Source organism: Lampris incognitus, chromosome 9 (assembly GCF_029633865.1).
Source record: "Lampris incognitus isolate fLamInc1 chromosome 9, fLamInc1.hap2, whole genome shotgun sequence".
Taxonomy (NCBI): domain Eukaryota; kingdom Metazoa; phylum Chordata; class Actinopteri; order Lampriformes; family Lampridae; genus Lampris; species Lampris incognitus.
Window position 1 is genome coordinate 7,752,924 of NC_079219.1, and position 119,129 is coordinate 7,872,052.

Here is a 119,129-nt window from a genome sequence, read left to right on the forward strand (position 1 = left end):
GGCGTTTCACCCTTTCAGTCAGTGGACGCGGGCGGACCCTCGCACGAATGCGACCAAGTGTGACGTGAAACGAGCGAGATCCGGCTGTCATAATTTCAAAGCTCCTCATTAAAAGACTTCAGACGTGTTTAACTGTCACGGGTTTCATGACATAAACTGCATCAAGGCCGCTCTGCTGACTGACCATCCATAAAACAACGGGGAGAAGGCCGAGCTTTGGTTGTAGCTACTGAGATGATTTCCAGCTGTGACCGTGATCAACCCATCCATCCGTTATCCAAGCCACTTATCCCAATCGGGGTGGCGGGGATGCTGGGGCCTCTATCCCAGCAGTCATTTGGGCGGCAGGCCCCCGGGGAGACACCCTGGACAGGCCGCCGGGCCATCACACAGGGCCGATCCGGATCTCCGACTCCGGTGCGTGTGTCTCACTCAACTACACAACGCAAAGACAGAAAGCAGTTATTAGTCAGTTACACGTGCAGCAATGCATTGTGGTCCACGTGGGCGCTGTGGGAAAGACTCTCGTGAGCAGGACACGCCCATTTCTACATAGTGCACAGTGAGGACTGTACCGCTTCAATCGATCCCATCACTCATCAGCAGTGAGTGTACATACACAAACCCATTGGCGAAATGTCCCTTTAAGGTCACCGGGTTTCTCTCGTCCCTGGCCGCCCTGCGGATGTTCTGTATGGGCCGTCAGTGCAATACCGTCTTTATGAACAAAACGTCGATTTTTAGCAGTTGTGTATTTCTCCAAAGTGGTTTGACAGACCCTCTAAATTTAAACGGGCCACCCTGGGCTCGTACCGTCGGTTCCCAACTCGCCAAGAACACGTTTTAAGGAACCTGTGGCCAAGGATGGTTGACTGACTTGAACTTAATGACCCCCCTCCCTCCGCGCGCGCGCGCGCGCATGGCCAACGGTGACAACGCGCGGAGGAGTGGAAAAAAAGTAAAGTGAATTTAATGCCAGAAGTAGTATTTCGTCGCCATCCAGTTGCATGGCGAGTCGAGCCAACAACCCTGCATTTTGCAGCATTGTGCGTTTAGTTTTGAGCGACGTTTTAACACCGGAGACCACGGCGCCTCCCTGTGGTGGCGCGGCGAACGAGGAGACTCACGCTCGGCTCCTCCGGTGCTCCTCCGGACCTCCCGCGCGGAGACCAGCCGCGAACCGTCCGCCGGGCTGCGAGGCGCGATCGATTTCTCGTTCGCCTTCATTCAAACACAACGCGTTTTGCAGCCCGAGCCGGCGCGCGCGGCGACGGAAAAAGCGGCGCGGGTCGAGCGAGCTAGAACGTGAACGAGGAGCGCGAGCGGCGGCGATCTCGACAACAAGGTTCTTGATGTAACCGGAACCACGAGGGGGTTCTTCATCGTGCAGACGTTACAACTGTGCACCAAAAAAAAATAAAATAAATAATAATAATAATAATAATAAAAAGTAGGCTGATGGGTCCAGCCGCGGACACAGACACGCGCGCGCGCGAACTATCGACACATCGGGACGTTAACAACAACGGTTAAAATGTGTCCACGTTCATAACGTCGTCAGCCAACCCTGCACCTCAAGGACAAGACTAAACACGTTCACGGAGGAGCACCATCTGCGGACCGACTGGGCTGTCGGCCAGACAGAGCCGCGTCTCTGGTGGCTCTCGCTGCATTAATTGAAGCGATAACCAATGGCACAGACTAAAAGCAGTTTGCTGTGGGAATATTTATAGAGCTAAAAAAAGGCTTTTGACACTATTAGTAACGATGGATTACAGTGGTTCTCAACCTTTTTGGGGTCCTGGACACCCTGCGTATTTTTGATCTACCCTGAGGACCCCTCCACCTGATCTTGGGGGGGGGGGTTGCAATTTGATAGAAACAGTAGAAACTGCATTTTAAATTGCATTATAGCATTTATTCACTCTTTGGGGCAAAAATAAGAGCTTTCAGTTGTAACTTAGATATAGTTAACAAAAACAGAATTCTTATGCAGTAACTTTCAGATATATGTAACAAAACAGAATATGTATTCAGTAACTTTCAGATATATGTAACAAAACAGAATATGTATTCAGTAACTTTCAGATATATGTAACAAAACAGAATATGTATTCAGTAACTTTCAGATCTATGTAACAAAACAGAATATGTATTCAGTAACTTTCAGATATATGTAACAAAACAGAATATGTATTCAGTAACTTTCAGATCTATGTAACAACAGAATTTTTATGCAGTAACTTTTAACAATGCAAACGGGAGCGAGATCTCTTATTAAAATACAATAAATTATACTTGTGAAACGGATGTAATTATAGAAAGAAGTCCTGTTACCCTTTATAGTTTAGGTAGATAAAGGTCTCAGTCACATCTGAGTAAAATAATCCTATTTCTATAAATGTCATAGGATCTTTTTTTTAAAGATATTTTATTTTCACTGACCCCTTGCAATTGCACCACGGACCACTAGGGGGTCCGCGGACCCCCGGTTGAGAAACACTGGATTAATAGACGGATTGGAAAGGTGTGGAACTGGCCAAGAAGCTGTTTAAGTCACAGGCAGCAGTTTGTTTGTATAGGCGAACATAAATCGTCACGCATGAATATGACTTGTGGTGTACCCCAGGGGTCGATTTTAGGCTCAAAACGGTTCATTCTGTACTTAAATGGTGTATACAAGATATAAAAAATATTGACATTTGTTTTATTTGCGGTTGACACGAATATATGTTGTCCTGGTGAGAATTTACAGCAGCTTTTAGAGGTGACCACAATAGAAATGGAAAATTATCCTTAAATCTGGACCAAAAAAATAATAGTTTATGTTGTTTTGAAATTATAAAATAAACACCAGAGTAAAAGTAGCGACTGACAATGTCCAACGAGGAAGACTTTATGAAAATAATTTCTAGGTGTGATGCTAGACCACAAAACCTGCAGGAAACCTCACATAACGTGTGTGCGAGCAAAGCCGGCAAGGAGCGCTGCAGTCATGAGAAAAGCAAGACACATTCTGGACCATAAATCATAGCACACTCTGTATTGCTCATTTATTTTACCATATCTGATCTACTGTGTGGAGGTATGGGGTAACACCCACAAAATCAACCTGCAACCATTATGCACACTACTAAAAGAGCCACAAGGATAGTTAATAATGTAGGATATCATGAACACACCAACAAGCTATTTCTAAAGTCAAGCACCTTGAAGTTCAGGGATTTAGTAGAATTGAACACAGCACAAGTAATGTTCAAAGCAAGAAACAATCTACTCCCGAGTAATCCACAAAACATATTCTCAGATAGAGAAGGGGGAACATAATTTGAGGGGGAAATTAGACTTCCAAGAAATGACGTGTTGGTGCAACTTTGAGGAGCTTGGGCATTTCGGTCTGTGGGGTAAAATTGTGGAGCAGTCTGAGCATGGAACTCAAAGCAAGTACACACATGACACAGTTCAAGAAGAAGTACAAAGAACTGGTTATCAAGAGATACAGGGATAATGACGAGTTGTGGTAACTGTCTAAGCTTTATTTATCTCTAAACATTTCTTATGACGTGGTTTTAATTTTCCTCTCCGTGACACCGGATGGAGATTTGAGTTGTACGTCGCACTGAGGTGCGTTTATTCTTGGTACCCGACATTAGGATGTGCTTTTCTTTTTTTTACTCTCTTTCTCTCATGTGGTTTTTTGTCCTCCCTTTTTTTCTCTTATTGTTCACAGTAGTTTATAGTGCAGCACAACTTGCATTGAATGTGACCTATACAGTACAGCGGGGATTGAGTTGGAAATGCAGAGTGGCTGAATTAAGAGTTAAGAGCCCTCACCTACTTAAGAGTGGGCGAGGAGGGGTAGGAAAAAAATAAGTGCACACTTCCTGCTACTCCTCTCTCGACATGTCACAAATAACCTGAGGCATACGGAGAATTGTTCGCCGAGTTCGATGTACTTGTTGATCACTTCAGATTATTGCCAATGGCTTACATCTGTATGTTATACCCTGCTTATGTACACGTGCAAAAGAAATCATCGTTCATTCAATATCGTATGAAATAAGTGAGCGTGACGACCGGTTCTGTTGTCACCATGATGAGTGAAACATATTGTTTATTTTTCCACGCAAAATGTTTGGACAATACGACAAACGTAGTTAAAAATCCGTAATAAATCGATGGATACTTGCCCATTTTTAATGCAAACACCGCATATCTTTATTGAGGTACACTCGAGCCCTCCGAAAAAACCACAAGCCGGAGAATAACAACCGTGTTACACAGAATCTCATATTAATAATGTTCTGTTTCATTTACTTACTTTCAAGCTAGAGGCGTATGACAGGTTAGCTGCGATTGTTAAAAATCACAAAGTTAAAATGCAAAAACAATTAGATTTGAAAAGGGCAAAAAGCTGTGAAAAAAAGGGCCGGAGATGAGACCACAAACCGCAGTGTGACTCCTCAGTGCAGAGCATGCTGTTGTACAGACAATGTTGAAATAGTGAACTTGCACAAGACACGCACCTTGAAAATAAAAGTCAGCAACTTCTGTGCCCTGCCGTGGAGCCTGCTCTGCAGCACACCTTCAATGGAAACTTAAGAACAACTCGGCAAATCAAATCGCTCACGGCAAATCTAAAATATCATATATTTCACACTTTGCACATCATGTAGCTCATATTCCACGTTACGTCCTTCTGTAATCTTAGACAACTTGCGTCAACAGCGTGCTTATTACGCGAGTCGCAGAACAGCATATGCAAAACCTGATCGACTTTGATCCGACTACGGAGAGCTAGCCGAAGTCTGTCTCGACGCGTGCTCAATAATCCAGCTACGAAACTCAAAGGAAGCTGAATCGGTTCATGTGGACACGAGGTTCACTGGGCGAGACGTCTCATCACTCGTCTTAAGTGACCTGCAGGTGTCCCCGCCCTCATAAACAACACAGCTGCAGTGACCGAAAACAACCATCAGTTTCATATGCAAACATGAGGACCCTAACGTCATCGTCCTTCCCGCAGACAAAGGCAGATGCACGGTTTTATCAAACCACACACACTATCGTGAGGAAGTTATGACGCTAATTAAGCGACATGAATACTTGTGAGACCCTGAAACGAGATCCAGACACTGGTTACAAGAAAAAGGTTTGTCTGGAGAGGTTAGAACAGGACAATGCCATAGGCAGAATGTTGTACCACAGATTATACCCAGGGGAAGTGACACCTAGCCTGTATGGGTTACCTTAGATACACAAACAGGATGTGCCGTTACAGCTTACTGTTAGTATGATTAAGTCAGTGACCTATAACATCTCCGAGTTTCTGGCATCTATTCTTAACCCGTTGGTAGGCAGTAATGATCACTACAGAGGGGGATGAAACAGTGGTCTCTTATGATGTGTAGTCTCTCTACACGTGCGTTTCTGTTGATGAAACGGTGGAGGTGGTCCGTATGAAATGACAAAACAACCCCACCCGTAGCAATAGGACTACCCTTAACACTGATCAAGTGTGTCTGCTCCTGAAGCTGTGTCTTCAGTCCACGTACTGCACATACAGGGGGCAGTACTATAGACAGGGGCACGGGGGTGCCGCGGGTTCCCCAGTCTCACCTGTAGTGGCCAACTTGTTTACGGAGGAAGAGGGCTCTGATGTCCTATCCAGAGACACCTCCTAGCCATTGGTTCAGATTTGTGGACGACACCTGGGTTAAAATCAAATCTCAGGACATACCACATTTCACCGGCCACATTAACTCTGTGGACAACCACATCAAGATCGCCAGGGAGGATGTGAGAAATGACAGGGTTGGCCTTCCTAGACTGTGAAATTGCAATCGGTGACGGGGGACGTTTTGTTTATGTTTACTGTAAGCCAACACATACTGATCAGTACTTAAGGTCTGACTCTCATCATCCACTGGAGCTTAATAGGAGTCATCGGTACACTGGACCACCGAGCTGACAACGTCCCCACCGACACAGCGGACGGGGAAGGGGAGAAGTCCCACACTAAACAGGCCCTGGCTAAGTGTGGTTAGCCTAACTGGGCCTTTGTCAAAGCCAGGAAGACGGCCAAACGGTGCACCAGCCGACCGAAGAGAGGAGAAGGACCACAGCTGCCTAAGCGTAAACCAGTGGCGATTCCTCATGTGGCGAGGGTGTCGGAACAGTTGAGACGGGTATTTTCCAAACGCCGCATCTCAGCTGCTCTCAAACCCCCAAAACACGCTGCGCCAGAAGTTGGTGCACCCCAAGGATCGGGTCCCCCGGCACAAACAGATCAATATAGCGTACGCTGTTAAGTGCCGGGAGGACTGCCGTGACTTGTACATCGGGGGAACCAAACAGACGGTGGCCAAGAGGATGACACAACACAGGAGAGCTAACACGTCAGGCCAGGACTCCACCACCTACACCATCTACAGTCTACACCCATCTACAGGCCGGTGGCCACGCTTTCAAGGATGAGGATGTGCACATCCTCGATAGGGAGGAACGCTGGTTTGAACAGGAAGTCAAAGAGGCCATCTGTGAAGAGGGAACGACCATCCCTGAACCGGGGGGGGGGGGGGACGAAGAGTACATCTGTCACCATCTTACAATGCTGCGATTGCAACTATTCCCCAGGCCTCTGTGACTAGCACACATGGCCACTGCAAGTCTAGTTAATGATCGTGGTAATTTGCATATGAAACCGATCGCTGGTTTCACTCGTTATACAGCTGTATTGTTCATAAGGGTGGGGACACCTGCAGTCAGTTGAGACTGAAGAGGTCACTTAGATGAGCGATGCAACGTTTCTTCCAATAAACGCTGTGTCAAGATGAACCGGTTCAAATTATTGTGACACTGGAAGAATGAGGGGGGGGGGGGAATCAGATACAGAAATCCGTCCTCTTCCAAGAGCACAGTCTTTATCAGGTCCTCCCCATGTTTGAACACCTCCTGCAACACACACACACACACACACATTTTCCTCATAGTTCCCTCTTTCTCAACGCATCTGTATCAGAGTTCACACCATGACAGAGTAGGAGGTGTTCTCGCTCTCCGCAGAGCTGAACGATCCAGCGGTTCTTCTTCTCCTCCTCCTCTCCAGTCCCTCCATCCCCAGCCAGTGTCTCTGCCCAAGCAGCTCCTCAACCATCTTTCCTAGCTCCCTCCTGAACTTTACCCCAACAAAGCCATACAGCAGCGGGTTTAGGGCACAGTGTGAAAGCCCCAAACTCTCCGTCACCAGAGTCCCAATGTCCACGGCGCGGCCAAAACGGCATCCTCCATTTATCACACCCAGCATCTTCAGACTGTCTACCAGCTGGAAGCAGTTGTAAGGTGCCCAGCAGACAACAAACACCACCACCAGGCAGATGATGAGGTGAAGGGACTTGCGTTTCTGGCGCCTCGTGGCGTTGCACAGGGACCTGAAGATCCGGATATAGCAGTACAGCATAACCAGTAGGGGAAGCCCAAAACCCAGCACCACGCTGGTCATCTTCAGTCCCACCTGCCACTGTGAGGAGTTCTGGGGGAACCACGACTGGCACACTAGCTGTTCGTGCTGACTGAAGGAGACCACCGGCCCCACCTCCTTAAAGGCGATGTCCACAGCACTAAGGCCCAGGCAGCTGACCCAGATGAAGGCGCACACAATCTGGCCATGCCAGGAGTGGCGCTTCCAGACAGAGCTGACGGCGTGAACGATGGCCAGGTAGCGGTCGAAGCTAATGCAGGCCAGGAAGAGAATCCCACTGTAGCGATTCAGGGAGAAGAGGGCACCGGAGAGCTTGCAGGCCGCCAAGCCAAACACCCACTGGCGGGCCCACTGCACGGCAAACAGAGGCAGAGTGAAGGCCAGCAGGAGGTCAGCGATGGCCAGGTGGAGCAGGAAGGTGTCGGTGAGAGAGAAGGTGCAGGCCCTGCTGCCCACGGAGGTCCGATACCGTCGTATCACGCACAGCACCAGCGCGTTCCCCACCAAGGCCAGGACGAACACCAGGCTGTACACCACGGGGGAGTAGGTCCGAGCAAAACTGTAGATGTCGTCCTGGATGCAGGGGGCCGCACGGCTCATGTTCGGGATGTCAGGGGGAAACGTGCTGTAGTTTGAATATTCGTCATAGTCAGGCTGCAGTCCAAGGGAGAAAACAAAACAACGGTGTCAAACATTTGAGAGAAATGCACGACTGGAAATCTCGACTAGAATGTGAACTTGCCGACAAGTTTTAAATCCTGCACAGACAACCCAAATACAAACCGCCGGTAACGCGCGGCGAGGTCCACGGCCGGGTAGGCGGCGGACTATATTTATTTGTGCGAGAGAGAGGCAACACGCAGACTCTGCCTCGGCAGCCTGCATTCCCGAATGCTAGCTTTGGGAGCAAGCCGTCCTGAATACGGCATGCCCTTTTTAATATATTAGCCTGGGTGAGGCACTGCCTACCCTGCCTCCACATCACCGCAAACCGGTGTCCATGCAAACACCTCCTGCGGTGAGATATTTGGGCAAAATGTGAGCCATCTCATGCCGGACGGCACAATGCCGAGTTCACATTATGAGTCTTTGCATGCGGTCCCTAAAACACACATCAACACTGCCATGTAACCTCTTTGCACCTGGCAGTTGCGGTCTTGCTCGCACACAATTGTAGCGTTCATCATCATCCAGTGTATTTACCACGTAACCAAAGTCTTACACCTAATCATTGCTTTTTTTTTTATTTGACTTAAATTTGGCAATTGCAGTATCTGACTCGAGAGTCAAAAAGATGTCCAAAATGGTGAAAAATGAATGTTCAAAATCTTAATTGGTCGCATCAATATATTCAAATATTTATCATGTATGTCCCACTTATGGTACGACACGGCTATTTCTGTGGCCTGGCATAAAAAGATCGGAGACCTATGGTTCAGGTTTTCATTTGCTCGTGTTAGTCATCATGTAAATACAAGATGACTAATTAATCTACTTAATGGAAAGAAAGTTTCTCACATCTTGTGCACGATGGGCGGTCGCGGACTAATAGAAGAAGAATGAAATGTCACTCACCCAGTAGTCCTCCGTGGTCGGCATGACCGGCTTCATGTTCTACTGTATTTATCAAGGGGATAGAAGAGAATCCGCAAACTTCTCAGAATTCAAAGTCAACACCTTGCTCACACACACTAAAACCCCACTCGTCCGTACCCAGAGGCTGTGTCTTCACCGCCGCTGATCCGACAAGGAGGACTCAGAAAACAGAAGTTGTCATTTTAGGAACTGGATTTTCTCACATTTTGGTGGTATGCAAAAATAACTATAGAAACGGGGGGCTGTAGGAAACTGTGACATGCCTAAACGGGTGGCGGCGGCAAGCTAACAAAAAGCCCTTCCAGACAGACGGTGCATGACTAACGCTTTATATTTACCCACCGAGGGACGTATCCATGCTACCCGCCACAAAACACTACCACTGAAAACAACACACGAGCCGTGCAGATAAGCCGTGTTATCTTAGAGTCTGACATTGGCAAAAGGTGGGCAGAGTTTATAAAGTAGTCCCTCGTCTCTTAAGGACGAGGAGTGGACGTGTCTGCCTCGTGCGCTTGTGTTGCTGATGTTGAGAACGTCACTGGAGAACTCGTTCATCATGACCGCATAAAAACCAAAAGTATGAGTGGCAACGGTGTAATTTTTGCGCCCCCCTGGTTTGATCTGATCAGGGGACAGGGAGAGTCAGGAGTGGCTCGGTTGGCCGACAAGGTGGATGCGAGTCCGACGTCTCGTGTTTGGTTTAGCTGCAACGGGGAGAGGAGTCCGCGGACAATGAGAAATATGGAGGGACCGCACGGCCCTGCAGTTTAATGGGTTGCAAAGGGCAATTGATTTGCAAGCTGTGGGCTGTGCCTGAACAGGAAACATCGACTGGCTGCTGGCCCCTATTCCTGCACTAAAGTGTTTGCTTATGCACCCATGGCACACCAAAACCCTCCTCTCACCTCTCTCATCCGTCCTTATTACAACAGACCCAAAAAAAACTGTGAAAGAACGTTTAAGAGAAATGTCTGCTTTTCAGATTTCTCGACTCTTCTGCCAACACAGAGATCATCGTTGCGCACATTTGCTACCTATCAGACAACATTAAAAAGGCTGCATGCTATCAAAGTGTAAAAGCAGTTTTCTAGATTAAGACCATTTTACATGAAGAAAAATGCCAGTGGTAATTTTATTGCATTGCGCATCATATCATATATTAAGACTGAGTTGGCAAGACTAACCTGCAGTCTTCTCGAGTACAGGGAGCACCGAGAGAAATCACAGAGCAGAGATCAGGGGCTATTAGACCAAGTAAGTAAGTCAGAGGCAGACAACACGCTTAAACAAAAAAAAAAAAAAAAAAAAGGTACTCGGGAAAGACAAACTTGAGAGGGCGGTGCTTTGTGGTTTACATTACTGAAAGAGAAAGATTTCTCAGAACATTGCTCCGTAGGCAGTTGATGGCTGGGGCCATGACTTGCAGTGACATTACTGCACTACCCACGATGGAGGGCTGTGCGGGGGTGTCACCGGCCCTAACTTCATACGTTCATTTACGGCAAAATCCTCTCGCTTGTCTGGCTGGCGTGGTCCAAACTAGCAAACATTCACAGCACTTACAGTGACCATAAAACACGACGACCACCATTTAAGTCAGCAGCATTAATCATCTGAAATGTTTTGGGGGGGAAATTATTGTTGAAAGTGTCCGTATAGCCGTATTGCAGCGAGGGGCAATAATTTCAAGATGAACGTTTTGAACCGAGTCCGGCTAACGTTTGCTCAGGGTGGTGTTGCAATGTGCAGCGTAGTGAAAGAGGATTTGCCCCCTTCCCGATTTCCTCTCCTTTCACACATCGGTCACGCTGAATGGTTTCAGATCTTCATACAAAGCGCGATAGAAGGAGCACCTAAGTAAACACAAAATACATTTTTTTCCAACGACCATTTCATGTATTGAAGAAAAAGTCACCCAGCGACACCCACGTCGTCTTTGTGGAAAAAAGCCATTGCCTCCCTGAACGGACTGGCTGGCTGGCTGCAGCTGTGCCACCTTCAGCAGCCACAGCTGCAGCCAAACACCTCCTATAACAGGAGTTCAGTCTTGTACGCCGCTGTGGAGGAATTTTGGCCCGCTCTCCTTTACCGAATTGCTATGATTCAGTGACACTGAAGGGTTTTTGAGCGCGAACCGCTCGTTTAAGGTCCTGCCGCAGCATCTCGATGGGGTTTAAGTCAGGGCTTTGACTAGGCCGCTCCAAAAACCCCCATTTTGTTTCGTTTGAGCCATTCTGAGGGGGACTCGCTCTTCCGAGCTGCCCCGATCACTGCTCCACCCCCCCCCCACTGCCGATCCGGGGAGGGCTGCAGACTACCGCATCAGGAATCGGGAACAATTTACTGTCATTTCTTAAATGTACTTGCGTACACAACGAAACTGTAAACGTCACTCTCGTTCCTCGCCTCGCGACCGGCGACGAGAGTGGGGCTGGAGCAAAATATTACGACACCGTGCCAACGGATTGTTGTTTCGGTTGCCAGACAATAATATAGGCGGGACATTGGTCGCCTGAACCCGATGTATCTGCGCGGATGTGGTTTCTGCTTTTGAGTCCTGAACAGAATACAGAGGTTACGCATCATGTAAAAAAAACTAAAAAAACTATATGAATTTATAAAATGCGATGAGGGGGGAATGGCAGGCGGCGTCCAAGTGGCGACCACCGTCACCCGCAGAGACCTGGGAGGAGAAGCGACCGCACGTGCACACAAGGGAGGTTCACGGGACACCGTTGACACACAGAAAAAGAGAAAGGAGAAGACATCATACAGAGAGAGAGAAAAGACATGTGAGAGAAGAGAACAGTTTGCAATAGTCATTAGTCATAATCAATTAAGTCATCAATTAGTCATAATCTATACTCGATAATCTCGTCGGCAGAACAGTGGTGGGTAAATCCATTGAGACAGAAAACCAACCCGCCATGCAGTCCAGGTTGTGAAGCACTCAACTTAAAGGCAACTATTTGTAGTCGAAGGCAAAAAGATGAGTTTTAAGTGTGGATTTAAAGACTCAACAGACTCTGGTTGTCTGATGGCAGCAGGCAGGTTATTCTACCAGAACGGAGCCCGGTAGGAAAAGGCCCTGCTGCCACCAGCTGACTTCTTTTTAACTTTGGGTACACACAGGAGACCTGTACTTTGAGAAGGAAGTGCTCGAGATGGCATGTAAGGTTTAAGGAGATCAGACAGGTAACATGGGGCAAGCCCACTTAGGATTTTATAAGTCAGCAGAAGCACCTTGCATTCTGATCTAACACGGATAGGAAGCCAATGAAGGGAGGCAAGAATTGGTGTAATATGGTCAAATTTCCTAGATTTAGTTAGGATTCTAGCAGCAGCATTGTGAACCACCTGAAGACTTTCAGTACTAGAACGTGGCAGACCTGAGGACAGAACATTACAGTGATCCAGCCTGGATGAAACAAACGCATTAGCCATGGAGAGAAAAGACCAAATTTTAGCGATGTTACGTAAGTGAAGTTTTCCTCATTTGGAGACAATCATTATTGTCTTATTGTGGTTTGCTGGAGTCCCAGGGCCTTAGAAATAGCCTTGTGACACTTTCCAAACCCCTTTTTCTCCTCTCTTCCAGGATTTCTTTTGACGGCGGCATAGCGTGCTGCCTGTTGAGACCTCGTAGCCCATTTCTCACTAACGATAATTTTCCATATAAGTCATGTTTAGATTCCACGTTGCTGACAGTACTAAAGCCTGGGTGTGTTTGCTCTAATAGAATCCAACGATCAATTAAATTTGGTTAATTAGCTACGGGGGGCGGGGGGGCAATTACTTTTTCTCACAGGTTCATTTGGTGTTGAATAACTTTTTTCCTTAAATAAGTAAAATTATTGTAAACTACTAATAAGACACGTTAGCCCCTAGCTAGCGGGTCTGACCCTTTAGCCGAGCGGTTAGTGATGTCGCCTTGTGGTGCAGTACACCCCGTATCGAATCCCGCACCGGGCAAGAAAATAACCGGTTACATCGTCATTTAAAAATGGAATTTTGTGTCGTTTATTCGCGTTCTCCTTGTTCCATATTACATTTTGTATGAAAATCTGAAACAATTAGTGTGACAAATACTAAATGCTGGCGTTCGTTCTCTGGACAGAGGAATTTCTGGACTGTGTTGCGCTGAGTGGACTGTGTTGTTAACTGTGTGTGTTGGGATGTGTGTGAAATTTGGGACGTGTGTTTTTGTCTTTTGTGTCGCACTGCTGTGGGCTGGGGGGGGGCGGAATTTTGTCTCTTTTGTGTATGCAAGTACATGAAAGAAATAACAATAAATTGTTTCTGATTCCTGCTCCTGTAATATGATGAGGTGCACCATGCAAGACATAAGAGACCAGCTCAAACAACATTCGTCTGTGACAAATGTGGACCATATTGTTGCTCTGATGTGGGCCCGATGGGCCACAGGCGTCCTCGCCGAGCTGAAACTGCTCACAGTCATCATCATTTCGAGTGACTGGCCAAGAATATGCGAAAATAGAGGAAATCGGGGAGGGGGCAAATACTTTTTCACAGCCATCTACCAAAAGGCCTAAGTAGACTTCCCATTGCCAATTTGTAATTCATGCTTTCCTACACCGTGTGTTTAAATTCAGAGCCACCCGTTTTACAATGATATCGAAATAAAAGTAATATTCTTATTTCACAAGCTGTACAGTTAAAGGGAAGGTTTACAGGATGGTTGTGAGACCAGCTATGTTGTATGGTTTGGAGACAGTGGCACTGACGAAAAGACAGGAGGAGGAGCTGGAGGAGGCGGAGATGAAGATGATAAGATTTTCACTGGGAGTGACGAAGAAGGACAGGATTAGGAAGGAGTATATTAGAGGGACAGCTCAGGTTGGACGGTTTGGAGACAAAGCAAGAGAGGCAAGATGGAGATGGTTTGGACATGTGTGGAGGAGAGATGCTGGGTATATTGGGAGAAGGATGCTGAATATGGAGCTGCCAGGGAAGAGGAGAAGAGGAAGGCCAAAGAGGAGGTTTAGAGATGTGGTGAGGGAGGACATGCAGGTGGCTGGTGTGACAGAGGAAGACGCAGAGGACAGGAAGAGATGGAAACGGCTGATCCGCTGTGGCGCCCCCTAACGAAAGTAGTAGTAGACAAGCTGTACAGGTAATGACAACTCCTTTTCTTTCCTGATCGTCTTTCTGAACGATAATAACAATCCACCGTCTAGTTCACACTCACATCCATGAGACCAAAGCTTTTTGGTCACTATTGTACAACAGCTTAACCACACTATCGGACTTCATCTGTCAACTCTTTTTGCAGATGCATCACGTCAGGTAACTTTGGCAAGAGTTGATATATATATAGATATATATATATATCTATATATATATATATTCTTGCGAAAATGAATATATATATATATATATATAACTTTTGTGGCATTGTAGAGTGACAAAGCCAGACTTTAAATTCATTGCTAAGAAGTGTTTACGTTCTTGTAAATAGATTTCAGAATTCCTGCCAATTGTGCTTAGTAATTTCACCACTTCCTCTATGGCAGAGAAGTGTCAAAACTCAGCTTGTCGAGCGAGCAGAGGCTGTGCACGTGGACTGTGCACGGATACCATTCTGTGCATTCGTGAGGAGGCTTTTCTGCTCATGCTGATTTTGAAACTATTTAAACGCCATATTCCTCAAACCAAACCACAGAGAGAGAGAGTGTGCGTGCGTGTGTGTGCGTGTGTGTGTGTGCGTTAACAAAATGTTTCCTAGAGTGTGAGGAACATTACTTTCTTTTGGCCACCAAGGTCTTGAGGGAAATTGTTATATTGCTCAACTTTAAAGCTTACTTCTGCTTCTTTCCTATGAAAGCAACAATGTTTTTTTTTCTCTCTCTCTCTCTCTCTCTTTTTCTTTTAAAAGAAAAATAAATGTAATGATTGGTTCCAAGTACAAAAACACCGTTCCGCAGGGGACGCATAAGGGAGTAGATGTGTAACCCACGAGGTCCAAACTTTTATACGTAAATAAGTTATAATTTGTACATAATTGGTCTGATTAAGTGACTTTTATAGTTTGATATTAGGAGAGTCAGTGAAGTATTTTAGTTTTTGGAAATAGTTTTGGACAAAAAAACAAAAAAAAAAGCCTCCCAAACCTCCTAAAGCTGTGCAAGCTTGCAACTCGAGAGTCAGAGGCTAGCAAGAACACTGTGGACGCCGACATGCTACGGGGCGTTCCAAGAGACAGACAATGAAGCTGTTCAAGAGGAGGACAACGGCCTACGGGAGGAGATCAAACAAGCCATCCCTCTGATTAAAACTGCCCTAGATGCCATGTAGTGACAAACCGCGTGATCACGAAAAGGGCCGAATAATTTGGACGCCCGCTTGGAAAGCATAGAGACGCAATTTGCACAGTTGGACAGCGATTATAGAAAATTACAGGCAAAAATAGATGATCTGGAAAATAGGGGAAGACGATGCAATTTACATATCATACGAATACCTGAGGGTCTGGAAAAGGGAAATCCAACACAATTCGTCGCCGAACTTTTATACGACATGCTTGGGCGTCCTGCAGATAGCAGACACATTTGGGCCTAATCTGGGGCACTTTTGGTACTTACGGCTCATTTACGGCACTGGCAACTGTTGTGTGGGCCAGACGTGGCCCAAATGTCGTAAGCCGGGCCTGACTTGGGTGACGGCAAGTGTTGTGTGGACCAGACATGGCCCAAATATAATGAACTGGGCTTGACTTGGGTTACAGCACATACTATGTGGGCCAGATGTGGCCCAAGTGTGGCTGAGTTGAGGCAGTCACACTCACCCTGAGTCAACGCTGTCATTCAAGGAAGGCCAAATGTGGGCCGTAACTGCAGATGTGGGCCATATTTGGACCAAAGACTCAGGGGCCCCCGATCCTGGATAGGGCTCATCATGCTGTGATGCAGGTGCCTCGGGAGGGGGGCCAACCACGGCCATTCATCTTTCGAGTTCACAACCTCCAGGACAAGGAGCGGATCCAGCGTCTGGCCAGGCAGAAGGGATGGGAAAGCAGATCCTCATCTTCCCAGATTATAGTTTTGACTTAAGTAGACACAGAGTGGCATTTAATGAGGTGAAAGAACTCCTTCAGAAAGAAGAGGAGGTCCAGTATGGTCTCCTATATCATCCATCCATCCATTATCCAAACTGCTTATCCTGCTCTCAGGGTCACGAGGATGCTGGAGCCTATCCCAGCAGTCGTGTTCTTTCTCGGATCAATCTATGCATCCCTTCAAGCGTCTGCGATTTCGCGACTTCGCTTGTTATTCAACGAAGCTAAGTTGCAATTCCAACACAACCGCTGAAGCGGCTGAATTGAACAAGACCGTGAAACATCGGCTGCGTTTTCCTCTACAATGTAAAACTAACCTGAAAACAACCGGTCTCGTTTGCATGAAGCTAACGTGGAAATGCCGCCCAAGACAAACGCAGGACTCCCTGAGGAGGTCGAGGAGATTAGGAAGTCTCTCGACTGTCTTTCAGCAGAGACAGCAACAGTAGCCGCACAGCAAAAGAGGATCGTGGCTCTCGTAACAGAAGGGCCATCGCTAAAAAAAAAAAACAGAACATGGAAAAGGACAAAAACACATCTTTTCGACGACCTGGAGCAGTACTCCAGGGTAAATGATCTGATCATCAGCGGTCTAAAAAACCAGGCATCGGTCCTACGCAGGGGAATGAGTCCGCAGCCGATGACACCACCGCCAGGCGCGCTGAGGCCGAGGCCGAAAGGGAATCACTGGAGAAACAAGTTGTACATTTTTTTGGACAGTAAGGGTACTTCTATTGACGGCAATGATGTAGAGGCTTGTCCTACCCTGCCCAGCAAAAATAAAAACGCAAACACCAGCAATAATCATCCGATTCACAAACAGAAAGAACAAGCAAGCGCTCCTCAAACAAGGAAGCGAGCTTCAGGGGACCGACGTCAACATCAACGACCATTCAACCCAAAAAAATGCAGACATTGCCAGAAAAGCCCGCGTACTGAAAAAGCAGAACAGGATTCAAGCAACTTGGACTTCAAACTGCAAAATTTTCCATCAAGCTAAACGGATCAGCACCAGAGGCAGCGAAAGTACACGTCATCGGGGATATCGGTGAATTGGACAAGTACGATGCAGGATCCCATGGATAATATCACAACAAGGGAGAACAACACAAAAAAGTAATAGACAAACTCATTCACTAACTGAATGTACTGAAAACTTTCACGACAAGTTCGGATATCAACAGCCACTCGTCTGCTGATTACGAAAGGCTGGACTTGAAAACCTTCAAATATACGGATCATAAATCACAAGACATAGAAAATGACACTGACCCTGAAAATAACTTGTATAACAATACTCACAGTGATTGTGAATACTATACAGATGATCAGTTTAGAAGAAGTGTAAATATGGATGGAACAGTATCAATAATTCACTTCAATAGTAGGAGCCTTAATTCAAACATTTCAAAAGTCAAACACTGGTTAAGACAACTTGATAAAAAATTCACAGCACTAGCAATGTCTGAAACTTGGCTTAATGAGGGACAAACCGACATGGACGAGATCAAGGGATATGAAAGCTATTTCATTAACAGAACTCAATCAAAGGGTGGGCGGTTGCATGATACATAGATAAAAATTACAGAAGCTATTCTGTTGGTAAAATGTTATTTGTTTTGGATAATATCATGGAGTGTATCACAGTAGAAATAGACATGGCGAAATCAAAAAATATACTAATTAGCTGCATTTATAGAAAACCTGGTTCCTGCATTGATACCTTTAGAGAAAAGTTATCAGAACTTTATACCAACATAAATAACAACAAAATGGTTTTCATCTGTGGGGATTTCAACACTGACTTGTTAAACCCACATGATCACAATTCAACTTCAGAGTTCATTAATTCCATGTACAGTACCAGCCTAGATCCTGCAATCACAAGACCGACCAGAATAACAACGCACAGTGCAACCCTAATTGACAACATATTGACCAACGTCATTGACCGCAAAGTAGTAAGTGGAATAATAATAGATGACACTAGTGACCATCGGCCAGTCTGCAAAAATTCAGAGCTGTACCATGACCAAGAAAGATATCAAAACCTTTAAAATGACAAGGCACATAACACAAGATGCTATCAATTATTCTAAAGAAGACCTAATGAAACAAGAATGGAATAAAGTTTATGTAGAAGATGCAAATGAGGCCTATGAATCATTTCTGTCCACTATAGTAACGCTGTATGAAAAAAATTGTCCTCTAGTAAGGAAAGTAGGTAAACAAATACATGCTGAAAAACCATGGTTAATTGAAGGAATACTAAGTGCATGTAAGAAAAGACATTTATTATATAAAGAATTTTTAAAGAAAAGAACAATAGAAGCTGATCAAAAATATAAGATATATAAAAACAAATTAACAAGAATTATGAGAATCAGCAAAAAGGATTATTACAGTAAATTACTAGAGAACAACAAATACAATATTAAACAAACATGGAATGTATTAAATTACATTATTAAAAAAGGAAGTGGGAAGGCAGGATACCCTACCCATTTCCTGACTAGAAATAATTCAACTATTAATGACATGGCCATGGTTGCAAATGAGTTCAATAAGTTTTTTGTCAGTGTTGACCTGAGGAAACTGCAAATACCGGCAGCGGAGATAATGTGGAAAGCAAGAAAACATCTGTTAAAGAATCCATATTTATAAGGGGAACAAATGAAAAAGAAATTACTGACACGGGTAAAAATTTCAAGAACAAGAAGTCCACTGACTGGAATGGAATAGACATGTTTATGGTTAAAAATATCATCGAATGCATTGCAAAACCTTTGTCTCACATCTGTAACCAATCCCTACAAACTGTGTTTTTCCAAACAAAATGAAAACAGCCAAAGTTATACCAATCTATAAGTCTGGTGATAGACACGTCCTTTCAAATTACAGACCTGTTTCCTTGCTTCCGCAGTTCTCAGAAAGACTAGAAAAAATGTACTTCTCAAGAATACATGACTTCATCACAAAACATATTGTACTGTATGATCAGCAATTTGGTTTTAGAGCAAACAGAAGAACTTCTTTTGCACTTAGTATATAGAATGTATAGATGAAATGACAATGGCAATAGAAAACAAAAAATATGTAATAGGGGTATTTCTGGATCTAAAAAATGCATTTGACACCATAGACCATGAATTATTACTGAGAAAACTACAATCATGGAATTAGAGGAACCGCACTCTCCTGGTTAACCAGCTATCTAAAAGACAGATATCAATATGTTGAATTACAAAACTTCAAATCTCACCTACTGAAAGTCACACGTGGAGTCCCCCAGGGCTCAGTGTTGGGACCATTACTGTTTATTCTGTATATAAACAATATTTGTCAAGTGTCTGAATCTCTGAAAGCCATTTTATTTGCTGATGACACAAATTTATTTTGCTGTGGGGATAATCTGGATCAACTCCTGGATAGAGTGGAAAAGGCACTGATGAAGTTAAAGATGTGGTTTGATGCTAACAAACTAACATTGAATTTAAGTAAAACAAAATTTATAGACTTTGGTAACCGTAAAATTAACTCAATCAAGAAACTCATGATTAACAACGTAGAAATAGAAAGAGTGAAATTAAATTTCTTGGGGCAATAATAGACAATAAACTATGTAGGCATGTTGTTTGAGTTGTTCTTGAGTTGTTTTAATGTTTGCTCTGCACTTGCTTTGTTCTTGTTCTGCTGAATGAATTATCTTTGTTTGATTTACTACACATCATGGTCACTGGTGGTAGATGATTGAGTTTTCATTTAAGTCACACAGTTCACTGTTGAATATTATAATAGAAATAGGGGGTAGGACTAGACAAGTTTTTTTTACCTTCTGCCTACTCCTTTTCGAACTGCCGAGATTTGAAACAAATGTTTGGTGATGATATCGCTTGCTTGTTTTGGGTTTTTTTCCCCCCTCTTTTGTTTTCTTTTATTATACATTTTCATTTTATTTTTTTAATGTTCAAAATAAACGGTATCGATCTATCTATATCTATCATTGGGCTGCTGGCGGGGAGACATCCTGGACAGGCCGCCAGGCCATCACAGGGCCGACCTATAAAGGGCCGATATGTACTGTTAAACGTGTGCGGATTTACCTTACGCCCTTGAACCTTGAACCTCGCCAACAAAGACATTTCATCAGTGATCCGTAATGTGCCGGCTACACATTTTGGAGTTTCAATGTTGATAACTGAGGTGTGCCTTTGATTTCATTCATGTTCTAAAAGGCAGTTCTTTTACATTATTGATTACATGCTTATTGAACTAGTTAAGCTCTGTAGCCTTTCGGCTACCATTATAGCCTCTACACGGTGGTGTATTTCCTTCGATAAGAAACCAAGACCATGGGGTTAAAGGGCAGGTCCCAGTGGGGTGCACTCATCTTCTATCTCCGGGTGGCCGGGTGGGCTGTTTAAGTTACTATTGTACAACTATTTTGAACTATGATTAACTCCATCCACGCGGGCTGTTGCTGTGAGTGACGTTATGACGACAATTATTAAGTAAATTTGCTGTTTTTTCTCTTTACCAGTGAATTGAAGCATTGATCAAATACAGGTAGTCCCCGGGTTACAAACACCTGATTTACGAACGCCCGCACTTACGAACCAACCTCTGTAAATCCTATTATCTCAAAAAAATCAAGTTACACGCAACGGTTTGTACTAACAAACAGACAGACTACTTGGCGTGACGTTCAAAACACTGGGCATTTTAGGCGGCTCATCGGCGCGAGGGAGAACAAGCCACGCCGTCGTCACCGTTTCAAGTCAGATCGCGTAGACATTGTGTGCGTTGTTTTGACTTCACATGTGTTTACCCTCGTAAACATGGCTTCAAAGTGTAAATCTGATGTAAGTGATGGTGGAGGCGGCACGGTGGCGCAGTGGTTAGCGCGGTCGCCTCACAGCAAGAAGGTCCTGGGTTCGAGCCCCGGGTTGTCCTAGCTTGGGAGTCGTCCCGGGTCGTCCTCTGTGTGGAGTTTGCATGTTCTCCCCGTGTCTGCGTGGGTTTCCTCCAGGGGCCCTGGTTTCCTCCCAGTCCAAAGACATGTAGGTCAGGTGAATTGGCCATACTAGATTGCCTGTGTGTGTGTGTGTGTGGGCCCTGTGTGATGGCCTGGCAGCCTGTCCAGGGTACCCCCCCCCCCCCGCTGCCCAGTGACCGCTGGGACAGGCTCCAGCATCCCCGCGACCCTGTGTGGGATAAGCAGTTTGGATAATGGATAACGGCGATGTCTCGAAGAAAAGGAAAACGATCAAGATTGAAACACAACTGGAAATAATGAAGACTTCAGAGAGAGGTGAAACGCTCTTATCATTTTTTTTCCCCACTTACCCGGAGAGGTGGGGAGGCGAACCCCGAGCGGGCTCTCGTTTCTGGCGGGACAGGGACAGTGGCAGGTGGGGAGTTTAAAAAGTAAGATTTTTTTTTAAAGCTTTTTATACCTATACACACAGTCTCTCAAATATAAATACTGCACTGTAGTTATATTTACTATTATTACTGCATTATTATATGTATGATGTTTTAGGTAAAATACACACTACATACTAAGACAAACATTTGACTAATTGACGCTAGACGTGAACTGTACGTAACTGTTCCGACTTACATGCAAACTCGACATAAGAACGGGCCCAAAAACGGAACTCGTTCGTAACCCGGGAACTTCCTGTATACGGATTAGAACAGTGTTTCTCAACCGGGGGTCCGCGGACCCCTAGTGGTCTGTGGTGTAATTGCAAGGGGTCCGTGAAAATAAAATATCTTTTAAAAAAAAAAGATCCTATGACATTTATAGAAATAGGATAATTTTACTCAAATGTGACTGAGACCTTTATCTACCTAAACTATAAAGGGTAACAGGACTTTTTTCTCTAATTACATCTGTTTCACAAGTGTACTTTATTGTATTTTAATAAGAGATCTCGCTCCCGTTTGCATTGTTAAAAGTTACTGCATAACAATTCTGTTGTTACATATATCTGAAAGTTACTGAATACATATTCTGTTTTGTTACATATATCTGAAAGTTACTGAATACATATTCTGTTTTGTTACATATATCTGAAAGTTACTGAATACATATTCTGTGTTGTTACATATATCTGAAAGTTACTGAATACATATTCTGTTTTGTTACATATATCTGAAAGTTACTGCATAAGAATTCTGTTTTGTTAACTATATCTAAGTTACAACTGAAAGCTCTTATTTTTGCCCCAAAGAGTGAATAAATGCTATAATGCAATTTAAACTGCAGTTTCTACTGTTTCTATCAAATTGCAACCCCCCTCCCCCAAGATCAGGTGGAGGGGTCCTCAGGGTAGATCAAAAATACGCAGGGGGGGGTCCAGGACCCCAAAAAGGTTGAGAACCACTGGATTAGAAGACCTACTTGTTAAGAGGACGATGGCTGAGATTAGGCTGAATGCGTGACCCTGTATCGCAAGCACATCAAGAAGCTCACCAGCATACGGCTTCGTCATCAGCGAAAGCTGCTCCAAATCAGATGGGCCCACCAAAAGAGGTTTTCTACAGGGAGCCGTGCCTGGGAAAAAGGAAGCAGGGAGGCCAGAAGCTACGCTTCAAAGATGTGCTCAAGCGGCACATGAAGATCTGCGGCATAGGTGACTCCAGCTGGGAGACAGTGGCCCTGGACAGACCGAGATGGCGCTCCACAGTAAGGCAATCAAGAACAGCTGTTGAACAAAAGAGACCAGAAGCCTATGATGAGGCCCACCATGCAAGACATAACAGACCAACTCAAACAACATTCGTCTGTGACAAATGTGGACGATGGTGTCGTTCTAATGCGGGCCTGATGGCCCACCGGTGTGCTTGCCAAGCTTAAACTGCATCACAGTCATCCTCGTTTCAACGGATTGCCGAAGAAGAGTGTGCTATGGTCTCAGAAAAGGCTAGGAAGCTTTGGGAATCTTGTGCTTGTTTTCTTTAGAGGATGACACTGAGGGTAACGGGGAGGCTGGGGTTGATGTTTCTATCGTTATTTATTTTGCCTTGTTTAGATGTATTAAGGTTGACTATACTATACTTACACAGTTAATCCAAATATATCACAAAGTGAATAAATATAATTCTTCATATTTCCCCCATCTATAAATTTAGATGATGGATACCTACACCCTCAACTTCAGAAACTATCCATCCATCCATCAAACCGAACCGTTTATCCTGCCCTCAGGGTCGCGGGGATGCTGGAGCCCATCCCAGCAGTCATTGGGTGGCAGGCGGGAAGACACCCTGGACAGGCCGCCAGGCCATCACAGGGCCCGCCTGCCCACCCACACACACATACTTAGGGACAATTTAGTACGGCCGATTCACCTGACCTAGATGTCTTTGGACTGTAGGAGGAAACCGGAGCCCCCAGAGGAAACCCACACAGATACGAGGAGAACATGCAAACTGCACACAGAGGATGAACTGGGACGATTCCCAAGGTTGGACTACCCCGGGGCTCGAACCCAAGACCTTCTTGCTGTGAGGTGAGTGCGCTAACCACTGCGCCACCGTGCCGCCACTTCAGAAACCAATGGTTGCCATATTAACTTTATCAGCTGGAATGTTAGGGGACTTAAACGCCCTACCAAACGTAATGAAGTATTCTCCCAGTTTTTACACTTCAAAGTAAACACCGCCTTTCTTCAAGAAACACACCCAAAAAAAATATAGACCCCCCTAAAATCAGCATAAATTGGTCGGACAAATGTTCCATTCTAAATTCAATAGTAAAGCTAAGGGTACCGCAATCCTTATCCATAAATCTACTCCATTTATTGTTTCTGATGTAACAGCTGACCCAAATGGTCGTTATGTAGTTGTGATTGGCTCATTATTTAACACCCCTTTAGTCTTAGCAAATGTGTATGCCTCTAAAGGGGATGATAGTAAAGGGGATGATAGTAACGTTTTCAGAAATTCTGGTATCGACACTCACCAATTAATACTTGGGGGAGATATAAATACCATCATGGAGCCAGCATTAGACCGATTCCTCAATAAGACCCTCACCACCCTCAAAGTCCTCTTTGGGTTTACAGTCATATCTGAAGACATGTGGGGCTGTTGACGCTTAGCGATTTCTTTCTCCGTCGACCAGACAATACTCATTTTTCTCTCCGACGCACCAGTCGATACTCATGTATTGATTACTTCTTCGTTGATAAAAAGCTACTATCCATTGTCAAAGCATGCACATATAATAAAAAGTATTGCAATAACCGATCAGAGTCCTCTGGTTTTAGAGCTCAGCTTCCCAAATTAACATTCAGTTTACTCACGGCCTGTCTTACTATCTGATTATAGGAGGCTGCACACGTAAATTTTATAAGATATGGCGATATACGAAAATGCAAAAACTGTGTACTCTTCCGTAACTGATTCTTATTCAATCAAATTACAATGTAGATTAGCTATAGACAACCATGACTAATATATACACCTGTTTTTTGAATGTGTATTTATGTTTACATTTTGATCTATTTTGCCATTTGTTTATGTGCTTTTCCATTTTTTTATTTTTATTTTAATTTTAATTCTGTTCCGTACAATCTATCTTTTTGTTTTTTGGGGGGGTTATAAAAATGGACAACGTGCAAACTTGTATTCTGGTATTTTACATTGAAGGTATTATTAAAGCTCGTATGACGTTGAAGAAAAGAAAAAAACCACCAACTAGAGTGTGGAAAACTAATTCAACTTTATGTGGTTGCTCAGAAAACCTCAGGGCACGAGGAAATGACATTGATACTGGTTTCCCATTACTGATAAGAAACCGAAATGAGTCATCAGTGTGTCAAGCTTAGCGCTGATGACTAAACCCAGCCACTGAGGATGCACAAGCCAGTGCATTCGTAGTGCCGGTATCAAGCCCCAATGTAGGGCTGCACGATGTTAGGAAAACATGCGATTCGCCATAAATAAACAAATATTGAAGTATACATTTTTAATGTCTTTCTGCTTTGGGTTTGCTGCCAACACAGACCCCAGACAATGAACAGCCTATGCACACTGAATAAAATAAATAAATAAATAAATAAATAAATGCATTATTTCCATTCCAGCAACATGGTTTTATTGGAAAAAAAAATGCATCTGGCTACAGCCTCTATACCGACAAAGAACTAATACCACCAACTTAGTTGCATGGCAAAACAGTTTCTTCATCACTTTAACACAACATCTAGGCCTATTTAAATATAGCAGCTACTAGGGGTTTACATTATAAATGATTACGTAACAGTCTCAATTTAAAACTGATGTCTTACCAGTTTTGCAGACTGAGTAACTAATGTTTTTATTTGTTCCATTATATTTTGTTGTTACTGAGGCGGAATCGGCCAAGTGCCACTACCACCTTTACTCCAGAAGGGGGCACCAAAGGCACCACAAACTCGTAGTGTTATGCAGAGTGTGAATGCATGGCACGTGCAATTTATCGCAGTTCAAGCAGTCGTTTGCGATACGTATATCGCGCATGTTGATATCACGATGAAGGTAAATGTTTGATATATCGTGCAGTCCTAGGGGAGGGTTGCATCAGGAAGGGCATCCAGAGTAAAATCCTTGCCAAATCAAATATGCGGATCATAAATCAGATTTCCATACCAGATCGGTCGAGGCCCGGGTTACCAACGACCGCCACCGGTGCTGTTAGTCAGCAGGGTATTGGTGGAAACTATGCTACTGTCAGGCGAAGCAGAAGGAATAGGGGGAAGGCATGTCCAGAGGCAGCGGGAGAGGGGGAAGGGTAGGAGTGTGGAGGTGAGAGTCAGAACTTTGAATGTTGGCACTCTGACTGGTAAAGGGGGAAAGCTGGCTGATATGATGGAAAGAAGAAATGTAGGTATACTGTTTGTCCAAGAGACCAAGTGTAAGGGGAGTAAGGCCAGAAGCATCGGCGGTGGGTTCAAACTCTTCTACCATGGTGTGAATGGGAGGAGAAATGGGGTAGGGGTAATTGTGAAGAGTATGTCAAGAGTGTGTTGGAGGTAAAGAGTGTGTTGGACAGAATGATGAGTATGAAGCTGGAAATTGAAGGTGTATTGATGAATGTTATCAGCACATAGTATGCCCCACTAGTTGGGTGTGAGATCGAAGAGAAAGAAAAATTCTGGAGTGAGCTGGATCAGGTGGTGGAGAGTGTACCCAAGGAGGAGAGAGTGGTGGTTGGAGCGGACTTCAATGGGCATTCTGGTGAAGGGAACAGAGGTGACCAGGAGGTGATGGATAGGTATGGTGTCAAGGAGAGAAATGTGGAAGGACAGATGGTGGTGGATTTTGCAAAAAGGATGGAAATGGCTGTGGTGAATACATATTTCAAGAAGAGGGAGGAACACAGAATGACGTATAACAGTGGAGGAAAGTGCACACGGGTGGACTATATCTTATGAAGATGGCGTGATCTGAAAGGGATCGGAGACTGCATTGTGATGACAGGGAAACATAGCTAGGTAGCATCGGATGGTGGTCTGTAGGATGACTTTGGAGACCAAGAAGAGGAAAAGGGTGAAGGCAGAGCCAAGGATCAAATGGTGGAAGTTGAAGAAAGAAGACTGTTTTGTGGAGTTCAGGGAGGAGTTAAAACAGGCACTGGGTGGTAGTGAAGCGTTACCAGATGGCTGGGCAACCACTGTAGAAATAGTGAGGGAGACAGCTAGGAAGGTACTTGGTGTGTCATCAGGCCAGAGGAAGGAAGACAATGAAGCTTGGTGGTGGAATGAGGAAGTGCAGCAAAGTATTAGGGGAAGAGGTTGGCAAAGAAGAAGTGGGATAGTCAGAGAGATGAAGAAAGTAGACAGGAGTACAAGGAGATGCAGCGTAAAGTGAAGAGAGAGGTGCCAAAGGCAAAGGAAAAGGCATATATTGAGTTGTATGAGAGGTTAGACACTAAGGGAGGAGAAACGGACAGCCAGAGGGACTGAGCTGGGAAGGATGTCCAGCAGGTAAGGGCGCTCAAGGATAGAGATGGAAATGTGCTGACAAGTGAGGAGAGTGTGTTGAGAAGGTGAAAGGAGTACTATGAGGGGCTGATGAATGAAGAAACTGAGAGAGAGAGAGAAGGTTGGATGATGTAGAGGGCTACGCACATACTCATAGAATTGGAGTTCAGGGACATCCAGGGTAACTACTATATCTATGTCGTACATGCTCCGCCCTCTAACGGGCTTTGCTATTGGTTCACACCTAAAGTGAAGGCAGTTAGGGATGAGTGTACTCTCAGCTGGGCCCGGCTGACACTAGTCCAACACCAGCCAAACAGCACCCTACACAGCAGCATTACTGCCCCCTCTGAGGGTCTCGTACCATACTGCAACACAACAGCAGTCCAATGGTCAAGCATTGCCCCTCCTGAGGGCCTCGCGCCATACTGCACCAACCCGCCAGGGGCTTGACACAGCCGACTTGGAAGTCAACTGAAGACAAGGTCACCCTAGACCAGGAGTGAGCAATCTTATCCAGAAAGGGCCGGTGCAGGTTTTTGTTCCAACCAAGCAGTTACACGCCTGATCCCACTAATCAACCAGTAGAGTCTTCACTGAGGAACTTGATTAGGAGACACAGGTGTGTAACTGCTTGGTTGGAACAAAGACCTGCACCAACACTGGTCCTTTCTGGATAAGATTGCCCACCCCTGCCCTAGATCCTGCACCAAGCACCACATGGGGTACCGAGTCAGCAGTCATATCCCTGAGTTATGACTGCACAACGGTTGACGTGGAGGACCAGGAAGCCGCCAAGCAGATGTCTTCCACTGGCAATCCTCTGAAAAGTTCCATAGATGCAGCAATGCCCATCATAGAGTGCACCCTGAGGCCCACAGGGGTGGGGCAGCCCATCGCATCATTTGTGATGCGGATTGCATCACAAATCCAGTAGGCAAGCTGTTGCGCTGACAGAGGAGCTCCCTAAGCCCAACCGTCATGGCAGACGAATAGTCGGTTGGATTTCCTGACTGCCACCGAGCACTGCACATAACAACAAAGTGCACTCACCGGACACAGGGTGTGAAAGCGCGCCTCCTTCTTGTTTGTGTGAGTAGGAGGAAAGAATGGTCTCAGACGGATGACTCTCGACCTGAATGAGGAAGGTGATGAATTTCAGTTGGAAGGACAGGTTGGGGCACAATTCCACCAACCCCTTGCCATCACTGAAATACATGCAGGAGGGATGGATCAACAAGGCAAACAGATTCCCCACCCTCTTAGCCAAAGCAAGAGCCAAGAGAGTGGCCGTCTTGATAGATAACAACTCCAAGTCTGCCTGCCCAAGCAGCTCAAACGGCGGGCCAGCCAACCTGTCCAGAACTGTCTACACATCTCACTGAGGGACAATGTGTTGAGTAGGGGGCCTCAGCCTATGGACCCCCATCAGGAAGTGTTTGAGCAAGGGATGGCTACTGATTGTGAGGCGGCCAAACCCATCATGGCCCGCTGTCATCGCTGCTGCAAACACCCCCATTGCGGAAGCAGTGCGGCCATCATGAAACAGGTCCTGTAAGAACTGCAAAACATCCTGTAAAGGAAAGGAATGTGGATTTATGTCCCTGTCCTGGCACCAGACCACAAAAACCTGCCAGCGCATAGAATAAGCCCTGGAGGTGGAAGGGGTACACGCATTCTGAATAGTTGCATCCACTGCCTCAGGGTGGCCGATGTCGCTCAATCTTACCCTCTCAACTTCCATACCATGAAGCGCCATCCAAGAACTGGCCATGAGAGGATCACACCCTCTGCCTGTTGCAGGGCAATGGGCAGGTCACCAATGGAGCCAGCAGGCCACGGTAGCTGCATAGCCTTATTAGGTGCCAATGAGGCTAGCAGACCGTAGTTAGCCAACTTGCGCCTCAGATAGCTAATGACATTGACAGGCCGCAATTGAATGAACAGCAGAGGCTGGGGAAGAGCGGGCAACATGCACCGCTTGTACCAATTGGCCTCAACTGGGAAGGAAGGGGAGACATCCCCTCCAACCCAGGTGAGGCGCCTCTAATGCTTACTGTATTAACATCTGAGACGAGCAAGGCACAGTTAGCCACATTAGCATTCCAGGTAGCGAATGGTGTCAATCGGTTAAAATCAGCCACATTAGCTTTTCGTGAATGTGGAAAAGAGGCCGGGGAAGAGTGGGCATTGTGCACTGCCTCCCCCTTATTCACCTCACCTGGGGAGGAAGGGGAGACATCCCCTTCGGCCCAGGTGGTGCACCTCTGAAAGCTATAGTGCTAACATCTGAAACAACCTGAGTATCAGAGTGTGTAGCACTTGGGACACTCTTGTTTTGTGGGATGTAAGTGTAGGGTAGGACAATGTCCTTTATAATGGTATGGATGGCGCCATCTTGGACCACACAAGACGCATTCGAGGCCTACCACGAGGCTGAGCATGGAGGTGATGGTGAAGTCATCCAAGGCAGGGTGGTATGGCCGTAAACCGGCAGGTCATCAAGTGGTCGTCCTTCTCATCATACTCATCACAGAGTTGGGATCAGTTTGCCACCCCTCCGTGTGCCAGCGTCTGGCCAGTATGGGAGAGGCGGATGGACTCAACCTCTGCTGGCTCTTGCACTCCTCCCAGGGGAGGACGAGGTAGGTGTGGGGGGGGGGTCTGAAAGGCTACTTGGTGCAGCCAGGTGAGGCAAACAAAGCAGGACTGGTGGCCAGGTGTGACAATCGTAGCTATACAAGACGGAAGAAGTCATCATAATAACTAGTGCTACATGATTTGGTGAAAAAGTCATATTGTGATTATTTTGGACAACATTGCAATTGCGATATAATAAAAAAAATGTATCGCCGTCGTTGGCGTCTCTCGTGTCCGAGGATCCATTTATAGATATACAAATTTGTCGTGTTGCCACGACATGTAGCGACTTTTATTTTGCATGTTTTACACGGTACCGCTTTCTGCTCAACGTCGCTGAGCTTGGATCCAAAATATCGCCACATAACAGAAGTCGTGCTTTTTGTTTTTGTTTTCGCCACCAGTTCAATAACCTGTTCGTTGTCATTGGTATCCATTTTTTCCTCCCTTCGCATAGAGTACGCCGGACAGTCCTGTGACCATAGACTGCACGTGCTTCACTGCCTAAACCGACTGATTGGTCGTCTCTTAATTATGGGCGTAAATATGCAGACTGCACACAAACAGACGTTCACACACGCACAATTTATTATTTAATTAAATCTCAGTCTTTTGCGGTTATATAATTGCACAGGCCGACGTCATGACTGCGATTAGATTAATCGGGCAGCACTAATAATAACGCTGTGACACAGGAGAGTGACAAGAAACTCGAGGACAAGGTCTGGAGCTCAGGTGGCTGAGCGAAAAAGGGAGATGAGCAGCGGAGACGGACGGGCTTTATAGGGGGTGGGCGCTCCTACCACCTGAGTGGGCGGTGAGTACAAAGACTTTTCTTAGGCGCCGAGGCAGCGCCTCGATGGCGAAGCCCGTTAGGTTGTGGAGCATGTATGGCATAGAACTGCATCTATTTTATGCTTTTTGTCCAGTCCCTTTTTCACCACGTGTTTGAGAAGTCTGTGGTCGGGGTGTGTGGTTTCATGTCTGTGTGGACAGGAGAGGAAGCAGTGGCTGTCAGTGCAATCAATGAGTAATCAGTTCAACATCTACACCTATCCGTTGCAGTGAATCTGCTGGCTGTCCTGACCCTGATAAGACCCAAAACCACACAACCCACAGCAAAGTGCCCCATAAATAAGGATTAACTAACTTACTGACTCACTTTTAGGGTCAAACGATAAGAAATGTCTCGGAATGTGAACCAGACCATTTAGAAGCCCTTTACTTCTTGTAGCACCATGTAGTGTTTGTGTTGAAAAAAAGAGTCATCTTCTTTTTACCAGAGCGAAGACAATTCCATATAATCATATATGAGGGCGGCACGGTGGCGCAGTGGTCAACGCAGTTGCCTCACAGCAAAAAGGTGCTGGGTTCGAGCCCCGGGGTAGTCCAACCTTGGGGGTCGTCCTCTGTGTGGAGTTTGCATGTTCTCCCCACGTCTGTGTGGGTTTCCTCCGGGTGCTCCGGTTTCCTCTCACAGTTCAAAAACATGCAGGTCAGGTGAATCGACCGTACTAAATTGTCCCTAGGTGTGAATGTGTGTGTGTGTGTGTGTTGGCTCTGTGATGGCCTGTCCAGAGTGTCTCCCCGCCGGCCGCCCAGTGACTTCTGGGATAGGCTCCAGCATCCCCGCGACCCTGAGACCAGGATAAGCAGTTTGGATAATGGATGGATGGATGGATAATCAATGTTTCTTTACTTTTAATCTTTGACCATGTATGAGCTACTATATATACTATGTTTAACGTTAGTTTACATTGCTTGGACAAATGTTTAAAGCTCATGTGTAGCAAGCCAAAGGTAGTGCTCCGTGCAAACTAATAAAGGCCTACTGTAACTGTTACCTGATAGCAGAGGAATGAATGTCTGGGAAGCTCACTCGAGTGTAACAAGGAACCAACAACCGCCACCAGTACTGTTAGCCAGCAGGGTGTCGGTGGAAACTATGCCACTGTTGGGCAAATGCAAGGTTGGATTAGTACACCCAGGGACCCCTGGGCACCCCCCCCCACACACACACACACACATCACGACCACCCCACGCCCCAGCCATTAAACCCCACCTCAATTATTTTGAGCTTCCAGTCAAGCTGGCATGTCAAATCCACCAGACCATAATCACCCCCCTATAAGTCAAAGGCTGAATAACCAGTCCAGCTGAGCAGGTACGCCTACAGTTCAATAGACCAAGTACTGCCATTTCACTCACAAATCACAAGACAAGTAAACAATGGATTAAATCATCCCAAGGCAGTGTATGACTCTAGACTATGGCAATATTTGTGTTCATGGAAAACCACCCAAGCAGACAGCACGCCAGGTATTATGGTACATAATAATGTGACTGGCTATAGGCTTACAACAATGCCGTCCTAAGGTAATCACACAGCACAGCTGAATGCAGGTTTCAAAATAAGGCTCACTAAGTGAGCTAGGCAACTTCACACAGAACTGCAAAAACCAACATATAATGAACTTGACAAACTGACTCCAATACAATATAGCAGCACCACACCCCTGTGATACAATGCACATGTTATGCAAAACGCGTATCAAATAAACCCATCCACAAAATATACAGCGACACACAATCGCAACAGATAACACTGCTCGATGCACAGACAACATAATCAGCTGGTTCTTACCTTTAGAAGTTCTTCTTTCTTGACTTTTTCTTTGCAAACTCTGTGATCAAGTCCTCAAACTCCAGCTCCCTCACGATCTCGGACTCGATGGCCATCAAAGAGAGCGCTGAAAGCTGTTCTGACTACGGAAGCCCCAAGCGGCCATGCTACGGAAGCCCCGAGCGGCCAGGCTACGGAAGCCCCGAGCGGCCATGCTACGGAAGCGCCGAGCGGCCATGCTACGGAAGCGCCGAGCGGCCATGCTACGGAAGCGCCGAGCGGCCATGCTACGGAAGCCCCGAGCGGCCATGCGTTCATACATTTTATTTCCTTCGTTTTCTCGTGATAACGAGTTAATTTCCTCTGTTTTCTCGAGATCTCGGGAAGACAAGCTTCGTTTTCTCGAGTTTCAAGAAAACAGAGGAAATTAACTCGTTATCACGAGAAAACGGAGGGAATAAAACGTATGAATGCATGGCCGCTTAGGGCTTCCGTAGCATGGCCGCTTAGGGCTTCCGTACTTGGGGCTTCCGTAGTGATGCCCTCTTCTTCACTTTGTTTATCTTTTTTGGGAAAAAAGAAACCCCCAACTAATCATTAGCGGGACATTTTTTCATTGTTGCCGCTTGTTTCACTTCCCTTCCCTTTCTTTACTTTCTTCTGGCAGCCCCACTGGACTTTTGGTTAACGCCGTCCATTTTCTGCTGCTTGGCCATTTTCCCCCGCACACTTCTCACTGATATAACCAAACTGATAGTGGGTCATGTAATGATCTGTGCCCTCTGGCTATGTTAACTTATAACATTAATAAAGCAAGGACGACTTCTCTCGTGCTGGGTGTTTATTCATCGACCGGATTCCGACTGACGTTGTTACGTACATCACGTGACTTTGTTGTGGCGCTACGGAAAGCCGTAAGGGACATTAGCAAATCAAATATTACTAGCAAATATTACATCTCCCTTTTTCTGAAAAGTGCTGCTTTCTCTGCAGAGATACAGACCACGTTGAGCACGTTTATAAGCGAATACAATCTTAATAAGAAAGAATATGAAAGTGGAACTCTTATATAACTGGACTGCAACAAAGTAGTGTAAAACATTTCCTTCCCTGTCTAAATGTGACACCGTAATAACATTTCATCTTTTTTTTTTTTTTTTTTTTTTACATTCATAAGTCAAGGATTTGTCTTGGTTTGACCGTGCGACCTGACCTCGTGGTGTAACCAGGCTGTGTGTCTGGTTGTCGCTGATTGTTCGTGTCTGGAGGTTCAGCATGCTCTTGCTGATGGGCTTGTGTGTTGTTGTTAGCGCTGGTAACAGTCTGCTGTGAAGTGTGTGTGTGTGTAGTGTGAGTGTTCACTCTGCTTTGTCGCAGGTGTTGACGGTTGCGTTGGTAGATCTGACCTTCTTTGGTTTGGATGTGGTAGCTCCTGTCTGTGTTCGCTGGTCTTTCCACAGTTGCAGGTCTCCAGGATCCATCCTCCTGCCGGAAGCGGATTGGTGTGCCTGCGGGCAGGTGGGGCAGAGGTTTGGCTGTTCGGTTGTAGTATGCCTGCTGGCGCTGTTGACATACCTCTCTCCTTTTGTGAACATCCTCCTGACTGGCGATCTGTGGCTGCAGGTGTTTTGCTGTTGATGGGAGAATGGACCGCAGCCTCCGACTCATCAGTAGCTGTGCCGGTGATTTCAGGTTGTCCACCGGTGTGTTGCGATACTCCAGTAAGCTCATGTAGGGGTCTTTGTTCTCAGCTTTGGCTTTGTCCAGGATGCGTTTGGCCGTCTGGACAGTCTTCTCGGAGAGGCCGTTGCTCTGTGGGTAGTGGGGGCTTGTGGTGGTGTGTGAGAAACCCCATGTCTGTGAGAAGTTGCGGAACTCACCAGAGCTGTAGCACGGACCGTTGTCGCTGATGATAGTCTCGGGGATTCCGTGTCGAGCCATTGCTGCTTTCAGCTTCATGATGACGGCAGATGAGGTGCAGCTGTAAAGTCTTTCTAGCTCGAAGAATCTGGAGTAGTAGTCCACAGTGACTATGAAGTCCTGTGAGTTCCATGTGAATAGGTCTGTGCCTATCACTTGCCACGGCCGCTCGGGTATGGCGTGTGACATCATTGGTTCCTTTGCATTTGCGCTGCGCCGTTCTTGGCATATGCTGCAGTCTGCTACCGCATCCTCGATCTGTTTCCCCATGCCAGGCCAGAACAGTAAGTCTCTTGCTCGGCATTTGCTTTTTTCCACGCCAAGGTGGCTGGCATGGATGCGCTGTATCATGTCCTTGCGAAGCTTTTGGGGGACAATGATTCTCTCACCTTTGAACAGGATACCGTCCATTTCTGAGATTTCTGCTCTGTGGTTCCAGTATTCCTGGATGCTGGGCGGGCACTTTTTCTTTGTGTCTGGCCAGCCAGTGAGTGTGGCTCGTCTGAGTGCGGTGAGCTGTGGATCTTGCGCTGTTTCCTGCTTGATTTCTGTGAGTCTTGTGTCGCTCACAGGGATGTTGCTGAGGACTGTGTGCACTTGGGCCTCCATCCCTTCCTGTAGGTCACTGTCGTGGTGTTCTATTGACTTGCGTGACAGTGTGTCGGCCACCGGTATGTCCTTACCGGGGCGGTGGATGATTTGGATGTCGTATTTTTGGAGCGCCAGGATCATCCGTTGCAGCCGGGGTGGTGCTGCTGCCAGTGGCTTTTTTAGTATTGCCTCCAGAGGCTTGTGGTCTGACTCCACAATCACTTTTCGTCCATACATGTACTCGTGGAACCTCTTGCAGCCGAAGACCACAGCGTAGAGCTCCTTCTCTATCTGTGCGTAGTTTTCTTCAGTGCTGTTGAGTGACTTGGACGCATAGGCAATTGGTTTGCCATCTTGGAGCATGACAGCCCCAAGGCCACTTTTGGATGCATCCACTTGGAGTCGCAGCTCTTTCTGCGGGTCGAAATATGAGAGTACTGGACCTGGGTGCTGTGTAATGAGATTCTTCATCTCTTGGAACGCCTTGTCGTGGACTGCATCCCACACAAACTCACTGTCCTGTTTCAGAAGCTGTCTGAGGGGTGAGTTTATCTGTGAGAGGTGTGGAGCGAATCTGGCGAGGTAGTTGATCATGCCGAGGACTGTCTCCAGCTCTGCTTTGTTCTGTGGGGGTTGCATGTCCTTGACCGCCTTCACCTTGTGTGGGTCTGGTTTGATGCCTTCGTGTGAGAGCGTGTGGCCGAAGTAGCTTACCTCGGACACGCATATGTGACACTTGTCGGGGTTGAGCCTCACCCCTCGCTCCCTTGTGCGCTTCAGCATCGCTCTGAGACGCTGGTCATGTTCCTCTTTAGTCTTGCCGAACACTAGTATGTCGTCCACTATGGCCGTCACACCGTCCAATCCTTCATATGTTTCATCCACGCGTCTCTGGAACTCGTCTTGAGCGGACACGATTCCGAATGGCAGTCTGAGGAAACGATACCTGCCAAACACTGTGTTAAATGTCGTCAACATTGAGGATTCAGTGCTCAGTTTGATGGCCCAATAGCCTGACCGCGCGTCTAACACGCTAAAGTACTCAGCTCCAGCGAGCTTTGTGGTGGCGTCCTCCAGCGTGGGGAGGGGGTAGTGAGGTCGTTGTATCACTTTGTTAAGAGCTCTGGGGTCTAAACACACTCTAAGTTTGCCTGTCTTTGGCTTCTCAACAATAACGAGTGCGTTCACCCATTCTGTGGGTTCTGTTACCTTACAGATTATGCCGCCTTTCTCCATGCTGTCAAGCTCGTCCCTCAGTTTGCTGCGTAGGGCGATGGGGATTCTGCGTGGCGGGCAGACGACCGGCGTTGCATCTGGTGTGACGCGGAAGGTGCACTCGCCTGGGAACTCTCCTATTCCCTGGAAAACATCTGCATACTCATCCATTATGCTCTGTGATGTGACATTGTTTTCCTCGCTCACAGCCATCACTATTTTTACCAAGTTTAGGTCACGGCATGTTTTCATTGCCATGACTGGTGGGGCGTTTGTGTCAATGACGTAAAAGTCCAGCATCATTGCATTGTCTCTGTACTTACATTTGAGTTTGCATGTGCCTTTCACGCTCAGCGCGCCTCCTCCATATTCAGTGAGTCTGTGTATTGCTGGTTTCAGTGTCACATTTTTGAACAGCGCCTGGAACAGGTTGGTGGGAATAGTATTGGCCTGTGCCCCAGTGTCTAGTTTAAACTTTACCTTCTGTGGAGGTGTGCCAATTCCAACCTCTACGTAAGCCTGCTCGTTGCTTTTTCCGTTGTTCTCTATTGAGATGCAGTCTATGTACAGCTCTGTCTGTTCTCCCACAGCGGTGCTCTCCACTGTAATGTTGTCGAAGTACAGTTCTTCCTGTTCTCTGTCAGTGGTGCACTCTTCTGGGTTCTCTCCGACGGCATGTACTGTGCCGCGGTAGTACTTTGTCTGTCCCTGGGAGCTAGACTTGCATACTTTAGCAAAATGATTGAGCTTCTTGCATTTAATGCATTGTTTACCCTTAGCTGGGCAAGTGGCTTTAGCGCCGTGTAGCCCTCCACAATAGCTACACGCCCTGGCGGCGGTGCTAACGTCCCTTTGTCTGAAGTTAGCGTTAGCTGCTTTGGGTGCGTTCGGTTTGTAAGTCTTTCTGCCTATTGCGTGCACCGTTTCATGTGTGCTGCCCTGGCCCATAGACTTTAGCTGTTGCTTTGCTAGCTCGTGTGAGCGGGCTACATCTATGGCCTTTTCTAGCGTTAGCTCAGCTCCCTGGCTAAGTAGCTTTTCTCTCACTCTGGGTGAGTTGGTGGCAAACACGATGCGGTCCCTGACCATCTCGTCGGCATTTGGGTAGCCACAGTCTTTGACTAGGAGCTTTAGCTCAGTTACAAATCGTTCGAAGGATTCACTCTCTCCCTGCATCTTTTCATGAAATTTATATCTGGCATAAATCGGGTTTGCTTTGGGGGTGATGTACTCAGTGTACTTATCGTAGTACGTTTCTAGCTTCTTGGCTTGTTCTCCGCTGAGTGTCCAAGTGTTGTGCACATCGCGCCCTTTTTCCCCTATCCAGAGCAGGAGGTAGCTGCATTTCTCCTCTTCATTCTTCCCGCGCAGGGGGCCCGTGAACATTAGCTCCGTTGTTTGTCGAAATCGTCTCCATGCTTCAGGTAAGTTCGCCGATTCCCAGTCCATCCGTGGAGCTGGAACGCCGTACGAATCCATATTGGGTATTTAAACTCCGCTACTCTGACACCATGTAATGTTCTGTGCCCTCTGGCTATGTTAACTTATAACATTAATAAAGCAAGGACGACTTCTCTCGTGCTGGGTGTTTATTCATCGACCGGATTCCGACTGACGTTGTTACGTACATCACGTGACTTTGTTGTGGCGCTACGGAAAGCCGTAAGGGACATTAGCAAATCAAATATTACTAGCAAATATTACAGGTCAGGTAAGAACTGATTCCACTGTTTTTAACATTGGCTTGGTTTAAGAAAAACTGAATTTGAATCTGTGCAATCTAAGCCACCTGCTCTCTATGCCCACCCGCCTTGACCGTTAGCCAATCAGTACAGTGTATTGCCGCTTGCTCACCAGTCACCACTTGCACGGCCATCTCACCAATACAATGATCAATTATGAGACTTAATTTTCTTGAAAACAAAGTTTATTTCATTCTGATTGGAAAATTATCAAGAGAATGGGTCAAGATTTGCATCATATCTCTGTGGAGCCCGACATAAAAAAAAGGCATACTTTTTTTTTTCTCCCATCGCTGAGGACCATTTACGCTTAGGGGCCCCTAGGCACACGCCCAGGTGGCCCATATGATAGATCCGGCGTAAGGAGAGGGGGGAAGAAGGCATGTCTAGAGGCAGCGGGAGAGGAGGAGGGGTAGGGGTGTAGAGGTGAGAGTTGGAACTTTAATCTTTGGCACTATTACTGATAAAGGGAGAGAGCTGGCTGATATGATGTAGTGAAGGAAGGTAGCTATACTGTGTGTGAAAGAGACCAGGTGGATGTACAGTAAGGCCAGGAGCATCGGAGGTGGGTTCAAACTCTTCTACCGTGGTGCAAATGGGAAGAGAAATGGGGTAGGGGTAATTCTGAAGGAAGAGTATGTCCAGAGTGTGTTGGACAGAGTGATGAGTATGAAGCTGGATATCGAAGGTGTGATGATGAATGTTATCAGTGCATATGTCCTACAAGTTGGGTGTGAGATGAAAGAGAAAGGAGAATTCTGGAGTTAGTTGGAGGAAGTGGTAGGGAGTGTACCCAAGGAGGAGAGAGTAGTAATTGGAGTAGACTTCAATTAGCATGTTGGTGAAGGGAACAGAGGTGATGAGGAGGTGATGGGCAAATATGGTGTCAAGGAGAGGAATGTGGAGGGGCAGATGGTGGTGGATTCTGCAAAAAGGATGGAAATGGCTGTGGTGGATACATATTTCAAGAAGAGGGAGGAACACAGGGTGACGTATAAGACTGGAGGAAAGTGCTCACAGGTGGACTATATGTTATGCAGGAGGCACGATCTGAAAGGGATTGGAGACTACAAGGTGGTGACAGGGGAGAAAGTAGCTAAGCAGCATCAGATGGTGGTCTGTAGGATGACTTTGGAGAACAAGCAGAGGAAGAAAATAAAGGCAGAGCCAGGGATCAAATGGTGGAAGTTGAAGAAGGAAGACTGTGTTGTGCAGAGTTCAGGGTGGAGTTAAGACAGGCACTGGGTGGTGGTGAAGAGCTGGGCATCCACTGCAGAAATAGTGAGGGAGACAGCTAGGAAGGTACTTGGTGTGTCATCAGGACGGAGGAAACATGGTGGTGGCATGAGAAAGTACAGCAAAGTATAGAGAGGAGGAGGTTGACAAAGAAGACATGGTATAGTCAGAGAGATGAAGAAAGTAGACAGGAGTACAAGGAGATGTGATGTAAAGCAAAGAGAGCGATGGTGAAGGGAAAGGAAAGGGTGTATGGTGAGTTGTATGAGAGGTTGGACACTAAGGAAGGAGAAAAGGACTTGTACCGATTGGCTAGACAGAGGGACCGAGCTGCGAAGGATGTGCAGCAGGTTAGGGCGATCAAGGATAGAGATGAAAATGTGCTGACTGACAAGCAAGAAGAGAGTGTTGAGAAAGTGGAAGGAGTACTTTGAGGGGCTGATGAATGAAGAAAATGAGAGAGAGAGAGAGAGAGAGAGAGAGAGAGAGAGAGAGAGAGAGAGAGAAGGTTGGATGATGTGGGGATAGGGGATCAGGAAGTGCGGTGGATTAGTAAGGAGGAAGTGAGGGCAGCTATGAAGAGGATGAAGACTGGAAAGGCGGTTGGTCCAGATGACATACCTGTGGAGACATGGAGGTGTTTAGGAGAGATGGCAGTGGGGTTTTTAACTAGATTGTTTAACACAATCTTGGAAAATGAGAGGATGCCTGAGGAGTGGAGAAGAAGCACACTGGTACCAATTCTCAAGAACAAGGGTGATGCGCAGAACTGTAGCAACTACAGAGGTATAAAGTTGATCAGCCACAGCATGAAAACATGGGAAAGAGTAATAGAAGCTAGGTTAAGAGGAGAGGTGAGGATTAGCGAGCAGCAGTATGGTTTCATGCCACGAAAGAGCACCACAGGTGCGATGTTTGCTCTGAGGATGTTGACGGAGAAGTATAGAGAAGGCCAGAAGGAGTTACTATATTGTGTCTGTGTGGAGTTAGAGAAAGCATACGACAGGGTGCCGAGAGAGGTGTGGTATTGTATGAAGAAGTTGGGAGTGGCAGAGAAGTAAGTAAGAGTGGTGCAGGATATGTATGAGGGCAGTGTGGTGAGGTGTGCGGGAGGAATGACGTATGGGTGGAGGTGGGATTACATAAAGGATTGGCTCTGAGCCCTTTCTTGTTTGCAATGGTGATGAACAGGTTGACGGACGAGCTCGGGCAGGACTCTCTGTGGACTATAATGTTTGTGGATTTCATTGTCATCTGTAGCGAGAGTAGGGAGTGGGATGAGGAGAACCTGGAGAGGTGGAGGTACGCACTGGAGAGAAGAGGAATGAAAGTCAGTAGGAGCAAGACGGGATACATATGGGAATACATATGAGAGGGAGGACAGCGAATGAGGAGGATGCAAGGAGTGGAGTTAATGAAGGTGGATGAGTTCAAATACTCGGGGGTCAACTGTTCAAAGTAACAGGGAGTGCGGAAGAGAGGTGAAGAAGAGAGTGCAGGCAGGGTGGAGTGGGTGGAGAAGAGTGTTGGGAGTTATTTTCAACAGAAGGGTACCAGCAAGAGTTAAAGGGAAGGTATACAAGATGGTTGTGAGACCAGCTATGTTATATGGTTTGGAGACAGTGGCACTGGCGAAAAGACAGAAGGCGGAGCTGGAGGTGGCAGAGTTGAAGATGCTAAGATTTTCACTGGGAATGACGAAGAAGGACAGGATAAGGAACTTAATTGTGTCGAGTTACGTGAAATCATTTCACATAACTTGACGCAATTCAGCTCAATTACTTACTTTTCCCAAGTGTAATCGGTTTCCTCGTTTAGTTTTTTTAAGTAAACTTAGCTTTTAGAATTTACAGTATACTCATAAGCGGGAAAAACTTGGGACTTTTCTTAGACCTGCTGCTGTGTCTCACGGAAACCTGGCTTAGTGAGCCTGTAACTCACAGTACACTTCATCTGCCACAGCTCCAGCTCCTCGGAGCAGACCGCGTAACGGAGCTATCGGTGTCACAGCCTCTCGCCCTTGACCCCTGCTGACCCACCCCCCCGTCACAGCCTCGCTCCCTTGACTTCAAAGCGATCATCACCCTTAAAAAGCCTCCACTGTGGTCCAGTCTTCGCTGGAACGTCGCCTTTCATGGACTTCGGCCTGCCTGCCTGCCTGCCTACCTGCCACTGAGCCGACTCCTGCTCTACCCCTGAGATCGGTTACTTCAATAAAGACTCGATTCTTCCCTTACCTGGTTGTCCCGTCTGCTTTTGGGTTCTTTCCCGATACGGGACAATCGGGAAACATATGGGGTGGCCGCGGATGCTTCTCCATGAAAAAAAGGTTGGGTGTACGGATGTGACGGTGTTGAAGAAATCATGCAGCCCTCATATGGAGACGTTTTTCACTGACAGGAAACCATTCTATTCCCCACGGGAATGTTCATCATTCGTTCTGATCGGTGTCTATATCCCACCCCAGGCCTGTGTTAAAGGGGCGTTAAAACACCTGGCTGATAAATGTACAAACATGGCAGGGATGGCCACTTCGAATCCCCGTGTTACCTCTGGCTTGGTTGGACATCCCTACAGACGCAGTTGGCCGTGTCTGTGGGTGGGAAGCCGGATGTGGGTATGGGTCCTGGTCGCTGCACTAGCGCCTCCTCTGGTCAGCCGGGGTGCCTGTTAGGGGGGGGCACTGGGGGGGGGGGGTGACGAGTCTGCATATAAATGGGAGGTTGATCAGCTGGCCTCTGGTGTAACCATAACAACCCGGAGCTAATCATGCTCAAAACAGTGGAGATTACAGTGGACTTCAGGAGGAGCTCCCTAACACTGCCCCCCCCCCACACCATACTCACTCAACAGCACAGTGTCGACCTGCTTATCTGGGTTCCACAATCTCCCAAGACCTAAGGTGGGCTTCCAACACAGCCCAGCAAGGGGATGTACTTTCTCTACCAGCTCACAAAATTCATCCTGCCTCCGGAACTGCTGATTCAGCTCTACACTGCAATAATCCAGTCTGTCCTCTGCACATCCATCACTGTCCGACTTGGATCGCCCACCGAACAGGACAGGGACGGACTACAATGGACAGTTAAGTCTATAGAAGAAAACATTTGTGCCAACCTGCCCTCCATTCAGGACTTGTACACCTCCTGAGTCAGGAAACGGGCAGGCAGCATCACTGCAGACCCATCGCACCCAACTCCTCCCCTCTGGTAGGCGCTACAGAGCCCTGTACCCCAAAACAACCAGATATAAAAACAGCTTCTTTCTGCAGGCTGTCACTCAGATGAACGCTCAACACTGTCAAATAAATCCAACCATGTTGTATATATACTGTACTGTACATTGCACCTTTACTGGTACACTCTGCCATGTCCATCTACCTCAGGCATGTATGCAGGTAACCTGCCAACGTCTATTTCAGCATCTCTGATTTATTCTCTGTACTATTGCACTTTATCACCTCTTATTTTATATAGTCAGTCCTTGTGTATATATATATCGGAGGATTGCTGCGTTGTCGTGTTAGTATTCTATGTTAAGTACACCATGAAACCGGCCTCAAATTCCATGTTTGTGCAAACCTACACGGCCCATAAACACGATCCTGATTCTGATACGTAGACGTATCTGAGCACATTATCACAGACTCACATACTTGCAGATCCTCAGTTACGCATCGCAAAACCAGAGTTCAAATATTTTCCGCCGTTCCTACTTTTTCGTTGAGGAGCGGTGTGTATTTTATATTCTTATTTGTTCTTTCTTAGTGCAGACACACACACACACATTCTTGTACTTCGACCTTTGTGAGGACCCTTCGCTGACTACATTCATTCCCCGGCCCCATCAGAACGACACGCCTAACCTTTAACCCGCACCCTAACCCTGAAATAGACCCCTAAAAACGCGAGGACCGGACAAAAATGTCCTTCTTTTGCAAAAACGTCCCCAGTCTGACGGCTAAAATCTCGAACCGCCGTCAAAACAGATTGAAGTACAAGAACACACATACGCACACGCTCCAAGACCGGCCTCCACCCTTCGCAAGGGTGAAGCCTCCTTTGAGTTGGGAAAGCGCACTATACCAAACTTAATTGTCCGGTTCCAGTGATAAGGGACCACGCCTCTGTTAGGTGTGTTCCACTTTGAAAAGGCCTGAAACCTACACGCCAAAATCAAATATTGACAAATCAAACATTTGCCTTTTGTGTTTACGAGGTTTTCATTCGGCCTCAAATGGGCATCCGATTCTTATTAACGGCGAAACCATGGCGTCATACGCACTATAAGAAGGGCGCCCAACGGTTGCGCGCTCCCATTTGTGGATTTGCCCCCGTGCTAATCTAACACATCCGACGACCTGCAGGAAGCCCACTCCAGCCTCAGAAGGTGAGCCACCGCCGCCGCCGTGAAGGGGGCCACAAACGTTGAACGGATGCGAAGCGGCGCAAATGTCGACCGCGGCTGTTGTCTTTTATCGAGTGCGGTGGGATGTTGTGAAACTGTAACTGTCCTGTTGTTTTTCCTTGTCTCCACCCCCCCCCCTCTTCTCTTGTTCCCTGACTATTTAATCCGTCCTCACCCTCCTCCATCTCCATCTCCGTTCACAGCCATGGCGTTTCAGTCAAACATCATCAGCTCCCAGCCTCAGGTCTCCATCACCAGCTACACCGTCTCCTCCGGCTCGCAGGACTGGAGTTCAAATGTGTGCGACTGCTGTGACGACTGTGGCATCTGTGCGTGTTTCCTAGCGTCTTTGTGCGTGTGTGTGTGGACCGAACGATGCGCCGTTTCAGAGTCCGCGTGGCGATACGCACGTCCCAGATGGCAGAATCGCTCTGGCCCGGTCCCGTCCCACACCCGGCACTTTCATCCGGCCCGCATACCGCGTGGAATGGCGGCACACGGGCGGGCCGCTCCCGTGTGCCAGATCTGGGCCAGAACCGAGCCATAGCAATGCCTCGTGCGCCACATATTTGCCAAAGGTGGTCCATATTTGTTTTGTGATATTTGGGCCATATTTACCATTTACCACACGGGGCACTTCAGGGTCACATCCAGATCACATGTTGCCCAGAGCACCGCAGCTTTGCCCAAAAAAGGCCCACATGTGATTTGGCATATTTGGGCCATATTTGCTATTATACATGTGGGCCACTTCAGGCTCACATCCATTTTGTCAGGGCCAGAAGAAGGCCGTCAGTGCCGCATCACTGCCTGAAGTGGCCCACATCTGGATGCTATCTGGGACGTGCGATAGTCACGCTGCGGAGGGCGCCGTGTGAAGCATATTGGGCCCGTCGGTCGCGTTGGGCTAAAACTCTTATTTCTTTGTAGGAAAAGTCTCGGAGGGTCCGCTTTTTTACGAGTACTTGTGAAGAAAAAATATTCCAGCGCCTCTGACGATACGACGCGGTGTGATTTAGTGACTTTTCGTGGACAACTGCCTTATTTCCCTTCTCTAGACTCGCCCTGGTCTTTGCTCAGGTGATCAGTTCTTTCCAAGCAAATGAAACCTTGAAAGTTAAAAGCTGCACGAGTCTCCTGCAAATATGCAGCTGCTTTTTATTCGTTAACACATGTTGCAAGAGAAAATCCCAAAAAACATCACAATGTTGATTTTTTTCCAAAATATCATTCAGCCTGGTGTGTGTGTGTGTGTGTGTGTGTGTGTGTGTGTGTGTGTGTGTGGTGGGTAGGGCTTTCGTGAAATGTAAACAGAATGAAATGAATTTCACTGAAACGACACACGAGGCGTAACCTCCTTCCTCCCACAGGTCTTTGCGCCGCCTTTGTCCCCTGCATCCTGGCCTGTAAAGTGGCTCAGGACAATGGGGACAGCTGCTGCCTGCCGTTCCTGCCGGGGGCCATGATCGCTTTGCGGACCAGCATGCGCAGCAGATACCGCATCACTGTGAGTGAGCGCCCCCTACTGTCACATAATCCTACTGTGACGATTACACATTGGTAGATTCATATTTTTATGGGCAACAGAGACCCAGTCCCTCCGCACGGGGACGCGTTAGAGGATTTCAGTTCTGGCTTAAGATTTTGTTTCGCAGGCGTCCGGGTGGCGTGGCGGTCTAGTCCGTTGCCTACCAACACGGGGATCGCCGGTTCGAATCCCCGTGTTACCTCCGGCTTGGTCGGGCGTCCCTACAGGCAGAATTGGCCGTATCTGCGGGTGGGAAGCCGGATGTGGGTGTGTGTCCTGGTCGCTGCACTAGCGCCTCCTCTGGTCGGTCGGGGCGCCGGTTCGGGGCGGGGACTGAGGGGAATAGCGTGATCCTCCCACGCGCTACGTCCCCCTGGTGAAACTCCTCACTGTCAGGTGGAAAGAAGCGGCTGGTGACTCCACATGTATGGGAGGAGGCATGTGGTAGTCTGCAGCCCTCCCCGGATTGGCAGAGGGGGTGGAGCAGAGACCGGGACGGCTCAGAGAGCGGGGTGATTGGCCAGGTACAACTGGGGAGAAAAATGGGGAAAAAAAAAAAAGATTTTGTGCATTGTCTTTTTGTCCCCACAGTGTGCATCATCCTTCTATTCTGTTCTATTCTGTTCTATTCTATGCAGTGTGCATCATCCTTCTATTCTTCTATTCTGTTCTATTCTGTTCTATTCTATTCTATGCAGTGTGCATCATCCTTCTATTCTGTTCTATTCTGTTCTATTCTATACAGTGTGGATCAACCTTCTATTCTTCTATTCTGTTCTATTCTGTTCTATTCTATTCTATGCAGTGTGTATCATCCTTCTATTCTATTCTATTCTGTTCTATTCTATGCAGTGTGCATCATCCTTCTATTCTTCTATTCTGTTCTATTCTATTCTATGCATTGTGCATCATCCTTCTATTCTGTTCTATTCTGTTCTATTCTATGCAGTGTGCATCATCCTTCTATTCTTCTATTCTGTTCTATTCTATTCTATGCAGTGTGCATCATCCTTCTATTCTGTTCTATTCTGTTCTATTCTATGCAGTGTGCATCATCCGTCTATTCTTCTAGTCTGTTCTATTCTGTTCTGTTCTATTCTATTCTACGCAGTGTGCATCATCCTTCTATTCTTCTATTCTGTTCTATTCTATGCAGTGTGCATCATCCTTCTATTCTGTTCTATTCTATGCAGTGTGCATCATCCTTCTATTCTTCTATTCTGTTCTATTCTATTCTATGCAGTGTGCATCATCCTTCTATTCTGTTCTATTCTGTTCTATTCTATGCAGTGTGCATCATCCGTCTATTCTTCTAGTCTGTTCTATTCTGTTCTGTTCTATTCTATTCTATGCAGTGTGCATCATCCTTCTATTCTTCTATTCTGTTCTATTCTGTTCTATTCTGTTCTATTCTATGTAGTGTTCATCATCATTCTAGTGAGACCATGATTTGGACCACGGCGGTTCATCCACCACTTGGTAACTGTGCTTGTGCTCTTCCTCAGGGCTCCGTGTGTGACGACTGGGTAGTAATGGCTTGCCTGCCACTCTGTGGACTGTGCCAGATGGCGCGAGAGCAGAAGATGAGAGGATGAGTGGAAGGGGAGGGGGTTGAACATGTCGTTTTCTGAGGGGGGGGGGGGGTAAAGGACGCGGGGGGCCGAATTCCTCAGCCTCCGCACCGTTTCTTTGTTGTCTAACAGGGCCTAAACATGCGAGCTGGTGTTTTATATGATGTGGATCGACAGTTTGACTGTGCTCCGGCTGTATTTGAACAGTCAGCAATCAGTGCAGACATGCAGTAAGAATGAGGAAGTTGTGACTTTGCCTTTTGCTCAAGTTCCCCAGCGCATCACAGCACATCTTATTTATTTCGGGGATTGCAACTATGCTGCTTTCCACTCAAAACCATATTTGTTTCTTCTATAAAGTGTGTGAGTGTGTTTTTCTATGCTCATAAAAATGCGGTCCGCAGCTTTTTGAACTACGCTGTTTCAATAAAATCTTTTTTTTTGGCACTTTGGGATCTTGCAGTTTATTTGTATGGTGACAGGCATGGGCTTCACCTGTGCCCCCGTCCATAGGGTTTAGTGGTTGTGTCAGGAAGGGCGTCCGACGTAACATTTTACCAGCTCATTATGCGGATGGACACGACCGCCATCGCTGCTCTGCCCTCACAGGGTACTGATGCAAACTGTCGAATCTGCCGTGGCGACCCCTGGGAAACAGGGTACAAGCCGAAAGAAGAAGAAGAAGAAGAAGAAGAAGAAGGGCTCTTGCAGTTTATTGCATAAAGGTTTGGATTTCCTTGTAAACGAAATGGTAGCAGTTCCCTGCCCATGTTCCTCTTTCTATATCCTAAAAATCAAGAAAGTGGGCACAAGAAGACATTTTTCTGCGACAGGATGAAATGGAGCAGCCGCTTCAAGCCGGTAAGACCGCTGTGGCAAATGTAATGAGCGAATGGATTATACAGTGTGTTAGTACAAAATGTAAATTGCCTTCATATCTGCAATTAACCCAAAGTATGACTTAAGGGACGCTTTGGACTGGGACGTTATAGACGACATATTCTTTTTCTTAAGGAAGTGATCTGAAGAAGAAAACAAGAACATAAAAGGGCCTTGAAAACAAAAGCACATCTTCATTGTTCTGTTGGTCTTTTGTATTTTCTATTTCCTGTTAAGCTTTCTCTCTTGTACAAACGTACCGAGGCCAGATCCCTTGTATGTTCTCGTACTTGGCAATAATATACGATTCTGATCTTTGATCTCACACGATACTTTTTCATTTTCTTTAGAAAAGCGGTTGTTAGAAATTCCATTTTTTTTCCCCTTCCGCTTTGTTCCAAATGTCACGACGCTTGAAAATAACGAGGGATTGGGGAAATGCTTTTCACGGCGTCAGTGGCTGCCATGCTCTTTTAACCCGGTAATCCATGTCCCCATTTGACTACCATAACATGGCAAAGTAAACAGCTCTACACTTTCATAATAATAATGATAATAATAATAATAATAATGATGATAATAATAATGATAATTATAATAATGATGATAATAATAATAATAATAATAATAATGATGATAATAATGATAATAATAATAATAATGATAATAATGATAATAATGATGATAATAATGATAATAATGATGATAATAATGATAATAATAATAATGATACATTTTACTTGTGGGCGCCTTTCAGAGCACTCAGGGGCACCTTACAGACCACCGTAAGAAACAAGCAGCCCTGTATGAGAAGCATAAAATCACAACAGAGCAGGGTAGACAACAAGAAGTTAACACAACAGCTCAGTATAAAATCACCATCTGCACAAAACTCAGCGAGGCGTAGGTCACACTGAACACGCCAGTTTGGAAAGGGGTGCGTTTTGAGATGGGACGTGAAGGTTGAAAGAGAGTCAAAGTCGTGAATGTCTTGTGGGAGAGAGCTCCATAGGTGCGGGGGGGGGGGGGGCAGAATGACTGAAGGCTCTAGACCCCATGGTAGTCAAGCGGGCCGGTGGCGTAGTGAGTTGGAGAGCAGAAGAAGAGGATCTGGGAGGGCATGCGGGTATGAAGGAGTCCGGAAGGACACGAAGGAGCTAACTTATTAAGCGCCTTAAAGGTGAGGAGCAGGTTAGGGGCTAAGTTAAGTTAAGGTTAGGGGTTAAGTTAGGGGCGCCCAGGTAGCGTAGCGGTCTATTGGGTTGCCTACCGACACGGGGATCGCCGGTTCGACCTCCCGCGTTACCTCCGGCTTGGTCGGGCGTCCCTACAGACACAGTCGGCCGTGTCTGCGGATGGGAAGCCGGATGTGGGTATGTGTCCTGGTCGCTGCACTAGCGCCTCCTCTGGTCGGTCGGGTGTCTATTTGGGGGGGGGGGGGGTAGTGTGATCCTCCCACGTGCTATTGGCCCCTGGCGATGGAGGAACTATAGAATAGTCAGAGAAAAACAATCAGGTTTAGCCCAAGTAGACTGGATACCTATTAGGAGGACCTTGGTTTTGTCACTGTGAAGATTGAGGAAGTGATATGAAACCAGAATCAGAATCATGTTTACTGGCTTAGTAGGTTTGCACATATGTGAAACTTGGCTCCGGTTTTGTGGCTGTCTCGGTGTACTTAACATAGAACAACAAAACAACACCATGTTAAATAACTGTTAAAGACTGGATATTAGGATACCACTTTTATCAAAATGTCCATATGCCTCATGAGAATCCTCGTGTATTTTTCCAAAGTAGTTTTGGATTATCAGTTTCTCTCCGCTAATAGCACCTCTGACCTCTGCCCTTTGGAAAGGAAGTTTCAGAAAGGTCTTCTCAAGTGCTTAGCGGCTTCTGAACCAGTGGCGCCCAAAATATTTTCCATACGACAACCGATTTTGTTCCTCGGTGCCGATCTAGCACATACACGGGCACATCAAATGATTTTGTAGTGAAGTGAAACAAACAGACGAAGATGAGGAACATACAGAAAATAACCAACAACAAAAAAAAGGGATCTGAAAAACATGACAGAAGAGGAACCGGTTCATCCTTGCCACGAGGAGGTTTACATTTCTGGGATCGGAGCAGATGCAGTAAACCTACGTGCAAGTTTTCACACCGGGTTGTTACAGTACTGATTCCTAACGAGGCCTCAACTAAAAGCCGTCTAAAAACTGAGAAGTGGGATTTGGTTCTCCGATTAGTGCAACACAAACGTCAGCAAAAATTACCCCTCACTTCTGCTGCATTGTAGTGTATGCATTCTCACCTTTAAGAATAACATCAAAATGAAGGTCCTGAACTCAAGGAACTAATTTTTCCTTACTGCCACCATCTTTTCTTTTTGCCCCCCCACCCTTTTCTCCCCAATTGTACCTGGCCAATTACCCCACTCTTCCGAGCTCCATCCCCCTCTGCCGATCCGGGGAGGGCTGCAGACTACCACATGTCTCCTCCGACACATGTGGAGTCGCCAGCCGCTTCTTTTCACCTGACAGTGAGGAGTTTCGCCAGGGGGAGGATCACAGTATTCCCCCCAGTTCCCCCTCCCCCCCGGAACAGGCGACCCGACCGACCAGAGGAGGCGCTAGTGCAGCGACCAGGACACACACCCACATCCAGCCTCCCACCCGCAGACACGGACAATTGTGTCTGTAGGGACGCCCGACCAAGTCGGAGGTAACGCGGGGATTCGAACCGGCGATCCCCGTGTTGGTAGGCAACAGAATAGTCCGCTACGCTACCCAGACGCCCCACCGCCACCATCTCTTATCAAATGTATACTAGAATAAAGGTTTTGAGAATGATGGTTTCACTTTCTATCTTTCCCATTATCAACTCAGAACGGTGTGGAAAACAGAGGCCACGAGATAACATGCTTGTTTTTACTTTTATCAGTGTGATACATGTACGTATGTGGAAGTGTCAGACAGCAGATGTGATTTGTGTATTACCCCGCACGCAAAATATGCATGTGCAACTAATGGTAACAGAGCATTCAATACTTGCTCTCCGCCTGACTTAAAATTGCACCACTAACTTCTTATTAATCATGTACTATTTGTTTTTTTCTTTTCCACCTGCCATTAGGTTCCTGTGTGACAACAAATCTTCACTGACGAACAGCCAAGAAGTTTGGCATGCACGCAAATCCAACACACCTTCCAAATCATCATAAGGACAAAGCCTGGCCGTGTTACCCACATAGGATTTTCTTCTCTATAAAGAAATTCTAACTGGAGGAAATGGCGGGTCAACAGCTAATGTCGCTAGCTGTTGCGCTTAGCGTTGTCCAAATTATTAGTGGCTACAGCTTTGAAAACTGCATAGAAGACGCAAACTCAACCCATACAAAATTCAGCTGTGTCATACGAAAGGAGAAGAACATATCTAAAATCATCGGTGACCTGCCACACTCTGCCACCAACCTCAAAATCTCCAAAAATTATATCTGGCACGTACCCAACAGCTCCTTTGTCCACCTTCCACAGCTTGAAATCCTTGAAATGTCCTTAAGCCACTTAAGTACCGTTGACGGACTCGCTTTCCAAAGCCTGCATTGTCTCAAGAGTCTAAACCTGACCTCAAACAACATATCGGAGCTCCACCCGTTGCTGTTTAGGGACCTCCAGAACCTCACTTTTCTTTCACTGACGAATAACCGACTAAAGCAGCTCCCTGTGAGCATTTTCGCCGACGTCACTAATCTCACCACATTAATACTACGGCTAAACCTTCTGGCTAATTTCTCTGGGGTGGCTCAGTCTGTGTCACACTTGAAGAATTTGGCGGTACTGGATCTTTGCTCTAACAATTTAACATCCCTCGCTCATGTTAACAGTTCACTGCCCAAATCCCTCCTCCGTTTGTATCTATGTAAAAATAAGTTGTACACATTGGGTTGTGCGCCTACCTTCCTCATGTACGTCCGGGTGCTGGATCTCTCATACAACTTTCAGCTCCCATCGATGGCCTTTAAAGGGTTAGACTTGAGACAAATAATATATCTACGCATGCGTTCGATCCGCGTGAATATATCAGAGCTTTTGAGTGTAAGCAACATTAGAGCCAGTCACATTGACTTCTCTGGCACAGACCTCAATAACAGCCGTTCGCTAGTGAACCTATGCGGATTGCTAAAGACAAAGGTGAAATGGATGAAAAAGTTGCTGCTGACCGACAATAAGATCGAGGTTTTAGAAAACCACACACTGTCTCGTTGTCCTCAAATCACAGGAGCCTTGGATCTCTCTCTTAACAGAATGAAAGCCGTAAGTTGTCTTTCCTTTCTCATAGGACAGAGACAAATACAAACCCTCAATGTAGAGCACAACCACCTCGTGTATCTTAAGGCCTGTAATGGACAAAAGACACCTCCCTTCCAAAGTCTGAGAGAGCTGAGCTTCCGCTACAATCGCATTCTTTCAGTTAAGCCCCACGCTTTCTATCACACACCAAAAATCACAACGCTAAAACTCAACATAAACACGATTGCATTCCTCGATCGGAAAGCACTGAAAGGGCTAACGCATCTTGAAACGCTACGCTTGGACAACAACCTTTTAAGTGATTTGTTTGAGGACAGCTTCGAAGATCTGTACAACCTGCAAACACTTAACTTACGCAACAACCGGATCGCCGTCATATTCAACGGGACATTCCTCAATCTCACCCGTCTGACTACTTTGGACCTTGGAGGAAATAAGATCACTCATTTTGATCCGTCTGGCCTCGATGGACTTACAAGTCTGGCCAATCTCTATCTGGACGGAAACAACCTCAAAGAGATTAACAGCAAACAGTACTATGCGTTCCAAACTACACTACAGGTGTTGGACCTACAACGGAATCAAATTCGCTTCACCTCGCAGGGTACTAGTTCTCCATTTATGAATCTCAGCAAGCTCAGGAATCTAAAATTGGATGGACAAAGGCCACATGGAATCACTTTTTTGCCGCATGCTTTCTTTAGGGGCCTCCATGCCTTGCAATCGCTTTACCTTACCGACAACCGCATCGCTTATCTTGCGACCGATGCCTTTGACGACCTTAAGGGCTTGCGTTTCCTCACACTGGATAACTCCTGTGTCGGGGTGGTGCAACTAAAGCCTGGGGTCTTTAAAAACCTGAGAAATGTAAGCAAATTGATCGTGGAAAACATGGGCATACAAAATTTCTCGAAGGAGGTTTTCGGGAATCTTACAAATCTGAGCGTGTTGCAGCTCAACCACAACGTGATGCAGACTATTGCTGTAGAGGCCCTGGAGGCTCTCCCTAAACTCCGCTACCTCGACATACGCAACACTCCTCTGAGCTGCACCTGCCAAAACAGTAACCTGCAGAACTGGACCGTAAATAACAAGGACGTTCAGGTAGTGTATCTGCACAGTCTGCCGTGCCAATACAGCTATAAAAAGTTCTTTAACTTTGACACCAACGTTTGTTACCTAGACCTAGGGAAGTATCTGTTTTTCAGCACGGCTGCCGTTATTGTTCTGCTCACAGTCATTCCTATATTTTACACCAAGTTATACTGGAAAATGAAGTACGGCTATTACGTGTTCCGCTCCTGGTTTAGTGAAAAGTGGCACAGACTCAGGGAGGAAGAAGAAAATTGCAAATACGATGCATTTATCTCCTATAACTCCTCCGATGAGCACTGGGTTCTAGACCAGCTGTTGCCCAACCTGGAAGGAAACGTCTCCTCCTTCAAACTTTGCCTGCATCACAGGGATTTCGAGCTGGGTCGAGATATTGTGGACAATATAGTTTCCGCTGTGTACAGCAGCCGCAAGACCATCTGCGTGGTGAGCAGGAATTTCCTGCGAAGCGAATGGTGCTCTCTGGAGATACAACTGGCCAGTTACAGACTCTTTGACGAGCACCGTGACGTACTCCTGCTCGTGTTTCTTGAACCTATTCCTGAGAGGCAAATATCCTCCTACCACCGAATGAGGAAGGTCATGTTAAAGAAGACATATCTGCAATGGCCTGACCCAGAATGTAATGACCCAGCCAAGGCCCAAGACCTGTTCTGGAACCACCTGAGGAAGGCACTGAGGAGAGGGAGCAGACTTGAGGTAGAAGAAGAATTGGATAGAAATGAGGGTTGTATCATTGCAGACAGAGAGGAAAAAGAACCTTTTGTGGATCAAACACCAGACGAAGAATATTACTTAATACCTTAAAAAGGGTAGAATTTTGAACAGTTTTTTAGCTAGAGAAACTCTTTTAGATTTTGTAACAAATCATCCTGACTTCTGTTGGGGCGCTGTGATTTATGATTTCTGTATTCGTTGTTTCTCAATGTAAAAAAAAGGGTCAATAATATGGGGTCAAAGGAACATATCACGGAAATGTTGCTATGACAGGGAAATGCTCTCAAAACGATACCCCAAGATCAAAAAACTACAATTACCCATGAGTGAAAAGGCAATCTCAAACCAATGTCTTTATTCCATGTCAGGGTTAGCATTGCATTCGGTGCATTTCTTTACATTCTACAAGCCCACAAAACAAAACAAAATGAAAAGGAATTGTTTGCTGAAAGGTTGTAAATAAAATTGAGAGGGCTCATACGACAGTATTCCTAGTTAGGACTTGTGCTCTGCAATGAAATTTCTCATTATGGTACCTCTGTGATAAACATGGTAAATGTACAGGTATATGTGTTAAAATGTGCTACAGAAATCCACACAATACTGTACATAATCGTTTTTTGTTTTTTGTTTTGTCCCAACTTGAACTTAAGAAGTGAATACAAGACAACTCAAAATAAACCAATGACTGTCACATTGATTATAGTGTATGGAAGGATACGCAATAAATGTCACTGGGTGTGAACATATCTTGGTGTTACGAATTCTGAATTAGCAGCTCAGCAACAGGATACACGCCTCTGTGTAAAGCCTCCTCATACATTAGTAAAGTCTCATTGGGGGGAAGCACCAGTGCTCGGGGCTAGAGAAGGAAGGAATAGCAGGTGAATGGCCTCGCTCCAGCATGCAAGATGGGGGGTAATGAATCAAGTCAGTGTGGCGGGGCCTGAGGAGGGAGCTTGTGGGAGAGAGACTGATATGGTTGGAAGGGCAGAACTGGGTTCTCCCCTGAAAAAAGTGAGCGGGGGTAGGACCAACAGAGTGCCTGTCTTTTTCAAATGACAACCTTTCTATTTCTCGCTCTTGAAAGACGTGTCTTGCATCTGCTGCGTCTACATGCGGCAGCCGTGCGGAGTTGTGCAGGAAACTCCCCCTGCGGCTGTCAATATGTTGAGGCCAACTGCTTCTTCCTCTCCCAACTTGAGTCTGGTTCAAAAAGCCGGCATTGAAACAATTCAACCTAAATGACTCTCTTGTCTTATTGGCTGTATTGTCAAAGGGCTGCGGTGGGGAGGCTTGCACTCCCCAGTGTGTTTTGGGAGAGGAAGCAAACAAGCGGACGGGTGATGAAGCTCTTAAGGGCTGCAGAACGTTCATACTTAACTGAGAGGAAGAACCAGGTCTCAGCCAGTCATCCAAAACATCGGTCTCCACACCAGTCTCCTGAACAGGGCTCATCATCCATTCCAAAGCCTTCACAAAAAAGATCCAAAATCAAATCAACAGCAGCAAAATATTTTAAACAGCAAGTGAGGAAAAAAAGGGGTGTGAATGGAGAGTGATGGCGGTGTGGGTTAGACTGGAGGTTGCAGTGTTGTAGCAGAACACCTCGCCCCAGCTTCTCACGAGGCTATCCAGAGGGTTTAGTTGGCCAACACTGGCATGTCACCTTTCTACTCAACCTCGTATTTTATTGGTCTAACACGCTGGACCCCACGTCTGTCACTGACACATCACACGGGCCTTGCTGTCTTTGATGCCCCAATATGACGTAGGCAATGCAAAGGGGATTATAATGTGCGTTTCCCACAGGACGTGAGAAAAACAAGAGATTTTCTCCATCAAAGCAGCGTATGTCTCGTTTTTGTTGTTGTTGAAGTTATCAAGACAGCATTCAGTTCCACCACCCTAAGCCTATGCAAACATATTTTCAGTTCAAAAAACGTAAAAACACAAATTATAATTTTGCTGAATCTTCTTGCTGGGCTGAAACGCGGCCCATGTGGACTGTGAACTTCCTATTTCAGAAAAGGGGACGTATATATCATGATTTTTTCTTTTTAAAGGGCTAAACGATTGGACTGTGCTGTGGCCCGGCAGAAAGAGTCAGCAAAGTGATGAAAGGGGTTCTGGCATCATACTTTGCCTTTCCTGAAGCATAATAAAACAAGGACACCTCGGGAGGCGTTGCTGTGTGGTAGTGACTGAAACAAAGTAAACTCAAGCCCTCCTCCACTCCCCAGATTGTTTTGATTTTGAGATACTTTATTGATCCCCGTGGGGAAATTACGCTCTGCATTTAACCCATCCTAGCTGTGTAGCTAGGAGCAGTGGGCAGCCGCCGTGCAGTGCCCGGGGACCAAGTCCAGTTCGTCTTGCCATGCCTGGGTCAGGGGGACAGACAGGAGTATTAACCCTAACATGCATGTCTTTTTGACGGTGGGGGAAACCGGAGCACCCGGAGGAAACCCACCGCAGACATGGGGAGAACATGCAAACTCCACACAGAGGACGACCTGGTATGACCCCCCCCCCCCACCCCAAGGTTAGACAACCCTGGGGTTTGAACCCAGGACCTTCTTGCTGTGAGGCAACAGCGCTAACCACTGGGCCACCGTGCCGCAAAAAAAAGAGCTGTGCCAAATCACAAATAGCCATTTTGAGTGCATTTGGTTAAACTGCTGACAGGAAGTTTAAATCCTGGCTCTCACCTTGTTCAGGTTCGTGTTTAGCTGTGGTGTGGACATCCAGCCGAAGACGCACTGCTCCTTCCTCCTTTTGACAGGTGCTTTCTGGGTGTCAAAATATGTCTGGCCCACAATGCTAATTGCAAGCGCAGTACTGAATGTTTCTAAAAGTAGGATAAAAGCAGTTTTAAATGGCAGAAAGTGTGTACAATATTCTCTCTAGCAGCCATTACACACAAAAACTATGACATGGATGTGATCAGTGGTTGTGGATTAATATAAAATAAAAGATGATTTTTTTTTTTTGTCCATTCACATGGAAATATGCTTTGGGTGTAATAAATCTATTCTGTTGGCCTTGGCACATCAATTTATTGACTACAGTGAAAAGCGGCAAAGATCTCATTGGGAAGTGGACAGAATATCAAATGATGGACTGCACACTCAAGCCTTTACAAAGGCCACTTGAGAAAGCAAAATATCCTTCAATCACCACAACCGCTGCAAATCACTATTTATCATATTATATTGTGAATAAGAGTTTAAAGACCATGAAATGCTACCTGTGGGCCAGACGTCATCTGTATCAAATGTCGGTTGTTCCTTATCCTGCTCTGCTCTTGGGCCAGGGCCAAAGCTGAGGCGTCGCTTCACCTTGAGAAGGTTCTCCTGAAGTAGGGGTCCGTGTCTTTTTTGCATTGCCTGCAGCAGCCTCCCCCTGCTCTCTGCCACTAAATTTCTCCTGCTCAGCAGTGGAAGCTGGAGAGAATTACACAAACGGACCGCCACTGCACCAACTGAGTTAGACAGGCAATCTAGACCACTTCCCTGCTGCTGGGCGTCATGGCCTTCACTAGTTCCAGCGATGGGAGAGCTGGAGAGCTGAGGTAAGTTTGGGCTAGGACTACAAGGCTGTGCTGGGTGTTTTGGAGGCCCTTGGTTCTTGGGGGTGTGCTCTGGAGTATGGGAATCGAACAGACCCTTTACCCTCTTTTTCAACGGCTTCACGTTTTCTGTGTCTCCACTAGAGGTCAGCAGTGACCCTCTTTCCCTCTCCAACGCGAGCGAGTTCCCCTTCTCGCTCTTGGGCGTCATTTCTTTTGGAGGTCCGCGTGTACGTAAGGCGATGACGTCATCGCCGTCAGACGAAACATCACCTCGGCGCGGTGATCTTTGCCCCGGTGTCATGTCTGAGGCCTGGCTATAAGATTGACGGACCGGGTTCTCGCTCTCTTGGCAAACTTCCTTGGTGTTTGTAATACACGTGGACGGGTCTGCGTTCTTATGCGTTAACACATTCTCATCGGCGTGCTCAACAGCAGCGCCGCAGCTTGGCCGAGAAGAAGAGAGGCGAGAGGCCGGCTGGGCACGTCCAGCAGCCACGTCACTCTCCTGCGCCGCACGATGCGCGGGCAGGTCTCGCTCCCTCGGCTCGCTCCGGTGGCGTTTGACATCCAGAGACTTCACTTCGTGATTGAATAAGCCGTGGTGTCCAACGAGGCGCCCGTCTGTGATTATGCTGGGCTCTTTGGCAAAGCGAAACATCGGCGGCAACAGTCCGCCTCCCCTCAGAGGAGGCGCGCTGCTTCGGCAGCGGTTGCGGGAAGGGTTCTTCCCTTTACCGCGCTGGCGTTGGTCACATGGTCTGCAATCGGCGGCTCCACACCCGCCGCCCCTCGCGTGGCTCCTCTCCTTGCGTGTCTTCAAGCTTCTGCGCTTGCGCCGTCTACCCACCTTGTCGCAGTGGACGGCGCAGGCGCAGTTTGTGGCCGATGGTGCGACTGGGTTGCCGTCTGTTTTGGTTGCCTTGCGGAGCATGCGGAGAACGTGCGAGGCGCGCTGCCGGTCTGACGACGCCGCGCCTGGCGGGTGGCTCATGCTGGACGACAAGGCTGCAATGACAACATATAGTTGTGTTATTGTGGAGTCTGCAGGAATTAAACAGTGGCCGGAGGTTCCTGGTAATACACACAATCATGGAGCACATTTCCCTGGCTAATTAACCAACTCGGGCAGTGCCCCACTTATCTTCCTTTTAACCCGCGCACTTGCATTTACTGTAACGTCACCGTATTGCGTCTCGATGTAAAAAAAAAAAGACGTGTTAAAACGAACTGAAAATAAAGAAATGCCGTTTGTTTGGTGGACTTACTTGAGCGCGGCTAGCTCTGGCTAACCAATTAGCTAACGTCACCAGGTGCGCCCTGATTAACAGGCGGGGGGGGGGGAACGGCGATTGAGCCTGCGCGGGGAATAAACGGCTTCGAACGTGTCACAACGAGACTGAAAAGACAAAGCCGGTAGTCGATACTTTGTATCTTCCCGGTATCGGGTCGTCGCCCAGCCCCCCCAAAAAAAGTTACAGTTTCCTGCTTCTAATTAAACGCCGCGTCGCTCGGCAACGCGCGGACGACGACGCGTGTAGTTCCCCGCAGCTTTCACCCGCACGAACGCGGCACGCCGGGCGAGTCCACTCCCGCCGTGTAGGGGGGGGTGAGCGTTTGTGATCGAGTACACATTTTAACGTTGACAAGTCTACGCGGACGCTTTTGACGTTACGTGGATATTTCTTGCTTTTCAGCCGACTGACACGCCAGACAACCGCCACCTGTTCCCCAAAACAACCTTTGAAAGCGCAATACGAACACGTGTCCCCCACCCATGCTGGCCGAGGGTGGATTCGACTGTGGCGACGTTTTACTTCCGGAAACTGAATCGGAGGATCGCACAGTCAAGGTGTTTTAGTGGCGTGTTAACGCTTTGTCCGATAATGCGGACGAGTTCATTTTGAGACATTAACGAGGATTGCGTCGTTTAATGTGCACACGGTGCCGTGAGCTAATGACATCGCTTCGCCATCTGTGCTAATTACGCACATGCTACAGCTTAACAAGTCTGCTCCAATACGTTTGTTAACGTGGCAGCGACACGAAAAAATTATGCAAATCAAGATCCCTGCGCTAAACACAAGTCACAAACTAATAGAAAATACGAGAGAGGAGGACAGTGACAAAATAACATAATGCAATGTAACAACTTGGGAGTACAGGAGAAAGGTGTCTTTTGTCGTCTCGTAAACTGTTTTAGGGCAAACAATATCACACTTTTTGGTCATTTGGGTGCACAACCACAAAATGAGGCCAGATCAGGGCAAATAAAAAGATGTCAAATAAACGTATTGAGAACAGGAAAGCGAACAGTTGGATATATCAGTTTCCCTACTTATACAGTGCTGCTTGAAAGTTTGTGAACCCTCCAGACAGGGTCACTGTTTTTGTAAAAAACATTAAAATAAGCTTATTACACATACATCTAAATCCCAATGTGTAAAGCACACCTTCCAAATAATGGACACACACACAAAAAAGATATATTTTCATTATTTAATTCAACAAAGGTGGTTTATTTCACAAAAACTGAAAATTTAATATGTGCAGAAGTATGTGAACCCTTGTATTAGTAGCTTGTGGCTCCTCCTTTTGAGGCCATTACTTCAACCAAACGTCTTCTGTAACCACTAACCAGTCTCTCGCATCTGCTTATGGGGCTTTTTGCCCACTCCTCCTTGCAGAACTCCGCCAGTTGAGAGAGGTTGGAGGGACATCTGGTATGTGCCAACTTCTTCAGGTCTCGCCACAACATTTCAATTGGATTAAGGTCCGGACTTTGACTGGGCCAATCCAGAGTGCGAATCCTCTTTCTCTGAAGCCATTCCTTTGTAGTTTTGCTGGAATGCTTTGGGTCATTGTCTTGTTGCACAATCCATTTTCGTCCCAGCTTCAACTCCCTGACTGATGGCAGGAGATTCTGGTCAAGAATTTGTTGATATGCCGGAGAATTCATGGTTCCTTGGATAATATGGAGTCGTCCAGGTCCAGAAGCAGAAAAGCAGCCCCAGACCTTCACATTTCCACCACCATGCTTCACTGTTGGGAGGAGGTTCTTTTCTTCATATGCAGTGTTGGCTTTTCTCCAAACATGTTGGTTTTGATTGTGACCAAATAATTCTATTTTGGACTCGTCTGTTCAGAGAATGGACTTCCAGAAGGCTTCTGGTTTGTCCAAGTGCTCTCTGGCAAAGTTGAAACGGGCAGCTTTGTTCTTTTTTGAGAGCAGAGGATTCCTTCTAGCAACCCTCCCATGAATGTCATGGCTATTCAATTTCTGTCTGATTGTAGACGCATGCACATTTGTCCCAGATGCTACCAGAGAGGTCTGCAACTCTCTAGAGGTGATGTGTGGGTTGGCCTTTACCTGATTTATTATTTTTCTGGTGCTTCTGGGTGATAGTTTTGATGGGCGTCCACTTCTAGGCAGAGTTGCTGTCATGTTGAAGGCCCTGCATTTGTAAATTATGTGTCTTACAGTGGATGGATGGAGCTGGAATCTTTTGGAGATGGTCTTATAGCCCTCCCCAGACTGATGGGCTGTCACTACCCTCTTCTTCATGTCCTCGGATATCTCCTTTGCTCTCGGCATTGTTGATTTATATGGGACCACAGTGGTTTGGTTGGTTTCCTCTCTCTTTTAATTAGTGCAGGCCAAACCCTTTCCCAAGGATGTCTCCTTTCATTGGTCTGCTTAAATGATTAATTAAGCACCCAAATGTGTTTCACCCGAGTCTGTTACCTGCTTGACTTAACCAATGCAGCTGAGGGTTCACTTACATTTGCACATACCCTAATTCCATGTTTCATGTAGTTTTTGGGCTACTAAAACAAGTCCCACTAAACAAGTAGATGCAACTGATAAACATATATCTGACATTTCATACATAAAAACTGGTGATGATAAAATAAGAAAATCAGGGTAAAACAACAGAAACATCTAAACTGCTCAAGGGGTTCACATACTTTCAAGCAGCACTGTATATAAGTGAGGGCAGTTGTCATAGTTTCTTGGTAACACTTAACAAGAAGGGATTAATGAACATTAGCTAATGAAGTAAGAAGCATTCCAACAGTTAATCAGTACAATAATAAGCGTTAAGTAACTGTTAACAAATGCCTCTTATTATCATTTATTAAGTGTTTACAGGTACCACCAGTAAATGATTTACTGATAGTACCATAAACTATCAGTAAATTAACACCAATAGTAAATTACTAGACACATTAGTTAACTGTTAATTAACTGTCCTTTAATGCTTATTACTGCATTAACTAATGTTTATTAATGTACCCTTATTGTAAATTGTGACCAGTTTCTTTAACCGGACCTATGTACTCTGGCGTACAGTGCAGCACATTTAACTTGCAGTTGCAGCATAAACACAAAAGATGTTATGGTCCCATTGATAGCTGCAGTGGTCATAAACCCTGGCCATGGAGAGGACTTGCACAAACATTTCATGGGCCTTGATAATGTTCATACATTTGATAATGTATGAACACAGTGTAAGGCTCTCCAGAAACAGGGACAGAGACCACTGCAATAGTGTTAGTCTGTGAGCCGCTCAGTCTGCGGGTGGTTGGCTGTCCCTCAGTTCCCAGCTGGCTTCTCTAGCAGAGACTTAAGATGGGCATGTATGGGTTGGCACACATCCTGGTAGGCCTGAGGAGTCAGGTGGAGGTAATCGTACATGTCTCGGTGGGAGATGCTACCGTCAGAGTGGACGAAGCCAGAATCCACGTTGAGGAAAGAGGCATGGGGAAGAGACGACAATGCCTCCTCAACCAGCTGGTTGACCTGGGCATTCCGCTCCCGCAGGCGGTTGGGCAGCTTCCCCCTGGGCAGCAGTCCCTGGGGAATAGATGCACAGACACAGCGACCATCCTAAACTCTGGACATAAGGAGGGTGCGAAATGTGGGGCTGTGTTGTAAGTATTTGAATGCACTTTATGTCGGCACTTGCCTGCGCCGTGCACTGATGACGACCTAATGAGGTCAAGACGTTGTCTAATAAATTCGTTTGCAAGTGAAGAAGACTGTGTGGGAGCTTTTGTTTTATTGTGATTGACTGATCGCCTTCTCTTACACACCTGTCTTCCTACTCAGGTGTGCAAAAAGCGCTCCTGTTTATTATTCCAAAAACAGCATCGAAGTTACTGAAATTTCATGAGAGGACTACAGGAGGGATAACAAACCAGAACAAGGGTGTTGGCATGGGGCAGCTTGTTCTTGATGACTTGGACAATGGCCAGGATTCCTTCACAGATCTGTTCTGCAGTGTGACCATGATTATTAGTGCCTACCCACAGCACTACAACCTGAACAGAACAGAAAGAAAACTGAAGTAAATAAGACGATCCCATTCGTTTATAGTTTCACTTGAGTGCTGTGGGTTTTAAACCTTGCCGTCTTGAACAAACGGGGGTCAGTCGATTATCAAGATGTAACACACTTCAGCAACTTAAGATGATATAGGCCGGGTGATGTTCTCCGATTTTGGCATAAATCTACCTTCGGGCTGATGTTATCTAGCTCCCCATTACTCAGTCTCCATAGCACATGTTGTGTTGCGTCACCACCAATCCCAAAGTTGAGGGCGTGAGGAGGGGAAAACAGCTCCCGCCACACCTGCAGACAAAGCATGCCAACATCGTGCCATCAGTATGTTGCAGCCATGCGTAGTGTCTTCCAGAAATGTCAAGATGTCCGAGGCAATTCACAACGTCTTTGATTCTCCATGAGGAAATAACTATTCAGCCATTGAGCCCCCAAAACATGCGCAGAAATTCTCTGGTTATGCAAACCAACCGTTGCATCAGCCGTCCGGGTGGCTGGTCTCAGACCATCTTGCAGGTGAAGATGCCCGGTGTGGGGGTGCTGGGCCGGCGTGGTGTAACCAGAGGTGTAAAAACCAGGTCTAGAAAGTAAATGTGCAAACCGTGTATTTGCTCCAACCATGTTACTAAACCAGCCGATTTCATGAACTAGTCTCCCCTACCTAGTTGAGGAGCGTTGACTAGAATCTGCTGGTGTGGTGCACGAGTAGGGCAAATACACGGTTTGGACTTTTACTTTCTGGACCTGCTGGTCTGCGGTTGTGAGGCCGGTTGGGTATACTGGCCAACGGCTTATGGTGGAGAGACGAACGCCCAGTTCACGGGCAACAGCTCTGGAGGACATCCCTGCACGCTCCCCCCAAGCTTGCGACACCCGCGGCTTTGCGCTGCGCGATAAAGCTGCGCATTTTAGAGAGGCCCTTTACTGTGCGCAGCCCAAGGCGCACCTGCGCAACAATCACGCCAACGGGTTATTGCTCAAGGCGCGTAACGTTGACGTCACCAGGTGCGCCTTGATTAACAGGAGGCGGGGGGGGGGCGGCGATTGAGCCTGCGCGGGGAATAAACGGCTTCGAACGTGTCACAACCAGATTGAAAAGACAAAGCCGGTAGTCGATACTTTGTATCTTCCCAGTATCGGGTCGTCGCCCAGCCCCCCCCCCAAAAAAGTTACAGTTGTTTCCTGCTTCTAATTAAACGCCGCGTCGCTCGGCAACGCGCGGACGACGACGCGTTTAGTTCCCCGCAGCTTTCACCCGCACGAACGCAGCACGCCGGGCGAGTCCACTCCCGCCTGGCGGGGGGGTGGTGAGCGTTTGTGATCGAGTACACATTTTAACGTTGACAAGCCTACGCGGACGCTTTTGACGTTACGCGGACGTTTCTCGCTTCCCAAGCCGACTGACGCGCCGGACAGCCGCCACCCGTTCCCCAAAACAGCCTCCGAAAGCGCAATACGAACACGTGTCCCCCACCCACGCTGGCCGAGGGTGGATTCGACTGTGGCGAAATTCTACTTCCGGAAACTGAATCGGAGCATCGCGCAAATCAAGGTATTTTCGCGGCGCGTTAACGCTTCGTCCGACGGTGCGGACGCGTTCGTTTCGCGACGGTAGCGAGGGTCGCGTCGTTTGACGTGCACGCGGTGCCGCGAGCTAATGACATCGCCTCGCCGTCTGCGCTAATTACGCGTGACACGCTAGCTCGCGCTGCTGCCGTGCGGCGGTTCCGCGGGTTGTTATGGTCGCCCGTGCTGATTTTAGCATATAAGCAGTTTACCACTGTGCTGTTTTCGAGACCCCCTCCACCCACCCCCACCCTATTTGTTTATTTGTTTGTTTGTTTGTGTACTGACAGCAGATACGCCAACGAGCCTGTTTCCTCAGCACAGACAAGTGATGAGTGCAGGAGACTCCAACCCCGCCGCCACACCCACCCCGTGCGAGGACGCCCAAGGAGATGGACGCTGGATGTCGTTGGTGCGTGTTTGGTAGCGTTGTTCCGGGAAGCCCCGCCGTGTCGCTTGGGCCGCCTCGGTTAAAATGCACGTCACTCAATTGGCTGTGCTGACGTCCCAAGTCGGGCTGTGTTATCTAGGCTCGCTTGGGAGTCGCTGCGTAATGCTGCACGGTGATGCTTGCAGAACAACATGTCCCCCCCCCCCCCCAAAAATGCACCTTAAATTTGGTAATGGAAATGTGTATATCTATATATATTTTAATTATTTTTCTCTCTTTAGCACAACCGCTTCGTGTCTGATAGTAAAGACAAAGAGCCTGATGTCCTATTTGTTGGGGATTCCCTTGTCCAGCTCATGCATCAGTTTGGTGTAGGTAACTCTTAGTTCAGGTTTTGTGTGTGGGTGTGGTTGTGTGAGTGTGGGTGTGGGTGTGCATGTTTGGGGGCTCAATTACGAATGGCTGAATGGTTATTTCCTCATGGAGAATCAAAGACGTTGTGAATTGCTTCGGGCATCTTGACATTTCTGGAAGACACTACGCATGGCTGCAACATACTGATGGCACGATGTTGGCATGCTTTGTCTGCAGGTGTGGCGGGAGCTGTTTTCCCCTCTTCACGCCCTCAACTTTGGGATTGGTGGTGACGCAACACAACATGTACTATGGAGACTGAGTAATGGGGAGCTAGATAACATCAGCCCGAAGGTAGATTTATGCCAAAATCGGAGAACATCACCCGGCCTATATCATCTTAAGTTACTGAAGTGTGTTACATCTTGATAATCGACTGACCCCCGTTTGTTCAAGACGGCAAGGTTTAAAACCCCACAGCACTCAACTGAAACTATAAATGAATGAGATCGTCTTATTTATTTCAGTTTTCTTTCTGTTCTGTTCAGGTTGTAGTGCTGTGGGTAGGCACTAATAATCATGGTCACACTGCAGAACAGATCTGTGAAGGAATCCTGGCCATTGTCCAAGTCATCAAGAACAAGCTGCCCCATGCCAACACCCTTGTTCTGGTTTGTTATCCCTCCTGTAGTCCTCTCATGAAAGTTCAGTAACTTCGATGCTGTTTTTGGAATAATAAACAGTGGCGCTTTTTGCGCACCTGAGTAGGAAGACAGGTGTGTAAGAGAAGGCGATCAGTCAATCACAATAACACAAAAAGGCTCCCACACAGTCTTCTTCACTTGCAAACGAATTTGTTAGACAATGTTTTGACATCATTAGGTCGTCATCAGGCAAACATCTTGTCTTGACCACAAGACAACAAGATGTTTGTCGAAGACGGCGAACAGGAGCCTTTGTTTTTTGTAACAATGAAGTAGTTATCGATGAAAGTCTGGGCACAATGTGCTACGGTAGCAGACAATTTCAACATCTGACTCTGCTGTTTCAAGATTCCAGATGACTCTATTTGTCCCAAGGGAAATTTACATTCATTATAGTGTAGTAACGGACGTACAGTGCACGGCACAGGCAAGTGCCGACATAAAGTGCATTCAAATACTTACAGCACAGCCCCACATTTCGCACCCTCCTTATGTCCAGAGTTTAGGATGGTCACTGTGTCTGTGCATCTATTCCCCAGGGACTGCTGCCCAGGGGGAAGCTGCCCAACCGCCTGCGGGAGCGGAATGCCCAGGTCAACCAGCTGGTTGAGGAGGCATTGTCGTCTCTTCCCCATGCCTCTTTCCTCAACGTGGATTCGGGCTTTGTCCACTCTGACGGTAGCATCTCCCACCAAGACATGTACGATTACCTCCACCTGACTCCTCAGGCCTACCAGGATGTGTGCCAACCCATACATGCCCATCTTAAGTCTCTGCTAGAGAAGCCAGCTGGGAACTGAGGGACAGCCAACCACCCACAGACTGAGCGGCTCACAGACTAACACTATTGCAGTGGTCTCTGTCCCTGTTTCTGGAGAGCCTTACACTGTTAATACATTATCAAGACCTTAAATGATGGCTAAAATCAGCTGGTAAGAATTTTTTAAGAAATGTTTGTGCAAGTCCTCTCCATGGCCAGGGTTTATGACCACTGCAGCTATTAATGGGACCATAACATCTTTTGTGTTTATGCTGCAACTGCAAGTTAAATGTGCTGCACTGTATGCCAGAGTACATAGGTCTGGTTAAAGAAACTGGTCACAATTTACAATAAGGGTACATTAATAAACATTAGTTAATGCAGTAATAAGCATTAACGACAGTTAATTAACAGTTAACTAATGTGTCTAGTAATTTACTATTGGTGTTCATTTACCGATAGTACCTGTAAACACTTAATAAATCATAATAAGAGACATTTGTTAACAGTTACTTAACACTTATTATTGTATTGATTAACTGTTGGAATGCTTCTTACTTCATTAGCTAATGTTCATTAATCCCTTATTGTAAAGTGTTACCAAGAAACTATGACAACTGCCCTCACTTATATATAAGTAGGGAAATTGATATATCCAACTGTTCGCTTTCCTATTCTCAATACATTTATTTGACATCTTTTATTTGCCCTGATCTGGCCTCATTTTGTGGATGTGCACTCAAATGACCAAAAAGTTTGATATTGTTTGCCCTAAAACAGTTGACGAGACGACAAAATGCACCTTTCTTCTGTACTTCCAAATTGTTACATTGCATTATGTTATTTTGTCACTGTCCTCCTATCTCGTATTTTCTATTACAGTTTGTGACTCATGTTTAGGTTAGGGATCTTGATTTGAATTCTTTTGTTTCACTGCCGCGGTAATAAATGTATTGGAGTAGACTTGTTAAGCTGTTGTATGTGTATGGGTGCATATATATGTATGTATATATATATATATGCTTGTGCTTAAGTCTATAAGACCTAATGGCCTATTAGGCACCTTTAAAAGGCTTCACTTCATTGTAAAACTGCTTGTAAATCTCTTGGGATGAGGATTATGTCGCTGAACTTTTAATTTTGCTTCAGGGACGGCTGATTCTGTCATGTCATAATGCATTAAACATGGAAGCAAGATGATCTGGGGCATACCTTATTGCTTGCTGGTGTTAAATCAGATTACTGGGGTACTACCGAGTGACAAGCATTCATTGCCAAAGATGCAGTATATAGTCGGGATCGCTCTGAATGGTCGGTGAACCAACAGTGCACAGGCAAAACCAGTAGAGTTTTTTTTTTTTTTTGCTTTCACAGCCTCAACAGTACGGCGGTAGTTTCCGGGTATTTGCAAGTGCTGACTTAAGCCTTGACAAATAAACACAGATAAATAGTGGTTTCGGTCTGAAACTTGATAGCGAGTTGAACAGGTCTCCCATCGTGCGTACGGCCCCGGCCTCTCCCAGCTTGGTCTCACCACACGTGTAGAGGAACGATCAGATGAGTTGGTGTACGCAGGGTAGTCACACAAGTATCCTTCAGCTGTGACTGACAACAAGGTTGTCAACCTCACCTAATGTGATTTACCATTACACTCAAGAGCCATAATACAGTACGACAAAGGGCAAACTGCTCGTCAAATTTGGTGTTCTGATGAACCCTGCAGGAAAACAGTGCTTTGGTTGGGGCGAGCAATGGGAACGCTCGACTCTCTTTTGTGTTGATGTTAACCGGCGCTGGGGCTTTGTGATCAATAGTTGCACTATGTGCAAGTCAGTGAACAAGTTGCCATTTGAATGCTCACTGTACACGATGCATTTGTAGGTCGGTATCATGTGGGTCCCGAACTCTCATGCCCAGAAGCCATTGCTCAACAGTGTGAGCCGTTGTTTTGGCAAGGAATCACACTTTCCACTGGAGGTTATACACACACACACACACACAAAAAAAAACCAAACCCAGCGGACAGGTGCGGGCGAGGAGAGTTGTGCTTGATAGAACAATGGCAATCACAAAAAGGCCCATTGTTAAGACACTTGAGTCAACAAGCCAAACCTTTGTAAAAGTGCCCCAGCAAAAATGGCCTCATTCCCTCAGTGGGCCTTAGGACATTTTTGTACATTTTTAAGGACGTTTTCTTGGATAACACTGCAGTGGACTCACTGCAACACGGGTCAATTATTGCAGTAATGGCGCTCGTTGGCCAAGGTGTTGCATGCCTTCTCAGAACAAGATTATACAGTGTGCGACATCTTCAATGTAATTTTCACACTACTGTAAATTTATCCTTTTTCGCCGAGGCGTTTCCAAATCAAGGGAAAAAAAAAGAGCCCGGGAGTATCAACACACACACTAATGGTATGTGAGCACATCACATCTAACAACTTGGAAAAAGAGATTTTGCACAGAACTGTTTCTCTCCTGCACCGACTTCTACAAATGTACCTTTATCGTTTGTTTTTTTCTCTCCTTTCATAAATGTTCCTGTTGCAGCCTCTGCCAGCGGAGAGCCACTGGAAACGGAGCGTCGGATCTGCACCACAAGAGCGCGTGACAAGTCTGCGTTTCTGCGGAGGTGTGTGAAACAGTGCACCCATTAAGTCAAGTCACGTCAGTTTTATTTGTATAGCCTAAGATCACACATTTGCCCCGGTTACTCTCTAGGACATTTGGCAAGCGCAAATAGATTCGGTTTGTGTTGCGTAAGTAGCGTAAGTTAAAAATATGAAGGAAAGTAACTAGATATAGACTACTGAAGAGGGGCCGTTGACTGGAGGGCCAGAATCCCCTTCTCAGTTTTGTGGCTTGGCATAGCCGTGTGACTTAGAGAGGACAAGAGAAAGGGTGAATGCAACCCAGAAAGCATCCGGATGTAGGCCACTTCAGGCAACGATGCGGCACTGATGACCTTCTTCTAGCCCTGACAACATGGATGTGAGCCTGAAGTGGCCCACATGTAAAATAGCAAATATGGCCCAAATATGCCAAATCAAATGTGGGCCTTTTGTGGCAAAGATGCGGTGCTCTGGGCAGCATGTGATCTGGATGTGACCCTGAAGTGGCCCCGTGTGGTAAATGGTGAATATGGTCGAAATATCACAAAACAAATATGGGCCACCTTTGGCAAATATGTGGCACATGCAGCATTGCTATGGCTCGGTTCTGGCCCCGATCTGGCAGACAGGAGCGGACCGCCCAAGTGCCATCATTCCACGCGGTATGCGGGCCGGATGAAAGTGTCGGGTGTGGGACGGGTCCGGGCCACAGCGGTTTTGCTATCTGGGAAGCTGCCCTTGTCCTCGCTTGGACAAACGCTGGCCAAGGTGTGGAGAATGTGAGTCGCACACGTTGAAGGTACGAGACCTTCGTGGCACGTACCTCTGCTGAATATGATAACAGCAAATGATGACGATGGATGGATGGGTTACATGTATAGAGCGCTTTATCTTGACACTCAAAGCGCTTCCCATTGAAGGGGGTGACTCACTTCAACCACCACCAATGTGTAGCACCCACCTGGGTGATGCACGGCAGCCATTTTGCACCAGAACGCTCACCACGCATCAGCTTGAGGTGGAGAGGGAGTTATAATAGAGCAAATTACACGGGGGGGGGGGGGTGAATAGGTGGCCAGGTGGAGAGAGCCAAGTTGGAAATTATGCCGGGACACCGGGTGACCCCCTACTCTTTGTGATAAGTGCCGTGGGATCTTTAATGACTACAGTGAGTCAGGACGTTGGTTTAACACCTCACCGGAGGACGGCGTCTCTTCTACAGCAGTGTTCCCATTACTGCACTGTGGGGCATTGGGATTTGATCTTTGTTGTTTTTATTAGGACCACAGGGAAGACTGCCCCCTACTGGCCCACCAACTAACCAACCAAGCAAAATGAGATCCCTGTTCAGTATATCTCAATATACAATACAGTCTTACGTCGATTCAATTTTTGATGAAAAACTATTGTTAAAAACATATTTTCAAACTAGTTAATTATTTTACAAACCTTTACTGGCCCTTCGACTTGTTTCACCTTGTCGGTTTTGTTTGTGCTCTTTTGTGCTACACTAGTGCAGTGTAGCTAGGGTGTTTTGTGCACCATTGCTTGCTGATATATTTTGTTTCTTATTTCTGTTTCTTATTTTATCTTTTATTTCTATTTGTTTCTGTTTTTCTTGTTTCTATTTTCTTGTTATCTTGTATCTTGTTAGTTTTTAGTTTTTTTCTTACTAGAGCGCGTGCGCTGTCAGTATAGTCAGTGTACCGTCTAAGTCTTCTGTTCACTGATGACGTCACCGGCACCACGTCATAACACAGGAAGTGCGCTAGCCAACAGAAAACTTGGTAAAAGCCTAGCGACGTTTTGTTCACGGTATCGATATTCCTCTACATTTCATGCTGCCGGATGCACTGTCGGTATGTTAGTTTTCCTAACACAAGTCTAAGTCACATTTGTTAGTCACATGAGTTTGGCTTGATGTAATAGTCCGTATTTTGTTGTATGAGTTCATATGTGCTGTTATTAGCGAATGCTAACGCTAGCTAGCCGGATGTGATGTCATCAGTTTAGCCAAAATACTCACCTTAGTTGGTCAGTAATGAAGTGTGTGCTAGAAATTGCATAGCAGTAACACGCTTGAAACTCAAATGTCATTCCATAGTCATTTTTGTTGATGTGTTGAACTTTGTATACTTGTGTTGTATCTCTTGTAGTTTTACCCTACTTCCAGTCAACCATTAAACGGAGCGGAACTAAGCACCCTCTTCAGCGTGGTGATTGGAGGAGGAGCTGTCTATCTGCCAGCTTATGCAGGGCGTATAGGGGTGGCAGAATAGTGAAACGACAGCTTCCTAACGGGCTGAGATACAGCAGAGCAGGTCAGTGTCATCACAATAGAACAGTGAAGGAGGCTTACAACAGAACACCAGCTTAACAATCAGGCTTCCACGACATTATGGAAGGACAGAAGTCATGATCCCCAAACCGCTTTATTACTGGGTCTGGCAGGTCAGCAACATCTAAACACTCTCGCGGCCCCTCTGCTAGCTCAGCGGCTGCCATAGCCTTTGCAGAGGCTGAAGAGGCCAAAGCTAAAGTAAAATATGCAGAAAAGGAAATGCAGATTAAAATGCAAAAAGCACACTTGGATGCAGAGAAAGTATGCTTAGATATACAAGCTGATGTCCTAAATGCTGAAAAAACAGCAGCAGCAGCAGTTGCAAAGGCCGGAGCATTGGTAGCAGCCCTTGTGTGCGACAAAGAATCGGAATGTGAGTTGAAAAGTGATGTAGGATTCAGTCTTCATGATTCTGCTCAGCGAACCAATGGCTATGTTCAAGAGCAGACCCGACTAAGGACTGACACTCAGGCAGACCCAGTAATGATATCAGAAGAGCCAAGGCCACCACCAGTGCCATCCCAAATGCATGGCCTAGACACAGACAGTAGCTTTCCCCATAGCAGGCCATCTACAAAGGCCACCTATGATGTTGAAACACATTTCCCTAGAGGACACGCAGCCAGCGTAGAGAGACAAGTTATCTACTCTGATGCAAATGCTTCCAGGCCATCACAAACATTCAGGCTCTAGAGAACAGAGGCACAACGCTTATTTCAGCCATGTCAGGCCACCTGAGAATCATAGTTACTTACCTGCAGATACTCCCCACAATGGTGTGGCGCAGCCTCCAGCCCTAACCCCAGTGCCACAATCTCAGACTTACCCACAGGTCAAGCCACACCCACCTTCACCAAAAACACATGCCCAGTTTCCTGATAGCACCCCACAGGCTCACTATGGAGACAATCAGAATATGTCTGATCTTGTTAGGTTCATGGCACGTAGAAAAGTTATTGCCACAGGCCTACTGCAGTTTGATGATCGCCCAGAAAATTAATAGGGCCTGGAAAGCATCATTCTTGAACACCACAATAGGCCTTGACCCCTCCGTTAAAGAAGAGATGGATCTCCTAGTTAAGTGGTTAGGTGCAGGAGTCAAGAGAACAAGCAAAACGGATAAGAGCCGTACATGTTTATAACCCAGAAAAGGGACTGCAAATGATTTGGCAGCGACTTGATGAATGCTTTGGGGTACATGAGGTTGTTGAGAGTGCATTACTCAAAAGAGTTGACAGCTTCCCAAAGATTTCAAACAAAGACTGGAAGAAACTGAGAGAACTGGGAGACCTGTTGCTGGAGCTTCAAGCAGCAAAATCAGAGGGAGTGCTTTCTGGTCTTGCCTATTTAGATACAGCCTGGGGCATAACCAGCATAGTTCAAAAACTGCCCTTTAATCTACAAGAGAGATGGCTGATGCTAGGCTACATGTCCAAAAAGCAGCATGGGGTCTCCTTTCCTCCATTTTATGTCCTTGTTGATTTCATATCAGATCAAGCAAAGATGCGCAATGACCCTAGTTTCATTCTCCCTCTCCATGCAGACCACACAAAACTAGAACACCCTAGAAACGCGAACAGAACATCTATCTCAGTCCACAAGACAGACATCTCTCTGAATAAAACATCAGACGAAGACATGCAAAAAGCTAACATTGATCCAGCAAAGCTGTGTCCAATTCATAAGAAGCCACACTCTTTACACAAATGCAGAGGGTTCAGGGAAAAGTCTCTGGAAGACGGGAAAGCCTTTCTAAAGCAGAATGGCATTTGCTTTAAATGCATAGCATTAACCACACATCTAACGAGGAATTGCGAAAGGTCTGTAAAGTGTAATGAGTACGGCAGTGAGAGGCATCACTCTGCTCTACACCTAGGGCCTGCACCCAAGTCTATAAACGCCCTCACCCCTACTGAAGATCATGGCGGGGAGAGGAGTGATATTTCCAAAGAAGATGTGTCAGCCAATTGCACTGGAGTCTGTGGAGGTAATCTGAGTGGTAAAACCTGCTCAACGATCTGTTTCGTCAAAGTGTTTCCGACTCAGCAAGATAAGGCAATCAAAGTGTATCCTGTCGTTGATGACCAGAGTAATCGTTCCTTGGTGAGACCAGAATTCTTTGATGTTTGCACGTTGGACAGCCACAGTTCTTTGGCTTTATGGATAAGATACTGGAGCAAGGCCATGCCGAAGTGGCTCCTCCACTCGTGAAGCATGAGGAATGCTGGTATTTACCGCTGTTCAGGGTCTACCACCCAACAAAGCCAGGCCAGATCAGGGTGGTCTTTGATTCAAGCTGTCCGTATGACGGCGTGTCTCTCAATGATGCGCTCCTGACCAATCCCGACCTCAACAACAGCCCCCTTGGAGTGCTCATGCGCTTCAGGAAAGAAGCAGTGGCTATTACTACAGACATACAGCAGATGTTCCGCTGCTTTGTTGTCTGACCACAGGACAGAAACTTCCTGCGATTCTTCTGGTATCAGGATAATGACGAAAGCAAGAATGTCATAGAGTTTAGGATGACAGTTCATATTTTTGGCAACAGGCCCTCTCCTGCTGTTGCGATTTATGGTCTCAAACAAGCGGCAAGAGAGGGTGAGGCAGAGTATGAAGCAGATGCCTGAGAATTTGTGGAAAGAGATTTCTATGTTGACGATGGCTTAAAGTCATTAGCTGCCGCTGCAGCTGCCATCGACCTCCTCAAAAGAACACAAGAAATGCTGGCTTGTTCTAACTTAAGACTGCCAGCTTATGCAGGGCATATAAGGGTGGCAGAATAGCATGACTGTCTGTAATAGAACCCACTTTCCCCTCGGGGATGAATAAAGTATTCTGATTCTGATTAGGTTGGCCTTAATCTGTTTTGTTTTTTTTAAATCTCCTTTAATCAGTGGCATCTGTCCGAAGTAATACTGAAGTGGCCACAATTTGCCTGGGGAGAAAAGCTAGAAAACATGCCACAGGTTTTCTGGATGGAAGAAGGATGTCAAAAATAGAAACTACCCATGTCTTCCCATCTGAATAGACCCAAAATCTCCATTTCAATAGCCACCTTACAGTATCAAACCCATTATTATCAGTGATATTTCATCGATGTATTCATATTGTAATGATTGTGTCGCATTTTCTGCTTGTAGAGCTTCCCCCTTTTTTGTATACCTCGATACAGTCTCAATAAAAAACAGACAGTCACTAACTCATTTTAAGAAACAGGGGGTTTTGAATTTGTGCTTAATATCAGGATGCCCCTTCATATGCATCAATGAGAGGGAGGACAGTGGAATGGTGAGGATGCAAGTAGAGGTGACGAAGGCATATGAGTTTAAATACATGGGGTCAACTGTCCAAAGTAATGGGGAGTGCAGAAGAGAGGCGAAGAAGAGAGTGCAGGCAGGGTGGAGTGGGCGGAGAAGAGCGTCAGAAGTGATTTGCAACAGAAGGGTACCAGCAAGAGTTAGAGGGAAGGTTTACAAGATGGTAGTGAGACCAGCTATGTTATATGGTTTGGAGACAGTGGCACTGACGAAAAGACAGGAAACGGAGCTGGAGGTGGCAGAGTTGAAAATGCTAAGATTTTCATTGAGAGTGATGAAGAAGGACAGGATTAGGAAGGAGTATATTAGAGGGATAGCTCAGGTTGGACGGTTTGGAGACAAAGCAAGAGAGGCAAGATTGAGATGGTTTCGACACGTGTGGAGGAGAGATGCTGGGTATATTGGGAGAGGGATGCTGAATATGGAGCTGCCAGGGTAGAGGAGAAGAGGAAGGCCAAAGAGGAGGTTTATGGCTGTGGTGAGAGAGGACATGCAGGTGGCGGGTGTGACTGAGGAAGATGCAGAGGACAGGAACAGATGGAAACGGATGATCCGCTGTGGCGACCTCTAATGGGAGCAGCCGAAAGTAGTAGTAGTAGTAGTAGTAGATCAGGATGCCCCTTCACATGCGAAACAGTAATGCATAACTACCGCTGATATAAGGTGCAAGCCTTGAACAGACACCAGAGGCCTTGAGGTACTAAGGTATTCTCAGAATTTATTTACGTCATTTCACCGGTAAAATTAAAGAAACAACACACAATACTTTACAAAATGGACTCAAAGGTATAACAAACACAACAACAATAACAACAATAATAAGATTGAATAAAGGAATGCATAGAAAATTCTCAGTGCAATCATTAGAAGAATTTTTTTGTTTCCTTTGTACTTTCAGGCAGGAAACTAATGCGCTGTGCTGCATCTTAAAGATAAATCTGGTAAAACGCAACGTGGTGATCATGAAATAATTTATACAGAAAAAAAAAGCTCCACTTAAATTTGGCCATCCCAAAGGTTGGCCATCCATTCTAGGTTTCCTTCATAGCAACCAATAAGCGCTGATAATTAGCTATGTCCTAGCAAAAACAGAGTATGTAACTGCACTCAGTATACCTACCCCTTTATTTAGATCACTGAGAAAGTCAGTAGAGGGAGCAAGAGCTGACCACAGGGAAGAACAGGGCAAGTAGAGCAATCAGCATTAAACCACCTCGCGTCTGGACTGGGAGGGCAGATGCATAGCCTGAGAGGGAGAGACAAGTGGGGGGGGGGGGGGGGAGAAATCAGGTATGAAAAGAAAATTGTACTGAGTAGGAGGAAATGAAGCCAGTGCAAAATGAAATGTCCACCAGTTGAAGATTGTGGCACCAATATGATAACATGACTGCTCAGGTAAAATTTAGCAATCCATTCATCCATCCATTATCCAAACCGTTTATCCTGCTCAGGGTCGCGGGGATGCCGGAGCCTATCCCAACAGTCATTGAGCGGCAGGCGTGGAGACACCCTGGACAGGCCACCAGTCCATCACAGGGCTAACACACACATTCACACCTTGGGACAATTTAGTACGGCCGATTCACCTGACCTATGTGTCTTTGGACTGTGGGAGGAAACCGGAGTACCCGGAGGAAACCCACGCAGACACGGGGAGAACATGCAAACTCCACACAGAGGATGACCCGGGACGACCCCCAAGGCTGGACTACCCCGGGGCTCGAACCCAGGACCTTCTTGTTGTGAGGCGCCAATGTGCCGCCTCCAAGTGTTTGCTTTTATAAGCAAATTCTATCCAAAGGACAGAACTGTTAAGTGCTCATGGCTTACGAGCATATTTTGAATACTGCAGGGAAATAAGTAGGCTACTTTAACGAAGCTGGTGATCAGCTAACAGCATTCCATTGCTGTACAGTTTATGAGGGGCTAGTGTCACCAATGCCAATGTACAATACCAATTTAGCGATCTCTACAGGTTATTCCGAGAATTAGTTATCCCATGCCCGCACAAAGCATTATGATTTTAGAGACTTAAAATGGTCAATATGTGTCTCAAATACTGAGGAATGCAATAAAGTGACAAATTTTGTTGTTTGAACGGATTAAAGCACTTTGGGCTGGTGGTCATCAAATGTTTAGACATTAAGCACCTGTAACTTGTGCTTCATACTTCATGTAACAGGTGGTATAACTGTCGTGCCAACTGAGTACATCGGTACTGAATGAACACTGGGGATATCTGAGTGACCACATGAGAGTCAAAACAACTCACTCACCTGTGATAATGAGTGCGCTGGTTTGGGTCATTGTGTGTTTGGTCAAGGGATTGGTGGCCTCGCATGTGTAGTTCCCCATGTTCTGTTTAGAGACCTTTATAGTCACAACCGGCCCGTTTTCTATCACGGATGGCTTGTAGTTGAAGAACCACTGGTAGTTGCTAGTCGGCTGAGAGTCAGCAGAGCAATTCAGCGATACAGTGACCGCAGAGCCCAGCGCCACCGAATGAGGTCCAACGATACTCATAGTCACCGGACCATCTGCAGAGACAAGATCAGTCAAGACAGTGAACAGTGAAATGGTAAATGTCATTGCACTTAATTTATTATAGAGCATTGACTGAGCATGTCTTCAAACACCCACAGTTCACCAGCAGCTTGTACTCGGGGCTTTTATGAGGACCGACGAGGTTGGTAGCAACACACTGATAGTTCCCATTGTCATGAACTGTCACTGGACTGAAGTGTAGCAAGTTGCTTCCAAAGTTGTGCCACATGTTTGAGTCGGGGGTGGAGCAGTTCAAGTCAAGCTTCGTGTTGTTTTTCATCCAGTAGACAGAGTGATAGGGCCCGGTAACCTCACAGGCCAGAGTCAGGTTTTTGGAATCTATTGGAATTGAGTTGGGTTTGACCATCACCGACTCTATGGCCTCTGAAGGAAGGAGCAAAGTACAGTTACAAATATACAAGATATGTGCATCATGATTGAGATCTAGCTAGTTCAATAGGTTGTACTAGGAGTCATTGTTAGGAGTCAAACAGAGCGATGGGTTGCAGAATTTTTTTAATTGATTCAGCATTGAGCAAGCTAGCGACAACCAACGACTGCACTAACCTGTCATGTAACCCTTCGGCGCAATGGCACTTACTTGCCAAATAACATCCACTAAAAGAGCTCTCTTTGGGCAGCAACTGACTCAGGGAATGTTATGAGAAGTGTGTTAAGACAGCTTCCATTGTGAAAAGACAATCATGGTGAAGTCAGCCAGCAAAGTGATGGAACTTTTTTGAAATTTCTTACTAATGCTTCCATTGCTCTCTTCCTGCACCTACTTACTCTTCACGGGATTAAAGAGCGAGATGGTCCGGATTAGAAATGGATTGTATCAACTAGATATTGTGGCTAAAGCCCCAATCGGAAGGGATTTCACAGGGAATCATAGGTAATTCAGTATTTTCATTAATCCTCACTAATTCAAGTCATCAATCCAGTTGACCTCTAAATGGACAGTCAGAGGAAGATAACTGTCGGACATACCGGGATCCGGACATCACACATCAATCGCAATCTAAAAGCCAACGCAGAATCCAAAAAAAGCAAAAACAAGACATTGGACAAGAAAATAAACCCTTTCCCTCAGATCTATTTGGAGTGTGGGACGATTTCAAAGCCAACTGGGAAACATCATAACCCCAAAGTGTGGGAGTGCATTTGGGAGCGGGGATGTGAGTTTGTGCCCCTCTGCCTGCACAATGTTTGACTGCACAAAGTGCATCACTGCATCGATTAATATCTTGAAATTTGCATTCATGTTATTGGTGTCTATCCAGATGGGACTAAAATTACCAGAGCACCTTTGAGTTCACTGAAAAACAGTAGGTATTTGTGGCTGGAATTATTACTTGGGTAGAAGGTAAAAACACTGACATGACCCATCCGGACTGAATTAAAATGACTGAATAGCGCACCATGATACATTTTACTACCTGACCTCCCTTAGAGAAACCAGTCCTGTTTGAATGGGGTTACTGGCTAACTCCTCTCAAGTCTGCTAGCGCCACGAAGGAGCTCTTTGGGTGGACGTAATTTGGTGAGCGCTATTGCCCCGACGGATTACATTGCAGCTTGGTGCACAGCAGTCGGCTGACACGAGTTTGCTCGAAATAGGGCTTAGGTTGAGAAAATGCCAGAGTTTTCCTTTAGCATCACACCACTATCTTTGCTTGGTGGGAAGAAATCTGAAAGCAACAACGAAGGTGGTGAAACAGTCACGCAAACGTGCCTTACCGATGACTGTGAGTGTCGTGGTGTTTGTGCTGTTTTTCTGCGTCACGTTATTATAGGCCATGCAGGTGTATACTCCGCTCATGTTTAGGGCCAGAGCGTCCGTTATGAACATTGAGGTATTGGCCACTATGGTCTCGTTGAAGAACCAGCTGATGTAACTGGGAGGAACAGAGGGGGCAACGCAGCTGAAGTTCGCATGCGTTCCTGTCTCAGCGACAGATGGTCCAAACACGTGCGCGCCCTCTGGTCCAACTGTAATAACACGAAAGACTGTGTCCTTAGCCAATCACCACAATAAGACAAGGTCATAATCTTGCAGCCAAGGATATGCACCACAAAGCACACATTACGTCACGATGGTGGGGATTTTGACTTGAGACTTAAGCACATAAAGAGTTATACGTACAGTTAACAAGAAGATTGTAGGAGTGGCTGGTCATGTTGCTCGCAATATTAACAGCCATGCACTGGTAGTCTCCGCTATCAGTATTTTCCACTGGGTTGAAGGTGACCGTCTTGTTATCCCAAGACAGGGCGATTCTTTTGTTGACGTGGAGCAGCCCGCCATCTTTCATCCAGTAAACATAGTCAGCAGTTCCGGTCACGTTACAGTGAAGCATGTAAGAGTGACCGTCTATGGCGGGTTTCAAAGCCACTTCTACCTGTACATTTACTATTGGTTCTGTAAGACAGAGGGGGAAAAAAGTTACGATAGATAGACAGGCAGGCAGGCAGGCAGGCAGGCAGGCAGATAGATAGATAGATAGATAGATAGATAGATAGATAGATAGATAGATAGATAGATAGATAGATAGATAGATAGATAGATAGATAGATAGATAGATAGATAGATAGATAGATAGATAGATAGATAGATAGATAGATAGATAGATAGATAGATAGATAGATAGATAGATAGATAGATAGATAGATAGATAGATAGATAGATAGATAGATAGATAGATAGATAGATAGATAGATAGATAGATAGATAGATAGATAGATAGATAGATAGATAGATAGATAGATAGATAGATAGATAGATAGATAGATAGATAGATAGATAGATAGATAGATAGATAGATAGATAGATAGATAGATAGATAGATAGATAGATAGATAGATAGATAGATAGATAGATAGATGGATAGATAGATGGATGGATGGATGGATAGAAAGAAGGTGGAACATACCAACTACAGTGAGCATCTTGTAGGCTGAGCTGTTACGGCCAGTGATGTTGTTGTAGGCCATGCAGATATACTTCCCACTCATATTTGAGTAAAGAGGTCTTGTTACATACTCTGGAGTATTGGCCAACAGGAAACCATCAAAGAACCAGCTGTAGACACTGGGAGGATATGAGGATGCTGAACAGTTGAAAGTGGCTCTGTGTCCCGCTATTACTTGGTCTGGTCCTGTAACAGTGGGCTTCTCCGGCCCATCTAAACACACAGAGGTTAGCTTACATGTAAGATCGCCCTCAAAGAAAACACATTCACCCTACTTTCAAGCCACTTTTGTTGATGCTGTGCGTGAATGGTGTTGAGTCAAATCCCAGTTTTGTACATTTCGTATGTGTAGTGTAAAATGATCTGTAAGTTGCTAACAGTAGCATAAGGTCACCCTAATGTTTGGTAGTCAAGTCAAGTCAGTTTTATTTGTAGAGCCCAATAGCACACATTCCAAATTTGCCTCAGTGGGCTTTACAGCAACACTGTCCTTAGACCCTCGCTTTGGATAAGGAATGACTCCCTAAAAAAAAAAAAATCTTACACAGGGAGAAAAAATAGGAGGAAACCTCCGGGAGGGCAACAGATCTCTCTCCTAAAATGGACAGACGTGCAATGGATGTTATGTCTACACAATTTACAGAATACAACATTGAAAGGGGATAACAGAAATACAATAGAATTATAAGATATATGAAGAATTTGATGAGGAGGATGCCAAGCAGTGTCCAGATGCCACCGGAACAGCCCAGGACCTGAGCCGCACGACCACCATCACTATGTAGACCTGACAGGAGGACAGACTACACATGCACACAGGGGAGACTCACATCACACCATTCACACACACAGGAGAAGACATCATTCGGAGAGAGAGAGAAAAGACGTGAGAGAAGAGAACAGTTTGCAGTAGTCAATAATCTATACTCTATAATCTCGTCGGCAGAACAGTACTTGGTAAATTCATTGAGACAGAAACCGTCCCGCCATGCAGTACAAAATGGTGAGCATCTTGTATGCGGTGTTGTTTTGACCCGTGATGGTGTTATATGCCATGCAGATATACCGCCCGCTCGTGCTTAAGGTCAGAAGGCTCATCAGTTACACTGAAGTGTTGGCTACCAGTAAACCGTTAAAGAACCAGCTGAACTGACTGGGAGGCTGTGAGGAAGTTGAAGGTCACATGTGGTCCTGTCAGGGATAGGGACGATCCCATGATTACTGGTCTCGCCGACCCATCTTTGAACATTAAACAATGTACGGTAAATAGTTTTTTTTTAATTTATTGGTTATGTTTATGTATATATTCCATCAATTCCAGGTTCTTGTCCTTGTCCATAAATGAATGTCTTGTTCCAGTAGCCCTTTTCTCATCAGGTTGCCCTGGTTTCCCAACATCTGACGTGGACCTTGTTGACCCGGGTGACGTCCGAGCCGGTAGGACTTGATTCATGTTACTCACTCACATCCAAGCTTTAGTCCATATCATAGCTGGCTTGTTTAGCATTAGGAGTCTAAGTCAACCAGGGTTTGAACCCCCAATCTCCGGCATCGAAAGCTGACGTTCTTACCAACTGAGCTATCCAGCTGCTGGCTAACCAACCAGATATTGTGGTGGTCAACAAGGAACAGAAGACAGCATTAGTGATTGATGTAGCAATCCCGAGCGATGGCAGCATCAGGAAGAAAGAGCATGAGAAGCTAGAGAAATACCAAGGGCTGAGGGAAGAACTAGATCGGATGTGGAAGGTGAAATCTACAGTAGTCCCAGTAGTAATAGGAGCACTAGAGGCTGTGCCTTCCAAACTGGGAGAGTGGCTCCAGCAGATGCAGAGTCCAGGAACAACATCTGAGGTCTCTGTCCAGAAGAACGTGGTCCTGGGGACAGCTAAGATACTGCACAGAACCCTCAAAGTCCCAGACCTCTGGTAGAGGACCCGAGCTTGAGGAAGACACACACCACCCGAAAAAGGTTGAGAGTATATAGGCAAACAAGTATTGATACATAGATACGTATCGGTACACAGAGACATACTATATACACATACCATTTGGATACAAAGACAAATATATAGACCGACAGACAGATACATGGGTGGACAGACAGACAGAGAGAGACTGATTCATATGTTAATACATTTAGATAGACAGACAGACAGACAGACAGACAGACAGACGGACAGGGTCATTATTTCTACTTACAGTTAACCAGAACTTTGTATCGACTACTGGTCTTGTTGCTCACGGCATTAAAAGCCTCACATTGATAATCTCCACTATCTGACTGCTGGATTCCATTGAGGGTCAAGGTTGTGTTGTCGAGGACTGTAACATTGTTGGCAGAGATGATTTGTCCATTCATCCACCAGCGGATGTAGTCCACAGGCCCAGTTGCATTACAGCTCAAAGTAAACGACTTATCCTGTATTGGTAGTCCACCGATAACATTCACCACAACCTCAGATATCGGTTCTGAAGATGGAAAAAGCAGAGAACATCTGGGTTTATCTCACACATGCTGCTTCAGCTATACTATTTATAAGCATAATTAACAGGACATAACCTCTAACAAAGGTGAAAGAAGTTCCAAAGTCAATGAACAGCTTGTATGTCAGGGAGAATAAGTCATCTTCTATAATATAGCCAGCCCTTACCCACAATCCTGATCACTGCGCTGACGCTGCTGAACTTGTTTGTGACGTCATTGTAAAGGAGACATTTGTAACTCCCTGTCTGGTTTTCTTTGACCCTCTCCAGCTGAAGTGGGGAGCCAAACTGGTTGAGGTACTGCCCATCAAAGAGCCAACTGACTTTCGCCGGTGGACTGGACTCAGCGGAACAATTTAGTGTGATGTCAGATCCAGTTTTATAGGCAGCCTTCATAGGGCTGACCATCACTGTCGGATCTACCGGGCCATCTGCCGAGGAACGAGGAAAAACGGCGTGTTAATATCTCTAACAATGATCATTTCATAAATGAATTGGTAGGCTGGAATGAAGTACTGCACCTGCAGATTGTCATTACAAACTGTGTTTAAACACACACACACACACACACACACACACACACACACACACACACACACACACACACACACACACACACACACACACACACAAAATCATTTTAAGGATTGCTGTCACTCTAAAACTGATGTTAGCCATCCACGTCTGTCAGATTCGAGTCGGATGGCAGGTTCAAGAGGTCCAATAGCTCATCGTGAATATCTGAGCCCGGTGGCTTTTCAGAGCAAACTCACAGCTGATGTTGAGATAAACAGGCTGACTGACGTCGGCGCTGATGTCATTGGATACGTTGCACTTGAACGGTCCCTTGTCGTAGCGGGTCACATTGACTATAGTGAGAGTCCTGCCTCCATCGCTAATGAGGATGGCCCCACCAGCTGTGACCTCAGAGCTGCCGTTCAGCCACTGGTAGGAGAGGGAGGAGCCTTGAGCCACAGAGCAGGTGAGAACTGCCGTGTCATTGGACTCCACCAGGCTGGTTGCGTTGGCCCGCAGGCTCACATTTGAAATGGGCTCTGTGAGCGAGGGAGAGAATTAATCACATTGTTTTGCTTAACTGAACTGGTGAAATGTGGGGTTCTTGCTTAATAGCAGGTGCTAGACAAAAGATAACAATAATAACAATAACAACAAAAATAATAATAATAATAATAGTAATGGTAATCGTCAAAGTGCTTTAAAAAGAACAACTTCATCAGATGATCCTTAGTAATGTCCAAAAGGTCAAATGAACAATGGCAAAAAGGGGTAATGGTCATCTTTCAACAAAGAATAGAACTGTTGCATCACACCCTACCTTGTTCTTATCCAGGTATTTTTATAAACGAAAGTCACATTTTGCAAAAGCATCAGTGGATATAGGGATACATGGGTGTTAGCTTTTCCATTGCTTTTAAATGTTAGTGTACATTACACGAGCAAAGAAGAAGAAATGATTGATACAGAGAGACAAAGAAGCAGAGATAGAGGAAAGAGACAGAGGTAAGAGGCAGAGATAGAGGTAAGAGGCAGAGATAGAGGAAAGAGACAGAGGTAAGAGGCAGGGATAGAGGAAAGAGGGAGAGGTAAGAGGAAGAGATAGAGGAAAGAGGGAGAGGTAAGAGGCAGGGATAGAGGAAAGAGGGAGAGGTAAGAGGCAGGGATAGAGGAAAGAGGGAGAGGTAAGAGGAAGAGATAGAGGTAAGAGGAAGAGGTAAGAGGCAGAGATAGAGGAAAGAGGGAGAGGTAAGAGGAAGAGATAGAGGAAAGAGGGAGAGGTAAGAGGCAGGGATAGAGGAAAGAGGGAGAGGTAAGAGGCAGGGATAGAGGAAAGAGATAGAGGTAAGAGGCAGAGATAGAGGTAAGAGGCAGAGGTAAGAGGCAGAGATAGAGGTAAGAGGCAGAGGTAAGAGGCAGAGATAGAGGAAAGAGGGAGAGGTAAGAGGCAGAGATAGAGGAAAGAGACAGAGGTAAGAGGCAGGGATAGAGGAAAGAGGGAGAGGTAAGAGGAAGAGATAGAGGAAAGAGGGAGAGGTAAGAGGCAGGGATAGAGGAAAGAGGGAAAGGTAAGAGGAAGAGATAGAGGAAAGAGGGAGAGGTAAGAGGCAGGGATAGAGGAAAGAGGGAGAGGTAAGAGGCAGGGATAGAGGAAAGAGGGAGAGGTAAGAGGAAGAGATAGAGGTAAGAGGAAGAGGTAAGAGGCAGAGATAGAGGAAAGAGGGAGAGGTAAGAGGAAGAGATAGAGGAAAGAGGGAAAGGTAAGAGGCAGGGATAGAGGAAAGAGGGAGAGGTAAGAGGCAGGGATAGAGGAAAGAGATAGAGGTAAGAGGCAGAGATAGAGGTAAGAGGCAGAGGTAAGAGGCAGAGATAGAGGTAAGAGGCAGAGGTAAGAGGCAGAGATAGAGGAAAGAGGGAGAGGTAAGAGGCAGAGATAGAGGAAAGAGACAGAGGTAAGAGGCAGGGATAGAGGAAAGAGGGAGAGGTAAGAGGAAGAGATAGAGGAAAGAGGGAGAGGTAAGAGGCAGGGATAGAGGAAAGAGGGAGAGGTAAGAGGCAGGGATAGAGGAAAGAGGGAGAGGTAAGAGGAAGAGATAGAGGTAAGAGGAAGAGATAGAGGAAAGAGGAAGAGATAGAGGAAGGAGACAGGTAAGAGGCAGAGATAGAGGAAAGAGACAGAGGTGAGAGGTAAGAGGCAGAGATAGAGGAAAGAGGGAGAGATAGAGGTAAGAGGCGGAGGTAAGAGGCAGATAGAGGAAAGAGGGAGAGGTAAGAGGGAGAGATAGAGGAAAGGGAGAGGAAAGAGGGAGAGATAGAGGTAAGAGGCAGAGATAGAGGAAAGAGGGAGAGGTAAGAGGCAGAGATAGAGGTAAGAGGAAGAGATAGAGGTAAGAGGAAGAGATAGAGGAAAGAGGGAGAGGTAAGAGGCAGAGATAGAGGTAAGAGGCAGAGATAGAGGAAAGAGGGAGAGATAGAGGAAAGAGGGAGAGGTAAGAGGAAAGAGGCAGAGCTAAGAGGAAGAGATAGAGGTAAGAGGCAGAGATAGAGGAAAGAGGGAGAGGTAAGAGGCAGAGATAGAGGAAAGAGGCAGAGGTAAGAGGAAGAGATAGAGGTAAGAGGCAGAGATAGAGGAAAGAGGGAGAGATAGAGGAAAGAGGCAGAGGTAAGAGGAAGAGATAGAGGTAAGAGGAAGAGATAGAGGTAAGAGGCAGAGATAGAGGAAAGAGGAAGAGATAGAGGAAAGAGGCAGAGGTAAGAGGAAGAGATAGAGGTAAGAGGCAGAGATAGAGGTAAGAGGCAGAGATAGAGGAAAGAGGCAGAGATAGAGGTAAGAGGAAGAGATAGAGGTAAGAGGAAGAGATAGAGGAAAGAGGGAGAGGTAAGAGGCAGAGATAGAGGTAAGAGGCAAAGATAGAGGAAAGAGGGAGAGATAGAGGAAAGAGGGAGAGGTAAGAGGCAGAGATAGAGGAAAGAGGCAGAGGTAAGAGGAAGAGATAGAGGAAAGAGGGAGAGGTAAGAGGCAGAGATAGAGGAAAGAGGCAGAGATAGAGGAAAGAGGCAGAGATAGAGGTAAGAGGGAGAGATAGAGGTAAGAGGAAGAGATAGAGGTAAGAGGCAGAGATAGAGGAAAGAGGGAGAGATAGAGGAAAGAGGCAGAGGTAAGAGGAAGAGATAGAGGTAAGAGGCAGAGATAGAGGTAAGAGGCAGAGATAGAGGAAAGAGGCAGAGATAGAGGTAAGAGGAAGAGATAGAGGTAAGAGGAAGAGATAGAGGAAAGAGGGAGAGGTAAGAGGCAGAGATAGAGGTAAGAGGCAGAGATAGAGGAAAGAGGGAGAGATAGAGGAAAGAGGGAGAGGTAAGAGGCAGAGATAGAGGAAAGAGGCAGAGGTAAGAGGAAAGAGGCAGAGGTAAGAGGAAGAGATAGAGGTAAGAGGCAGAGATAGAGGAAAGAGGGAGAGGTAAGAGGCAGAGATAGAGGAAAGAGGCAGAGGTAAGAGGCAGAGATAGAGGAAAGAGGGAGAGATAGAGGAAAGAGGGAGAGATAGAGGAAAGAGGCAGAGGTAAGAGGAAGAGATAGAGGTAAGAGGAAGATATAGAGGTAAGAGGAAGAGATAGAGGTAAGAGGAAGAGATAGAGGAAAGAGGGAGAGGTAAGAGGCAGAGATAGAGGTAAGAGGCAGAGATAGAGGAAAGAGGGAGAGATAGAGGAAAGAGGGAGAGATAGAGGAAAGAGGCAGAGGTAAGAGGAAGAGATAGAGGTAAGAGGAAGAGATAGATGTAAGAGGAAGAGATAGAGGAAAGAGGGAGAGGTAAGAGGCAGAGATAGAGGTAAGAGGCAGAGATAGAGGTAAGAGGCAGAGATAGAGGAAAGAGGGAGAGGTAAGAGGCAGAGATAGAGGAAAGAGGCAGAGGTAAGAGGAAGAGATAGAGGTAAGAGGCAGAGATAGAGGAAAGAGGCAGAGGTAAGAGGAAGAGATAGAGGTAAGAGGAAGAGATAGAGGTAAGAGGAAGAGATAGAGGAAAGAGGCAGAGATAGAGGAAAGAGGGAGAGATAGAGGAAAGAGGCAGAGGTAAGAGGAAGAGATAGAGGTAAGAGGAAGAGATAGAGGAAAGAGGCAGAGATAGAGGTAGAGATAGAGGTAAGAGGCAGAGATAGAGGAAAGAGGCAGAGATAGAGGTAGAGAAGGCTGTTGTTGCATGTGTGTGTGTGTGTGTGCGCTTGCATGTAAGTATGTACCAATAGCAAGTTTTGTATGCACTGACTGCACAAAGCGGTAAATGAGTAAATGACCAAGTCAGAAAGAATGAAAGGAAGAGAGGGGGGGGTGTGGGGAGGGGGGAGTCTTGAGTCACTTACCTTGGACTGACAATGTTATCTGAGAACGAAAAACTGGTTCCAATGACTGTAGTGCATACAATCCAGAGTCTGCTAGTTGCAGCGATCTTATGGTCAACGCCGAGGAATTGGGGTTAAATGTAGCCCTGTCTTTCCACTCATCACTTATTTTAAAACCTCCTGGATAGATAAGTACAATAGTATTGCCGTTCTTCTGCCAGAGCCCCACAGTGATTGTGGTGTGGTTGGACACACTCAGCGTGACATTGCTGCCGACAGGTAAGGGGTCCTTAGAAGCATGTATCTCCTGGCCACAGACAAAATCTGGCGAGAGAAAAACAAAAACAAAAGCAAAAAACAATAACATGCAATCTGTTGAGTCAAATTCGACCCGGGTTTTACCGCACGGTGTAGAAATTGACAAATTGCGTCCATGTTTTAAGCGAAATATGTCAGAATGCAATCGCAGTTCACAATTCAACTCCACAAACTGCCGGATGGGAAGAAGCAAACTGCTTCAAATGATGCCAGTGGGAATCAGGGCAATGACCTATGATGATCCCCCCCCACCTCCCACCCCCACCCCACCCCCCGTGCCACAGAGATGTGAATGACCCGGCTTCTTACCTGTCGCAGAGATCAGCAGGGCCAGGGTTAGGACAGACACCAGCGAAGCTACCATGATGTTTTGCTTCCAGGTCAAAAATGAGCCGGTCCTTTTCTGGTCAGCCTAAAGGGACCTTACTCCTGCCTTGATAGGTTCAGATCTGCTGATACCATATGGAGGTAGCACTCGCCCTTTGATCTGCAAATATTTGGTGTACATTATGACACCTTTTCTTGTTCCCATTGTAGAAACGCTCACGCCCAAACAGCCACTGCCTCAGCAGTCAGACCTGACCACGCCTTGTTTTGCCAGGGGACCATTTTGACTTGTGTTATCAGTAAACACAATCCACACGTATTTACAGTAAATCTGCAAGAATTTACTGTAAATACGTGCCTGATGTGTCATTCTAATATTTGCAACATCATGGTGACGTGGGGGGTGGGGTGTGGGGGACAAAGGAGCACTATAAAAGAAGCAATGTTAGTTATAGTGCAATGTTTGCTGCATTAGTTATAATACTCCTCATACGTTCTTTGATGGAAAGGCAAGACGGCTGCCGTGGCGGCTGTGTGCAGACACATGCTCTCTGTAGGAAATAGCAACACCTCCCCAGAGAACCAACCAACACTCAGAAAGCGCATGTTTGTTAATATGCAAGGTCTATGTTTCAAGAAGCGGACGAGGACTGAACACCAACAGAGCTGTTCTGGTAACGGTTATGGATGGTGGGCTGTCCCTCCCACCTCGGACACCACCTTTTATAGAAACTCTGCCCCCCTGGCAAGAGGCTGAGGCCACAAACGAACAAGTAAAAATGGCAATCCGTGTATGGAACTGTACTTCTACTTTACTTTTTGCCGTTTATATATATATTTTTAATCTGTTTTCTTATTTAAGACGGCCTTTTTCTCACACTCCTACTGCACACGGCAACAGAAGAATTTCTGGTTGTGGTCGCGTGAGCTGCAGGAGCTCCAGCACACCCGACCCTGTCAAAGTGTCTTTCTCCAGCTTTGTCTGATCGTATTTTCTAACGATGCGTCCCAGACACAACAACATTGACATGAATAAGTGGAGGACATAGGACAGTTTCAATGACCACCTTCTCTCTCTCTCCCCCCCTCTCTCTCACCCCCTCCCTCTCTCTGGTAGTCTTGAGGTACATGCATTTGTGAATATTTTTAATCTCACAATCTGAAAAGTGTCCTTTTTGTAACGTGTTTGAAACTGTTTTTCCTGAAAATATGTAAATATAGGTCTCTCTCGCTCTCTTTCTCACTGTCTCTCTCTCTCTGTCTCTCACTCTTTCTCTCTCACACTCTGTCTGTCCCTCCCCAATTACTGTTTCTCTCTCTCTCTCTCTCTCTCTCTCTCTCTCTCTCTCTCTCTCTCTCTCTCTCTCTCTCACATCCCCCGCACACAAATAGGTACAGAGATCACAGGTTCTGTTGACTCCTCTGTTCGTGTCTGTGATTGCCATTGTTTCGTGTATCCAAATAGGAGACGAAGGTTAGCCGTTAAGACCACAGCGGCTGAGTGTTTATCAGTCCAAGGACAAGGGAGATTCTGTCCATAGCGCCTGCCTTAAATAAGTCCCCAGGATGCGGGGGTTACTCTTTAAATGTTTTTTTTTAAAATATATATGTATTATAGAAATACTCGAGGTACCAGTTTTTTTATATTCGCACATCTTTTTAGGCCCTGTGACAGCCTGGCGGTCTGTCCAGGGTGTCTCCCCGCCTGCCGCCCAATGACTGCCGGGATAGGCCCAAGCGTCCCCGCGACCCTGAGAAAAGGATAAGTGGTTTGGATAAAGGTTGGATGGACGGACATCTTTTTTTATTTTGTATCTTAATTCAATTGTCACATTCAACTGCCACCTGCAAAAACTAAAAAACAAATAAATAAAAAAATCCCGGTTTCCCAATAGTTTTGGCTACACCTCTAAGGTCACACAAAGATCAACTATTGCAACATTCAGGGGATTTTTTTGTGACCACTACCTTATCTAAGTTAAATAATGACAAAATTCGTGAATGGCATCAGTGATAGAGATTGCGTGTCTCCCCGGGTGTCTGTGTGGGTTTCCGCCGGGTGCTCCGGTTTCCTCCCACCATAAAAAAAGACATGCATGTTAGGGTTAATACAGCCGTTGTGGCCCCTGAGCAAGGCAACGGAAAGAAGAACTGGAGTTGGTCCCCGGGTGCTGCAGCTGTCCACTGCTCCTATACAACAGGACGGGTTAAACGCAGAGAACAAAGGCCATTGTAAGAATACAATGTCAAATAAAGTGGCTTTCTTTTTCATACTTGGCAGCATAAAATATTGCATTGCAAATACAACCCAACTATTGTGTTTTGAAATGACAGTATATGAAGCTTCTGGATTCGAGCCCCAGGGTAGTCCAACCTGGGGGGTCGTCCCGGGTCGTCCTCTGTGTGGAGTTTGCATGTTCTCCCCCTGTCTGCGTGGGTTTCCTTCGGGGGCTCCGGTTTCCTCCCACAGTCCAAAGACATGTAGGTCAGGTGAATCGGCCGTACTAAATTGCCCCTAGGTATGAATGTGTGTGTGTGTGTCGGCCCTGTGTGATGGTCTGGCGGCCTGTCCAGGGTGTCTCCCCGCCTGCAGCCCAATGACTGCTGAGATAGGCTCCAGCATCCCCGCGACCCTGAGAGCAGGATAAGCGGTTCGGATAATGGATGGATGGATGGATGGATGGATGGATGGAGTAAATGAAGCCTCCATTCATTCATTATCCATCCATCCATCCATCCATCCATTATCCAAACCGTTTATCCAGCTGTCAACTACCAGCATCTCAGTTTTATATGAATTTAAAAGCAGGAAATTTAGTGACATCCAATTTTTCACAGCAGCCAAGCGGGCCTCTAACTTGCTCATTTGAAGAACAGCCCTTATAGGCACATACAACTGAGTATCATCAGCATACCAATGGAAATTTATTCCATGACTGTGCATAATTTGGCCAAGAGGTGAAGTATAAAGAGAGAAAAGTAGAGGGCCAAGAACTGAGCCCTGAGGTATGCCATATTTAACGTCATTTATTATATACTACCCATTATTTATTTGTGAAATCCGCAAAGACAGAGATTAGAAATAAAATCTATGTTCTGCAAGGGGGGTGTTTAGTTTACAGCTGGTTTATCTGCAGGTGTTTCTGTGTTGTGGTTGTGCAAAGCGGCTTCTAATTTGTAAATTGGTAGGTTTTTTTTTTACAATACCACAACCTACAAGCTCTTCCAGATCAAAACACAGGGTTTAAGGTCCTTTGAGACAGACAAAGAGACAGAGCAGGGTGGTCCAAGTTATTTTCACTCATGGTGTCATTATGAACCTACCAAAGCAATCTTCTAGGATTCATTCACACACACACACACACAAACACACACACACACACACACACACACACACACAGACACACACACACACACACACACACACACACACACACACACACACACACACACACACACACACACACACACACACACACACACACACACACACACACAATGTGGTTGACGCTTTCTGGTCAAAGCGAAACCTTTTGGAGAGAGACATTCACAGGAGAAAGTTGTACTTTCCACATCTGCAGAAGCACTGTGAGAAGAATGAAATGTGGGAGGATCCAAAGATGAAGGATTTCGTGAAGAACCTGGCAGAAAACTTCCAAGGAACAATTTGAAAGCTCCCCTAAACTCCCAAGTGACATCCTCTTCTTCTTCAGACAGCCGTTCTCTGTCTTGGCTGACAGCCAGTGGACCGCAGAGGCCTAAAGGCTGGTACCTTCCATAGCTGAGGCAACTCTTTAGCTGGAGGCCTTGGAGATGGGAACATCTGATTTGCTCAAAGCACAACACAAGGATGTTGGAGTGAGTGACTTTTGGATCAATGTGGTTTCCCAAACTTGATTCTGTGAGCTATTACAATGCTCCTACTCACAATTATCCCCTCTACGCACATATGCGAGTCATCCTTTTTTTCAATGAACTCTATCAAGAACTAGGAAAGAAACGGTTTCTCCAATGCACATCTTGGCCAGTGCCTCAGGCCCAACATCAGAAGGATTGCCTCATCCTCTCACTTTCACTTCTCTCACTGATTGGGGAATGAACATCCATTTATTTTTGTCGATATGTCCAACATTAAACTGTTGGTTTTGGACTTATTTTGTTTCAAGAGTGCATTTTTTTTCCTTGCATGACCCTCAACACAGGCTTTAAGAATCCAAGGCCTAAATTATTACTACTACCACCACCACTACTTCAACTACTACTACTACTAATAATAATAATAATCATAATCATAATAGCAGCAACAACAGCATCTGCACATAAAACAACTTTTGCTGGCACAATGAAAAGAAAACTGCAGATGTTTTGGCTCTTGGCTTGGCATGCATGACATGATTTGGCCCTTGGACAAAACTAAGTGGGGAACCCTGTTCTGAGGCTTACCCATGTTTCAGAGAAGTGAACCATGTAAGTAATTTAAGCAAATATTTGCCCCTTGTAAACAATCATCACATTTTCAGCTCTTCACAGTAGACATTTCGGGCATTTTGGCATAATTTTCATATTCCTTAGATATTAGAGCTCTTTTTTGAAGGGACATAAGTCATCAAACTGTTTGACCAGGACTAACAATGGAGATTATTTTGTTTTAATGAACTTTCTGTCTTTATTTGAATGTATTTTTCAGGTCTTGGATGAGCAGCAGGGAATTCCTGGTACATCTCTTCGATGAAGGACAGGTGGGAAAGCTACTAGTCAAAGGCCCAGTTTTATGGTGTCACGAAGAAAGCCAGGAAATGATGCAGCTAGAATCTTAACTAAAACTAGAACATATTACACCAATTCTCTCCTCTCTTGGATTCCTATCCATAAGGCTGGATTAGTACCCCCAGGGGCCCCTGGACACTGAAGCTCATACTCCCCCCCCCCCCACACACACACACACACACCACGCCCCAGCCATTAAAACCCAACTTAATTATTTTGGCTTCCAGTCAAGCTGGCATGCCAAATCCACCGGACCATAATCACACACCTATTGGGCAAAGGCTGAATAACCAGTCCAACTGAGCAGGTATGCCTATACAGTTCAACAGACCAAGTACTGCCATTTCCCTAACAAATCACATGATAAGATCAGATCAGATACTTTATTGTCATTGTGTACACACAACGAAATTTCGTTTGATGACTCTCAGACCAGCAACACTAGACAAGGTAAATGATAAAAAAAACAAAAACAAGATAAAAACAAGAACAACATTTAGTATAGTGAGGTAGGAAAAATAAGTGAGGTAGCAAAAATGATGACGAGACAATAAAGATAGCAGTGGCTTTTAAAGTTCAAAATAGCACATAGGATTATTGCACATGGTTGTTCATATTGCAGCAGCTTTAGTACCAGTTAGTCCTCAGCAGCTATAGACAGGTGTGTGTGTGTGTGTGTGTGTGTGTGTGTGTGTGTGTGTGTGTGTGTGTGTGTGTGTGTGTGTGTGTGTGTGTGTGTGGAGGGGTTGACGGAGGCTACAGCTCTGGGGAAGAAGCTGTTCCTCTGTTCCTCAGCCTGTTAGTCCGGGTTTTGGTGGTGAGGTATCTTTTCCCTGATGGCAAGGGAACACACAGACAGTGGCCTGGGTGTGTTGCGTCTTTGCTGATGTTGCTGGCTTTCCTCTGTAGGTGGCCAGCATTCACAGCATCCAAGGGAACAATGGATTAAGTCACGCTAGACTATGGCAATATTTGTGTTCGTGGAAAACCACCAAAGCAGACAGCCCACCAGTTATTACTGATACATAAGAATGTGACTGACTAGGAATAGCCTTACAACAACGCCGTCCTAAGGCAGTCACGGCTCAGCTGAATGCAGGTTTCAAAATAAGGCTCACTAAATGAGCTGGGCAACTTCACACAGAACTGCAAAAACCAACATATAATGAACTTGACAAACTGACTCCAATACAATATAGCAGCATCACACCACAGCGATGCAATACACGTTTTTTAATGACAATAAATTGAATTGAATTGAATGTTATGCAAACACCATATCAGATAAACTCATCCATAAAATATTGTAACGTGCATGGATAAGAAGACACGCTGGCCGCTGACTGGCGGGTCTGACCCTTTAGTCTAGCGGTTAACGATGTCTCCCGCGGTGCGGGCGATACGAGTTCGCTTCCCGGCCGCGGCAGTTCCTGTGGTTGCGTTGTCCCCCGAATTCGCTACAATATACAGCTACACACAATCACGACAGATGATACTGCCCAATGCACAGACAACAATCAAATGGTTCTTACCTTTAGAAGTACTTCTGCTCTATAATCGATCCCCATAACGCAGTGCCTCCATAAATGACGGGACCCGCCACTGCAAATGCGCATGAAGAAACGTGACTTTCCACTGTTTGGTCATCCCCGCCCTTGTCCGTTTCTTCTCCAGGTTTTTCGTCGTTTTCCCCATCTTGCTGTACCCCCGGCAGAGGCAGTGTGTCGCCGCTGGAGCTAAAGACTTCCAGGCTAACGTTTTCGTTGCTAGTGTAAACTACTAATAAGACACTTTAGCCCCTAGCTAACGGGTTAGTCGAGCGGTCAGTGATGTCGCCTTGTGGTGCAGTACACCCCGTATCGAATCCCGCACCGGGCAAGAAAATAACCGGTTACATTGGTGGCAGCGGCGGGATCCGGAAGTGTGCAGATCCTCAGGAGTCTCTTCGGAGCGCGGGAATAACAAAGCGCGAGGGTGCGCTTCCGGGAGAGGGTGACGACTGTAAACTACTAGTAAAACACGTTAGCCCCTAACTAATGGGTCTGACCCTTTAGCCGAACGGTTAGTGATGTCGCCTTGTGGTGCAGTACACCTCGTATCGAATCCCGCACCGGGCAAGAAAATAACCGGCTACACTAGCAAGCCGAGGCTGTGCGTCGCTGCAACCGATGGTAGACGCTTCCAGGCTATCATTGCTAGCTCGACATCCTCCATCGCAATGCCCTCTTCTTCACTTTGTAGGGCTTGTTTCGGAGAGAGAAAATGACCCTACTTATTAGCGGGAATTTTTTTTTTTATTGCGGCCGCTTCTTTCACTTCCTTTTCCTGTCTCCTGGCAGCCCCGCTGGTCTATTGGTTAACGCCGTCCATTTTCTGCTGCTTGGCAATTTCTTTCCGCGCACTTCTCGCCGATACAGCCAAACTGATAGTGGGTCGGGTAAGAATTAATTCCACTTGTAGCTGCCTGACATTACCAGTTAAGTTTTAGTGTGGCACCTTCCTTTAATTGTTGGTTCCTACCGTTAATGTCCGAGAGGCGGAACTGATCTGCCGCGTCAGCGTTCCTCGCGCAATTGATTGATGCACGTTCACTAAAGGCGCCGAGAAGCAACAACAACAAAATAGCTTGAAGAAAGAAAGCTAAAGGCTTAAATATCAAGCATATGAACGTGTGTGCAGTGCGTAGAAAGCCTAAAGGAAGGAGGGCAGCTACAAACCGGAAGGAAGGAAGACGACTTTTGCCCCTGTAGTAACAAGCAGCCTATGAGGTATGTTTGAGTGAAGCTAATTTCTCCGGTTGCTATGCGATGCTATACATGTACGTGCTGGTGTAACCGGTTATTTTCTTGCCCGGTGCGGGATTCGATACGGGGTGTACTGCGCCACAAGGCGACATCACTAACCGCTCGGCTAAAGGGTCAGACCCGTTAACTAGGGACTAACGTGTCTTATTAGTAGTTTACACTAGCTAGCTCACATGCTAACAAGACACATACATGCATTTCGTTTACTGTATTTTTATTTATTTTATTTACTCTTCCAACCCAGCTCTCACAGGCTGATCTGTCCAAGAGTAAAGCCCCGTTTTTTAACCAAGACCTCGTGTCTGTTACTGAGGCAGCCACGCCGCTGTTTTTAACCTTGGCTCGATTTAGGAAAAACTGATCCTGAATCTGTGCAATCTAAGCCAGTGTTTCTCAACCGGGGGTCCGCGGACCCCTAGTGGTCCGTGGTGTAATTGCAAGGGGTCCGTGAAAATAAAATATCTTTAAAAAAAAGATCCTATGACATTTATAGAAATAGGATTATTTTACTCAAATGTGACTGAGACCTTTATCTACCTAAACTATAAAGGGTAATTACATCTGTTTCACAAGTGTAATTTATTGTATTTTAATAAGAGATCTCGCTCCCGTTTGCATTGTTAAAAGTCACTGCATAAAAATTCTGTTGTTACATATATCTGAAAGTTACTGAATACATATTCTGTTTTGTTAACTATATCTAAGTTACAACTGAAAGCTCTTATTTTTGCCCCGAAGAGTGAATAAATGCTATAATGCAATTTAAAATGCAGTTTCTACTGTTTCTATCAAATTGCAACCCCCCTCCCCCAAGATCAGGTGGAGGGGTCCTCAGGGTAGATCAAAAATACGCAGGGGGGGGTCCAGGTATGCCCAGCCAATCAATACAGTGTATTGCCGCTCGCTCACCAGTCACCACTTGCCCAGCCATCTCACCAATATAATGATCAATTATGAGACATAATTTTCTTGGGAACAACTTTTATTTCATTCTGATTGGAGAATTATTAAGAGAATGGGTTAAGCTTTGTCATGTATCTGTGGAGCCCAACATAAATTTTTTTTTTAAAAAAGCTCATACATTTTTTTTCTCCAATCGCAGAGGGCCCTTTTACGCTTAGGGCCCCCTGGGCATGTGCCCAGGTTGCCCATATGGTAGAGCCAGCGTAGCCTATCCATGTTAGATCAGACTTCAATTTGCTTCTTTTGTCACTACTACTCCACTGGGTTTAACTTGGGCTATAAGATAATATGCACGTAAATTATTAGTGCAAAGTGAATTTTAATCAGGAACTCCAGCACCATCCAGGCCGTCAAATTATCCACCCACAAGCCAAGAGCACATGAAACAATGCTAAATGATAAACCAATGATAAAATCTAAAGTCTATTTTAACTATTTTAGATGGCCATCGCCCAAGAGCTTTCCAAAACACTTGCTCATTGATCCGTAAGCTATCTCTGTGCCAATTTGAAACAGAACAATCAAGAATCGTCATGTTGAGACAACAACAGTCTAAGCAGGGCATGTAATATAAACAGGCTTTAACTTCCTTCTCTTCCGTCAGTCCTCTTTATCCCGCCCCCTCTCTCTGGTGCATAACGCAGCCACCTCTTGACGACATCGCTGAAGTTCAGCTCCTACATCTCTCGGTCATGTTGACGAGCGGCCTCTGAAAATTATCTTGCAAGCTCACGTTCTGCTGCATGACATGCGTTAATCAACTGACAAACAATTCAAACCAATTGAGCGCCAACAGATAAAGCAGTCTAGCCAATCACAGCCAGGCAGGCATTGTGCACATTGAAACAACATTGATTCAATGTTGCCATTTCAATCCTGAAAACCTAACCCTTATTGCAATGTTGATTCAACATTGTTTTTTTTTTTACGTTTAAACTGTGTCTGTTATTAAATGTTGAATCAATATTTATTTCTCAACCTCAACCAAAAACGACCATGTTGACCATAATTCAATGTTGAATCAAGAACTTTTGCTGTCTGGGTTGTCATGGTCGCCATAATATATACCCAGAGTTTCTCCCTAATCTGGGTTGGAGGAAGTAGCTCATCTTTATTGCTGGACTGTCATCCTAATGGATAACAGAACTTGCTCAAAGAGTTCATAGGTCAGGTCTCCCATCGTCCTTATCTTCCAGCTTGTCATTCTCCAGGACCGTTCGTTCAGACCTTGTTACACTTGAGTAATTTTCCCATACATTCCTCTGCTATCAGCTAACAGTTAACAATAGGCCTTTATTAGTTCACACGGAGAAGACACTTTATAGCACCACCTATGTGTTGCTACACACGAGCTTTAAGCATCTCTCCAAGCAATGTAGACTTAAGTTAAACATGTTAGGATGTCCGCGGAGTGTAGCGGTCTATTCTATTGCTTGCCAATAGAATAGACCCTGCGGTTCGAATCCCTGTGTTACCTCCGGCTTGGTCGGGCGTCCCTACAGACACAACTGGCTGTGTCTGCGGGTGGGAAGCCAGATGTGGGTATGTGTCGCTGCACTAGCGCCTTTTCTGGTCAGTTGGGGCACCTGTTCGGGGGGGAGGGGGAACTGGGGGGAATGGCGTGATCCTCCCACATGCTACGTCCCCCTGGCGAAACTCCTCACTGTCAGGTGAAAAGAAGCGGCTGGCGACTCCACGTGTATCTGGAAGAGGCATGTGGCAGTCTGCAGCCCTCCCCGGATCAGCAGAGGGGTCGGAGCAGCGACCGGGATGGCTCGGAATAATGGGGTAATTGCCCTGATACAATTGGGGAGAAAAATCCCCCCAGGCGGTTGTTGTTGCTGCACCTTTTGTACAGCCCAATTCACCTCTCGGCTGTACGAGTCTCGTCATTGTTATTGATAAGTCCAATGACAGTGGTGTCGTCCACATACATGAATATTTTGACTGAGCTGTGGTGAGACGTAAACTCGGTTTAGATGGCGAAAAGAAGAGGAGATAACACACAGCCTTGGTGCACCAGTACTGAGGGTCAGAGGGCCTGATGGGGCGTTGTTAACCTTGGCAGATTGAATTCTGTTTGTAAGAAATGCCAGTATCCAGTAACACAGAACTGGGTTAATGTCCATCTCTAGAAGCCTGGTGAAGAGTGTGAGAGGATTAATGGTGTTGAAAGCCGAGGTAAAGGCTATAAACAGGATGCACGCGTAGGGGTTGGTTGATTCCAGGTGTTGCAGAGTGAAGTGATGAGCCAGGTTTATGGCATCCTCAACGGATCTATTAACCCGATAAGCAGACTGATATGGATCCATCAGTGGGGAGATACAGGACTTCAGGTAGGAAAGGACTAAGGCACTCAAAACACTTTCATAGCTGCTTAAGTGAGGACAACTGGCCTGAAGTCATTGAGGCATGTTGTTTTGGCTGGTTTAGGGTGTGGGATGATGGTAGATCTTTTAAAACACTATGGGACTGCACACTGTTGTAAGGAGGTGTTGAAAACGTCCGTGAACACTGGAGTCAGTTGATCCACACAGTTGCTAAGCACAGCTGGGGAGAGCTGATCTAGCCCTGCTGCTTTCCTTTTATTTCGTAGTGAGTTCAGGGTTGGGCGGCATGGTGGCGCAGTGGTTGGCCTTACAGCAAGAAGGTTCTGGGTTCGAGCCCCGGGGTAGTCCAACCTTGGGGGTCGTCCTCTGTGTGGAGTTTGCATGTTCTCCCCGTGTCTGTGTGGGCTTCCTCCGGGCGCTCCAGTTTCCTCCCACAGCCTAAAGACATGTAGGTCAGATGAATCGGCCGTACTAAACTGTCCCTAGGTGTGAATGTGTTTGTGTGTGTGTGTGTGTGTGTGTGTGTGTGTGTGTGTGTGTGTGTGTGTGGGCCCTGTGTAATGGCCTGGCGGCCTGTCCAGGGTGTCTCCCCGCCTGCCGGCCAATGACTGCTGGGATAGGCCCCACATCCCTGCAACCCTGAGAGCAGGATAAGCGGTTCAGATAATGGATGGATGGAGTTCAGGGTGAGGGCTCCTGTGCTCAGGTTAACTGAGGCTCTGCCATTGTGACTGGGGAACTCTGCCTGCTGTTCTCCCATCCAGGTAAGAATGAGGGACTCACTCCCCACCCAGCTTCCCCTCCTCAGGAACGTCGGAGGGGATGTAGTCAAGTCCACCCTTGTAGGGTTTACGGAGCACCACACCTCTATAGCATCAGAGACCAGCATGCCTGGAATACACAGCAAACTAATTTTATCTCCAACACGGTTGTGCCTTTTACAGCTGGCTTAACAAAAACCATCACAAAGATAGCAATAACATGTGCATCACTGGAGCTTGACACATTGATCAGAATCATCTAATAATGCACAATCACGTCTTCATTAAGATGTAATAAATGTTTGAAATGTTGCTATTTCACTTATATTCTTCTTTCGGCTTATTCCCTGTTTCTCAGGTGTCACCACAGTGGATTTTACAGTTTTCATCGGTACCCTGTGAGGGCCCAGCACCAATGGTGGCTGTTATTAACCCGGGCCTTGACCAATCTGGTACAGAGCCTCGACCGATCCGGTATGGTCTTGTCAATCCGCATACTGATTTTGCAGAGTTTTACGTAAGATGCCCTTCCTGACACAGCCACTAACCCTATGGACGGGGGGCACAGGTAAAGCACTGGATGCCATCCCAGTATTCATGGACTTGCACCCATGTCTGTACATGTCTGTACCCCAATTTGTCTTGTCCATATCTTTCTGGTGGTCTGATGATCGTCTTTCTATTTCCGCGCAATTATACTTGGAATTTGCACGTCCTGCACCCTATCCACGAAAGGTAGACCACACAGTCACCCGTGTCCCTGATAACTGATCATCAGTCTTGTCAAACTGAAAAATAAAGGGTGATATATTTACCCGTGAACACGTGTTGTGTCTCTAGCGCCGTGGGTGGGTTTTATGAAAAGGCAAAGTTATTTCAACACTGTTCATGTGTGAGAAAGAGGGTTTGGGCCACCTTTTGCTGCAGACGTGTTTAGTTTCTGTACAACTATTCCTAAAATATGAGACTTGGCTTTCGTATTCTCTTCACAATAACATGGTTTACACTAAACACCACAAGTAGCCATGTCAACGGCATGAAGACCAACAGTACTGTCAAAGAAAATATCAACACAGTTAGGTAATGACAGTTAGCGTGTCATTACCTTGTTTGGTTTGGCCCACCCATATTTGACAGTCATTGACACACCTTGCAGAAATCCTGCTGGTTAATGATAATACTCCACACCACCAAGGCGATAGCGTATGTTTAAACACTGTGGCAGTTGTCGACCCTTCTTTTGGCTCCAACTAACCCTGACTATGTCCATGTTTGCACTTATAATACGGAGGGAACTGTGGACAAAAACTTCCACAATGGCACCGTGGCAAGTATGCAAGTATGTATTCATATATTATTATTATTATCAGAATCAGAATCATGTTTTTTGGCCATGTAGGTCTGCAAATACATGGAATTTGAGCCCGGTCTTGTGACTCTCTCAGTGTACTTAACATAGAATGACAACACCACAACACGACAATCTTCAGATGTATACACGAGGATTGACTGATACTGGCAAAATAAGAGGTGATAAAGAGCAATGATGTTAGCAGGTTACTTGCATACATGCCTGAGGTAGAGGGACATGACAGAGCGTACCAGTATACGTACAATCCCGGATAGCAAAATTGCTGTGGCCCGGACCCGTCCCACACCGATACTTCCATCCGGCCCTCATACCTACTGTGTGGATGATGGCACTTCGGCGGTCCACTCCTGTTTGCCAGATCTGGGAAAGAACCAAGCCATAGCAATGCCAAAGGCGGCCCATATTTGTTTTGTGATATATTTACCACACGGGCCACTTCAGGGTCACGTCCAGATCACATGTTGCCGAGAGCACCGCGTCTTTGCCAAAGAAGGCCCATAATTGGGCCATATTTACTATTATATATGTGGGCCACTTCAGGGTCACATCCATTTTGTCAGGGCCAGAAGAAGGCCATCAGTGCTGCATCATTGCCTGAAGTGGCCCACATCTGGATGCTATCTGGGATGTACAGTACAGTATATATCCAACATGACTGGATTTATTTGAGAGTGTTAAGCGTTCATTTGAATGACAGCCGGCGGAAAGAAGCTGTTTGTATATATGATTGTTTTGGGGTACAGTGCTCTGTAGCATCTACCAGAGGGGAGGAGTCGGAACAGGTTGTGACCAGGGTGTGATGGGTCCACAGTGATGTTGCCTGCCCGTTTCCTGAGTTTGGAGGTGTATAAGTCCTGAATGGCGGGCAGGTTGGCACCGATTATTTTCCCTGTACACTTGACTGTCCGTCATAGCCTATCCCTATCCTGTTTGGTATCATTATTATTGTTATTATTGTTACTTCCCCCTTTTTTCTCACCAGTTGTATTTGGCAAATTAATCTGCTCTCCGAGTCATCTTGGTCGCTGCTCCACCCCCTCTGCCAATCCGGGGAGGGCTGCAGACTACCACATACCTCCTCCCATACATGTGGAGTCGCCAGCCGCTTCTTTTCACCTGACAGTGAGGAGTTTCACCAGGGGGGACGTAGCGCGTGGGAGGATCACGCTATTCCCCCCAGTCCCCCCCCCGCCCCCGCCCCCGAACAGGCGCCCTGACCAACTAGAGGAGGCGTAGGACACGTACCCACATCCGGCTTCGCCACCCGGACGCCGGTATCATTATTATTATATGGCTGGTTTGTGGCTCATAAGCAGCTATTATAAAGACGGGCAGTCCGGGTATTCCACAGTGGTTTAAGGAACTGGCTTTATGTTTACCTTTGGAAAGCATCACACACACTCTTAAAAATAAACCAGAGCTGTTTCAGAAAGTGTGGGGCTGATTAATACATTATATCAAGAACAATAATTTATCTCACTTAACGGACAAGTCTGGGGTAGGGTAACGGCACCCTCTGCAAAAATATGGCCATCTAAGCTACTTACCTAGGTGAATGTACATACGTAGTGTAAAATTTGGATGGACTTTCATACTCTGGTGCCTTCACTGAACGTGCCTTTCTAGTATTATTATTATTTTTTGTTTTTTTGGTGTATGTATATATATATATATAGATGCATACATTTGTATATAGATGTAATTTTCACATATGAAGATGGTGGGTATATATATATATATATATATATATATATATATATATATGGGTTGTAATCTTTTTGAGTTGTCGAACATTTTATAAATATATTGACTGGTCATGACGAAAGCCATCCCTCTACCCTGTGTGAAATCGAACACCCTGGCCGGAGGAAATAGGGGCCTCACATTTCCCAATGAGAAAGCAGCAGAATTAGCATGCTGGCGTCAAAGAGGGTTGAATCAGTTCATCTGGATCCAACGTTTATTGACAGATACATCTCACCACTTATCTAAGTGACATCTTCAGTCTAAACTGACTGCAACCAAAGACCAGTTTGATATGCAAATATGGGTGTGACCCGTCTTGAGCACGCATCAAGACAGCATGCTGTTATGTACGCTGTGGGCTTGTAGAGGTGGAAATAAAACTTTTTTTTCCAGTATGCTCTCGAGTTTCTCTTGACAAACCTAACACCCTGTCTCCCAGCTGGGTGAGATGGATCATTAAATGCTGTATAAGTAAACCCTACACACTTTCATGTCTTTGCTTGTACGTACCCAGATAGCATCCTGATGTGGGCCACTTCAGGCAATGATGCGGCACTGATGGCCACCTTCTGGCCCTGACAACATGGATGTGAGCCTGAAGTGGCCCACATGTATAATAGCAAATATGGCCCAAATATGCCAAATCAAATGTGGGCCTTTTTTGGGCAATGATGCGGTGCTCTGGGCAACATGTGATCTGGATGTGACCCTGAAGTGGCCCCGTGTGGTAAATGGTGAATATGGCCCAAATATCACAAAACAAATATGGGCCACCTTTGGCAAATATGTGGCACATGCGGCATTGCTGTGGCTTGGTTCTGGCCCAGATCTGGCAAACAGGAGCGGACCGCCCAAGTGCCATCATTCCACACAGTAGGTATGTGGGCCGGATGAAAGTGTCAGTGTGGGACCGGTCCGGGCCACAGCAATTTTGCTATCTGGGTACCAGAACACCACAGAGGATGAGTTGGATTTGGAGTGTAGAGCAGCATGTTTTATTTCACCATACAAGATGCTGTCAGTCATAGACAGGATTCGCAGGCTCACTCGCGCCTGTGGTAAATTACTGCATGTTTCTAAAAAAAAAAAAAAAAACTGGTGAGCATACAGAATTTCTGCAACATTATGCTTGCGAACACATATCGACTGCAGTGTTAAAGACAATAAAATGTGTTCACAGATCTCTTTTACCCAGATAGTTTATATGTCTCATACATATGTGAGGTATTCAAGATACAAACGCAACATAATAAAACAAGAAGTGTGATGCGGCCTGCGCTTCTGTCAATCTCATAACGTAGAAGACAGTGCCCCCTCTAGGAATGAGCAAAGAATAGCACCAACAGCTCACCAATCCTCAACGTTTGTGTTCCTAAAACTGAACAGTACAGTAAAGTTTAGTACACTATGATGCCGCCCAATGACTGCTGGGATAGGCCCCAGCCTCCCCACGACCCTGAGAGCAGGGTAAGCGGTTCGGATAATGGATGAATCTGACTGAATCTGAATTTGTACATCAGCTGGTGTAAAATGAGTGGTTGAAGTCCATGTCGTGGAACAAATCACAACTGATCAGTCACATAGGAGAGTATAAGTTCAGTAGCAAATTAGTCAACAGAAATGTATCTTACAAAATACAGTTGAATGAATGTTAAAACTGGTGTATGAGTCCTGAGGTCAGGGGTGACAAGGTGTCTATTAGTTTGTCAAGATGTATGTTCAACCATGGAAAAGTATCAGTCGAGATCTCCAAAAACCAGTATTACTTTCTTTTTGGATCAACGTTCATTAAAGAGCCATGATTGCCGTTTGCATTGCAGGTCTTGGATAACACCGCTTCCACATATGTGTGACTTACATTATTAGAAATGTAGATACAGATTCAAACTGTGCAGTTTACACACACTGAGTCTTCTGTGGGGACTGCTACAGTAAAGGTATCCTACCTTCAACTTCCACCATCTTGGTGGCCTTGGCAGAGCATGGAGCCACTGCGTTTTCCACCACACAGGTGAAGTTTTGGGATCCACCAAGTAATGGAGGGGGTCCATTTGAGCACATTTCTGTTTACAGAGGCACTCCTGTGCTTGCCTCTACACTGGCTCCCTCTTCTATTTCAAATTGATTTTAAAATGTTATTGCTCACTTTTAAGGCTTTAAATGGTCTCGCTCCTACATACATTTGTGTTTTATTGACCTGGTACGCACCCCTCGACCATTAAGATCTGCAGATGGAGCTCTGCCCCAGATAGCAAAATTGCCGTGGCCCGGACCCGCCCCACATGGACACTTTTATCTGGCCCACATACCACATGGAATGATGGCACTTGGGCGGTCCGCTCCTGTTTTCCAGATCTGGGCCAGAACCAAGCCATAGCAATGCCGCATGTGCCACATATTTGCCAAAGGTGGCCGTATTTGTTTTGTAATATTTGGGCCATATTCACCATTTACCACACGCGTCACTTCAGGGTCACATCCGGATTACATGTTGCCGAGAGCACCGCATCTTTGCCACAAAAAAGGCCCACATTTGATTTGCCATATTTGGGTCATATTTGCTATTATGCATGTGGGCCACTTCAGGCTCACATCCATGTTGTCAGGGCCAGAAGAGGGCCATCAGAGCCGTATCATTGCCTGAAGTGGCCCACATCAGGATGCTATCTGGGGCTGGTTATTCCCAGGTTTCGGTTTGTTATGAAGGGTGATTGGACTTTTGAGCCCCCACACTATGGAACTCTCTTCCCGTTGAATTAAGACAAATCAAATTTCTTCTTAAAACTTTTCTTTTTATGAAAGCTTTTAAAGCTTGTTTGATATTTGTTTTTATTTCTTCATAGTTTTTCATTTATTGTTACTTATTTGGTCTTACTTATTTTTGCCTTGTTTGGCTTTATTTCCTTGTAAAGCACTTTGTAACATTGTTTTCGAAAAGTGCTATATAAATAAGGTTGTTGTTATTATTTCTTTTGTGTTTCCTGTTTTACATTCTGTAGAGCCGGCCGGGTCCAAACTATGGACCTGAGGCACTGTAGGGCAGATGTCACTTGATACTGTGGCGAATTCGGGGGACAACGCAACCACAGGAACTGCCGCGGCCGGGAAGCGAACCCGTATCGCTCGCACCGCAAGAGACATCGCTAACCGCTCGACTAAAGGGTCAGACCCGCCAGCCAGCGGCCAGCGTGTCTACTTATCCATGCACATTACAATACGTTAGTTTCACTCACTTGAATACATGCATGCCATAAGGTTTAGCAACGGTGCTTTGTAACCAGAGAAATCGAATACTGGCATTAATAGTGTAAACTACTAATAAGACACGTTAGCCCCTAGCTAACGGGTCTGACCCTTTAGCCGAGCGGTTAGTGATGTCGCCTTGTGGTGCTGTACACCTCGTATCGAATCCTGCACCGGGCAAGAAAATAACCGGTTACAATAGTGACGGCGAAATATAAAGTCGCCTACGCCACAGGTTAGACGTATTCAGTTGTATTCATGTGCCACGACGAGTTATTAGCCTACTTAGCTAGTTACGGTACCGATATGTACGAAGCCTGCCTGTCTAGCCCGCTAGCTAGCGGCACAAGGAGTGTTGTGTGTTGCGCTTCTTCCGTGTCGTGAACTGGGGGTTGAGAAAAGCAACCCGAGTTCGCGACTAGGAACTCCGAGCTCACGTGCCGTTTTATCGGGTTTTTCCTAGTGGGAACCAGGAATTTCCGACCTCCGAGTTACAATCGAACGCAGCATTTCTCCTCGCTATTATTACGTCACTTCTGCTTCCCTGCACTATCCTACTCCGGCCACCAGGCCGTCACAGGGTTACGGAGTGGAGTTCTTTGAGCGAAAGCAGCGCGAGCAAGTGGGACAGAATTTCGTGCTGAGAGCCACCGCCTCTACACATACTGCTGCCCTGAGAGCGTCGTACTTAGTTGCTAGTCGTGTCGCTAAGGCTACTTTGTGGCTAGTCGTGTTGCTAAGGCTACTTTGTGGCTAGTCGTGTTGCTAAGGCTACTTAGTGGCTAGTCGTGTTGCTGAGGCTACTTAGTGGCTAGTCGTGTTGCTAAGGCAAGAAGCCTTTCACTATCAGCGAAGAATTGATTTTGCCTGCTGCCAAGGACATGTGCCGTGAACTGCTGGGGGAAGCTGCAGCTAACAAGGTGGCAAAGGTTCCTCTTTCAGCTACCACAGTTTCAAGGAGGTGAAATTGGTGAGTTGCAATGTTGATATATGTATGTCATGTCAATGTGAGGAAAATATGCGCCGTGTGTTTAATATCCAAACGTTATGATACTATTTGTAATGTCCGTAGACGCCTTGTCTTACTGACATAAGAATAATTCAAGAACGAGCCGACTTCGTAGGTTCTTAACTGCGTAGCTTTTACTAGCGTTCATCCGACATTCAACCTTCATAACATGCGCTTCTCACCTCCTGTATACGTCACACGCACTGCACGTACACCCGTGAGTAGGTCAAGTTAAACACGTGACCTTTCATTCATTACACTATTGACTTATATGCCCTAACCTATATTCCGGTCGTTATTAACCCGACCCCGCCCGTCAGAATATTGTCAATATTAAACCGTTCCACGGTGGGAAAAAAAAGCTGGGAACCACTGGTCCAACACACCAACCCCTTCTGAGCTCCTCCTTCGGTGTTGGTCCGTGGACGTCACTGCCAGCTGTTTCCAGCTTCCGGCTTCGTGAGATCGACAACTTTTATTTTCTTATTGTCGCTGTCTGCCTCTTCTCTATAGTCAGCCCTAACCGCTTCATTTTGTTCTGGTTTAGCTATTTGCTGTGCTTAGTTCACTTATATTTCAGTATAACGAATGAAGACAGACGCGTGGTGTCAAGTTCAGTGACCATGTTAGAACAGATACGAGTGCATGTGTGCGGGGTCGATAGCTTCCTAACTGCTTCCGGCGTATGACAGCCTGGCTAATAGATTACCTATCACCTAGACCCCGTAACATCATCCTTTTCAATAGAAAGTGCAAACGCAACAGCATTTGGTTCTTAGAATACAAATAAATTCTGACATAACAATTCCAACCTGAACACAAACACAACAACCAAACAGCTGTTCCTTAAAGTGCCATCTAACTTTTCTTTCTTCTCTTTTTTAAAAAAAAAAGTCCGGATCCCATAATAGAGAACAAGTCAACATTTTAGAACAGTCCTTGCTTACAAACTGAGCCTGTCCGGTGGCTTGCACAGCCGTCCCATCCGAGACTAAGTGTGGGCTCTGGCAGGGGTAGGGTTAGTGAGCTTGGTGGGGAAGGAGCCTCATCCCCAGTTTGCTTATACCTCAGTTTTGTGCACATTGCCCTCAGGTCTGGACTTTGATCTGGTTCATCCAGGCAAATGCATGGTGTGTTGTCCTGGTTTGATGGCTGCTCTGCTATGTGCAGATCCATCCTGTTGCGGCGGTAGAGAGAGCCACAGACGTCCACCAGGTAAGAGTGTGGTGTGACTTTTTGTAGGCACATGCCCTGCCTCCAACGTCCTATGTGGTCACCTGGCAGCAGTTTCATCCTGATTGCCTCACCCACCTCCAGCTCTGGTAGGTCACGAGCAGTCCGGTCGTAGAAGCACTTGGCAAGCTGTTTCCTGTGATGCAGTTTGTCTGTGACCCCGACCACGATGCAGGGCTCAAGTAGCTTGTTGGCTACGGGGATGCAAGTCTTCAGACGCCTTAGGAGACGCTGTGCTGGGCTGCTGTCCATGTGTTTGGTTGGTGTGTTCTGCCAGTGTTAAATGGCCTGCCAGGGGTCATTGCCATCACGTGCAGCCCTGCATAACAGATTTTTTGCAATCTTGACGGCAACTCCGCCTTTCCATTTGCCTTTGGGTGCCTTGGAGATGAGGTCATGTGGTCAAACTGCCATTCTGTAGCGAAACGTTTGAACTGGAAGTTAAACTGTAGCCCATTATCTGTGATGACCTTGTCGGGCTGGCCATGCCTTGTAGCACATTATGATGGTCTCTGCAGACAAGTCTGGGAGCAGTTCAATCTCTCAGAAGTCAGAGTATTGGTCAATGATGAGAAGATAGTCCCTTTGACTGTGGCTGAGTAAGTCCATGATGACAATTTGCCAAGGTCTTGTGGGTAGCTCATGCGACAGCATGGCTTCCTTTTGCTATTCCTGAGCATACTCTTTGCAGGTAGTGCAGTTTCTGACAAAATCTTTTATCTCTGCCTGCATGTTTGGCCAGTATAATGTCTCCCTGGCCTGGCAGCAGCATGCGTCACCGTCAATGTGACTGGAGCAGGTGAGCATCTCTGGTCGTAGTGTTTTGGGGATAATTACCTTTTGACCTCTGAACAGGATGCCATTTCACGCACTGATCTCGTCTCGAAAAGGCCAGTATTCTCTCACTGCGAACGGTGTTTCCTCTTTCAGGTCTGGCCAACCGGTGAGAACCATGGACTTCAGTGACTGCAGATGTTCGTCCTTGTCTGTGTGTTGTCTAACCTGTGTCAGGCAGTGATCTGTGATGTTTAAATAGTCTGCCTGATTGATCTGTTGAACATCTTGTTGTTCCTGCAGAAGCGAGTAGATGGCATGCCGCTGATATGCCGTATCGCTGCCTGTGCATTGCACCATTGTCCTGCTCAGTGTGTCACTGATAAACATCTGAGGTCCCGGCTTGTAAACGACCTTCAGGCTGTAATTGTGCAGAGTCAAGAGCATGTTCTGAAGCCTTTTGGGTGCAGTGAGGAGAGGCTTGTCGAATATGGCAATGAGTGGCATGTGGTCAGTTTCCGTAGTGATTATCTGAATACCCTACAAGTACTGATGGAAGTGCTGGCAGGCAAAGATGATGCTGAGACACTCTTTCTTGATTTGTGCATAGTTTTACTCAGTGGGAGTGAGAGCTCTTGAGACAAACGTGACTGGTTGGGCCTCCTGCATAAGGCATCAACCAAGTCAACTTTGGCTGGAGTCACTCTGGATTGTGACAGGCTTTGTTACATCATAGTAACGAAACAGTAGCATATACGAGGCCAGAGATTTCAACTCCCGCACCGGTGCCTCATGTTTGAGTAGCCAGTGCCATGGTGTCTCTTTGTCCAGCAGCCATTGCAGATGCTCGCAGACTTCGGACAAGCATGGCATGAACTTTGTGAGGGGTAGTTTGCAAAGCCGATGAACCGCTGCACTCCTTTTGCATCAGTTGTGTTTTGCGTGTCGAGGATTGCCTTCACTTCAGGGTCCAGCTTCAGACCTGTGGCTGAGAGAATATGACCGTGGAAGTGAACATCTCTCACCTTTAACTGCAGCCTCTTTAGGCCAAGGCGCAGCTCGATCACTCGGCAGCGCTCCATCAGTGCCAGGAGCTTTACATCATGGTCATGCTCTGCTTCTTCATCAGTCACCACAGCCTACGACCAGGATACCATCAGCGATGGGTGTGATGCCCTTAAGCCCAGCCAGTAACTCGTGCTGCTTGTGCTGGTAGACTTCAGGTGCCACGGAAATGCCATATGGGAGCTTGAGCCAGCGTTTTCAGCCCCAGGGGGTCCAGAAGGTGGTCATGAGGCTGCTTTCTTCATCCAGCTTGCATTGCAAGAACGCATCTCGAGCATCATCAGGTTCACCCTGGGGTTGATGATCTTCAAGCCTTGGGAAGCCTGTAGAGGACGTCCTCCAGTGTCTGCATGATATAGTAAGAGCGTTTCAGCGTCTGGTTCAGATGCTTTGGGTCAATGCAGACCCTCAGTTTCTCTGGCTTTGTTATAATGACCATATTGCTGATCCAGTCAGTTGGCTCAGTCTCAGATGTCATGTGGCCGTTCGCCTCATACTCGTCTAACTGTGCATTCACAGCCGCTTTCATTACAATGGGCACATAGCAAGGAGCACACTGGACTGGAGTGATGCTCTTATGCAGCTCGAAGTGCACCTTCCCAGGCACTGATTCGACAGGCCCGTTGAATATGTCATCATACCTGCTAAGCAGTTGTTCTTTGGGCAAGGGTCCATGCTGGACATGCTCCATGGCATGCAGGTCAGTCGGGATGGTGAAGTGGATCAGTCCCAGGCGTTCACATGTGGAACCTGAGAGGAGGGGATATTGACTGGCGTTCACGATTTCAAACTCGAGCTTGTGCGTTTGTCCTCTAATAGAACATTCAGTCTAAAAAATGGCCAAAGAGGTCATTAGCTCTCCTGAGTATAGCTTTAGTCTAGTATTATTAGGCAAGAGCTGTGTATCAGGTGCCAGCTTGATTTTATCTTTGTAGCTCATCACGTTACATGTAGTACCCAAATCCAGTTGGCATTGTTGCAGCTTGTTGTGTATTTGCAGAGACACGAACAATTTCTTACCTTTTGACTGTACAGCCCCTATGGTTTCATGCATGTTCATGTCATCCTCACTGTTCTGCTCCGAATTGGCATTCTCAACACTGTGAACTTTGCCTTCACTCACCCTTTTGTCCTTCAGACACACTTCAGAAATGTGATTATTGGTTCCACAGGATTTGCATTGTTTGCCATAGGCAGGGCAGTGCTCTTTGCCTCTTGCGTGTACATTCCCACAGTACCCGCAAGCTGTACTGTTTGTAGGCGATCGCGGTGAATAATTCTGCCTCGATTGGTTTTGTCTGAATTGCTGTCTGGCAAGAGCATTAATGATATCAGCTCGCGGGTTTTCTGTTTCCATTGCTCTCATTCTCATGTCCGTGACTTCAGCAGTGCAGCACATTTCAATGGCAAATGGTAAAGTTAATTCCTTCTCCCTTAGTAGCCGCCGCTGCTTGTCCTCATTTGCAATTCCCAGCACAATTTTGTCACGAATCAGCTCATCTTTCAAGGATGCCTTCTTTAATTGCCCTCACACTCTCAAGAACACCATCTTGCAATACTGGATCAAGCTGGAACAATTGATGGCTATGTGGCAGTTTGCCATGATTCAGTATTCACGTTTCTTCTTTGAAGGCATCCTTTTATGCCAATTTTACAAGCACAAGACTGGCCTTCCTTCTGTCTTTGACATTTACGGATTCTGTTGTTTTAGCTCTTTTTTGCTAGTTGCTGGATCCGAGCAACAACATTCAATGCTGTATGTCATTTTGAGAACCATTTAAGTCTCTCCAAAAAAAATTGTCCTCTTTTACTACTTTAGTTTGTAGTACTTGTGTCGTTTTTACTTAAGGCTCACCCACCAGAAGCTCTGGAGTTGCTTTTGGTGTTACAATCTCTCTTTCCCACAAGAAATTGGGTCCAGTAAGCCAACGTATAAACCAAAAATAATAATAATAAGCCGAAATGCACTGTGGCGACCCCTGAGAAACAGGGAACAAGCCTGAAGAAGAAGTTGTTGTTTTGGTACTCGGTGTATGTTTTTTTTTATTTGTAATAGAATTTTTATCTTTCTTTTGGTAAGCACAACACGAATAACCTTTATCACAGAGGTCTAACACCTGATTGACATTAACTGCTGATATGTATCAGAGTCCATCTGGGGTTCTGATTGATCTGAACATGGCACCCATAACCTTATCAGAGGTAGATTAATGGAAACGATGCTGATATGTATTAACTCTGATAAAGACTTTCAATAAAACCATATGATGTAGTGATTTGAAAACTTAATCAGTCACATTGACTTGTGAATAATAATAATGATTAACTTTATTTATAGCGCACCTTTCTGAATATTACAAGGTGCCTTACGCAACAGGATAAAATAATGCATAGTCAAGATAAAATAACAAAATATAATAAAAATATAGGACATAATGCCAGATCCGCTCCATAGAACAATGTAAAACAAGGTTAGGATAAAGAATAGTACCATTCAAAGCTACACTGTCATAATTGGGGTTTGCAATAAACCAGGTTTGTGATAAAAATCAGATCTGTCATTTACGGTCAATTATGAGCTTTCGTTGGAGATGGTCTTCACAATAAGTAGACTTGGTTGTCCTAAAAGCAGAAGAAACTCAAACAATAGGCTCATTATGTCTGTTTTGTTTTTTTGATGACTTTTACAATGACGACAACAACAACCACATATTACTTTTGTACATTGAAAAATAATATTATTCACAACTTTGTTTCAACTGAGCAAAGGCTGAAGTAGAACATTGAACATCAAGTCCAGTGAAAATCAGGTTTTCCAATCTATGTAAACAGATGGTTTGTTCATCTCATCTCATCATCAGCCGCTTCTCTGGGGTCGAGTCGTGGTGGCAGCGAGCTAAATAGGGCACTCCAGACGTCCCTCTCCCCAGCAACGCTCTCCTGCTCCTCCTGGGGGATCCCAAGGCGTTCCCAGGCCAGATTGGACATGTAGTCCCTCCAGCGAGTTCTGGGTCTACCCTGGGGTCGCCTCCCAGTTGGTTGTGCCCAGAAAACCTCCAAAGGAAGGCGCCCAGGAGGCATCCTAATCAGATGCCCGAACCATCTCAACTGGCTCCTTTCAACGCGAAGGAGCAGCGGCTCTATTCCGAGCTCCCTCCGGATGTCCGAGCTCCTCACCCTATCTCTAAGGCTGAGCCCAGACACCCTGCGGAGGAAACTCATTTCAGCTGCTTGTATCCGCAATCTCACCCTTTCGGTCACTACCCAAAGCTCATGACCATAGGTGTGGGTTGGAATGAAGAATGACCGGAGAAATGAGAGCTTTGCCTTCCAGCTCAGCTCCCTCTTCACCACAACGGTCCGGTACATCGTCTGCATTACTGCTGATGCTGCACCAATCTCCCTGTCAATTTCCCACTGCGTCCTATCTTCACTCGTGAACAAGACCCCGAGATACTTGAACTCCTTCACTTGAGGCAACAACTCATTCCCAACCCAGAGGGAGCAATCTACCATTTTCCAGTAGAGAACGATGGCCTCAGACTTGGAGGCGCTGACTCTCATCCCAGCCATTTCACACTCAGCTGCAAACCACTCCAGTGCACACTGGAGGTCATGTTCTGATGAAGCCAACAAAACCACATCATCTGTGAAGAGCAGAGATGCAATTCTGAAGTTCCCAAAACGGATACACTCCTCGCCTTGGCTGCGCTTTGAGATCTTGTCCATGAATATCAGAAACAGAATCGGAGACGAGGGACAACCTTGGCGGAGTCTGACACCCACCAAAAGCGTGTTTGACTTTGTGCCGAGAATGTGGACACAGCTCTCACTTTGGTTATACAAGGACCGGATGGCCTGTAGCAATTGCCCCAATACCCCATACTCCCGCAGTACCCCCCACAGAGTGCCCCGGGGTACATGGTCGTAAGCCTTCTCCAAGTCCACAAAACACTTGTAGACTGGCTGGTCAAACTCCCATGCCTCCCTCAGCACTTCTACAAGGGTAAAGAGTTGGTCCGTTGTTCCACGGCCAGGATGGAATCCACATTGTGGATCCGAGGTTCAACAATTGGTCGAAGCCTCCTTTCCAGCACGCTAGAGTAAACTTTCCCATGGAGGCTGAAAAGTTGTGATACCCTGGCAATTGGAGCACACCCTCCGGTCCCCTTTTATAAATATGGGAACCACCAATCCTGTCTGCAACCCCTTGAGAAACTCCGGCCAGTTGCCATCATAATTAAACAGTTTCAGAAAGTTAATTTGTTTCTGGTAATAAACTACTCTCTATAATGCCCTGATTTCATTGGACAATTAATGAAGTATCAGTCGGACTGTTTTGCTCACATGTCCCATTCCCTTATTTGGCTTGCCATTTCTGTTCCTGCCCTGCCTTGCTAACCTGTTTCCTATTTCCCTGATTGGCTCCCCGTGTATATAACGATCGTCATAAGAAGTTTATTTTGTTTTCCTGCGTCATATTCATATATTTGTATCTTCATGACATTTGCAAATTTTTGTTTTTCATTTCTTTACTTATTTGAATGTTGCGCCGTCTGAGGGAACTGAATCTGCACGTGAATGCGTGTGTCACATGTAGCAGAAACACTTAATTTCAAAAATGCCCCTAACACAGAACAGATGAAAGAGGAAATAACATTGTATACCTACAATGAATTTATTCATTGTAGGTATACAATGTCAAATAAAGAGGCGTTCATTCATTCATTCTTTCACTGAGGTAATAATACTCCCGTTAGATTTCGCTACAAGTTTAGAGCAGATAAAAAACACCAATCTGTTAAATTCAATGTTTTTGTTGAATATACAATTTGTATAACATATAATTTGTTGTTTAAAGATCACAGACCGTCTCTTACCACTTCATCTCAGGATTATTTTGGCAAGGATCATACGTTTCCAACTCTTCCTGTCCTCTACGTCTTCCTCTTTCACACCAGCCACCTGCATGTCCTCCCTCACCACATCCATAAACCTCCTCTTTGGCCTTCCTCTTTTCCTCTTCCCTGGCAGCTCCATATTCAGCATCCTTCTCCCAATATACCCAGCATCTCTCCCCCACACATGTCCAAACCATTTCAGTATTGCCTATCTTGCTTTGTCTCCAAACTGTCCAACCTGACCTGTCCCTCTATTAAACTCGTTCCCGAACCTGTCCATCTTCATCACTCCCAATGAAAATCTTGGCATCTTCACCTCTGCCACCTCCAGCTCCACTAGCCTGTCTTTTCATCCGTGCCACCATCTCCAAACCACCAGGAATCAACGAATTGCGAATTGCATACATGAAATGAAATGTTATTTCCCCTGGCCCACAGCAGTGCAACATAAAGACAAAAACACATATCTAAAAACTACAAGAAAACATATACCAAACTACCAAAAAACAAAAAAAAAAATCACCGCCCAAGAGATTAAATGCCAGGATGACTGTCGTAACTGCCGGTCTTCATGGGCTAGCGGTTAGCTTAGCATGCCCCCTTCTGCATCCTGTCAGACTGCCCAAGGACGAAGCAGGGCCGTGGTCCCTGGGCCCACTGGATGCAGCAGACCAGGCTCCCCTAGCCAATCCAACGCCAGCTCTCCCAGCCAGACACCTTCGACATACCTCCCCGCACTCCGCATGACGACACCAAAAACACAGTAAACGCTAGGTGAGGCCACCATCAGACCATCCTCTTGTGTTATCAGAACTGCTTGGACTTGCAATTAGCTTAGCCTGCCCTGCTTCCGTGTCCTGTCAGACTGCCCTCGGTGTTTCCTCTTCATGCGCAGCTCCAGGGTCCCTGGGCCAACAGGACGCAGCAGAACAAGTTCTCCCAGCCATCAAATGAAGATGTGGACATATGTGGACAAAGACACTGCATGGGCGGTACTAGGTGAGTCCGCCTCAAATGTAAGTTCATGTTGCCATCTTCCCACAGCGGGACTGGGTGAGGCTGCTGTAAACGTGAATTCGCGCAGCCATACAACATAGCTGGTCTCACTACCATCTCATTACCACTACCACTACTCAGGATAATCCACAGACCTTGTTGTGAGCAGTTTCATGTAGGAACTGTAATGATGTTTATATTAACAATACATATGGGTGACCTGTTGGTGTCAGTATAACATAGATGATATGGGTAGACAGGAAGTAAGAAGTTGATAATGTGCAAACCAGAACCGAGGGGAGGAATAAAATAGCTAGCCGAGCTAGCAAGAAGTTCCGAACACTGTGTCTCTATCAATATGAAAAATAAGAATATTACATGGTACCAGGACAGGGCAAACTTGGTCAGGAGTGACACAAGAATGGATGCATTGAAACCGCCAAGTCGGTTGAAACTGACTGGAAATGTGGATGCAAATAGGAGGACATCAAGGAACATGCACAGGAGACTGAGTCTGAAAAGAGAGCTGGTGTGACACCAGACTTCCGTCAAGCAGAGCCTCCTTCACCTTTCCAAATACCTGAGACACCAGCTCCTAGAAGGTCCACCAGACATAGGAAACCACCTCATAGAACAGACTCATAGAACAATAAACTGTTGAGCTGTGGTTAGAAGGATCAGAAAGAGAGAAAAAAGAGTGTTATTTCTGTTGATAAAAAGAACATTTACATTTGTTACGTTGAAACAATGGCATTTGTGTTGTTCCACGTTTTGTCTTAACAGGATATTTGAGACTTTAATGTGCATATTATGTTTGTTTCTTTGCGCTACATTGAGACATTTTGAATGTTAAGAATGTTTACACTTGAAGTGCTATGAGTTATGGTTATGTAATATGTTATATATAAGAGTTATGGTTATGCAATATGTTATATTGGCCTGTTTGGAAAGGGGACGTAATGACGTTTATGTTAACAATACATATGGGTGAGCTGTTGGTGTCAGTATAACACAGATGATATGGATGGACAGGAAGTAAGAAGCTGATAACCTGTGCAAACCAGAAGCGAGGGGAGGAATAAAACAGCTAGCCGAGCTAGCAAGAAGTTCAAAACACTGTGTCTCTATCAATGTAAAAAAAACTATTTTATTTAGACCGAGCTACACCTACGTGAAACTGCTCAAAACCAGGTCTGTGGATAATCCCGAGTAACCGGATCATGATTTTGGGAAAGAGACATTGTTGAGTTTTTCAAAACAAGTTTTTGTTTTGTTTTCTGTTTTGGCTTTTTGAGTGACACAAGTCGAGCGCCATCCAGATCCATTGTATTCGAGAGAAGGCGGGAATTTCTAGAGCCGATGTCTCCAAAACTTTTCAGCTCACACCAAAACGATCCAGGTGCTGAGTTTTGTCACGGCAGTAATCTAAGATTACTTGTGACCACGCTGTCTCTTGGTAGGATTACTGGGTGCTTCAGGTTGAGAGGTAAGGAAGCCTTCTTTAGTCGCCCTCCCACTCTGAGAACACCATCTTGCGATACTGGGTCAAGCTGGAACCGTTGATGGTTATGTGGCAGCTTGCCATGATTCAGTATTCACATTTCGTCTTTAAAGGCAACCACCTGTGCCAATTTTACAAGCACAAGACTGGCCTTCCTCCCGTCTTTGATATTTATGGATTCTGCTGTTTTGGCTCTTTTTTGCTAGTTGCTGGATTCGAGCAACAACATTCAATGGTGTATGTCATTTTGAGAACCGTTTAAGTATCTCCAAAAAAAATTTGCCCTCCCTTTTTTTTAAACCCCCCCCTTTTTTCCCCCCTCCCAAATGTACCCAGGGGCGGATCTACAGGGTGGCAAGGGGTGGCAGCTGCCACCTCTGGGACACAGTCTTGCCACCCCTGTTGCCACCCCATTTATAAATCAGATAATATGTTTTTAAAGTATATTTTATGTACATGCATGATGAAGGTCAATGAGACCCGCGCCAAACTCATCTCAAACAGAAGTCGCCGATTTAGAATCCCCCTCCCCCTCACAGGCGTGGATCTACAGGGTGGCAAGGGGTGGCAGCTGCCACCTCTGGGACACAGTCTTGCCACCCCTTTGCCACCCCAGGAAAAAATCTCTAGATCCACCACTGAATGTACCTGTCCAATTACTCCACTCTTCCGAGCCTTCCCGGTCGCTGTGCCACCCCCGCTGCCGATCCGGAGTTACCAGCCGCTTCTTTTCACCTGAGTTTCGCCAGGGGGATGTAGCGCATGGGAGGATCATGCCAGTCCCCCTCCCCCTCCAAACAGGCGCCCCGACCGACCAGATTAGGCGCTAGTGCAGCGACCAGGACACACCCACATCCGACTTCCCACCTGCAGACACGGCCAGTTGTGTCTGTAGGGGCACCCGACCAAGCCGGAGGTAACGCGGGGATTCAAAATGGTGAGCCCCGTGTTGGTAGGCAACGGAATAGACCACCACACTACCCGGATGCCCAAAATTGTCCTTTTACTACTTTAGTTTGTAGTACTTATGTCGTTTTGACTGAAGGATCACCCACCAGAAGCTCTGGAGTTGCTTTTGGTGTTACAATATCTTTCCCACAAGAACTTGGGTCCAGTAAGCCAATTTGAACTAATCAACTCTGCCACCACGAGGCCTCTGGAAGCGTGGTCGTCCCAATTTTGATGAGTGTTGGCTGTACCAGGCCAGTTGTTTCTCTGATTCTTTGGACTTGATTTGCAACAAAAAAGAGAAACCTTCAGGCTTCATTGTTAACGTAGCCCAAGATACCTGTGAACCTTTCCAAAAATACTCTCTTGTCAGTTTTGAGCTGAAACCTTCAGGCTTCATTGTTAACGTAGCCCAAGATACCTGTGAACCTTTCCAAAAATACTCTTTTGTCAGTTTTGAGCTGAAACCTTCAGGCTTCATTGTTAATGTAGCCCAAGATACCTGTGAACCTTTCCAAAAATACTCTTGTCAGTTTTGAGCTCCAGCTCCCCCTTTAGCATACTGCTGAGGAGACCATTGCAGCCATTAACTCCAGCCTTGGTATGGTTACAACATTTGTGCGTGCAACTC

At 46.1% G+C, this 119,129-nt stretch overlaps 7 protein-coding genes across 11 annotated transcripts; 3 read left to right on the forward strand and 4 right to left on the reverse strand.

Annotated features, from left to right (window-relative positions):
* Positions 1–6,897: 6,897 nt before the first annotated feature.
* cxcr3.2 (chemokine (C-X-C motif) receptor 3, tandem duplicate 2) lies at positions 6,898–9,079 on the reverse strand. Its single transcript, XM_056286112.1, has 2 exons — positions 9,056–9,079; positions 6,898–8,134 (listed from the first exon to the last, which is right to left on the reverse strand). The coding sequence occupies exons 1-2, from the start codon at positions 9,077–9,079 to the stop codon at positions 7,025–7,027; spliced, it is 1,134 nt and encodes a 377-aa protein (XP_056142087.1). The 3' UTR covers positions 6,898–7,024.
* Positions 9,080–23,537: 14,458 nt separating this feature from the next.
* On the forward strand, positions 23,538–46,639 carry cnfn (cornifelin). Of its 2 annotated transcripts, none has more exons than XM_056286711.1 (4): positions 23,538–23,674; positions 43,709–43,834; positions 44,876–45,012; positions 46,539–46,639. In XM_056286711.1, the coding sequence occupies exons 2-4, from the start codon at positions 43,711–43,713 to the stop codon at positions 46,626–46,628; spliced, it is 351 nt and encodes a 116-aa protein (XP_056142686.1). In that variant the 5' UTR covers positions 23,538–23,674; positions 43,709–43,710; the 3' UTR covers positions 46,629–46,639. The 2 variants fall into 2 exon arrangements, with proteins under 2 accessions (XP_056142686.1, XP_056142685.1); XM_056286710.1 differs by lacking the exon at positions 23,538–23,674 and adding an exon at positions 43,437–43,487.
* A 455-nt stretch (positions 46,640–47,094) lies between these two features.
* Positions 47,095–58,422, reverse strand: si:dkey-250k15.4 (uncharacterized). 2 transcript variants are annotated; one of them, XM_056285870.1, is made up of 4 exons: positions 56,877–58,422; positions 56,338–56,477; positions 55,011–55,099; positions 47,095–47,251 (listed from the first exon to the last, which is right to left on the reverse strand). In XM_056285870.1, the coding sequence occupies exons 1-4, from the start codon at positions 58,189–58,191 to the stop codon at positions 47,170–47,172; spliced, it is 1,626 nt and encodes a 541-aa protein (XP_056141845.1). In that variant the 5' UTR covers positions 58,192–58,422; the 3' UTR covers positions 47,095–47,169. The 2 variants fall into 2 exon arrangements, with proteins under 2 accessions (XP_056141845.1, XP_056141844.1); XM_056285869.1 differs by lacking the exon at positions 47,095–47,251 and having other exon boundaries at positions 54,417–55,099.
* On the forward strand, positions 50,771–53,733 carry tlr21 (toll-like receptor 21). The gene has a single exon (XM_056285868.1). It carries the CDS (start codon positions 50,774–50,776, stop codon positions 53,714–53,716), a length of 2,943 nt encoding a protein of 980 aa, XP_056141843.1. The 5' UTR covers positions 50,771–50,773; the 3' UTR covers positions 53,717–53,733.
* A 3,288-nt stretch (positions 58,423–61,710) lies between the features above and the next one.
* LOC130118434 (platelet-activating factor acetylhydrolase IB subunit alpha1-like) lies at positions 61,711–63,241 on the reverse strand. Its single transcript, XM_056286879.1, has 4 exons — positions 63,013–63,241; positions 62,716–62,832; positions 62,400–62,522; positions 61,711–62,055 (listed from the first exon to the last, which is right to left on the reverse strand). Exons 1-4 carry the CDS (start codon positions 63,160–63,162, stop codon positions 61,795–61,797), a joined length of 651 nt encoding a protein of 216 aa, XP_056142854.1. The 5' UTR covers positions 63,163–63,241; the 3' UTR covers positions 61,711–61,794.
* Positions 63,242–63,956: 715 nt separating this feature from the next.
* pafah1b3 (platelet-activating factor acetylhydrolase, isoform Ib, gamma subunit) lies at positions 63,957–67,516 on the forward strand. 3 transcript variants are annotated; one of them, XM_056286158.1, is made up of 6 exons: positions 63,957–64,093; positions 64,398–64,519; positions 64,780–64,869; positions 65,090–65,206; positions 65,401–65,523; positions 66,096–67,516. In XM_056286158.1, the coding sequence occupies exons 2-6, from the start codon at positions 64,439–64,441 to the stop codon at positions 66,354–66,356; spliced, it is 672 nt and encodes a 223-aa protein (XP_056142133.1). In that variant the 5' UTR covers positions 63,957–64,093; positions 64,398–64,438; the 3' UTR covers positions 66,357–67,516. The 3 variants fall into 3 exon arrangements, with proteins under 3 accessions (XP_056142133.1, XP_056142135.1, XP_056142136.1); XM_056286160.1 differs by having other exon boundaries at positions 64,067–64,093; positions 64,401–64,519; XM_056286161.1 differs by having other exon boundaries at positions 64,076–64,092; positions 64,393–64,519.
* Positions 67,517–75,278: 7,762 nt separating this feature from the next.
* On the reverse strand, positions 75,279–88,258 carry ceacam1 (CEA cell adhesion molecule 1). Its single transcript, XM_056286116.1, has 11 exons — positions 88,068–88,258; positions 87,462–87,764; positions 83,363–83,644; positions 82,757–83,020; positions 82,305–82,574; positions 80,064–80,315; positions 79,277–79,552; positions 78,871–79,122; positions 77,227–77,514; positions 76,863–77,123; positions 75,279–75,832 (listed from the first exon to the last, which is right to left on the reverse strand). The coding sequence occupies exons 1-11, from the start codon at positions 88,120–88,122 to the stop codon at positions 75,732–75,734; spliced, it is 2,604 nt and encodes an 867-aa protein (XP_056142091.1). The 5' UTR covers positions 88,123–88,258; the 3' UTR covers positions 75,279–75,731.
* Between the last annotated feature and the right edge of the window lie 30,871 nt (positions 88,259–119,129).

Bases quoted from the DNA above. Each gene is read 5' to 3' on its own strand.
- cxcr3.2 (XM_056286112.1), bottom strand. From the start codon at position 9,079: ATGCCGACCACGGAGGACTACTGG. The intron at 8,135-9,055 runs GTGAGTGACATT...CTTGGACTGCAG, and splicing joins CGACCACGGAGGACTACTGG to CCTGACTATGACGAATATTC.
- cnfn (XM_056286711.1), top strand. From the start codon at position 43,711: ATGGCGTTTCAGTCAAACATCATCAGCTCCCAGCCTCAGGTCTCCATC. The intron at 43,835-44,875 runs GTGCGTGTTTCC...TTCCTCCCACAG, and splicing joins CTGTGACGACTGTGGCATCT to GTCTTTGCGCCGCCTTTGTC. The intron at 45,013-46,538 runs GTGAGTGAGCGC...GCTCTTCCTCAG, and splicing joins GCAGCAGATACCGCATCACT to GGCTCCGTGTGTGACGACTG.
- tlr21 (XM_056285868.1), top strand. From the start codon at position 50,774: ATGGCGGGTCAACAGCTAATGTCGCTAGCTGTTGCGCTTAGCGTTGTC.
- si:dkey-250k15.4 (XM_056285869.1), bottom strand. From the start codon at position 58,191: ATGAGCCACCCGCCAGGCGCGGCGTCGTCAGACCGGCAGCGCGCCTCG. The intron at 56,478-56,876 runs GTAGCATTTCAT...TCCTACTTTTAG, and splicing joins AGATGACGTCTGGCCCACAG to AAACATTCAGTACTGCGCTT. The intron at 55,100-56,337 runs GTGAGAGCCAGG...TTTTTTGTGAAG, and splicing joins TAAACACGAACCTGAACAAG to GCTTTGGAATGGATGATGAG.
- LOC130118434 (XM_056286879.1), bottom strand. From the start codon at position 63,162: ATGGTTGGAGCAAATACACGGTTTGCACATTTACTTTCTAGACCTGGT. The intron at 62,523-62,715 runs GTAGATTTATGC...TGTTCTGTTCAG, and splicing joins TAGATAACATCAGCCCGAAG to GTTGTAGTGCTGTGGGTAGG. The intron at 62,056-62,399 runs GTTTGTTATCCC...TCTATTCCCCAG, and splicing joins ATGCCAACACCCTTGTTCTG to GGACTGCTGCCCAGGGGGAA.
- pafah1b3 (XM_056286158.1), top strand. From the start codon at position 64,439: ATGAGTGCAGGAGACTCCAACCCCGCCGCCACACCCACCCCGTGCGAG. The intron at 64,870-65,089 runs GTAGGTAACTCT...CTTTGTCTGCAG, and splicing joins AGCTCATGCATCAGTTTGGT to GTGTGGCGGGAGCTGTTTTC. The intron at 65,207-65,400 runs GTAGATTTATGC...TGTTCTGTTCAG, and splicing joins TAGATAACATCAGCCCGAAG to GTTGTAGTGCTGTGGGTAGG.
- ceacam1 (XM_056286116.1), bottom strand. From the start codon at position 88,122: ATGGTAGCTTCGCTGGTGTCTGTCCTAACCCTGGCCCTGCTGATCTCT. The intron at 87,765-88,067 runs GTAAGAAGCCGG...TTCTCTCGCCAG, and splicing joins CCTGCTGATCTCTGCGACAG to ATTTTGTCTGTGGCCAGGAG. The intron at 79,553-80,063 runs GTATGTTCCACC...TCTGTCTTACAG, and splicing joins CAAGATGCTCACTGTAGTTG to AACCAATAGTAAATGTACAG.